This window comes from Gorilla gorilla, chromosome 17 (genome assembly GCF_029281585.2).
Source record: "Gorilla gorilla gorilla isolate KB3781 chromosome 17, NHGRI_mGorGor1-v2.1_pri, whole genome shotgun sequence".
NCBI lineage: Eukaryota > Metazoa > Chordata > Mammalia > Primates > Hominidae > Gorilla > Gorilla gorilla.
The window spans coordinates 65,190,200-65,334,378 of NC_073241.2; the positions used below are offsets into that span (position 1 = coordinate 65,190,200).

A 144,179-nucleotide genomic window follows, 5' to 3' on the forward strand; every position below is an offset into this window, starting at 1 on the left:
GTTATTAACAGTAGAGTCTAAAGGGCAGCAGGGGAAAAGAAAGAGAAAGGGAAGAGACAAAGAAACCAAAATAAACAAAAAGTTACATACAAAGGTAGAGACATGTAAATGATGACTTAGAGACCAGATGGGGATTTGTACAGAGATTACCAGGAGCACAGAGATGGAGAGGCACAGGGAGATACAAGCAGAAACTGATGGATGGATGGCTGATATTGCCAGGGCCAAGTAAGACAGAGGATGAGATCTATTCCATCTGCTGACACAGGTGCAGGGCAAGAAGCAAAACTGCAGTACATGGATGGAGACACAGGAGAGAGAAACAGAGGCACCAAGGCAACAGGGGCTTAAAAAGCAAAATTCCTCCCCTTCAAGGAACCCCTTGCCGCTATGGGTAGCCATGTGACTCAGATTTGGGGAAAGAATCAGAGGCTTCACTTCCTAAAAAAGAAAAAAAAGAAAAAAGAGCAAAGGCTTCTGGACTTCCTTATTTCCACCTGGAAGAAAGATGCCATGCCTGGAGGTTCAGCAGCCATCTTGCAACCACAAGGATGGGGCCACATGCTAAGGATGTTGGAGCAGGAAGACCGAAGGAGCCTATGTCTCTGGTGACCTCCCTCAGCCCAGGTCTTGATTGCCCCCTCCACAGACTTCTCGGAATTCTTTCTTTCCTTCCTTCCTTTCTTTTCTTTCTTTTTCTCTTCTTTCTTTCTCTGTTTCTCTCTCTTTCTTTATCTCTCTCTCTTTATCTCTCTCTCTGTCTCTTCTCTCCTTCTTTCTTTCTTTCTTTCTTTTTTTTTTTTTTTAGATGGAGTTTTGCTTTCGTTGCCCGGGCTGGAGTGCAATGGCCTGATCTTGGCTCACCGCAACCTCCACCTCCCAAGTTCAAGCGATTCTCCTGCCTCAGCCTTACTGAGTAGCTGGGATTATAGGCATGTGCCACCATGCCCAGCTAATTTTGAATTTTTAGTAGAGATGGGGTTTCTCCATGTTGGTCAGGCTGGTCTCAAACTCCTGACCTTAGATGATCCACCTGCCTCAGCCTCCCAAAGTGCTGGGATTACAGGCGTGAACCACCGTGCCTGGCCACTTCTCAGATATCTGATTGGAGCCCCCTCTGGTAGTTTGCTGACCCTTCCTAAATGACATACCTGTGATGGACTCTAGTTTTTCTGTGAAGCAGCAGGTGAGATATAGGATGATAAGGGCATGGGGAAGAACCGAAATGGCTTTAGGGGAATGGGTGATATGACCAAGGACATTTGAAATTGGCAACCCTTTATTTGGCTGTGCCGTTTTCCAGCAGCATTCTGGTTTGTTTCTACAACTCATTCAGATTGTTTACCCTAAAAACTCTATACAGGGGCCGGGCACGGTGGCTCAAGCCTGTAATCCCAGCCCTTTGGGAGGCCGAGGTGGGCAGATCACGAGGTCAGGAGATCGAGACCATCCTGGCTAACACAGTGAAACCCCAGTCTCTACTAAAAATACAAAAAAAAAAAAAATTGGCCGGGCGTGGTGGCAGGTGCCTGTAGTCCCAGCTACTTGGGAGGCTGAGGCAGGAGAATGGCATAAACCTGGGAGGCAGAGCTGGCAGTGAGCCGAGATCGCGCTACTGCACTCCAGCCTGGGTGACAGTGCGAGACTCCATCTCAAAAAAGAAAACAAAACAAAACAAAACAAAAAACAAAACAAAAAAACCCTCTATACATATTTGCTTCTAAAAAACAAAAACAAAAAAACAAAACAAAACAAAACCAGACAGGCGGTGGGGCAGAAGGTGGGTGGAAGAGTAGAAGGAGGTACAGACAAAACAAGACTGGCCATTTATTTATTACTTATGGAGGGTGGGTGATGGATTCATTCCACTGTTTTCACTACTTTTGTACCTTTGAAATTTTCCATGATGAAAAGATATTTTTAAGGAGCAAAATGAATGAAATTGAAAACAAAACTCCTAACTACTACAGGCAGTGCATGATTCATAAGTATACATCTCACAAAGAAAAACCTTTCAGAAGCCAAAACAGGCAGCCAACAGTAGAGCAAGTCTACAAGGCTGGTGGCTGTAGAGCAAGTCTCTGGGCACTGATCCCCACTTCTGAGTCTGTACTGGCACAGCGGTGGCCTTCCTCATCCCTGGCTCTGCTCAGGACTCCAAGTGCTTCCTCTGCCTCTCACCCAAAATCCACTACACTCAGCTGGACAATGCCTGCTCTAGGGCCTGGATTCGGGCCTGACCCACAGAGCGGCAGTGTTGTCTTTTGACTGACTTTGGCCAACTCAAGTTGGTGAAAGTTATGTGGAACTGAAAGAGTTCCTAACATGCACACCAGACAAAGATGAATTTAAGTCAGTGTGATGACAAAATTCATCCACACAGAGCAAAAGCTGTGATGACTTTCGGATGCTGGAGTAGACACTCAAGAAAGTACTGATGTTTCTCCAAATCATAAAATCATTGATGAATAGTTCATTTCTACATCTCCCCAGGCTTTTCTTCCCCTTCATCATCAATATTTGTGACAGGAATTCCCAACTGTTTCAGAATTACTGACATGCTCATGCTTATGTGTTTAACACTCCCTCCTCCTCCTCCTTCTTTCTTCTTCGTTTTCTTCTTCCCTTCTTCTTTTTTCTCCTTCTCCTTCTTCTTCTTCTTCCTCTTCCTCCTCCTCCTCCTCTTCCTCTTCTTTTTTTTTTTTTTTTGAGATGGAGTCTTGCTCTGTTGCCCAGACTGGAGTGCAGTGGCATGATCTCGGCTCACTGCAACCTCCACCTCCCAGGTTCAAGCGATTCTCTGCCTCAGCCTCCTGAGTAGCTGAGACTACAGGTGCACCACACCAAGTCCAGCTAATTTTTGTATTTTTTGTAGAGACAGGCTTTCTCCATGTTGGCCAGGCTGGTCTCAAACTCCTGGCTTCAAGTGATCCACCTGCCTTGGCCTCCCAAAGTGCTAGGATTACAGACATGCACCACTGCGCCCGGCCAACAATCCATTCTTCTAAAGAGACTCTCAACTGGGAGCCAGGCATGGTGCACTCTCCTGTAGTCCCACCTACTAGGGAGTATCACTTGAGCCCAGCAGTTTGAGACCAGCCTGGGCAACATAGTGAGACTTTGTCTCTGAAGGAAATAAATGAAAATAAACAGACCCTCTGGTGTAAGTTATTTTTAAATCAAAACTAGCTTGTCAAATATGCATCAATTTGTCTTAATGATTCTAAGAACTTCCTCTTACCTCTTGAGAGAAGTGGAGTGGTGATGGCTGCTGGTGCCGAGCAGCAGGTGAGATGGGCACGTGGGGAGCAGCACTGGATCCTGGACCACCGGGCCTTCCCTGGGTTGTAGGGGCCTCATGTCGATAGGCAAGCACCATGCCTTTTGTACTCTCGCCTCCACGTTCCCTGCACATATTGCGTGAATGCACAGATGATACTTAAAATGATCTAGAATTATATTTAGTTATAGTCCTATCCCCTTCCTTTCCAGATGACTAAACTGAGGCACAGCCAAGCTGAGTAAAGTTTGTTCAAGGTCATGAAGCTGAATAGTAAGAAAACCAGAATCCAGGTGCACTAGCAGATCTTTGAAGTCATCCTGCCTTCCTGTTGAACCAAAAAAATAATAATTCCTGGGTAGGGAATAGATAAAGCACAGGGTTTCTAGAGAAAGGAGAAATGGTGCTAATAAGAAATTACAGGAAAGCTTGATATTTTAGGCAGAGGAGTTTACATGGACGCCTAGTGCCAGTTTTAGAACAGGGAAATAATGCAGAGAAAATTAATGTGTTGGGGAAACCGGGACTCAGAAACACATCCTTCCCTTGAGGGCTTGTGAAGTGCTGGAAAGTCTATAGCAGGTAAACCAGGCAAGGAGAGGACCAGTAGGAAGAGCATGGGGTTCTGAGCCAGAGGGAGCTGGATCAAGTCCCACACCATCTGCATGGCTTTGGCCTAGTGACTCCATCTCTCTGAGCCTCAGTCTCTGTACACGTGAAGTGGGGATGACAACAGTGCCTGCCTCCCAGGGCCTCTCTCTCATTGTGAGACCCATGCATTCAGCAAATCCTTATAGAGTCCAGGCCCTGGGCTAGGAATCACATATGGAACAGCAAACAGGACAGACACAGTCCAGCTCCAGGGGTTCATTCTGGAGGGGAACAGGTAAACAATGAGTAAATAACGTAATCTCAGATATAAGTTTACTGTGACAACAATACAAGCCAGTAAGGACAAAGAATGACTTGTTGGGTGGAGTCAGGGAGGAATTATTTATTGGAGTAGTCAACGAAGGCCTCGCCTTGGAATGATGAGGAAACGCAGCCATGGGAAGGACCCTCATTCAAAGCAAAGAGCAGCAAGAGCACTGGGGTGGGTCTGAGCAGGGCATGTTTGGGAGACAGAAGACCAATGTGGCAAGAGCAGTGAGACGGTGGCCAGGTGAGACAAGGTGAGTCTGAGATGGGGACAGCAACCTGCCCAGACAGGGCTCTGGAGAGCATGGTGAGGCACTGGTGTTCCAAGCGCAATAAGGAGCCCTGAGAGGCTCTGAGCAGGAACATTCCATGTTCAAAAAGTAATTAACATTTTATTATTTTTTATAGAGACAGGGTCTCACTCTATGGCCCAGGCTGGAGTGCAGTGGAGCAATCTCGGTTCACTGCAACCTCTGTGTTTTGAGATCAAGTGATCCTCCCAACTCAGCCTCTTGAATAGCTGGGACTTACAGGTGCGGGCCACCACGACCAACAAACTTTTGTATTTTTTGTAGAGACAGGGTCTCCCTATGTTGCTCAGGCTGGTGTCGAACTCCTGGGCTCAAGTGATCCACCCACCTTGCCCTCCCAAAGTGCTGGGCTTACAGTTGTGAGTGACCATGCCTGGCCAACGATTGACATTTTAAGAAGGCCACACTGTCTGCCATGTGGAAAATGTGTAACTGCTCAACGGGTTCTCCTTGCCTGTGCCTAAACACAGCCAGTTTATCAAGACAGGGGAATTGTAATAGAGAAAGTGTTTAATTCACACAGAGCTGGCTGGAGTTTTATTATTACTCAAGTCAGTATCCCCAAAAATGCAAGAATTGGGATTTTTAAGGATAATTTGGTGGGTAGGCGGTTAGGAAGTGGGGAAAGATGTTTGGTTTGGTCAAAGACGAAATCACAGGGGCCTAATGGCCAGGCACAGTAGCTCATAACTGTAATCCCAGCACTTTGGGAGGTCAAGGGGGGGCAGATCATTTAAGATCAGGAGTTCGAGACCAGCCTGACCAACATAGCAAAACCCCGTCTCTACCAAAAATTTTAAAAAATTAGCCAGGCATGGTGGTGCATGCCTGTAGTCCCAACTACTCGGGAGGCTGAGGCAGGAGAATCACTTGAACCCGGGAGGCGGAGGTTGCAGTGAGCTGAGATCACGCCACTGCACTCTAGCCTGGACAACAGAGCTTAAAAAAAAATATATCATAGGGGGTTAAAGTGGGTTTTTCTTGCTGTCTTCTGTTCCAGTGGAGGATCACAGAACTGGTTGAGCCAGATTACAAAGCACTGATCTCAGATTTTACAACAGTGATGTTATTATCCCAGGAGCAATTTGAGGAGGATCAGAATCTTGCAGCCTCCAGCTGCATGGCTCCTAAACCATAATTTCTAATCTTGTAGCTAATTTGTTAGTCCTACAAAGGCAGCCTGGTCCCCAGGCAAGAAGGGGTTTTGTTTTGGGAAAGAGCTGATATCATCTTTATTTCAAAGTCAAACTATAAAGGGCTGTTACAAAGTTAAACTATAAACTAAGTTCCTCCCAAAATTAGTTCAGCCAATTCCTGGGAATGAACAAGGACAGCTTAGAGGTTAGAAGCAAGATGGAGTTGGTTAGGTCAGATCCCTTTCACGCTAATCATTTTCACTGTTAATTTTTGCAAAGGCAGTTTCAACTGGACTGGGAGAGATAAAAGAGGAAGCAGGAAACGAATGCAGAGGGCCATAGTAGGGGTGCAGGCAAGAGAAGAGGGTGGCTGTGGTGGTGCAGAGAAGCGGGCAGTCATGATTTACTTCTGATGAAGAGCCAGCAGGACCTGTGGACAGACCAGCTGCAAGCCGTGGGAAGGAAGAAGCAGCACTGTAACATGTCCATAATGGCCCTAACGCCCAAGCTGGAAGGTTGTGGGTTTACAGGAATGAGGGCAAGGAACACCCGGCCCGCCCAGGGCGGAAAACCGCTTAAAGGAATTCTTAAGACACAAACAAAAGCATGAGCGATCTGTGTCTTAAGGGCGTGTTCCTGCTGCAATTAATTCGGCCCATCCCTTCCTTTCCCATAGGGGACTTTTAGTTAATTTAATATCTATAGAAACAATGCTAATGACTGGTTTGCTGTTAATAAATATGTGGGTAAATCTCTGTTCAGGGCTCTCAGCTCTGAAGGCTGTGAGACCCCTGATTTCCCACTTCACACCTCTATATTTCTGTGTGTGTGTCTTTAATTCCTCTAGCGCTGCTGGGGTCTCAGCACATGCACACATATTGGATTTCATTTACACATATTGGATTTCATTTTCACATTTTCCCTCTTTCTGCTTTATTAGTGACCTAGAAACAGATACAACTATGTAAAAAACAAAACAAAACAGAACTTCTATATGGTGTAGTGGCATTTCTCCTATGCCATGGTGGTGTTGTGAGAATTAAATAAATTAATACACGTTAAGATGCTTAGAAAAGTGCCTGGCACATATACAGTGCTCACTGCATATTATTTTTATTTCAATTCAAATGGAAAAAGACTAGTTTACCTAGCAGGGGTCTTTTGTATAACTTACTATCCATTTTGAAAAAATGTCAGATGCTCTTACATTTAAGTGAAAATACATTTTATATCAATTAAATATGTGCATGGAAGAAATCATACTAGAAAAGTATGAGAAAAACATCTGATTAGCCAGGTGCAGTGGCTCACACCTGTAATCCCAGCACTTTGGGAGGCCAAGGCAGGTGGATCACGTGGTCAGGAGATCGAGACCATCCCGGCCAGCATGATGAAACCCTGTCTCTACTAAAAATACAAAAATTAGCTGGGCGTGGTGGTGCATGCCTGTTATCCCAGCTACTCGGGAGGCTGAGGCAGGAGAATCGCTTGAACCAGGGAGTCGGAGGTTGCAGGGAACCAAGATCGCACCACTGCACTCCAGCCTGGCAACAGAGTGAGACTCCGTCTCAAACAAACAAACGAAAAAATCTAATTGAATAGTTAGTTGCCTAACTTTGACAAAGCAGGACTTTTTAGACCACACAGAAAACCCAGATGCAATAATGAAAAGAGTGACTTGTTTGATCACATACAAAATTCTGTAATGTTAAAAAAAGTTATAAATTATGCCAAAGATAAGGAAGAAGAAAATATTGCATCACATATGACAAGCAGAAAGTGAATTTCACCAAAATGAAAGATCTTCTAAAAACTGATAATCCAACAAGAGATTTCTCTTCATAAGAGAAAATGCAAACCATCAAGGGATAAATGAAAAGAGGATTTGCCTTTCACCCATCTAATTTGACCCAGCCTTCTTAGTCATTGGTGCTGGGAATATGAATTGCTACAACCTTTTCTGGATGATCTGGCATATAAAAAATGTGCATATTATTCTACCCAGTAATTTCTCTTTTAGGAATTCAGACAAAAGAAATAAAACCACCAGTACTGTATAAACTAGCAAAGCACTAATTTTTTTTCCAAATGAACATCAATAGGAAAATAAAGTATGGTTATTTATTAAATAAATTAAATTATGTTTCATTACATTTTGTAATATGTTCAGCTATTTAAAAGCATGTACTAACTTGAAAAGATGTCTGTGGCCTGCTGTTAAGGAAAAAAGACAAGTTATACAGTAAGGAACTAACATTTTACTTTTGGTTTTGGTTTTGTGTGTGTGTTTGATCTGTTTCTTTTTGTTGTGGTCATGGTAAGTGGTGGGGGGTAGCATATTTATACACGTACTTAAGTGTATAAGGACATAGGTAGAGGAGACACCCAATTATTCATGTTGATCGCCTCAGAGAAGTGGGATGGAAAGGTGGGAAGAGCAGGGAAAATAACTTTTCTTTGGAAAAAGTTAAAATGCCTATAGAGATGTAAATATATACTTTCTCTTTACAAATCTTTATATAATTTAGCCCCCCGCCTCCCGCCTTTTTTTTTTTTTTAGATGGAGTCTCGCTCTGTCGCCCAGGCTGGAGTGCAGTGGCTGCGATCTCGGTTCACTGCAACCTCTGCCTCCTGGGTTCAAGTGATTCCTGTGCCTCAGCCTCCCAAGTAGCTGGAACTACAGGCGCATGCCGCCACACCTGGCTAAATTTTTGTATTTTAGTAGAGACAGGGTTTCACCGTGTTGCCCAGGCTGGTCGCCAACTCCTGAGATCAGGCAACCCACCCGCCTTGCCCTCCCCAAGTGCTGGAATTACAGGTGTGAGCCACTGTGCCTAGCCAATTTAGCTCCCTTTTAAAATTAAAAATGGGCTGGGCATAGTGTCTCACACCTGTGATCCTAACACTGTGGGAGGCTGAGGTGGGAGGATCGCTTGAGCCCAGGAGTTCAAGACCAGCCTGGGCAATATAGTGAGACGCCCATCTCTACCAAAATAATAATAATAATAATAATAATAACAATAACAACAACAACAATACCTAGGCATGGTAGTGTGCCTGGTTCCCAGCTACTAGGGAGGCTGAGGCAAGAGAACCCTTTAACCCAGCCCAGGAATTCAAGAATGCAGTGAACTGTGATCACATGACTGCACTCCAGCCTGAGCAACAGAGTGAGATCCCATCTCAGATAAATGAATAAAGCAGGCTAAATAGGGGTCCACTATCCAGAACATACACATTAAAAAAACCTTACAACTCATCAACAAAAAGACAACTCCAATAAAAAATGAGCAAAGAACTTAAACAGCCAAAGATATATAAATTGCCAACAAGCACATGAAAAGCTGCTCAAAAGCATCAGTAGTCAGGGAAATGTTAATCAAAACCACAATGAGATGCTACATCATACTCACTAGGAAGGCTAGATTTAAAAAAAAAGAAAAAGAAAAGCAAATGTTGGTGAGGATACGGAGAAACTGGAACCCTCATTAAGCACAGAATTACTACATAAACCTGCAGATCTACTCTTAGGTATTATACCCTGAAGAACAGAAAAAAGGCACTCAAACAAATGCATGTACACACATGTTCACAGCGGCATTCATTCATAACAGCCAAAAAGTAGAAACAATTCAAACGTTCATCAACTGATGAATGGATAAACCATTGTGATACAGCCATACAATGGAATATTATTCAGCCATAACAACGAATGAAGTACTGATACGTGCTGCAAGGTGGGTGAACCTGATACATTATGCTAGGTGAAGGAAGCCAGACACAAAAGGTCGTGCGTATGATTCTATTTACATGAAATGCCCAGAATAGGTAAATCCATAGAGACAGAAGGCGGACTGGTGGTTGCCAAGGCCTGGGAGGGAGGGGAGGATTGGCCGTAAGTCATGGAGTTGACTGTCCTTCGGCGAAATATTTTGGAAATAGCAGAATGGTGCTTGCACAACACTGTAAATTTACTAAACGCCACTGAATTGTTCACCTTAAAATGGTCAATATTACGTTATGTGAATTTCACTTTAATTACAAAAAGAGAAACGCTAGCGTTTACGCAGGCGGAGGGCAGGCTGGACTGGGGACGCTCCTCCCGGCCGCCTCGTGGCTGGCAGCGCTTCCGCCCGCCGGCGCACCAGTCAGTACCGCGCCCGGCCGCCGGCGCACCAGTCAGTACCACGCCCGGCGAATCTGGAGGGCGAAGCTGCGGCAGGGCAATCACAACAGGGCTGTCAGAGAGGAGGCGAGGCGGGAGGAAGATGGAGAGGCGGGTGGGAGCCTCACTCTGGACTCTACCGCCACAGCCCGGTCTAGCCGCTACGCCCGAGCTCAAGTCTGACTCGAAACTCCGCTGGGTGCCTGAGAGGACGCGGCAGGCCAAGGGGTGGAACTGAGGGGGCGGGGACGCGGCGGGCGGGTGGGGCCGCCTCCCGGTTGGGCACGCCTCCACGCCAGACTGGGCGCGAAGGAAACCGGAACCTGTCTGCCTACGGTGCCTGTTTCCGGAAGCAGCTTGAGTCTGGACGCCAACGTCGGGGACGCTGGGAAGCAGACTTCCGGCGCCCTATTTTCTCACCGGTTCCCGCGGCGAGCCAGCAGCAGCGGCGGCGGCGATGAGACAGAAGCACTACCTTGAGGCTGCAGCGCGGGGACTGCACGACAGCTGCCCGGGCCAAGCCCGCTACCTCCTGTAAGAGGACTGGAGGGGAAGCGGGAGGCGAGCGGGTAGGTGTTCCTTTGCTCCTCACAAGTCTCTTTCTCTTTTACAGCTGGGCCTACACTTCCTCTCACGGTAAGAACGCCTGTCTCTTGTGCTTTGGGCTCCTGTCGCCCCGCTTTCCTCTGTTCCGCACAACGCTCAAATAAGGCCGATGGACTCACTCCCCTCCATAAAAACAACAATAACAAAACCCGCATGTGTCTCGGTTTCGTGAAAAATCCAAATTCTTTAATGTGCCTTGTCTTGCTTTGTTAGCGGCATTTGACACATTAATCAGTCTTGAAATCGTTTCCTCCCTTGGCTTCTAGGTCATTACGTAGTTCACCTCTTCATTTATTACTTCTCGATTTGCTTTGCTGGTTCCTCCTAATCTCCCCAAGCTTTAAGTATTGTCGTGGCCCAGTACTCAGCCCTTGGACCTCTTTTCTAGGCACACTCGCTTCCTTGGTGACAGTTTTTCATCCAATCTCATGGCTTTTAAATACCATATACTGAGGACTTACAAATGTATATACTCAGCGCAGACCTCTCCTCAGAATTCTAGACTCATATATCCGAATGTCTTCTTGACAAATTCTTTTCAGTGTCTGGTAATTCAAACTTAGCTAATATGTCCAAAACCTGAGCTTTACGCCCCCAACAAGATCCTCCGGTTTTTCTCATTTCAGTAAATAATTCCATTCTTCCCTTACAGTTATTGAGCCCAAAAACCTTGGAGCTATTCTTGACTCCCTAACTCTGTCTCCTCCCCCAGGCCAGTATGCGAGCAAATCCTGTTAGCTTTAAAATGTAGCCAAAATCAGCCAGGAGCGGTAGCTCACCCCTGTAATCCCAGCACTTTGAGACGCAGAGGCGGGCGGATCATTTGAGGCCAGGAGTTCGAGACCAACCTGGCCAACATGGCGAAACGCTGTCTCTACTAAAAATACAAAAAAATTAGCTGGCGTGGTGGTGCACGCCTGTAATCCCAGCTACTCGAGAGGGTGAGGCATGAGAATCTCTTGAACCCGGGAGGTGGAGGTTGCAGTGAGCGGAGATGGCGCCAGTGCACTCCACTCCTCACCACATCCATTGCTACTACCCTGCTCCAGGCCATCACCAGCTCTCTCCTGGATTAATAAAAGTGAAAGTCCTTTGAAAGGATTGTAAGGCCCTGTGTCATAGACCCGCATACCTCTCTGACCTACTCTTTCCTTCACGCAACTCTAGTCACACTAGGTCTCCTTGCTTTTCTGTTTCAGGGCCTTTGCAGCTACTCTTCACTCTGCCTGGGATTCTTGCCTCACATATCTGCTTTCATGTGAATCCTCCATTTCCCTCTGGTCTCTATAATATCACTCAATGAAGCTTTCCCTAGCCACCTATTCAAAATTACAGTAACTCCATCAATACTTCTATTCCCCTTTCCTATCTTACTTTTTTATTCCCAGCACTTAACATTTGACGTTGTCAGATCTCTGCCTGGGATTCTTGCCTCACATATCTGCTTTCATGTGAATCCTCCATTTCCCTCTGGTCTCTATAATATCAATCAATGAAGCTTTCCCTAGCCACCTATTTAAAATTACAATAACTCCATCAATACTTCTATTCCCCTTTCCTATCTTACTTTTTTATTCCCAGCACTTAACATTTGACGTTGTTATATTTATTGTATGCCTCGGTGAATTGTCCTTTGTTCACTGCTGTGTCTCCAGCACTTAGAACAGTGCCTGGCATTCTTAATTGTCACTTAGTGAATATGAATGAGTTTCACATTTGGCAGAGCTAAGTTTAAGTGTGGTCTTTAGCTTTATAAGTGCTGTTATATCCCTGGCACTTAGCACAGTGCTCAACAGTAGATACTATTCATTGTGCTAATTATTTAAAAAAAGAAACAAAATCGCAGTGCAATTTGTTATTTTGTGGTAAATGCATTGGTAAAATTGGTGAAACATCACAGCCTTTTAAAACTTAGTAGCAAGTAATGAGAAGTGGCTAGATTTAGGATATATTTTAAAGCCTACAGGATTTGCTAGCATAGGTTGGAGATTTGCCTATCTGTTGCTGAAAGGAGTGAATGGATGGAATTGTAGTATTTTGCAAGGTAAATTACTGCCAATTTATCTTTTTGTAAATTTTCATATTTTGAGTTTACTTAATGTGTATCTGCTTATATTAAATTTCAATATACTTTTTATAAATGTTGACAGTTTGAGGTAACAAAATATTCTGATTTGCTGAACTGTGAGTTTCATTTGTATAATTTTAGATGATAAGAGCACTTTTGAAGAAACGTGTCCATACTGTTTCCAGCTGTTGGTTCTGGATAACTCTCGAGTGCGTCTCAAACCCAAAGCCAAGTTGACACCCAAAATACAGAAACTTCTTCATCGAGAAGCGAGAAACTATACACTCAGTTTTAAAGAAGCAAAAATGGTGAAAAAGTTCAAAGACTCCAAAAGTGTATTGGTAAGATTTCAGTTCCAGTATGTATGAGTAAACTAGAATTTTCTTTTCTTTCACTTAAAATCAGTTTAAGAATCAGCCTCAGTATAACTCAGAGATTTATAGTAGTATATTTGGATTATCAAAATATATACATAAACACTTCTCTAATGATTAGTGTTTCATTATAAGGACAGCTTATTTTTATTTTTCATGATTACCTAAACCAAACATGGTGAGCTCTCAATTGTTTTGAGATCCCATTGTTGAGCATTATTTTTCACAAATGTGTGGATTTCTTGAACTGACTGTTATGGCTCCACCTAAATTGCAGTGACCACTACATTATTTTTTCAGTTACTGGTCCTTTGCTTCAGATAGTAGTATGTTATGTATGTAGGTATCATGTCACTTCTTCAGCTGTCCTCCCACTCCATGTCAGAGTGGATTTACAGGTATGCCCAACAAAGGTGAATGCATTTTGTTCTTTCAACATTTTATTGAGGGTCTATCATATGCCAAGCAACATTTAATATTGGGGATATAAGGTGGAATAAAACAACCAAAATCAGATTACGTACGGTTTACTATATGGAGGCCAGTAGCAAATACACTTTATATCCCTGCATATTTTATGTTAACATTTATCAACTGTTCAAGTGCCTGCTTATTGTCTATCACTGTGCCAGGCACTGGACATTATGACAGCTTATGTCTGGCCTAAGACTATAATTAGCAATTACTTGGATTGAAAATTGCCATATTTAGGAGTTTACCAGTGTTGGTCAGGTAGGTGCATTTTGCTTTGTCATAAAATTGAATGGTTAAAGGGAAAGAAAGAAGAGAGAATATTGAAGTGAATATGGAATTCGGTTTCTTAGTTCTTGGAGAATTGTATTTTTCAAAAATCATTACTGCCACATATTTGGAAAATGTTCTTAAATGGGAAGACAGCAAATGCTGCCTCACTATCTTGCAGTGTTTTGCCCTCATGAAGCTTACATTCTAATGTATTTTAATCAGAAGTCAGCTAGAAAGGTGCTAGAGGTATTTGTTTTTCTGATTTTTCTTTTTTTTTTTTTTGAGACGGAATCTCCCTCTGTCGCCCAGGCTGGAGTGCAGTGGCGTGATCTCGGTTCACTGCAAGCCCCGCCTCCTGGGTTCACGCCATTCTCCTGCCTCAGCCTCCTGAGTAGCTGGGACTACAGGTGCCCACCACCACGCCCGGCTGATTTATTTTAATCTGTATACAGCCTCCTTCCAAAAAGTGTAAAGCAACATAGACCTTTGATAGATGCAGATCTTCCATTGGCATTTTCATCTGCTCATGAACATCAAACTACTTCTCACTTAAACTAGTTTGTATTAATTTGCCGAGGCATGGGTTGAGTCCTGTGCATAGTCAATTAGATATGTAGAAGAAAGGAAATTAGCTAGAAAATGGACCATTTCTTGAGAAATGAATCTTGAAAAGAAAGACAACCTCTAGAGCTAATGATGGGAGTGGAGTGGTGTGAGAGTATAACAACTCATTTGGTTGTATAAGTTAGTTTAGACCTATGTTTATAAAATTGCTAAGGATTTGAAGGGGCTACTTAAATTAACAGTGATACTGTGCCATGTTGTTTTTGGGAAGAGGCTTGAAGTTCATCTGCAAAAAAATATTAAATGCTTACTGCTGTTAGAACATTCCTCCAGATGTTAAAGAGTATTATCTCCCATCTCTTCCCAAATTCCCCCCAAACATGGTTTTATATTTAAAAAGTAGAGTTCATTATCTTTGAAAACCTATTTTAAATTAAATACAAATGTTTAGCCATTCATTTTTATTGAACATTTTCTCATTTAAAATTTGTCGGCTGGGCACAGTGACTCAAGCCTGTAATCCCAGCATTTTGGGAGGCCGAGGCGGATGGATCGCCTGAGGTCAGGAGTTCAAGACCAGGCTGGCCAACATGGCGAAACCCTGCCTACTAAAAATACAAAATTAGCCAGGCACAGTGGAAGGCGCCTGTAGTCTCAGCTACACGGGAGGCTGAGGCAGGAGGATCACTGGAACCCAGGAGGCAGAGGTTGCAGTGAGCTGAGATCACGCCACTGCACTCCAGCCTGGGGACAGAGCAAGACTCCGTCTCAAAAAAAAAAAAAAAAAATTGTCTTGTCTGATTCTCACTACTAGATTGCAAGTTCCCCAAGGACAGCCTCTATTTTACTTACCCCTATAGTATCTGGTGTAGTCCCTGACATTTAAGAATTCAATGAACCTGTGGTTTATGGGGTTAAATTATAAGATAAATGACGGGACTGATAGTTCTTATTTTTATGGTAGTTGATCACTTGTAAAACATGCAACAGAACAGTGAAACATCATGGTAAAAGTAGAAGCTTTCTGTCAACATTGAAGAGCAATCCTGCCACTCCTACAAGTAAACTCGGCCTGAAGACACCAGAGAGAAGGACTGCAAACCCAAATCATGACATGTCTGGCTCGAAAGGCAAGAGCCCAGCATCGGTTTTCAGGTATCTTAATCCATGAAGTTTTTGAATTGCCAGTGTTAAGTGTTTTCTTCTAATTTCCTGTGTTTAATATATACTCCCTAAATATGCCATGCATTTCAGGACTTGGCCATTTTTCCTCCATACCCTTTTCTAATGTCACATACTCCCATATCTTCAATGCTCATTTCAATGCATTTGACTTCTAGGTATGTTACTCTACTTCCAACATCTCCTGTGCCTATTTCCAGCTGCCTGCTAAATATAACCACTTCAGTCCCCTACATGTTCACAACTTAGTTCATCATTGCCCCACAGCTAACCACTCAAACCTGTCCATCCTCCTGAGTTCCTTATTCTGTGAATGAACACACCTTTCTGGACATTTTGACCTAAAATGACAGGTACATTCAAAAATCCCTATTCCCTTGGTCCTTGTCACCGATTTCTATATATCCTACTTCCCTGTTTTCATCTTTTTGCTCCTTTTTCTCCATAGTGCTGCTATATTCTGGTTCAGGTCCTTATGCACCATTTGTCAGGACTACTGCAGTGATTTTCCTCATGGGTCTCCCTGCTTCTAGGATCAAACTCTTTTAGTGTGATCATCCTTCTGGAGCATAGCTCTGATTAGAAGCATCACTGTGTAGCATATGGATCAATGCTCTGGCATGGCTTTCCAGCCCTATCTGGCACCAATCTGTCTGCCTGTCTTTCTTTGCCTTAAATCATCCTATGTGCCAACAAAACTGAACCATTCACGGCCGGGCATGGTGGCTCACACCTGTAATCCCAGCACTTTGGGAGGCTGAGGTGGGCGGCTCAGGAGTTCAAGACCAGCTTGTGCAACACGGTGAAATCCCATCTCTACTAAAATACAAAAAATTAGCCAGGCGTAGCGGCATGCGCCTGTAGTCCCAGCTATTTGGGAGGCTGAGGAGGGAGAATTGCTTGAACCTGGGAGGCAGAGGTTGCAGTGAGCTGAGATGGCGCCACTGCACTCCAGCCTGGGCGACAGAGCGAGACTCCGTCTCTAAAAAAAAAAAATACTGAACCATTCATAATACACTTTCTGGCCCTAAACATTTGTTCTTGCCCTTTTCTCTGTCAGAAATTCCTGAGGAAATCTAACTGAACAGGGATTTGTCAAATGATAATACACCGAGGATAGCCATTGCATGTATATGGCCATAATACAAAAGAGTAGAAAATGATTGTCATTTGTTGGTATAACTAAGTGTGGTTTTGTTTCTCTTCAGAACACCTACCTCTGGACAGTCAGTATCTACTTGCTCCTCAAAGAACACCAGCAAAACAAAGAAACACTTCTCTCAACTAAAAATGTTACTTAGTCAGAGTGAATCCCAAAAGATTCCAAAGGTGGACTTCAGAAATTTCTTATCTTCTCTGAAGGGTGGACTTTGAAAATAAGAAATGCCTGATGTCAATTCTGAAACTAAAGTTGGTAAAACAACTTTTTAAACTCTTAATCATTTTTTGAATATATGGAAACTAGATCTGAATGCAAACTTTTCTTGGCATCCTTCAGTGTTTATGGGGAAAATACCTCATTAGTATGAATACCTGAAACCTGCCTATCTCATAGGACAGCTGTGAGGATCAAAAAATATATGAAAGTTCCTCGTAGATACATATCTATAGATATATATGTGCATGTATATAAAGATAGATATATACATTGAGTAGTGGCATTACTGTTTTTTCTTCCTTTAGTCAGCAGTTTATGTTATTGTCTTTCAAAAGGAAATTGAGATCTTTATGAGAGGGTCTATTCACTCATAAGGGTTTCTTCCATGTGTCTATAGCATTGTTGATAATTCAGGAATAGGATCAAGTGTGTCCTTATTTTCTCACAATTATCTGCATAACTATCTTAGTAAAACCTGAACCTTATTCCTATTTTGATTGCGAAAGTAAATATCTGGAACATTCCTGATTATAGATCACTCAATAGGAAACTAAAATTTTCTTTCTTAGAAAAGGAAACATACTGTTGGTGATACTATAAATTAGTACAGCAACTTTGGAAAACAGTATGGAGGTTCCTCAAAAAACTAAAGGTAGAATTACCATATGATCCCACATCTGCATATATATCCAAAGGAATTGAAATCAGTATGTCAAAGAGATGTCTGCCCTACAGTGTTTCATTGTAGGATTATTCACAATAACCAAGATATGAAAACAACAGAAATGCTTGTCAAAGGATGGATTTTTGTAAATGTGTATATACACAATGGAATACTATTCAGCCTTTAAAAAGCAAGAAATTCTGTCAGTTATGATAACATGGATGAACCTAGTGGACATTTTGCTAAGTGAAATAAGCCAGACACAGAGAGACAAATACTGTATTATTTACATGGGATCTAAAAAAGTAGAGCTCATAGAAGTAGAGGATATAATAGTGATTACTGGAGGCTGTGGTTGGGGGAGGGGAAATTTCAATTAAGAGGAATAAGTTCTATGATCTCTTGTACAGCATGATGACTATAGTTAATGTATATTTCAAAGTAGCTGAAAGAGGATTTTTGGCCTTTTTTTTTTTTTTTTTTTTTTTTTTTGTTAGAGACAGAGTCTTGCTCTGTCATCTGGGCTGGAGTGCTATATAGCATGATTATAGATCACTGTAGCCTTGAACTCCTGGGCTCAAGTGATCTGTTGCCTCAGCCTCCAGAATAGCTGGAACTACAGACACACACCACTGCACCTGGCTAATATTTTATTTTAATTTTTTTCATTTCCCACTACAAGAAGCCATAATTTTTTTTATTTTTTGTAGAGGCAGGATCTTACTTTGTTGCCCAGGCTTGTCTTGAATTCCTGGCTTCAAGCAATCCTCCTAACTCACCCTCCCAAAGTGCTACGATTACAGGTGTGAGCCACAGTGCCCAGCCAAAAGAGGGTTTTTTAATGTTCTCGCCACAAAGAAATGATAAATGTTTGAGGTGATGGATCTATTAATTAGCATGATTGGATTACACCAGTGTATACATGTAATGAAACATCACATTGTGTCCCATAAATATATACAATAATTATTTGTCTTTTTTTTTTTTTTTTTTTTTTTTGAGATGGAGTCTCACTCTGTCACCTGGGCTGGAGTGCAGTGGTGCAATCTTGTCTCACTGCAGCCTCCACCTCCTGGGTTCAAGCAATTCTCCTGCCTCAGCCTCCTGAGTAGCTTGGATTACAGGTGCCTGCCACTACGCCCAGCTAATTTTTTATATTTTTAGTAGAGATGGGGTTTCACCGTGTTGGCCAGGCTGGTCTCGAACTCCTGACCTAGTGCTTGGCCCGTCTCGGCCTTCCAAAGTGCTGGGATTACAGGTGTGAGCCACCGCGCCTGGCCTACAATTATTATTTATCAATTAAAAATACTCAAAGGCCAAGATTAACAACTTGTTCTTATAGTTGCATGAAATGAAATTGTGCTAACTGGTGCCAGCACCAAAAGGCCAGGTATTCACTTTGTGTCCACAACATTTGGCACAACACAATGGTCATGGTAGCTGCTTTACCTTTCTGACTAACTTCTCTCTAGAACATCTGTTTCTCTTGAACTCATCTTGCTCCTGATCACCCGGTCATAGCGAGCTCTTTGCAGTTCTCAATGCGTACCATGTACTTGTCAGCTTCGGGCCTCTGCATGTGCTTTTTCCTTTAGGACTCACTTTGGAGACTGCCCTCCACCCCAACCCCACTGCATTATGAGGGGCCACTTTTTTTCACAGTTCTGGTGACCCTGTAGTTTCTTGTTTCTGATCATTACCAACTGCCTGTGAGCTCTTTGCAGACCTGAGTGGTCTCACTTGTACCCCCAACACCTAGTTTGTTGCCCAGCACATAGCACAAACTGCAGATTCCAAGACTACTACATTTAATAAGTTCTACTTCTTCCACACTAAGAACTAAGGTCCTTTCTGAGCACATGATTGGAAAGTAGATAAAAAGTAGTAAAGACAGAAACTCTCAGGTGGGAAGTTGTCCACATTACTTCATTTGCAAGTGAGGGACACTGGATTCTTGACTTTTCTGTTTCGCAGAAAGGTCTTTGGGCATTTCTAAAGAATATTTGAAAATTGAAGTGTGGAGATAAAACTATGAAACCTTTAGAAGAAGATATAGGAGTAAATCTTCATAACCCTGGATTATGCAGTGGTTTCTTAGATATGACACCAAAAGCACAAGCAACAACAAGAAAAATAAACAGATAAACTGGACTTCATCAAAATTAAAGACTTGTGTGCTGTCTTCAAAGGACACCATCAAGAAAGTGAAAAGTCAGCCCCCGAATGGGAGGAAATATTTGCAAATCATACACAAATGACCTCCAACTTATGATGGTTCAACCTGAGTTTTTTTTTTTTTTTTGAGACGGAGTCTTGCTCTGTCGCCAGGCTGGAGTGCAGTGGTGCAATCTCAGCTCACTGCAACCTCACATGAATCACTGGGTTCAAGTGATTCTCCTGCCTCAGCCTCCCGAATAGCTGGGACTACAGGTGCATGCCACCACACCCAGCTAATTTTTGTATTTTTAGTAGAAACGGGGTTTCCCCATGTTGGCCAGGATGATCTCGATCTCTTGACCTCATGATCTGCCCGAATCGGCCTCCTAAAGTCCTGGGATTATAGGCATGAGCCACACCGTGCCCGGCCTCAACTTGAGATTTTTTTTAACGTTATGATGGGTTTACCAGGACATAACCCATCCTAAATTGAGAAGCGTTTGTATCTGATAAGGGACCTACATCCAGAATTATGAAGAACTCTTAAAATTCAATAATAAGAAGATGGTCAGAATCTGAACACAGTTCTCCAACATGGCTACTGAATACACGAAAAGACACTTCATACCTACTAGGCTGACTCACAGACACAGTACAAGTGGTGAAGATGTAAAGAAATTGGAACCATCACACATTGCTCCTAGGATTGTAAAATGGTGGAGTCACTTTGGAAGTTTGGCAGTTCCTCAAAAATTTAAACAGTTACCATATGACCCAACAATTCCATTCAGGCATATACCCAAGATAACTGAAAACAGATGTCCACACAAAAACATATATGAATGTTCATGGCAGTAGTGTTTATAATATGCATAAGACAGAAATTTCAACATAGCTAAAAGAGTGTTTTTTTGAATGTCCAGCCACTGTTGAATAAACAAAATGTGGTTTTTCCATACAGCGGAATAGTAATGTCGTAAAAAAATTACTGATATATGCTAGAACATGAATGACCCTTGAAAACACTGTATTAATTGCAAGAAGCCAGACACCAAAGACCACATATTGTGTGACTCCATTTATATGGAATGTTCAGAATAGGAAAATATATAGAAATAGACAAGTGGTTGCCAGAGGGATAGGGAGAATGGGGAGCAACTTCTAATGAGTATGGGGTTTCTTTTTAGGGTGATGAAAATATTCTGGAATTAGATAGTAACCATGGTTGTACAACTCTGAGTATACTAAAAACACAATTCTACACAGGTAAATTTTATGTGAATTATCTATCCTTAAAAAAATAAACATTACCTTAAATTTAATGTAGACATTTAAGTTTTAAATCCTGTAAAGAGAAGCAGCAGAGATGCAACATAGGCTCAGACTTTAAGCAGCTCTAATTTCATGGCTTTCCTGGGCCTCCACCATATTGCCATAGGGCCTGTCACATGCTTATGCATCCTACTGGCTGCAGCAGTGCATCCTGAAGACAGCTCAATATAGCCATGGGCTACTTTTCTAGTCATGGGATGTGGAACCTGGAACATGTGACCAGAATACCACTGACCCTGTGGACCAGCAAGCCTAAGTTAAAGGCAGCCATCATGAGGATGAAAAGGAGACCCTCACCAGCCAGAAGGGGATGTATGGGGTAAGCAGAACCCTATTAGAGAGAAAAGCCAACAGGAATGACTGGGAAAACAGCAGGAGGGGACAAAAATTGGTGTGCCTTGTTGGTGACACAACTCTGGGATGACAGAGTTTATGACAATCGAGGCCAAAATCATCTTCAACATACCCTAGTTCTGAAGTGTGCACTATTCTCCCCCCTCAGCACAGCCCTTTGGGCCTTTTACACAATGGTGACTTCTAATTTGGTCCCTACTCAGATTTTAGAACTCCCAAGTAATGTTCCCAAATGGATCATATTCACGAGGGGTAGTACCAGTGAATTAACTGGGTCTCAAAATACAATTGCACATTTCAGACATTGCTTTAAAGTTGTGTCCTCTCATTTTCTCATTCCTGTTCAGTTATAATAGGCAGTCTTCTTCTTATTCACCAGGGGATTCCATCCCTCTGATTCAGGACCATGGTATATGGAATCGCCCTGCCTTCTCATCTTCAGCCTCTCGCTATACAGGATCCATCCTCTTAGCACTTTTTTTCTCTTAGTAAACTATTGCTGTGTAACACAGAGAAATACTCATAGCTCTGATCACAAATCTGAGTCAGATGCCTCTTGAAGAATGGACTTCTGAGGAGCAGCGTACTCGCCCCAGCACAGCTCTCACACAGGAGTTTGCTGAAAGTCTCCTGCCTGTGTGCCTCCCAGTATGAGCTCTGTGAGGGCCATAACCCCAGGGTATAAGTAACTCAACTAGAATATGTGCAATACACTTCTCTGTGTCCTGATGTTAAACTTAAAATGAAATAGCTTTCAGAATAAAAATAAATGTGTATATATTAGTTATTTGAAAAGAATATCTCAATTTTTCTTTTAAAAACGTTATGATAGAAAGTTTTTCACAGTCTACTTGTTTTAATTAATTACAATCTGTATTTTCCATTTTGATGCTCAAGTTGTTAAACCTTGGCCAGTAAGCTGTAAGCTGGCTTCTTTGTTCAGCTCCATCAGAACTTTGAAGGCATCCCCTCCTTGCTTCTCTGCAAAGAAAAGTTCCAGAACCATCTTCACTCCTTCAGCCCCTGACATGGAAGCAGCCACTGTCCAAGAGATCTTGCTACTTTTGAGCAGAAATTCATAGTGACACCAAAAACCCAAGATTGGGATGCTTTTACTCAGGAACAGTAATGGTGCTGCTACATTAGACCACGCCAGAGACAGAACTGGAAGAGAGAAATTCCTTTAAAAAATCATAAGTTTGCATATCTTATCACTTAACATTACTTGAATGTTTTAACCCTTCAACCAAATAATAGTATCTTTTCTAACTTGATAAATCATACAATTACCCCTTTAATGAAAATTCGTGGCCAGGCACGGTGGCTCACGCCTGTAATCCCAGCACTTTGAGAGGCCAAGGTGGGCATATCACTTGAGGCCAGCGGTAAAAGACCCACCTGGCCAACATGGTGAAACCTCATCTCTGCTAAAAATACAAAAATTAGGCATGGTGGCACACACCTGTAATCCCAGCCACTAGGGAAGCTGAGGCATGAGAATCGCTTGAATCTGGGAGGCAGAAGTTGCAGTGAAGCGAGATTGCACAACTGCACTCCACCCTGGGCAACAGCTTCTGGTTGTTTTGGAGACTGTCTCAAAAAAAAAAAAATCTTAATTATGACTAAGAATTACTCGAGAGGTAGTATAGCCTACTGGTTAAGCTTGTAGTCTTTGTAGTCCTGCCCTGGTACAGTACCTGGCTGTGCCATTTATTAACTGTGTAATCTTCAACAAATTCTCAATTTGAGTGTTTCTTTATATGTAAAATGAAGATATTAACAGTACCTACCTCATAAAAACTTTGTTGAAGTCTCAGTGAGATGGTGCATGAAAAACACCTAGAAGAGTAGATGGAATATTCAAAGTGCTCAACTGACCTGTGCTGTTATCATTGATCAATATATCTATTAAGTATTAATATCAATACTAACAATAAAACCACTGATGACCAACAAGATTGTAGCACCCACCCTACACTGGTTCTCCTTTGAATACATCCCACTAATAATGCAGGCAAACTGTTTTGGGGTATTTGTAAAAATTTTTTGGTTGTGATTATTCTGACAGACTCTTCTTTAGACAGGCTTCTCTGAGCCCTCTTTTCAACTAGGCCTCATCCTTGGGCTCTGTCTTTGGCTTGCCTAGCCCAGTTCTAGCAAGAATCCTGCTAAATCAGTTTAGTGAGAATTCCCCACCCTTGATATCTGACCACTCTGGCCTGCCTTCAGCAAGAATCCTGTCAAAGTCAGTTTAGCAAGAATCTCCCTACCCATGATGTCTCCTTGGTAGTTTTCCATCCACTGACCCCCTCACTCTGCTCACTGGCTACAAAGCCCCAGCTGTCTTTGCTATATTGAGTTTAACCCAATCTCTCTCCCTTACTGTGATAGTCTTGACACCTATAGCAGTAGTCCTGAATAGAATTTTCCCTACCGTTTTAACGTGTCAGTAATTTTTTTCTTTAACAATATCAACACTTTTCTGATACATCTTTAGTTGTTTATGTTCAATTGAAGGCAGGTTGGTGTTCTAAGACAGACTTACTTTGGTAGCTGCTTTCACTTATGATCGTTTCTTGAAGTGGCATGTAGGTACTTAAGTTAAAGAAACCCTGATCTGTGAATTCACTTCATGAAATGTAGAAAACCCAAATGATCCAATCTCCAAAATTACATACAAGAGGTCCTTTCAGTCTCTGTTGGGTCTTCCTGTAATGACTCAATGCATAGTTGGAAGTACAAGATGTATATAAATGATTTTCGGCCGGGCATGGTGGTTCATGCCTGTAATCCCAGCATTTTGGGAGGCTGAGGTGGGTGGATCACCTGAGGTCAGGAGTTTGAGATCAGCCTGGCCAACATGGTGAAACCTCATCTCTACTAAAATTACAAAAATTAGTTGGACATGGTGGTGCGTGCCCGTTAATTCCAGCTACTCTGGAGGCTGAGGCATGAGAATCGCTTGAACCCAGGAGGCAGAGGTTGCAGTGAGCCGAGACTGGGCCACTGCACTCCAGCCTGGGCAACAGAGTGAGACTCTGTCTCAGGAAAAATCAATCAATCAATCAATCAATCACTTTCTCTGAAATAATTCCAAATTATTGGAATTAAGAGACATTAAAATATAGTTTCCATTTTTTTATGTCATCCAGAAAACCTGTGGTGGTATAATCATACCAAGGGCTACTGAGTCTTTTATGGTAAGGCAGATGATGGTCAGACCCCAAACTGCATTTCTGTTTCTCTTTCACTCTGCCATCCTCAGAAGAATTAAAAGAACTATGCTAGACAGAGAAATGAAATAAGAAAATATAGAGGAATTTGCCCAGGTGGAGAATGGGGTTCTTAAGTTTAAAATAAAGTAGATGAGGAGGGAGAGCATCAGGAAGAATAGCTAATGCATGCAGGGTGATGGTTGATAGGTGTACCAAACCACCATGGTACATGTTTACCCATGTAACAAACTTGCACATTCTGCACGCATCAACTTAAAAATAAGGCAGACGAAAAGCACTTCTTTGGCTTGTCATGAAGGCCTGCTATTACAATTGCTTTTATTGGAACAGAAAGTCCTTTTACTCCCTCTAAAGGTTTGCCATATGTGAGAAGAATATTTGAGGTAACATGTTGGATGCCTAGAACAGTGGTTTCCAAAACAGACCTGGAACTTAAGTGGTCATCATAATTACCTAGAGGGCTAGTTAAAAAGATATACTGCTGGTCCCCAGCCTCAGATTTTCTGATTCCGTAAGTCTGGGGGCCCAAGAATTTGCATGTCTAACAAGTTCCCAGCTGAGGCTAATCCTACTGGCCTAACGAACCTGCTGGCTTGGAAGAAATATGTTGTCTAGAATATCCCTAGCAATAGTTCACTGTAACTCTGCTTTGTTGATGTGAATACAAATAATTGCTTTGAAAAAAACAATTGGAAATGAAAGTAGGGATTCAAACAGATAGTTGTACAGTGACATTCATTGTAGCTTTATTCATAAACAGCCATAAGGTGGAAGCAAACCCAAGTGTCCATCAATGGATGAGTGAACAAAACATGGTGTACACACACACACAATGGAATATTATTCAGCACTAAAAGGGAAGGAAATTCTGACATTTGGTACAAAATGGAAGAAACTTGAAGACATTAAGTATAATGTCAGTCCTAAAAAGAACAAATATTTTATAACTCCATTTATGTGAGGTACCTCTAGAAGTCAAATTCATAGAGACAGGAAGGAGAGCAGTTGTTGCCAGAGGCTGGTGGGGAGGAGGGTGGTGTGAGGAGTTATTGTTTACAGGGTCCAGAGTTTCAGCTGGGGAAGATGAAGAATTTTGAGACATGGATGGTGGTGATGATTGCACAATGTCAATGTACTTAATGCCAGAGTACATTTTAAAATGGTTGCAACTTACCATATGTATACCCTGCTATGTACTTTTTTTTTTTTTTTTTTTTGAGACCGAGTTTCGCTCTTGTTGCCCAGGCTGGAGTGCAATGGCACGATCTTGGCTCACCGCAACCTCCGCCTCCTGGGTTCAAGCAATTCTCCTGCCTCAGCCTCCCAAGTAGCTGGAATTACAGGCATGTGCCACCACACCCGGCTAATTCTGTATTTTTAGTAGAGATGGGGTTTCTCCATGTTGGTCAGGCTGGTCCTGAACTCCCGACCTCAGGTGATCCACCCACCCTCAGCCTCCCAAAGTGCTGGGATTACAGGCGTGAGCCACCGCACCCAAGCCTGCTATGTACATTTTAACTAAAAAAAAAAAAAAAAAGTGTAACATCCTCTCACAAGCCCCCATCCTTCAATAGTGCGTTTAGCTGACATCTTGCTTTTTAGCTTGAATACTTGGATAACGTTAATTTTACTATCACATGAAATGTTATGCAAAATGTAGACTTGGTGATGGTGGAGCTGCAACAGAACATATCAGTGTAAGAGGAAGCATCATATAGTGGTTAAGGAGCACCAGCTTGGAGTCAAACTTGGAGCCAGGTTTGAATCTCATCTTCACCATCTGACTCGTTCAGAGTCACACAGACCTTACATTATTTTCATTGCCCAGATATAAAAGTGGAATAATTAGAGTATTTACCACAAAGGATAAGCGAGGTGCTTGGAACAGTTCCTGATGCACAGTAAGTATCATATATGTGAGCTACCATTATCATCTGTTATAGACCATACATTGCTTTGTAGGGCATGTTTCTCAAAGTGCAGTCTATGAATTACCTGCATTAGAATCATCTGAGTAGCTTGTTTAAAATGCAGATTTCTGCATCTATCCCAAATCTTCTGAAACAGAATCTCTGGGTATGGGTTCTACTGTATAAAACCTATTGCAGAAGCAAAAAAGTGGATGGGAATGGGAAGTATCTGAATTCAGATAAAGTGACCAGATGCCACCCAGGAATAGAGAACCAGGGGTGCTGGCCAGAGGACTACATTTCCCCAACTTTTTAGATGGTAAGAATCACAGAAAATTTTCTCAGTAGGTATGTATCCTTTTTGTAAATGCTCCAATTGAGTTTATCAAAAAGTATGGCACACACTGCCCTGGAGATTCTCACAGATTTCTAGTATCTTCAGTTTTGCTTTAAATTCAAGGAGTGGTAAAAGGGCATGGGCTCCAGGAGGTTGACAGTACCAATTGAATCTGTTCACTCAAAAGCACTTAATAAAGCACTACTAAGCAGTGGACTACAAAAGAATATGTGATCTTGTTCTTTTCCCATAAGGAACTTGCTATATAATTATAAAAACCATACTTTATTATCTTATTACCTGGAATTTGTTTAGAGCAGTGGTTGTCAGAATGTGGTCCCTAACCTCAGTGGCATCAGCATCAAGTTGTTTGAACTGTAAACCATCAGGCCTTACCCCAGACCTACTGAATCAGAAGCTCTTGGAGTGGGGCCCAACTCTCTGTAGTTTATAAATCCTCTAGGTCAGGGATGTCCAATCTTCTGACTTCCCTGGGCCACCCTGAAGAAGAATTGTCTTGGGCTGCACATAAAATACACTAATGATAGCTAATGAGCTAAAAAAAAAAAAAAAATCTCATACTGTTTTAGTTTACAAATTTGTGTTGCACCACACTCAAAGCCGTCCTGCGTCACGTGCAGCTCACAGGTTGGACAAACTGGCTCTAGGTAATTCTGATGCTCGCTCAAGTTTGGGAACTACTAGCCAAGTAAATCTCCTCCTTCAGCAGTCTCTCTACCATAACATCAGAATTATTTCCAGTACTTTGCTTCCCTCCCAGTCCATTAATCTTTCCCCTTCCCACCCCATATCCAATGAATCAGATTCACAAAACAACCTACACATTTCAAAAAGAACATAAAACTTTATTAAGAACATCTTTTACTGTCATCAGATACAGCCAAAGAAGAACGGGTAAACAAACAGGGAAAGTTCATCTTCCCATGTGCTATTGCCACCTCAGAACAGACTCCTGTGTGGATGGCTGGAACAACAGTTGGCAACAAATGCTCTGTATAAATAATTCATTAAGTAACACAATGTTTCCTTTCTATACAGAGAAGAACTGGGCTTACATTTTAAGTTTTGATATAGTGCAACAACTATGAAACAAGACTACATCCTTAGGAGCTATTTCTTAATAGAATACAAAGCAGTTTAGTAGCTTTATGTTATTTCAGATAATGTAATTTTTTTAATGAAAATTCAGAAAGGACATTCTAACTTTCCCAATTAGTTAATTTGTACTGTTGAGTTTTTTCTCTCTAAAGATTTCTCAGAATCAGTTCAGTAACTATACTTTAAAAAGATGAGTTGCTCATCTACAGTGATAATTGACAACTTAGTTTTGTGATTTTGCAAATCAAGATGCCTGGGTCATCCCCACTTTTGCTGATTCTGAAAGATTTCTTATAGAAAAACCCTGATTCAGAGTGCATGTGATAGGAGATACCAAAATAGCTGCATCTGGACAGGGAGGTTGGCTATTGAGCACAGCTGATTCTCAGATTCCTGGTTCCCCTCTATGGTCCTTTTACTTACTGTAGTGATGGAAGGAGAGAAGGAGCGCCCGAGAATCTGTTCAGATTGCCACTCCAGACAGCTCTCTGCACTGTATGTGGAGAAAAGAGTGATGGTATCCATTCAAACCATAGTAGCCCTATGGCACCATGCTTTTCTCTTGAGGGGTCAGACCAAACTGCACTCAAAGATGCATGATCTGCCTCAGGTGCACAGTGGAGAAAACACTCATGATTTACAATTTGGTATTATAATACCCCAAACTAATCCCATTTCTTGAGAAAATAAAGTCTTCCTTTTAGGAAGAATGTTTGCTGCTAAGGCTTACCATGTTAATTATCACACGGCTGAAAAGATGACTTCTAAATCAGACTGTATTGTCTGTGTTCAGTTAATACATTAACCAACAACTGAAGTTTGTGGAGGATTGGTCGAGGGGTGGGATTCAGGCTTTTGAGTACTATCACTTATCACAAATCTCATCAAGCTCTTTAAAAAAATAATGCATTTTTATCATAAATATTTAGAGCAGATACTGGCATTAAAATCAGTATCTAAGTCAGAAGTCTGTCTGAAATGGTGAAAATATTTCAACAAACTTCTAAAAGATTTCAAATCTTCCCAGGAGTACATAGTTTATAAATTAGTTTTAAATGGAAAAAAATATATATTTTGAATGGATAAATCACCACTTTAGCAGATCATAAATAAGGTCAAGATATTGAAAATAAGTTAACATACAAGTTTTTGCTTTCACATTAATAATAAAAACTAACAGTATACTTTCATAACATGTACAACCAGGTTTCATAATTGTGCATTTGTCACCTCCCCACTTGGCTGAATCTTTTTCTTCCATTTCCTACACCTAGGGACAGAGGTACACAGACATCCCAGGGTGTGAGTGTGGCTGCTGCATGCTGTGTCCTAGTTAGAGCAGTGTTACAAATGCTGGTCAGGATCTATGATTAGTAACCTGTGAACCACGTTACAAGTTAAGGACATTCATGGTTAGGTGGATTCAGTTCCCAGGTGAGCTATCAGCGGTAGTGTTAGGGAACCTAACTACTATTCTTTCTGTAAGAAAATGCACCCCAAGTCCCAAAAGTTGACTAAAAAACTTTGGAATAAGCCATGTATTATTAGTAGTGCATGGATGAGCACTACTTATATGTGTCTCTGTTTTGGAGAGAGGTCAAATTGTTAAAAGAACTATTTGCAGAACTACTTGGCTATTAAAAATAAATGTCTGCCTTCTTCATATGCAATTCATTGTAACTATAATTTCTAATACTGAGAAAGAAACAATGAAGCCATTCAGACTAGGGAGACATAATTGTCTTGTGGGATTTTCAAGATGTTTTATTGACTATCTAATTTGAATCTACTTACAAGGAGAAGAAAAATGTCTAGTATGTAAAGCAATGAATGAAAATAAATGTTTATCCTAAGTCATTATTGAGTACAAATCCACAGCTTAACAATGTGTTTTTAACAGCAGGAGAGCATGCAACTGCTCTAACACACAGGGTCAGAAATAAAAGGTAAAAGTACATTTGTTTTGTAACTGTAAATATACAAATATAAAATTTACCATATCTACCCTGTAGTGTGGCACTGCTTAACTGCCAAATATACAGTCATTCAAAAACCTTAAGGAAACATTGAAAATGTCTCAGGCTACTTTACTGAACATTAACGAATATTGTGTTCTTGAGCTATTAGAGCTAAAAATATTATTTTTAAAGTTATATGAGTAAGGGAATAATAAAAGTATCATTTCACGTGTCTTTTAATCCCATAGATGGCTTTTTGTTAAAGGGATTAATTACGTTAAAAGGAAACTGATCTGACAGATAGAAACCAGTTCCAGAACCAAAGTTGTCCTCTTGGTAGAATGTCAAAATTTATATTATTTCCAAAGTATTTTCATTATTAATCTACTCAAATAATTACAAACAGTTTAATCAAGGGAGTCACTATTTAACACTTTTAAAATCTACCCTGGCAGTTGGAATGGAACTTTTACAATGCTATTAAGGAACAGTTCTCTAGACTTTCATCTGCCCCTCAAAGTGACATCCATGTTTTATGTTAAATTACTGACCTCTAAGGAATCAAAGCCATGTAGAAACACAGAATTGATATTTTGTTTGGGGAGAAGGGTAAAGATTATGTTGGAACATTTAGTCCCTTCTACAATCAAGTCCTAACTATACCATAATAAAGTCTCAGTCAACTCCTAATTAGTTCTTCCCCTTCAGGAATTACATAGTATACAGTGATTAAATGCTGAAGAAAATAAAGAAAAACAATTGAAAATACCTGAAGAAATACAAACAAGGGATTTCTCACAAGGCCTTGGATCAAAAAAAAAATTTACAAAAAGATCTTTTGAAAATAATCACTATTTGTGAGCTTATTAATACACACAAATCATCACTTTGTTCAAATTAAGTCATGTTAATTTACCAACAAAATAGTAAACAAACCAACATTTTAAACAATTTTATAAATTACTCGTTGTTCCTTTTGTTAGTGTTTCTTTCTCAACAATATACAAAAATAACACTACAGGACTATCCACCTAACCTGTCTCCTCTCTTGCAAAGCCCTGGGACCTGGAAAGAGGCTGGTCCATCAATCTTCACTGTAGATGTCTCCCGCAAAGGGCAGGTGCATGTGGCTGCCAGTGACATTGGGCAATCGAGATAAGTCTGGCAGGCTCTGGATCCGGGACCTGAGTTCTTTGCGCACCAGGGAAACTCTGGCTAGCTTGCGCTTGTACTCCTGTAACATCAAACCACTTTCATTAGCATTCAGGGATTGAAAAAACTTCCTAGCTAATAATGACCTACATAAACCCAGGTACTATATATACTCAGTTAATGCCATATTTAAAAAGGTTATTCCAGTGTGAGTTTTCGCATCAAAAGATGAGCTTTGGAAACATAACTAGTAAACTATTATTATTAAGAAAAACCACAATCTTTAGCTGTTGCTTCACACCAGTAGAAAGAAGACTAACATTAATATGCTTAACCTCGACATATAAGATGTTCAGGTATTCTTGAGTTTGGGCAAGAAAAATTACATATTTATTTTCATAAACCTTAACTAAAATTTGGCAAGAACATCTATGAAAACTCAGTAAGAATGGCCAGAGTCTGTGGTGTCTGAAGCAGGACTGCTCCCTTCCTGTGCCCTCCCATCTAAGCAAGGAGGGTCCACTCCAGACTGCTGCAGCCAAGAATACAGGATCACTCTCCCTGCAACTCCCAGTGGGAGGGTTTTATTCCCAGAAAGAGTGCCTCTCATCCTACCCCAGCTACGGTGCTGAAGCTAAGTCCTGAGATAGAGCAGGGAAGAGCCTGGGGAATCCCTCCTGTCCAGCCCCCACTCTTGGAAAAGAAGTTCCTTCTTATGCGTGGAGGACTGAGAATACTTGGGCCCTGATAAGCCTCACCCCCAACTCATGAGGACGTGGCTCCACAGCAGAAGAGGCAAGCCAAGACAACCTCAGGCTGCTGCACCCCTCCCTTTCTCCAAAAGCTCAGCACCCACAACAGGGTATCACTCAGAGGAAAGCTTCCCACTATACCCATCTCAGTTCCAGGGTCCTGACTCAGAGATTTGGTCTAAGGAAGTAGCAGGCAGTAAAATAGATATGTCCATGGCAATTCACTATTACCACAGTGCATGGCACAACGCAGGGAGATTCACGCTCTTTCCAAATATGGTCACAGGTAAGTCCTGAGAGGACCATCCTAGAGAGTGCATAGATGAGGAAACATCTAAGGAAGAAACCCAGCTAGGAGTTTACTGCAACTCTCCAGGAAAGAAAGGACTAGGGCCTGAACCGAACCAAACCAACAGTAGTAAGGATAGAGCAATGTCCTTTATAAACTACATTATATGTAAATAATACCTTAATGTCAAAGACTAAAACAATGTTTAGAAAGAAAAATCAGCAGGAATTGGTTGTGGTTCTGCTGTGAGGAATAATGAGGGTTCAGGCTTCATAAGCAGGTGGATATCGGAGCTGTTATCTGAGATAGCAAAGAGAAGGGCACAAACTCCTTTGGAGAAGGATACAGAGTTCATTTTTAAGCATGTTAACCGTGAGTTATCCATGGGGTTTCTAGTAGGCACTTGGAAATGTGATTACAGTATTCTGAGCTACAAATAAAGATTTAGGCTTTATAACTGACAAATTCTAGCTAAAACCAAGAGAAGAGTATGAGCCACTTAGGTTTATATAAATAATCTACAACGTTTCTCAATCATTTTGCCCCTCCCTTCTCTACTCTTCACATCTACCATGAGCCAAGATTTCATCAAACTTTATTTTTTGTGGTTTTAGTAAAAATATACATATAATGAATCTATCTGATTTTCTATCTTTTCCATCATACCACACTACCTCCCATGATTCTAATGTGTCCACCCAAAAGATGGCATGACCCTCGTCCCTCTCCTGGTTAAGAATCACAGTACACACAGGAAGGAAGAGAAGCGAGCTAATAGCAAAATGCAGAAATGTCACCAATGTTGAAAAGGATCATGAAAAGAGCAGTAAAATAGTAGATACCAGGATAGAGAAGTGAGCATGTATTTGGAAAATTTCCCACTTTTTTCTTATGAAAATACTGGCTTGCTGAACAATACCACTCACATCCATTATCTGAATAACTCAGTAATTATCCTTAACTAAGACTATCTGCTCTCCAATTTTTTTGCTTTTTCTTTCGTTTTGTTTTTTTTTTTTTTTTTTTTTTGAGACGGAGTTTCGCTTTTGTTGCCCAGGCTGGAGTGCAATGGTGCTATCTCAGCTCACCACAACCTTCACCTCCTGGGTTCAAGTGATTCTCCTGCCCTGGCCTCCTGAGTTTAGCTGGGATTACAGGCATGTGTCACCACACCCCACTAATTTTTTTGTATTTTTAGTAGAGATGGGGTTTCTCCATATTGGTCAGGCTGGTCTCGAATTCCCGACCTCAGGAGATCCACCTGCCTTGGCCTCCCAAAGTGCTGGGATTACAGGCATGAGCCACTGTGCCCGGCCTGCTCTCCAAGTTCTTATAAAAGAATGCAATAACAAATTCATTGTAATTTGATATTTGAAAAAGGTTCACCTACAGCATTTCATATCTGAAAAGTTTCCCACTTCTTAAGTGTGGGCTGTATGTGATGACTGACTTCCAAAGAGTGCAGTATGAAAAGGAGGGAAAAAAGATTAACTTTACAGAGAAGAAACCTGACAAACAATACCTAAGCCATGTGATAAAGGTCCTATCAACACTATCACTCAGGTTGACAGTATTTCCTTTGACATGAGATGAAAATGGCATTCTCCCTCTATGGTCTTCCTCCCTGAAACATATGACTCCACTTTAGCTGTGAGAAAAACATCAGAAAATCCCAAATGAGGGACGTGACCAGTAGTGCTGAAAACTGTCAAGGTCATCAGACAAGGAAAGTCAGAGGAACTGTCACACCCAAGAGAAGCAGAACAACCAAATCTAATGTGATATTCTGGATGGGATCCTAGAACAGAAAAAAGGACATTAGGTAAAATTAAGAAAATCTGAATAAAGTGTGGCCTTTAGTCAATGTGTCAATATTGGTTCACTACTTATGACAAATGTATCATACTAATGTAAGATGTTACAATAGAGGAAACTGGATGTGAAGTGTATGAGAATTTTCTATACTCTCTTCATAGTTTTTTGGTAAACCTAAAATTATTCTAAAATTAAAACTTTTTTTTTTTAAAAAGTCTGATGGACAAACTAAACATTTTCCCAGATTATCAAAGCTGTTTTGCATAATTCTTAATCTTCACAAAAATGCTAAAACACAGGCATCATTATTCCCGTTCCATAGATAAGAAAACTGAGGCTTTAAAAACTGAAGATAACACGCTGGTTTCCCTTCAGGTAATATAAATCTTTCAACTTTTACTAAAAAGTGAACATAAACTGCTCAAGGTTCATTAACACCAGGCACCATGTAACATAATTGATTTTGACACATCAAAATTGATGAATAAATTAATAGATCTTAGTTATTTCTGGTCAAATGATACGACATTTGCTATTCAAAAAGATACAACCAAAAACATTTTCAGATGTTTTGCAGAATAGCAGTTGTATTATCAACACTGTGATGCAACTTGGTTAAAAATACTGGCCAGGCACAGTGGATCACACCTATAATCCCAGCATTTTGAGGCCGAAGTGGGTGGAATGCTTGAGCTCAGGAGTTTGAGACCAGCCTGGGCAATAAGGTGAAACTTTTTGTCTCTACAAAAAGTACAAAACTTATCCAGACATGGGTGGCATGCACCTGTAGTCCCAGCTACAAAGGAGACTAAAGTGGGAGTCACCTGGGCCCAGGAGGTCGAGGCTGCAATAAGCCATGATTGTGCCACTGTACTCCAGCCTAGGCAATAGAGTGAGACCCTGTCTCAAAAAAAAAAAAAAAAAAACTATCTGTAATTTAAGATTACAAATAATATATGGCCACTACAGCAAATATATTGAAGTTATTTTAAACTATATAGAATTTTTATGATATTAAGCCCAATATGAACAAAATTCCCTTAAAGCCAAATACAGTACAAATTCCTATTTAGAATATTTTGTTCAAGTTTTTCCTCCTTTACCTGTCCAGGATACCAATTTCTTTCCATACTTCCAAGTGCCAGCTGAAATCCCAAACTCTACATTGAACCTTCCCCAATGACTTTTCTCATATCTAAACTTTCACTACTATTTTCGGACCATGTAACAATGTATTGCTTTAACATCCTATTGACCATTCACATATCACATATATAGAATACACTTTTTAAAAAAACTGATGAATGAAATGTCAAAAAAGAGGGAAAAAAATTCTATCATTTGAATGGTGTATATACATATGTACATGTGTATATACATATGTATCTCTTAAGAAATGCAACATTCATAAGCAAAACATTCAACACCCAACATTCATAAGCAATTTCTTTATATTGATCTAGCTACACGCTTTTAAAGATTATTTTTGGAAAGCAGAGAATGTAAATAAAATGAATGTAACTGAGTATCTATTCCACTACAAATAAGATCAGCAAAGAAAACCAACTTTGCACCTTTTTCCTCTACTACAAATTTTGCTCTTCTTTCCATCTTACCCATCTTTAGTCAAAAGCTACTTAAAGTTTTTAAATTGGGGCACAACATAAAACTCATAACTATTAAGTATATACTTCAGTTAGTATATATGTGTACCCATCCGTGTAACCAACACCTAGATCAAGATATAGGCTTTTTCAGAACCCCAGAAATTTTCCTCATACCACCTCTCCCAACTTTTAATCACTATTTTCCAAACTTCAATTAGTTAACTACCATCCTTCATAACGTTCTTTACCATGACTCCCTTACACTGTTATTTACATAATATTTAAATCAACTCATTTTTTAACATCTTCATTCTAAGAAATAATATCCATGCAATCACAGGTTTGTTGTGCTCATTTTCGTTTTGATTCACACATCAAAATAAACGTAACCAGGGCTGGGCGCAGTGGCTCACGCCTGTAATCCCAGCACTTTGGCAGGCCAAGGTGGGCGGATCACCTGAGGTCACGAGTTCAAGACCAGCCTGGCCAACACGGTGAAACCCTGTTTCTACTAAAAATACAAAAATTAGCTGGGTGTGGTGGCGGCACCTGTAATCCCAGCTACTTGGGAGGCTGAGGCAGGAGAATCACTTGAACCTGGGAGACAGAGGTTACAGTACGCTGAGATTGCACCATTGCACTCAAGCATGGGCAACAAGAATGAAACTGTCTCAAAAACTAAAAAAAAAAAATGTAACTATTAAAATAAATGTTCTCAGGTGGCACCATGGCATGGGTGCATTTGGGAACCAATGCTTTACCTCATTCTTCTTACTCTGTTGACCGAAGCCACTTTACTTCTTCCCCTCCGTTTTCCTCATTCAACAAGGCCCACCTTTCTGTCCTTAATTTACCCTTTACTTGCCACAAGTATCATCACTACCACCCTAAAGCTTGTTATCACCTCAGTCATGAGCAACCCTCATGTCAGTTTCTGCAGTTCCAGCTTCATACCAAGGCTCAATTCCACTGATCATATCCAAGCCCCTCCACTCTTCCAAAATTTTGCCCATCTATCATAATCCAGGCAAATTTTCACTTTGCCTAAAACTCTTCCCCTGTTCTTAGCATCCTTACTCTAGGCTCCTAGCTGAAACTATCTCTGCGCCGTTTGGTTGTAATCCATGTAAGTCTGTCTTGTCTTTCCAAGGGCAGAAGCCTTCTTTACACTGCTATAATACTTCAACACTAGTGAACTAGGAGGTGTGACTTGCCTTGTGTGCACTGCAAGTGGGCTACAGCTTCTTGAAATCTGAACCACCATTACAGATTTCTTTACAGCTAATACTAAGTATATATTGAGGATCCAAATTTTATATATTTTTCAAGTCCTACATTAAGACCAAACACTGCAATAGAATCTTTTCTGACTCTGGCCTCAAGCTAACTTCCTATGATATACTACTATACAAGTTATTTCTGAATTACTACTGGATTGTTTTCTAATTTCATACCCATAATTAGGAGAAAACACACTTCCTATATATCTACATTACTTGCAGTGTCCAGCAGGGGACTGAGTATTAACAGTACGCCCCAGTCAACACTCCATGAAGTCAGATCTGGATGGAGTACTGTTTCCTCAATCTACTACCTATGTAACCCTGGACAAGGGCTCCTGAAGATTATCTAATTAAGTCTCAGATGCCTCCTTCATAAAATAAGGGTACTATTTTACAGTGCTGTGTGGCCAAATTATGTGGAAGTTTTCAAATTAGGAAGTGCTATATAATTGTGGTTATCATTCTGAGATGATATCAGAATCACCTTGCAGTAAGAACATCTAAGAGAATAAATTTCCTGAAATTTGGAATTCTTGTTCATTTTAGGGCTGACCCTGTCATGTTCTAAAATTCTAGTTGCTTTAAATGCATAATATTTCTGAAATTAAAATATTTACATGGCTGCCTTTTTCTTGCAGATGCTGCTAATAATTCCTTTTATCTTTCCTACATAATTGTGACAAAAAAAAAAAAGAGAATTTCAACCACATCCATACGGGGATCTTTAGTGGTCAATTAAAGGCTTTGGTCAATTCTAAGCATCATACTTACTGTATTGCAGACCTATGGCTTCCTACCCATTTCTTGATAAAAACAGCAGAATTTGTAGAGAAAAAAGGTGCAAAGTTTGTTTTCTCTGGTGACCTCATTTATCTGCAGTATAATGTCCTTTGCCTCTTTTAAGAAGTTAACATACAAGTATTTCTTAAGCCACTGCCTTCAATAGAACTACTGAGAAGCTTCAGTTCTCATTATTAGGATCCATCACCATTTACTTTTACTTCATTTTGCATGTCCTGGAATTGGGCCCTTTTCTAGATTAGAGGAAAAAATTAACTGAAGTATTAATCAAGATATAACACACACACACCCATTTTCTTTTTTTAATAAGGCCAAGACATTCCATGATGTCAGGGAGCTTCTGAGACTACAGATTAGTCAAGTCTGTTACCATCCCCAGGGGACAGACTGCAAAGGAGATAAAGATCTCAGTGGTTTGCCCTCACCTTCTGGGAAACAAATGCTCAAATTTGGCTTGGTATCTAATCCTGGAATTGACAATTTTAAAAATATAAACTCCAGTATAGCCAATCCTTTCTCATTTCTTTTCACAGGTTATCCTATACATCTCAGATGAAGCTGTCATTTTTTCCCCCTTGACTGCAGAAGTTTTACCTTTTGGTGGGAATTACTTTAATGTAAGTAAGTATCATCTAACGAACTGTCTCACTTCCTTTAGTTCCTTCTCTTAAGAAATCCACTATTGCAAAGTTTCATTAATCTCCCAGATTGTTAACAACATGTGGAAAAAGATATTTTATCAAGTTTTCTGCAAGGAACCCAATGCCTGTCAACTAGGTTTTGAAAAACCGGCAATGTTAAATTATTAGGGTAGATGTTACAAAGAAACTTTATGTATTCCAAGATTTCATATACCACACTGTGACCCTAACCAAATAGCTACTACACTTCTCATCTGCTTACTATATGCCAAACATTGTTCTAAGTGCTCCATTTAATCTTCACTGGTAGAGATTATTACTAACCATGTATTATAGATGATGAAACTAAACCACATTTAACCATTAAGAAACTTCACCCAAAGTCAACAGACAGGGGCAAAAGGGGGCTCCAACTTAAGATAATCTGTCTTCAGAGTCCTCATGCTTTACCATTATGCTAACCTCCCTCTCATATCCTGGAATTATTTTGGGGGTGGGTATTCTGAAGATGTTATCCAAATGAAAGTTCAACTAAGGGTTCAGAACAGTGACAGGACAACTAGTTATGTTCCTAAAACTCAAAATCCAATAAGGAAACACTGACTTGTATCAGGTAGTCTACTTCTGTCCTTAAAACATCTCTGGCATTCCTAGTAGTGAAGCAGAGTTGTCATTTTCCCATGAATAACAGCATATAGGCCCCGTGATAAATTTTCTTAAACAAGAGCAATAGCAGCAACATAAAGATACTAAGGAAAAGGCAGAAAGGGGCTAGTTCAACCAGAAAAGGTGCCCAATGCCAGGAAAGCTGAACCTCCTAATAATGATGTTTTGACCTTGAGGGTGGAAGGATGGAGCAGAGAGAGTAAGCCAGGAGCTGATAAGCAGCATTTAACTTTGGTTATTTCTGTTTTTGAAATTTCAAATCAAGCAGAGAAGGAATTTAAAGAAATGACCCTCCATAATCAGTCTTTCCACATGTACTCATATTCAAATGAGGAAGTTAATACTGTTAACCTTTATCTTCTAACATTTTAGCCTCACTCACTTAGTACACATATTATCCAGTTAATAAAGAATCCCATTTCTCATTTGTCATAAATGTCATCTAATCTGGTGTTTCCCAAATTGGGTGTTCCATGAAACATCATTCCATAAGGTTTTCACAAGCAGGCCAAAAGTCAGAGATTCTGGGCTTATGTTTGTAAGCAAAAATAGGGTTCTTTGCTACAGGCCTGCTCAGATCCTCCATATCTGAGCAGAGTGAAGTTCCAAAAGTACAATCTGGTTTGCGACATTCCTCAAAATCACTGAAATACATTTTTGCTGAACACGTACTACCATCTTCCACAGCTAACAGCTTATGTACCGAATATAGTTAGGCAAACATTGAACCTAACATTTCTCGTCCTTGTTATTCGACCTCTTTCTGACCACCTCCAGCACTAGCAAACTCACTAGTTTGTCTCTCACTTTTGAAGAATAATTTCATTGCATATATAATTCTAAGTTGGTGGGTTTTTTCTTTCAACACTTATCTATCTTCTTGCTTGCATGGTTCTGCTGAGAAGTCCATAATTTATCTTTGTTATGCTACAGGTAAGGTAAGGTGATTCCCCCTCTGGCTTCTTTCAAGGTTTTTACTTTACTTCTTTCAAGGTTTTACTTTGATTTTCTGTACTTTGAATATGGCATGCCTAAGTAGAGATTGTAGGCATTTTGGTATACTGCTTGGTGTTCTCTTGAGTTTCCTGGATCAGTGGTTGGGTGTCTGTCACTAATTTTTAAAATTCTTGGCTATTTTTACTTCAAATATTTATTCGGCTTCATTCTCTTGCTTTCTAGTATTCCAAGCCCATGTACATTATACCTTTCCAAATGGTACCAAAATTCTTGGCTGTTCTATTTGTGGGGACTTCTTTTCCATTCTGTTTTCACTTTGCATTTCAGTTTGGGAAGTTTCTACAGACCTAGTCTTCAAGTTCACCACTTCCTTCCTTGGCAGTGTCCAGTCTGCTGAACTGCCCATCAAACACATTCTTATTATTTTTTTTTTTTTTACAGTCTCACTCTGTCACCCAGGCTGTAGTGCAGTGGCACAATCACAGCACATTGCAGCCTTAACCTCTTGGGCTCAAGTGATCCTCCCACCTAAGCCTCCCAGTGTCGGTAATTTTTTTTCCCCTAGCATTTGCTTTGGATTTTTTCTGGGCATTTCCACCTCTCTACTTATATTACCCATCTGTTCTTGCATTGTACCTGCTTTTTCTGTTAGACCCCTTAACATTTCAATTATTTTAAATTCTTAGTCTCATCACTTCAAAATTTGTGCCATATGTAAGTCTGGTTCTGACACTTGCTTTCTCTCTTCAGGCTGTTTCTTGACTTTTAGCAGGCCTTGTAATTTTTTATTGAAACCCAAACATCAGGTAATAGTGAGGTAAACAAGTCAATAGTTTAAGGTGTTATTAATCTAGTTAGGCATTAGACTGTGTATAAGATCTGCTATAGAGGTAGATGCCAGAGACTGACTCACTCTTTATTAAATAGCCCTTACACATTAGGAAGTTTTAAATGGCAGAGTGGTCTTGCTTGTCACCTGTAACACATCCAATGGTCCTAGTTCTGCTCTCAGAAGTAAACCCAAATCCTCTTTTCCGATAGCTTTCAAAGGTTCTGAAGATAGGTATTCACATAATTTATATCCCTCCCCAGCTCTGATCTCCCCAGTTCCCTCAACTGTTCTCCAAGGAATGTTAGTTCCATTTCCCTTTGTTCTTGTCTCTGCCTCTGGATACACTGTGGCAAGTTAATTCATTTTGGTAATATGGAATCCAGAGTTGAAGACAGAAATCCCGCTGTGGTTTAACCAGCATCTGATGAAACAGAACTTATCTTCCACATTCTGATCACTTGGTTTATTAGTGTAGCTTAACACTAAACTAGCTGTGTCACCATGCTAATAGCTATACTTGTTCAGTGCTTTCTCCCATTAAGTGATGCCAAGCCAGGTCCAGACAACACTGATGCAATTAACTTTGGAAAATCAAAATAAGGGAATTTATACTAGAAATGTTTAGGCAAAGAAAGGTATAAAGAAATAAATGCAGTGTTTCACAGTGATCTCCATTCAATTTGCACTGGTTACAGACCAACGGTCTGACCTGTCAAGTATATTACTCGACAGAAAATGCACCTTAACCATGGTTTAAGTGAGTTAGCTACTGATGGGTGAGTTTCAGAAGCAGAAGTTCTAAGTAAACTCGTGTGCATATGTGCATTTTTCAAAGCTGTTGGCAACTCAAAAAAATTTAAAACTTCCATATTCTGCTCTTTGATATAACTGCTTTAAGAGGTTCATATTTTAGTTAAACTTCAATGCAATGATATCAAAATTATCAATAAAGTCTAAAGTTGTTTTTGTTTTGTTTTGTTCCTGTTTGTTTTTTTAAGAAAAAGTCTCACTCTGTTGCCCAGGCTGGAGTGCAGCAGCATAATCACAGCTCACTATAGTCTCGACCTCCTGGGCTCCAGTGATCCTCCCACCTTGGCCTCTCAAGTAGCTGTGACTACAGATGCGCACCACCACACCACACTTGGAGAGGGAGAGGGAGGGAGACAGATAGACACAGACTTTTTTTTTTTTGGAGAGACTGGGTTTCGCCATGTTGCGTAGGCTGGTCTTGAACTCCTGGGCTCAAGTGATCCACCCAAAGTGCTGGGATTACAGGCATGAGCCACTGCACCCAGACAAATTCTAGCTCTAACATGAATCTTACTTCAAAAGCTTGGAGGGGTTAAATACATTTATATGATATTGTTACCAATGATAGCACTCCACCAATAAATTACAATGGCACACTGACAGACTTCCAACCTTATTTTCTTTTTTCCAAGATGGGGTCTCACTCTGTCACCCTGGCTGAAATGCAGTGGTGCAGTATCAGCTTACTACAACCTCTGCCGCCTGCGCTCAAATGATCCTCCCACCTCTGCCTCCCGAGTAGCTAGGACTACAGGCGCACACCACCACACCCAACTAATTTTTGTATTTCTTGTAGAGACAAGGTCTTGCTATGTTGCCCAGGCTGGTTTTGAACTCCTGGTCTCAAGCAATCCTCCCACCTCGGCTTCCCAAAGTGCTGGGATTACAGGCATGAGCCGGCGCCCAGCCTCAATATTCTTTTCGGTAACCCACTGCTCCATTTGTTATGTAGGCCTAGTTCTTTCAATAGGTCCAACAAGTATAACTTATTTAACCCCATGTAGATAAACAGACCTTAAAAAAAAAAGTTCCACTCTTATTTGAAATGAAAGAAAAGAGATACCAGTCTGGCCAGTATGGGGAAACCCTGTCTCTACTAAAAATACAGAAATTAGCTGGGCGCGGTGGCACACACTTGTAATCCCGGCTACTCAGGAGGCTGAGGCAGGAGAATCACTTGAACCTGGGAGGCAGAGGTTTGCAGTGAGCCAAGACCCTGCCACTGCACTTCAGCCTGGGCAACAGATTGAGACTCTGACTCAAAAAAAGTAAAGAAATAAAATAAATTTAAAAAATAAAAGACAATATAAATCTGGCTACCTATGTTAAGGTGAAGAAACTCACTTTCACAGAGACTTTTTAAAAAATACAACTGCATGGCCAGGCGCAGTGGCTCACTCCTGTAATCCCAGCATTTTGGGAGGCCGAGGCGGGTGGATCACGAGGTCAGGAGATCCAGACCATCGTGGCTAACACGGTGAAACCCCGTCTCCACTAAAAATACAAAAAATTCTCTGCGCGTGGTGGCGGGCGCCTGTAGTCCCAGCTACTCCAGAGCCTGAGGCAGGAGAATGGCGTGAGCCCGGGAGGCGGAGCTTGCAGTGAGCTGAGATTGCGCCACTGCACTCCAGCCTGGGTAACAGAGTGAGACTCTGTCTCAAAAAAAAAACAACAAAAAAAAAACTGCATATTTGCAACTATTTAAAACAAAAAAAGAAAACACAATGAAACAAAATATATGAAAATTTTAATAATGGTTTTCACTGCTGTAAATTTGTGGGCAGTTTTTCTATTTTTCAGTATTTTCCAAATTTTCTCTAATAATTATGTATTGGTTTTATGATGGGAAAATTCTTAGGAAAAAGAGGCAAGGAAAGAAAATTTTAAACTCTGTATATCACTTTTATAAGCTGAATTAAAGTACCCAGAAGTATCCAACTATGAGACAGAAATACGGAAAAAGTTAAAGGCACTGAATTTTAGAGCTAGGTCTTATAAATCATTAAGTTTGAAATCCACAGCATGAAAATGAAAAATGGCCTTGATAGTATACAATTTATTCAAGTTCATAGAGTAACTTCTAGAACCCGTAACTCCCAATTCCCAGTTCATGATTTTACTCCATATATCACTCACTGGAAACTAACCAAGATAGACATCCAAGCAGGAATTAACTTTGTACACACAGCATGGCTACACCTGTGTTTTTTTCTTTTTTTTACAACTATGTTTACGATGACATTTTTAATCTATGATATTTTTAAAGACTAAAGGAAATACATCAAAATGTGAGCAGGAGCTGTTTAAATGGTTTTAATGTATTTTTTCAAATTTCCCTTAAAGACAGTATGTTAACACCTCTGTGCCTCACTGTTCTCATTTATAAAATAGGTAAGAATAGCATCTACCTATGACAATCACAGAATTAACGAAAATAGAAGTACTTAGAACAGTGTCTTGGCACAGAGCTAATGCTAAATAAGTATCATGTTATGATTAAATTTTAGAGTATCATCTCACATACAATGGAGTTTAAGTGCCATGGCAGGATTTTATTTTATGGAGACAGGTCAGCCCATCTGGAGTGCAGTGGCGTCACCATGGCTCACTGCACTCCCAACCTCCCAGGCTCAAGCAGTCCTCCCACCTCAGCCTCCCAAGTAGCTGGGATTACAGGCATGTGCCACCATGCCTAGCTAATTTTCAAAAAATATTATGTACAGACAGGGTCTCGCTATGTTGCCAGGGCTGGTCTCAAACTCCTGGGCTCAAGCTATCCTCCCACTTCAGCCTCCCAAAGGCTGAATGCCAAAGTGTTGGCATTACAGGCATGAGCCACTGTGCCTGGCCATAGCAAGGTTTCAGTTAGGTATAGACAGTGGTAATTTTTCACCCCCGCAGTGTATAGAAATGTTTTATGTAGTACTGGAAGATTTCATTTGAGAGGCCTAAGAATTCTGAGAATCTTGAAACTAATAAGCTATTGGAGGCTTCAAGGGCAGCATCACCTGATAAAAAGGGAGTCCCCCATCCCCCAGCCCAATTGACTATAAATCCTCAAATGGAGGGAAATGGTGCTGGATGATTAGCCAGAAAGGGGTAACAATGCCGGAATACAGACAGAATAAAATCTAGCAGGCTAAGCCCAAACTAACAGTGCTAGAACCTGAGAATCCTAGAACTCCTAGCTCACTAGCAGTAGACACCTAGATGTTCCCCTCCTTCCCACAGATGATACATTCTAAGACAGACAGTTGAGGAAGAAGAGTCATCTGGCCTATATGACACCTGCTTCTGGATGGGGACACAACATTCTGGCAGGCATGATTAAAGCTGTATTATGTGTTCCTGTCTTCTTTACTCTTCCTAGTTTTTCTTCTGTCTTTTTTTTCTTTTCTTTACTTTCAGATTTTGTCCCCTTGCCATCCTGTGTTTTACTCTCAAAGGAAACGCTGAACACTTTCATCATTTACAAGTGTACTGTGAAACTTCCAGTAGTTCTGAATTATCTACTAGGGATCTCCAACTTTCACACAAAGTCCACTTTATTACACAATACACTGTTAATCCTGAATGGCTTTTTTGAAGCAAAATTCAGGCTTTCACATATCAACTAGCAAGCAGGTCAGAACTACCCCATGATGACGTTACAGTCAGAATTTCAGTTTTGTACAACGGGGTCTGTAATGTGGATGATACTTGTGACAAGAAACAAGGATAGATATCAGACATGCTAAGTAGCAAATATTCAGGTGGCTCACGGTATGTTCAATACTGAAGGAAAAGAAGAGAATTTTCTGATTCAGAATTGGAATTTAGCATCAAGATTCCAGTGATCCAAATGCAAAGGGAATGCAGGGATTCAGAGAAGGACACTGCTTCTTTACATCTCACAAAAAAGCAAAAGAATATAACTGTTACACATTTTTGCTTGACAGATTTAAGGGAAGTTGATAAAAATGAGATCACCACCAAAATCAACATCATAATTTCCAGATCAATCTACTAAAAACTAAATTCTGGCTGGGCACAGTGGCTCACGCCTGAAATCTCAGCACTTTGTGAGGCTGAGGTGGGCGGATCACGAGGTCAAGAGATCAAGACCAGTCTGGCCAACACGGTGAAACCCCATCTCTACCAAAAATACAAAAATTAGACGGGCGTGGTGGCATGCACCTGTAGTCCCAGCTACTCGGAAGGCTGAGGCAGGAGAATCGCTTGAACCCAGGAGGTGGAGGTTGCAGTGAGCCGAGATCGCGCCACTGCACTCCAGCCTGGGCGACAGAGTGAGACTCCATCTCAAAATAAATAAAAAATAAAAAATAAATTTGCCAGGAGCCATGACTCATGCTTATAGTCTCAGCCAGGAGGCTGAGACACAACTGCTTTTGTCCAAGAGTTTGAGACCAGCCTGGGAAATATAGAAAGACTATCTCTAGAAAAATACAAACCAAAACAAAAAATAACCTAAACTTCCCAACTTGACGACCAGTTCCTCTTAACTACTAAAGTTACTTATTCCTATTTAGCTGGGAGAGGCTACATTTTTAAAAGGCATTGTCTGTGTTTTAATAATTTACCTATGATCTTACTAATTTTAAACTATTCCTTGGGTGCTTAAAAAGCATCAATAACTGTAATTTAAAAAATTGTAATTAGACTGTGTGCAGTGGCTTATACCTGTAACCCTAGCACTTTGGGAGGCCAAGGTGAGAGGATCACTTGTGCCCAGGAGTCCAAGACCAGCCTGGGCAACACAACAAGATCTCCTCTCTACAGAAAGCACAAAAATTAGCCAGGCACAGTAGCATGCGTCTGTAGTCCCAGTTATTCAGGAGGCTGAGTAGTGAGGATCACTTGAACTTAGGATGTCAAGGCTGCAGTGAGCCATGATTGAGCCATCGCACTCTAGCCTGGGCGACACAGCAAGACCTTGTGTATGTATATATATATATATGTATCTTTAAAAATCTCTCTAGGAAAAAAATAACTGCCCCTCATGGTGTATCAATTTTGATATACTGAAATTCTGTATATTTTTATACCCATTTGATGCTGAAATTTTGTGACTTATTTTCATACATATTTAGGAATGCATTATGTGCAACGGTAGAGCACCACTTACTATATCAAGTTTAAACCACATCAGCACAATTTCAGTTTTCCAAAATCTCACAAAGTATCTCACTTGTTCCACTCTCATCTCCTCTCATTTCACAGCCATTATGGTTTTGACTCTGTTACTTATGTTGTTTCCTTGCTTACCTGCCTAGAATTCCCAAACATTACTTTGCTGATCAGAAGTGAAGATACTCTCAGCACACGGCTGTAAGGACACCTTGTTTTCTGATGGACACTAACTGGGTATGGGAGTAGGGAGAGTAAACTCCAGATGTTCAGGCATTTTCAGCAGTTATTTCACATTACTATAATTGTTTTTTTGTATTAACTATTTCCTAGGGGAAAGTTCTTCCCTTTGAGCTTTCTTTCTTATGTATTGTCTTTCCAAAAATGCTTAGTGGTTCAACCACCCTTACTTAAAGTACAGACTGTATGAATAACCTACTTGGGCCGTCAGTAGGATGGAAAAGATTCAACATAGATTATCCCAGCAACTGGTTTTCCATATTGATTATCTCAATCACTCCTGGCCCTCATCAGCCTGGAGAAGATACTGCCCTTTTCCCCTGTTCCAAGCTCCAACACAGGCAGACTCCTCACCATTGCTACCTGGCCCAAGAAAGGAGGATATGGAGGGGTTTACCCGCCATTCCACTGCAATGGAGTCCCTGTGTGTTGTTCCAAACTCCTGCTTCTAGGTGTCTCACTTCTGACATGGAACGTTTGTGTGAATGCTTCCACCTTTACAACAGTACATGCTAGGATGTGAAATCTTTAACTCAATCCTGTCACTGTTCCATCTTCTGTGAATACTGCCTATTCTGGGGTACCCACAGCATTTCTTCTCTTATTAGAGCAGAGATATTACATATACAATTTCTTCATTTCCTATGTCTCTATTTACTTCATCAATACTTATCTTTTTGGCAATCTTTATCAACCATTATGAATAGAATTTACTGTGACAATGGAAATGTTCTTTATCTGCATTACCCAACATGGTAGCTAACAGCCACATGTGGCTAGTGAGCACTTCAAATGTGCCTACTGCTACTGAGAAACTGGATTTTAATTCTTATTTAATTTTGATTAAGTTAAACAGCACATGTGGCTGGTGGCTGCCTAGTGAACAGTGCAGCTCTGTAACTCCACAGTGTACCCTCTCAACCCCTGCATTTCATCTGTCTCTCCCCCATTTCATTCCCGTCTCCATTTCATATCTCTCCCTTCATTATATCTATCCTTACCATCAACAGACATGTAATGTAGTATGTAAGATATATTTACATACATCTTTGTAATATATGAATTTTGTATACTATATAATATGGTATGATATGTTATAGTTATTTAAGGACAGAATATACTGTTTTATGTAATTCTTTATTATATTCTAACATATATTCTCTTTTCTATAAATTCTAGGAAAAGCTGCAGATGGTCAGACCTGGTGGCACACATCTGTAATCCCAGCACCTTTGTGAGGCCAAGGCGGGTGGATCGCTTGAGCCCAGGAATTCAAGACAGGCCTGGGCAACATAGCAAGACCTTGTCTCTATAAAAAAAAATAAAAATTAAAAATAAAAATAAAAAAAAGATCAGTCAGGTGTGGTAGTGTGTGCCTGTAGTTCTAGCTTCTTGGGAAGCTGAGGTGGGAGGATTGCTTGAGCCCAGGAGCTCAAAATTTCAGTGAGCTATGATCGTGCCACTGCACTCCAGCCTGGGCAACAAACAGAATGAGACCCTGTCTCAAAAAAACAAAACAAAACAAAAGCTGCAACTCAGTCTAACACCTTAAAATAGAAGTTAAGGGTAGGACGTCCATGTCTTTTGTTTTCTCTACAAAAGAGAGTGAAAATCTAAATCAGGCAAGGAAATGGCACAAACACCACTTTAATTGAATCCAAGTGTCCTAACTTCATCAATCATATTTGAGAATACTGGCAGGTGGGGGAATATGGGGAGGAGAAAACATTTTGCACCAACTTGATTTCTGAAACAACTACTTCCAAGAAATCATGAAGAACTGCCAAAAGGGTAAATAGCAAATACTTTATTACCTCCAGTTGAAAGGAGATAGACTTCATAAACAGCAGACAAGTAGGCTTGACTCAGATAAGCCAGAATCTCAAAAAACTGACTGAACATATTGTTTAAAACTTGGGAACCCAGTTGCAATCACTGAGATACTAAGATTTAACTAGCAAAACAAACACTTCCTCTTTGGGAGGACCACTGCGCTATAGACATAAAAATACTACAGACATCTGAAAACTCAAGAATATCCCCATAAAACTACATAATTTCACTGGTTAAATGCTAGAGATATGCTAGCTAGAAAATCTCCAAGTTTTTTTTTGTTGGGGGCTAAAACCTCTGAGGTATTTACTATATGTGTGGCAGTTTTAAGCACCCAACTCACTTAAATCCCATAATAACCACATAAAGTCGGTACAATTATTATCCCTATTTTACAGACAAGGAAACAGAGGCCAAATGTGTTGTCGAATGTCACAGAGCTAGTAAGTGGTGAAGCAGGACTGAAACTTCGGCAATACTGCTCCAGAGTCCCCACTCTTCACTACAAAGCTAATCTGCCCATCCAAATGTTAACTAATTTAAGACCAAAGTCAACCAGGAAAAGTTAATAACCACTGTCCTCTTTTCTGGCCTTATATCTTCAACATGTAAAAATATTTTATTTTTTTCTATAATTAAAATATATTCTTAAGAAATCAGCAGAAGAAACAAAGCCAACAGAGCCAAAATAAGAAATGACAAAAGTAAAGTTTTTTAAAAACTCGACAAGCTAAAACATTGGTTCAGCAAGATAAAAAAGATACATATATTTGAAAAACTAATTACATAAGAACCTGATGAACATCTCCAACATTAACAATGGCAGATGTTAAAAAAGAGAGGTTTGAGATAGTCCCAAAATTAACACAAGCAAAAAATGCCAATGCCAAAAATGTGCACCTTCCAAAAACAAAAAAGCTCAGAGCCTGTAAGTAAAATAATAGCTTATATGCAGCAAAAATAAATGTCATAAACTATTTATGCCACAGTAAAGATTTTATAAGAGTCCACCCTTGTCTACAATTTCACCTTCCATGATTTCAGTTACCTAAGATCAATCTTGGTCCAAAACTATTACATGAAAAGTTCTAGAAATAAACAGTTCCTAAGTTTTAAATTGCATGTTGTTCTGAGTAGCGTTAATTACATCTTACATAATTACATCTTTTTGTCCATTCCACCCAGGACAAAAATCATCCCTTAATCCAGAATGTTGTATATGTTACCACCCCCATACAATGTGACTGTATAGAAACAAAAGTACAATCATACACTGCATTACATTTTGGCCAACAATGGACTGCATATACAACAGTGGTCCTGTAAGACTATAACGAAGCTGAAAAATTCCTATCACCTAGTGACCATTCCTATTGCCTAGCGTAGCCATCCTAACATCATAGCACAATGCATTACTCATGTGTTTGTGGTGACAGCCATGCTACCAGTTGTATAAAAGTACAGTATAATTATGTACAGTATATAGTATTTGATAATGAAAATAAATGACTTTGTTACCGGTTTATGTATTTACTACACTTTTTATTGTTAGAATATACTCTATAAAAAAAAGTTAACTGTAAAATGGCCTCAGGTCCTTCAAGAGGTATACCAGAAGGCATTATTAGATACACAAATACTTACCAGTGTATTACAACTGCCTACAGTATTCACAACAGTAACATGCTATATAGGTTTGTAGCCTAGAAGCAACAGGCTATACCATAAAGCCTCAGTGGGTAGTAGGTATACCATCTAGGTTTGTGTAAGTGCATGCTACAATGTTCACACAATGAAAAAATGCCTAACTATGCATTTCTCAGAATGTATCCCATCGTTAAGTGACACATGAATATATACAGTGTATAAGGTTCAGTACCATCAGAAGTTTCAGGCATTCACTATGGGTCTTGGAAAACATGCCCTGCGGATAAGCAGGGGACTACTGCATTTACTGAAGTTTGTTTAAATAGTCTCTATTCAAAAGAATAATTAAAAATGTAAAAATTCATTAATGTTTATTAGTAGGCTAATTAAACAGTATTTTGCATTTACATTATATAGGTCCGAACATTCCTACAAGACTTTGCCAAGCTCTGAAGGTGTGAATATTTTAGTCATCACTCCAAATCATTTTAACAAGGACAGCTGTGACTGCTGTGGTTTCCAGAGGTACAGGGAGGATTCAGGGAGTACAATACCAGAATAATTGGATGGCGGGGCTGGTGTGCTGGCAAAAATAGAGGCAAGGTCCCAGTCAGATCTGGGCTGACTCAGCAAATTCTGGCACTAACATCTACAACTCCTGATTCCTTCTTGACTTGACCTGAGTTGTACAATCTGTGAACTAGCCAAGTAAACACAATGATAAACCCCTTTCTTCAACAGAGACCACAAAAATCTGACAAAAAAATCTAAGTTCCCAACATTAGACAAGCAGAGTTCTCATGCAGTAAGGAAGAATTAGTATAACAAAAAATGGCAACAACAAAACCATAGGAAATACTGAAGGAAAATGAGAAAAGTGAGGCAAAACAAAAGATGAGCAGCGTGAAGAGTCAGAACATTCAATATACCTATAATAAGATTTAAGAAAAAAACTATAAACAGAGAAGCAAAAATAAAAGACAACTTGGGTCTTCCCAATATAAGGGCACATCAAATATCAAGCAAAATTAATGAAAGACCAATATCCGAGATATGTGCTAGTCAGTTTAGGATAAAGGAAAAAAAATACAATATCTAGGCCAAAAGACAAAAAGATATTCAGTGAAGCTGTTGTCCACGGGTGAACAGGAAGGAGAGCCACTCTCAGACATGCAAAGACCTGCGCCATTTTTGTTGCTCTTCATGACATCTTTATTTTTATCCTTTATTTTAAAATATTAAAATGTAATTTCTCTTTTCTTTTTTCTGGAATATCTTTACAAGTAAAAAAAAGTTTTTTTACATTTCTGACACATGAATCAAGTAAAATTTTAACTGAGAAATAATGCATGAATAACGATAATGAAACAGTAAAACGTTTCAAAAATAAAATTTCTTAAACACCAACAAAATGATCTATCTAGAATCCTATAAACAAAACAGGTCCATAAAAAACCATAAGGAAGGAGTCTGAGAGAAACTCAGATAATGGGATATTGTTTCAAGTCATGCATTTTCAGTATTTGTGGTTTTTATTATCTTCCTGTGATTTCTGGTACTCCACATTTTCTCCACAGTGTGAGTATATAAATATACACACACCTACATACACATACATATATAAAAGAATATATGTATTTGGACAAATATTTTTTGCTAATTTCTTTAAAAAGCTTATAAATTTCTATTTACTGCCAGCATGTGTCATAAATATTAAAAATAAACAAATAAAAAAGCATATAAATTTCTAGCAATTGTCCAGAAGATAGAACAGACTACTCTCAAAACAGTATGTTCCCTTTACACCAGAAACTTCCAAGCAGAAGCTGGCTAAACTATCTCATCTTTCAGGAAATATTCCAGAATCATTTCCAGTAAAAAGTCAGTTAGATGGTCTCCAAATTCTTTCTAGTTCCCGACTATAACAAATATCATCAACCTAAAATGACACCATCACTTACAACAGAAAACAACCTGATTTTAAAATAGGCAAGGCTGGGCGCCATGGCTCACGCCTGTAATCCCAGCACTTTGGAAGGCCAAGGCAGGCGGATCACGAGGTCAGCAGATCGAGACCATCCTGGCTAACACACGGTGAAACCCCGTCTCTACTAAAAATACAAAAAACAATTAGCCGGGTGTGGTGGCGGGCGCCTGTAGTCCCAGCTACTCGGGAGGCTGAGGCAGGAGAATGGCGTGAACCTGGGAGGCAGAGCTTGCAGTGAGCCGAGATCGCGCCACGGCACTCCAGCCTGGGCAACAAAGCGAGACTCCGTCTCAAGAAAATAAATAAATAAATAAATAAAAATAAAATAGGCAAAGGACTTGAATAGACATTTCTCGAAAGCTAAACAAATGGCCATAAGCATATGAAAAAGGTGTTCAACATCATTAATTATTAGGGAAACGCAAATCAAAACCACAATGAGATACTACCTAATATACATTAGGATAGCTACTATCAACAAAAACAGAAAACACCAAATGTTGGTGCGGATGTGGAGAAAATGGAACCCTCGTGCTCTGTTGGTAGGAATGCAAAATGTTGTAGCACTACGGAAACCAGTATGTCAGTTCTCAAGAAAATTTGAAAATAGAATTAATGTATAATCTAGCAATTCAACTTCTCAGTAAATGCCCCCAACAAGTTGAAAGTAGGGTCTCAAAGACATACACACACACACACACACACACATAAACACACACACATATATATACACATACACACACACACACATTCACATTTTTTTTTTTTTTTTTTTTGAGACAGAGTTCCCCTCTGTCGCCCAGGCTAGAGTGCAGTGGCGTGATATCGGCTCACTGCAACCTCAGCCTCCCGGGTTCAAGTGATTCTCCTGCCTCAGCCTCTCAAATAGCTGGGACTACAGGTGCCACTCACCATGCCCGGCTAATTTTTGTATTTTTAGTAGAAGCAGGGTTTCACTATGTTGGCCAGGCTGGTCTCAAACTCCCGACATAAAATAATCCACCCACAAAGTACTAGGATTACAGGCGTGAGCCACCATGCCCGGCCTCAAAGATATTATTTGTACACCAACATTCCATAGCAGCAGCATTCACAATAGCCAAGAGGTGGAAGCAACCCAAGTATATAGCCATGGACAAATGAAAACATGCAGCGTATATATTCTTAAAAAGGAAGGAAATTCTGACATGTACTACAAACTGGATGAACCTAGAGGGCATTATGCTAAAGAAATAAGCCAGTCACAAAAAGAGAATACTGTATGCTTTCCCTTATATAAGGTATCCAGAATAGCCAAATTCAGAGACTGAAAGAAAAATTGATGGCTGGGTGAAGGCAGAAATGAGAAATTGTTGTTGAATGGGTAGGTACAGAGTTTCAGTTCTGCAATATGAAGAGTTCTAGAAATAAGGTGCAAAATCATGTGAATATAGTTAACACTAGTGACCTATATACATTTAAAAATGTTTAATATGGCAAATTTTATATGTATTTTACCTGAAGTTTTTTAAAACAGTAAAATAAAACTATACCATCCCTGTGCACCCAGAATTTGGTCTACTAGTTACTTTCAATCACTACATACATTTAAGTAATCTGATAAAAGGCAAAGAGAAAAAAACTATGTAAAATAAATGCTTCTGATACTTATTACCAAACTGTCCTCCACAGAGTGGACCAAATGAATTTACATCAATAATATGTTAAGAGTTCCCATTTCCACAACCCCATGTCATTACAAAGAATATCTTTTCTTTTTTCTTTTTTTTGAGGCAGAGTTTCACTCTCGTTGCCCAGGCTGGAGTGCAATGGCACAATCTTGGCTCACCGCAACCTCCACCTACTGGGTTCAAGCGATTCTCCTGTCTCAGCCTCCCGAGCAGCTGGGATTACAGTTGCCTGCCACTACACCCAGCTAATTTTTGTATTTTTAGTAGAGACGGGGTTTCTCCATGTTGGTCAGGCTGGTCTTGAACTCCTGACCTCAGATGATCCGCCTGCCTCGGCTTCCCATAGTGCTGGGATTACAGGCATGAGCCACCGCGCCCGGCCTGTTTTCTTAAAACTGTAACTAACTCAAGCATGAAAACCATATCTCCTTATTGCTTTTTTTAAATTATTTTACTTCTAGGAATTTATGAGAAGACTATCACAGATAAGCCAAAACTTAGTTGAAGGGTGATTCAGAGCAATGTTTTCAGTATCAAACTGGAAGTAACATAAATGCCAAAAGGTGATTTAAAGCACTGTTCTTCAATAGCAAGGAACTGGAAGAAATATAAACGTTAAATAATTAGCTGGCTAAACAAATACTACTTCCATAGAACAATGTAATTTAGCTATTAAATGAGATTTATAATCACATGAAAATTTTTATAGTAAATGTGCAAAAAGACACTATATAAAATGACATGTACAGTCTGATTCTATCCTTCTAAATCTTGCCAAAAGGTATTCAATGGGTGACAAAAATTTTGGATGGTATCTGCATGTGCTTATCAATGGTTTTTCAACTATGATAAGCATGTACTACTTTTGCAATAAAAAAAAAACTGCCAGGTGCAGTGGCTCACACCTGTAATCCCAACACTCTGGGAGGCGAGGGCAGGTGGATCACCTACCTGAGCCCAGCAGTTCGAGACCAGCCTGGGCAACATGGTGAAACACTGTCTCTACAAAAAGCACAAAAATTAGTCGGGAGTCGTGGCACTCGCCTGTAGTCCCAGCTACTCGGGAGGCTGATCACCTGAGCCCTGGGAGGTCGAGGGTGCAGTCAGTCATGATTGTGCCACTGAGCTCCAACCTGGGTAACAGAGTGAGACCTTGTCTCAAAACACACACACACACACACACACACACACACACTTCACTGCTACCACCCACTGTAGTTCAGGCTTTTACTGCTCAGCACATACATTTTTCTAATTAAGTTGCATCTGGTCTCCCTACTGCTAATCTCTCTCCAATCTAATCCACTCAACAACTATAACCATTTTCAGACACTGCCAACACCACCACTCCTTTCTTCCCTTTGGCCTGTTATCAACCTCTACTAGGCCTGACATTCAAGTGCCCTCCACAATGTGGCTCCAAACTACTTTTCAATCTCATCTCACTTGTAAGAACTGATACAGTAACAAGAAAATGTAATCTTTGTTAGCAGTTTATTAAGGACTTCCTTTGTCTCAAGAAAGCGTAACTGCCTATACGCATCATTGTTTTAACCATCAGAGTTCTATGAACGCCTCTTGACAGTAATTAGCATTAATATTAATATTACATTTCCATTCCATGAATGAGTGAACAGGCACAAAGGGCAATAGAGTGTAAATTCCTCTCTGTTACATACTTTAACATAAAAGAATGAACACTGGCTTAAGGACTCTGGTTTCATCTGTAGCTCCAGCTCTTCCACTAGATGGCACTATTACTCTTTACAAATTCAGTACTTATACAATGCTAAGGATTACTACTGTTCATTTCTTATTCACGTTATTCTCACATATTGTTAGTGTTATTCTCCTACAGAAGGGAAAAAAATGCAAGCTGGTAAAATAATTTTACAATTTCAAGATGATAATTTACTCCTTTGTTCAAAATGCTCAACTGCAGCTCTACAAACTGCATGCCTTGAACTGTGTACACAGCCCACTTAAGACTTTTTAAGTACTGGACTCTGCTAAAATGATTTAACCAATTATGTTGGATATAATTTTATTCAAAATCCTCAAGTGTCTTTCAATCATTTTTATTTATTTATCATTCTTTTCTGATTTAGCTACAAGTAAGTTACCAATTTTAAATATATACCTCTTCCAAGTTATTTATTTTTTTTTTTTTTTAAGAAGGAGTTTCGCTCTGTCGCCCAGGCTGGAGTGCAGTGGCGCAATCTCGGCTCACTGCAAGCTCTGCTTCCCGGGTTCACGCCATTCTCCTGCCTCACACTCCCGAGTGGCTGGGACTACAGGCGCCCGCCACCACGCCCAGCTAATTTTTTGTATTTTTAGTAGAGACGGGGTTTCACCGTGTTAGCCAGGATGGTCTCGATGTCCTGACCTCATGATCCACCCGCCTCGGCCTCCCAAAGTGCTGGGATTACAGGCGTGAGCCACCGCGCCTGGCCCCAAGTTACATTTCTAATGGCATTCATTTACTTAACACAAACACCTGAGTGCCTACCAGGAGACAGAAACTACTCTAAGCATTGAGGGCATGGTAATAAATATGAAAAACCAAACAAGGTTCATCTCATGAAACTCACATCCTAGTGGCAGGTGCACATGAAAACTAAGTATATAAAGTATTAATAGAAAGAATTAATATGGAAGAAAAACAAAAACCAAAATGACAATGTAATACAGTTGGGTAGAGGGGGCCAGACGAATGGGTAGATGGGACCAAAAGAAAAGGATGTAGGACTCTCTGAAGACTTGACATAGGAATATAAACCTGAGTGGAAAAGGAACCAGCTAAGGAAAGAGCAGGAGGCACGAGCATTCCAGTCCCTCTCTGTTAACAATCAGCAAAGCAAAAAGCTCTGATTTTAGAACATGCTTGATATACCTGAAAAACAAAATGCAAGCCAAGATGATACAAGATGCGGTTAAATGGTGTCTGAGTTCAAAATAATATCCAAAAGTGTAATGGGGACCATTGATTTTTTTTTTTTTGAGACAAAGTCTCGCTCTGTCGCCCAGGCTGGAGCGCAGTGGCGTGATCTTGGCTCACTGCAAGCTCCGCCTCCCGGGTTCACGCCATTCTCCTGCCTCAGTCTCCCGAGTAGCCGGGACTACAGGAGCCCACCACCACGCGTGGCTAATTTTTTATATTTTTAGTAGAGATGGGGTTTCACCGTGTTAGCTGGGATGGTCTCGATCTCCTGACCTCGTGATCCACCCACCTCAGCCTCCCAAAGTGCTGGGATTACAGGCATGAACCACTGCGCCTGGCCCACTGATGAGTTTCTAAAGAGGAGTGTGATGGGATCTGATTTCTTAAAAGATCCATATGGTTGCAATGATGTAGGGAGATATGAGAGGGAGCAGAAGATCATCTTATAAGCCAGGTAGTACATGACAACCACTTAGACAGGTGGTTTGGCAGGAGTTATGAAACATGTATGTTACAGTTCTACTTAATTAAGACATAAAAAGTCTTCCATTTATATGACAGAGCAAACTCATGTTTATCTGCTCCCTCCCAGTAAGTCACTAAAACAATAAAGCAATTTACACAGGCAGAAATCCACAAGCACAGAGGAAAGTGGACCACAGCATACCAATGTCAAGAACCTGTTGGACGGCTGGGTGTGGTGGCTCATGCCTGTGATCTCAGCACTCTGGGAGACCGAGGTGGGCGGGTCACCTGAGGTCAGGAGTTTGAGACAAGCCTGGCCAACATGGCAAAACCCTGTCTCTACTAAAAACACAAAAATTAGACAGCCGTGATGGCGCGCACCTGTAATCCCAGTTACTCAGGAGGCTGAGGCAGGAGAACTGCTTGAACCCAGGAGGCAGAGGTTGCAGTGAGCTGAGATCACGCCACTGCAGTCCAGTCAGGGTGAGAGAGTGAGACTCCATCTGAAAGAATGGAAGGGGAAGGGGAAGGGGAAGGAAAGGATGAACGAACCTGTTGGAAGATGAGGACAGCTGCAACAGGAAATAATGACCGAAAGTAACGCAATTCATCCTGAGGAATTCTGGATACGTTCCGGACTTTGCAGTACCAGGCTCCTTAATATGTAATGACAAGTCTTAAGGTTGACAAGAAGGATCAACTAAAACTCTTTACACAAATCTGGTAAAACCCTTATCCCATACAACTAAAAGATGGAAGATAAGAAGCTCAGCAAAAGAGTGTGCGCATCTAGGGACCCAAATCACAGTGCTAAGAGGTAAAAGCACTCTTCAAAAAACAGATGTCCTATGTTATCTAACCAGCAAATCTGGGGTGTTTTCCTCTGGAGAAAATGAATGGCCTTGGACAGAAGACTTATAGACAATATTCAGAAATCATCAAAGAAGGCAATAAGACTGGTTAACAGGATCAAGTCTTTTAACATGAATCAGCAATTTCATCTTTAGAAATTTATCAGAATTATTAACGAACGGATCAATATGTGAGTGAAAAGTTACCTAAAGAGATGTTCTCTGAAATTCTGTTAATAGAAAAGCAATAAAAATAAATAGAGTGAACACAGCAAAACCTCATCTCTGCAAAAAAATAAAAAATTGGCCAGGCATTGTGAGGTACACTTGTAGTCCTAGCTACTTGGGAGGCTGAGGCAGGAGGTGTGTGAGGTTACAGTGAGCTATGATCTTGCCACTGTACTCCAGTGTGGATGACAAAGTGAGATCCTGTCTATTTAAAAAAAAAAAAGTAACAGAGAACAGAGCAGTTAAATAAATTATGACACATCCATATATTAAAAGGAAAACAATGACATGTAAGATGCATATAATGTATTACATGAAAAAGAAAGGACAGAAAATGCAGAGCCCATAAACAGGGCTAAGTCTTTTGCTTAAGTAACTTTTTCCCTTTGAGGGAAATAATTACTTGTATTATCAACAACTAAAAGATTACACGATTCCTGAAAAAAGTTAAACATAAAATATTTTAGGACAATATTTAGACCTCAAAAATATAAATTAAGAAACTAGTCACATGCTTCTTTGAAACATCCACAGAGCTGCATCTTACCAAATTCTAAATTTAAATCAAATACAGCCATACCTCGTTTTATCATGCTTCATTTTAATACACTTTCAAGACACTGTGTTTTCTTATAAGCTGAGTTTGTGGCAACCCGGCACCAAACAAGTCTAGAGGTACCATTTTCCCAACAGCATGTGCTCACTTAAGTGTCTGTCAAATTTTGGTATTTCTTGTGCTATTTCAAACTTCACTATTCTTATGCACTATGGTAATCTGTGATCAGTGATTTAAGACAGCAAACTTAATCCACACACATTGTGTTCTCACTGCTCCACTGACTGGCTGTCCCTGTCTCTCCCTCCCTATTTGCTGAGACACAACATTGGAATTGGGCCAATTAAGAATCCTACCATGGCCTCTAAATGTGCAAGTGAAAGAAAGAATCATAGGTCTCTCACTTTAAATCAAAAGCTAGAAGTGATGAAGTTTAGTGAGGAAGGCATGTCAAAAGCCAAGACAGGCCAAAAGTTAGGCCACTTGCACCAATTAGCCAAGCTGTTAATGCAAAGGCAAAGTTCTCGAAGGAAACTAAAATCGCCACTCCAGGCCTGGTGTGGTGGCTCGTGCCTGTAATCTTAGCACTTTGGGAGGCTGAGGCAGGAGGACTGTTTTGAGTCCAGAAGGTCAAGACCAGCCTGGGCAACACAGTGAGACCCTGTCTCTACAAAAAAATTTAAAAATTAGCCAGGCATGGTATCACATGCCTCTACTTCCAGCTACTCAAGAGGCTGAAGTGGAAGGATTGCTAGAGCCCAGGAGGTTGAAGTTGCAGTGAGCCGTGATCAAGCCACTGCACTCAAGCCTGGACAAGAGTGACACAATATCTCAAAAAAAGGTGGGGGGCTACTCTAGTGTACACACAAATAAGAAAGCTAAACAGCCTTACTGGTGATATGTAGGAAGTTTCAGTAGTCTGGATAGAAGATCAAACCAGCCACATTCCCTTAAACTAAAGCCTAATTAATCCACAGCAAGGCCCAAACACTCTTCAATTCTATGAAGCCTGAGGGAGGTAAAGAAGCTACAGAAGCAAAGTTTGAAAGTAGCAGAGGTTGGTTTATGGGGTTTATGGAAAGAAGCTGTCTCCATAACTTCGAAGTGCAGAGTGAAGCAGCAAGGGCTGAACTAAGAACTGCAGCAAGTTACCCAGAGGCTCTAGCTAAGGTCGTTGATGACGGTGGCTACATTAAACAACAGATTTTCCATGTAGAAAAAAGAGCCTGGTACTGGAAGATGCCACCCGGGACTTTCATAGCTAGAGAGAAATAAATGCCTGCCTTCAAAGCTTCAACAAACAAGCTGGCCCTCATTAGGAGCTAAAGTAGCTGATGACTTTAAGGAGAGGCCAATGTTCATTTACCATTCTGAATAATTCTAGAGTCCTTAAGAATTATGCTAAATTTACTCTGCCTGTGCTCTATAAATGAAACAAGTATAGATGACAATACATCTATTTACAGCATAGTTTACTGAGTATTTTAAGCCAACTGTTGAGACCTGCAAAATATTACTATTGGCCAGATGTAGTGATTCCCACCTGTAGTCACAGCACTTTGGGAGGCCCAGGTGGGAGGACTGCTTGACCCAAGAGTTCAAGACTAGCCTGGGCAACATAGCAAGAACTCTTCTTTACAAAACATTTAAAAATTAGCCAGGCATGGTGGCACACACCTGCAGTCCTAGCTACTTTGGAGGCTGAAGGAGGAAGATAACTTGTACTCATGAGTTCGAGGTTACAGTGAGCTGTGATTGCATGACTACTCCAGCCTGGGTGACAGAACAAGAGACTGTCTCCAAAATAACAATAATAAAAAATTACTATTGACAACATACCTGGTCACCCAAGAGCTCTGATGAAGATGTACAATGTGACTAGTGTCCATGCCTGCTAACACGTGTTCTGCCACTTATAGATAAAAGAGCAATTTTGACATTCAAGTCTCACTATTTAAGAAATACATTTTGTAAGGCTATATAGCTGCCATAGTCATTCCTGTGATGAATATCGGCAAAGTAACTGAAAACTTTCAGAAAATGATTCACAATTCTAGATGGCATTAAAAACATTCATGATTCATGGGAGGAGATAAAACATCAACATTAACAGGCGTTTGGAAGAAGTTTACTCCAATTCTCATGGCTGACTTTGTGGGGTTCAAGACTTCAGTGGTGGAAATAACTGTAGATCTGCTGCAAATAGCAAGAGAACGAGACACAGAAGTGGAGCCTGAAGATGTGACTGAACTGCTCCAATCTCATAAAACTTGTTGGTGAGGAGTTGCTTCTTATGGATGGGCAAATAAAGTGGTTTCCTGAGATGGAATCTACTCCCAGAGGAGGTGAAGTGACAACAAAGGATTTACTTGATAAAGCAGTAGCAGGGCTTGAGAGAAAATTGCTTCTAATTTTGAAAGCAGTTCTGCTGTAGGCAAAATGCTATCAAATGTACTGCATCCTACAGAGAAATCTTTCAAGAAAGAAGTCAACTGATGCAGCAAACTTTATCACTGTGTTAATAAATTGCCATAGCCACATCCTTCGGCAATCACCACCCTAACCAGTCAACAGCCATGAATATCAAGGCAAGACCCTCCACCAGCAAAGAGTATGACTAACAGAAGGCTCAGATGATTAGTCTTTTTTAGCAATGAAGCATTTTTAACTAAGATACGTACATTTTTATACATAATCCTAATGCTTAGACAACAGTAAAGTGTAATTGTAATACCTAGACAACAGTAAAGTGTAAACATAACTTTTGTATGTACTAGGAAACAATGTCAAAGTCAAAATGTCATTTTAATTCTCCTATTCATGTATGCCTTCCAAGATAATAAGCTAACTGAAAAACAGTTTATGCAATACTTTCAACTTCACAATGGTAAAATGATTCCTATAGCAATCCCTAAATATTCAAAATGTAAACTGAAGTTATTAATAGTCTATTTTAAGTTATCTCGTGTGTGTGTGTGTGTGTGTGTGTGTGTGTGTGTGTGTGTGCGCGCGCGCACGTGCGTGACGGAGTCTCGCTCTGTCGCCCAGTCTGGAGGGCAGTGGTGTGATCTCAGCTCACTGCAACCTCCACCTCCCAGGTTCAAGTGATCCTGCTGCCTCAGCCTCCCAAGTAGCTGGGACTACAGGCACCCACCACCACACCTGGTTCATTTTTTTTTTTTTTTTTAGTAGAGATGGGGTTTCACCATGTCGGCCAGGCTGGTCTTGAACTCCTGACCTCAAGTGATTCACCCAGCTCAGCTTCCCAAAGTGCTGAGATTACAGGCGTGAACCACCACACCCGGCCCAACAGTTATCTGCTTCTGCTTAGTAACCAACTATAGTCAGAAGTTTCAAAAATAATGATTGTCTTAAAACACAAATTTTAAACCACTTCATGTTTTCATTCATTACACATGCTTTAATAATGGCTTCCTTAAGAAATATGAAATGGCCAATTCCCGAACTGATACTTTAAATTTATGTTCCATTATCAAAAATGCAGCAACAAATGACACATCAGTATCTGGTCAATCACTGTTAATGTTCCAAGATACACAATAGATGAAAATTATTTGATAGTATCACAGCTGATTCAGAAAATATAAATCTTCACCTCTCAGTCTCAACTTCAAAGTGATGCCACCTACTTGGTACAAAAAAGTCTAAATATCTCAAATCATTTCCACATCTTCTACAAAGGAATAACATAGTTCTAAGTGATAATTTACAAAGAGTTCTGTGGAATAACTTTCAAGTTTATTTCTGTACTTGTAAAGAGTATTTACTTGTTAAAAAAACAGCTGAACATAATTGAGGTGATTTCTTCTTTATAATATAAAATCCAGTTATGCAGAAGAACAACAAAAAAAGTTCCTAGAAGGCTTTATTTCAAGACAGTGATTACCTCTGAGAAGAGAGGGAGCAGAAAAAGTTGGAAAAATAGGGCTTTAGCATTTGCTGTAATCTTAGATTTAAGTAAAAACAGGAAGCAATGTGTCTTTTTGATGAAGTGCACTGTCTCTGGAGGCAGATTCTCTGGGTTCCAAACAACTCACTAGCTCTTTGTGACCTTAGGCAAGTTACTTAATCTTCCTGTGCCTCAGTTCTGTATCTATCAAATGTGGATAATACATCCTGCTGTGTAAGATTAAATGAGTTGCTTATGTGAAGTGCCTAGAATAGTACCTGACACATAAATGTTAACATCATTATTATCAGCCTCATAATCTATAACTATCAACTATGAAATGTGGCTGGAAGGCACTGGGGAAAAAGGGGGTTGTGGGGAGTGGCATCTGATCTATTTTCTACAGTTACACTTCAAATATAAATTCTGTTTTTGTAAACAGTGACAAATGACCATCATCATAAGTGAGAAAGTATAAAGCAGAATAAAGTTACAGTCTTCTCTTCAATTTTCAAAAACATGAGACAATACAGGCTTCAGGGTTTGATATTTATTTTTAGCAGGAAGAATATACTAATGGTGACGACATCGTTAGAAGATACGCCCATGTCCAATATCTGCAACAGAAGCTCAATAGAAGTTAAAGAAACCATACTAAAAGACTAAAGACAAAAATTGTATGACATTACTTACCCTTAATTCTGTGGACAATAAAACAATTAACACTATGTTTAAGATTGAGGTTTCATCACAAGGTGAAATACTGGCAAGTTAATTATCAAATTCATCTTTAAAAAAAAAAAAAACCATCTTTTCCTTTCCATGTAGAAGTGGGCAACCTCTTCAAAGATAGAGCATAGTGGCCACCAACTATCATCATCTGAGGGTATTTATACGAGCAGAGAAGGAGTAAATTGAAAAGGAGTAGTGCTAACTTGAGAGCTGGGAATTTGAGGTGGCAATAATTAAGTAGCAGCTCCCATGGGTAGCAACGGCAATCTAATCTAAGCACCATTTTTGGCACAATTAGAGACTGCTGAATCAATAACTAAATACTAATAAAAATAACTTGATGGGGTAGTACCATGACATTCCTACAAATTTACAGTGAGCTTTCTGTAAATAAAGGGATTCAAATTAGAAATTCCCCTACATATTATTACAATAAGAAATTGCCACAGCAATACAATTTAAACAAGAACTCATCAACTGAAAGATTTTTTTACATAAAACCAAATCTGGCTCATGTATCCCCTAACAATTGCTACTCTAATCAAAGGAAATATGAGCATTTTTTAAAATCACCTCCTGTACTCCCAGATTTCTCATTAGCGGTATTAATAATTACTTAATTTACAGGAGCAATGAATTTCTGCCTAAGGGTGTGAGCCGGGAGTGGGGCTGGGAACATGTAAGCATTAGAATTGGCGGGTGGAATTAAGGGAGTAATTTAAAGACTTAATGGTATACCTAAAAGACTACATCTTCTCAAAACAGAAACTAAATAAATCCTACTACAAGTTACTGTCGCCTGCTATTTTCCTATTATTTCTGTGATACATTAGGGTTAAACTGGTAAGATAAATTATAGTTGCATGGAATTTCACAAGAATAATTTTTAAATGCAATCAATTTTGCTAATTCCAAATTTCTAAGTTTACTTGCAAGGTTAATTTGGTTCAAGTAGAAGAAAAACCATTAATACAAGGAGAAGCTTACCTGGGCTACTGCTTAAAAAGGTCTATGTTAAAAAATGCAAAATGTGCACATAGATTAAAATATTTAAAAATTCCTAACAAAAAGAGAATTAAATAAATAAGCACTAAAGAAGAAAAAGGTTACGCACTTCCAATTTATGCTCTTTCTCTGCAAGGGCTTCCTTTTGACAACGAAGAAAATCTGCTAACATTCGAGTGAGTTGCTTTCTATCATCTATTTCTGCCGCCAATCTGCCATTGTAATCTGCCAGCAACATACACGCATCCTCTACCATTTTGGAAAGCCTTTCTCCAGATTCTTTATCTAAGAAAACACGGGATAATAAAATATTATACAACAAAAACAATGACATATGCTGTTCTCTCATCCCAACTCCCAAAAAAGTTCTGGATCACATTTTCTTTTCTTACCTGTTATTTTATCTAATAGAGATACTTCTTGGACTTCAACAGGTAAAGAAGCTATCCTCTGATGAACTGCTGCATCACCTGAGGCTGCATTTTCTAGATCTTGTAATGCTCTAACGAGATCTAGAGTCTAAAAAGTACACAACTTCAGAACCAAAATAAATTGAGCTTAAACAAGTGCAAAAGACTTTAATTTCATATTCTTTCATCCCTATGGGCTATTTACTAGTACAAAGCTCCGAATATAAACTGCTTTTGAAGACAATCAATTTCTTTCATATGTTAAGAAAAAAGAAGGCTATACTATGTTAGGTGTTGAAAATATAAACAGGACAAGGCCCTAGACCTTGAAGAGAGCTTACTCCAGTGGTGGAGACAGAGTGTAATAATAATTATTTGAGTATTAAAATGAGGTAATGAGGATTTATATGGCAAATACATCAGTGGTGAAAGAGAAGGTAGGCTATAACATCAACCTAGAGAATACAAGTTTTATGTATGATACATTCATTACATTATCATTGTACACTAGAAGATTTTTTTAGTATTAAATTGGATATTATGGAAAGAGGGTTACAAATCATCTACTACAACACAGAAGAGTCTCCCAGATTTCATTTCTAAATGCTGTAATTAAAGCCCAAGAGAAATGTAGTTCTAGAATATGTTCAAATATGATATCTTCAAGTATCCTATGGCTTGTTAATAAGATTAAAATATTTCAAAATTCCATAATCTGATGACTAATATATATTGCTTAACCAGTACTGAAATTATTTTATCATTAAAATATTTTACTTCCACTGTTTTCATACAAGCTATAATTAGGAGGGAAGCGCAACTCTTTGCTGGTGATTTCACAACTCATAATGTCTATAAAGTTATTCCAAAGAAAAACAATTAAATTTTATTTTTACTAGTTTCCATCCTCCAGCCCATCTTTTTCATCTTTCTTTCTTAATTTCTAATACTAGATTCAGAAACACTAGGAAATTACACATATGCTTTAAAAAATATAGGATATTAGTAATTCTGTGTATATATTAAGATTTTTAAACTATTCCCTTGAAAAAAAGGGTAGCACATGACAAATGATCAAGTGTGGTAGGAATGAATGAAACTAATAAGAAATATACTATCCTACGTGTGCTCACTCATTAGAAGTGTTTAAAATTTCAGTATTTTAAAAAATAATTTTGTTGTAAGATATATCCCCTCTACAATTAAGGTGTGCTTAAGAGTAACAACAATTACCAGAAAGCTTGTTTCTCATGTTGCCACAACTAATATATTATTTTTAAAATCAATCTTAGAAAATTCTAATTGTCTGGAGTTCTAAGAAGAAATCTGGCTTTATTGTCTTGGCAATGCATTGATGCTTTAATTACAACCTGATCTCATCACACCTTCACAGTCCTACATGAGTACATTCTAAGTTCCCAATGCCTGATCAAGCATCAGATAAGAAAGCAAAGTTGTCTGAAACAATACTAAGCCTACTACTTCCTACCAGAGGAGAATGAAATGAGTTTAACGGGAACCTACAAAGAGATTTTAGCCTTTCTTATAAAGAATAACACACACACAAAAATGAAGAACACAAAGCTGAAGCATTGATAATTAAGCAGCACAACTAATCTAAAAAACGGTCATTATAAAACAAAGAGCAACAGCATTTTACACAAGTACTAGAGAAGAGGCAGATGATTACTTAAAAATACTCCTAAGATATGCAACTGTGGTTACCCTTTCATCAGGGAGAGCAGAAGGAGACCAGATCCTTTATCTAGAACTTAGGTAAAACACTGTTCATAGAATCATGAGGCTCTTAGCCAAAAATGATTTTCTGTCATGAGTTATTACCAAATAGGAAGAGACATAAACCTCAGTGTTTGGTTGTTCCAAATGTTACGTTCTTATCACTTTTCTATTCAAGCTCTTGTCCATAGTGGCCAATGGGCTTCAGCATTCCTATCACTGAAGAAACAGGTAGGTTGACTCAGGTCGTGGCCTTGGTCTGATTCCTTCTGCTTCTCCAGTACTGAGACTAATATAAATCCACAGTTACAGGTAGTAATTGATCGTATTTTTCTGTCACCTTCATGGGGGAAAGAGCTCCTCCCAGCCTCTGATTTTATTCAGTGAATTTGGATCCAGTCTTCTAACTCCCACGGAGCACTGTGAGTTCCTATTGCCCTTGTGAATTCCTGTGACCTTAAAGGATACTAATTTCTGGCAACCTCATGTCTGCTTCGGGACCAGGGCTCAGCAGGAGCCAGGTTTTGTCTCACCTATGAAGTTAGGTGTACAATTTCTAGCCCATGAAAATACATTCGCCTTGTTTTAAGAGTATGGTTATGTCTTCATTTTCTCATTTTACACTTTATCTGTCCCCCCTACATGTTTGAAACATAGAAGGAGGAAGCTTAAAGACTCAATGCCCACTTAATTTAAAAAAAAAAAAAAAAAAAAAGTCTTTCTGGAATTAATCTGATGGTTAAGGAATACCATACCATACCAACATGTAGGAGGACACCGAGTGTTAAGATAATAATTCTAACTTATTTTTCCACAGAACTACATAGTTCTATATAGTTACAAAGAAATGTATGAACACATATATATCACTCTAACACTACTTTTTTTTTTTTGAGACGGAGTCTCGCTCTGTCGCCCAGGATGGAGTGCAGTGGTGCGATCTCGGCTCACTGCAAGCTCCGCCTCCCAGGTTCACGCCATTCTCCTGCCTCAGCCTCCCGAGTAGCTGGGACTACAGGCGCCCGCCACCATGCCTGGCTAATTTTTTGTATTTTTTAGTAGAGACGGAGTTTCACCGTATTAGCCAGGATGGTCTCGATCTCCTGACCTCGTGATCCGACCACCTTGGCCTCCCAAAGTGCTGGGATTACAGGCGTGAGCCACTGCGCCCGGCCACTCTAACACTACTTTTTACATTTAAAAACAAAAATACTTAAAGGGGCAGTGTTTATGTCCAAGAATGAAAATTTTAGTGTATTTAAATCATACATGGGCCAGGCACAGCGGCTCATGCCTATAATCCCAGCACTTTGGGAGGTCAAGGCGGGAGGATCACTTGAGGCCAGGAGTTCAAGACCAGCCTGGCCAACATGGTGAAACCCCATCTCTATTAAAAACACAAAAATTACCTGGGCTTGGTGGCCCATGCCTGTAATCTCAGCTATTTGGAAGGCTAAGGCAGGAGAATTGCTTGAACCCAGGAGGCAGAGGTTGCAGTGAGCCAAGATAGTGCCACTGAACTCCAGCCCTGGGGACAGAGTGAAACTCCGTCTCAAAAAAAAAAAAAAAAATCACATAAGAAAATAGGCATGTTTTGTTTTATTTTAAAAAGTTTAAATAGCTAAAATCTCACATCTAACCATATTTGGCAATTAAAAATCCTCTTTCTATACAAAACATGATTTCTATGCAAAATATACAACATACTACATTTAACATAAGCAATTTGTTAATGAGGAAGAGATATTCATGTGGTTTCTTTCTTGTACCCAAAAGTATAATAGAAATCAATTTACAGAAGTGAAACGAAATTAATAAAGCTTGGTGGCAACTTGAAGTAAAAGTTTGTAACTCTTTTAACAGGGTAAAATTTCTACCTGTGGTGGTTCACTTGGAGATCCCAGAGAGGAACAGTTTTCATTTTCATCCACCTTTATCTGTTCATAAGTTCGCTTCCTAGGCTTCTTATCACCATCTGAAATGAAAGAACATTTAAGTTTTAATGAAAGAATACATTTTAATGAAGAGATCAAGGTAAGAGATCAGGATTCTACACTTACACAGAGCTTGTTTAAGTTGTTCTAATACATCATTTTCATAAACAGACCTTTCTTCCCAAATAGATAACACTCTTCCAAGGTGCTTCTTACAACTTTCATCAGTTTCACTAGAAAAAAAAAAAAAAAAAAAAAAAAAGAAAGAAAAGTGTTAACAGTAACAATGCATAGTGCTATTGAAAAGGTAACGGTAACTTTAAATATAATCAGACATTCATTCCCTGGAAAAAACTGTCCAAATGTCTACTTAGCATCACTATGTGGCCAGCAGCTCAAAAGTGAAGTGATCTAGACACACTGCTTGCTTCTAGTAAACATTTTATAAACATATTATTACACAACCAAAAAAAGTTTAAACTGTAAAAGTTTTAGTACTGGCTGCTAGGGATTTCCTATCCTAATGGGGCCTGGACATGGGGCTAAGGAAGATTTCTAATAGGTTATTTTTTTTTATTTATTCAACAAATACTTATTGATCCAGTTACTATCTTTGACATGGAGATGCAAATGCAGCTTATGGCAGTTGTTATTTATAAGTATCACAAAAGAGAACAAAGTGCTTAAGACAGACCTGGCCCAGTTTAAGAGATATCCGGAAGAGTATTTAAGGAAATGATATTTAATTTGAGATCTTAAGACTAGACATATGGGGAAATGAAAAACAGACTACTCCCAACTGTTTCCTACCTCCTTCATTGCTATCACTGTAGACTGAAACACTACTATCTCTTGCTTGGAATTTTGTAAAGTCTTCTCACACTCTCCCAGCCTCTACTCTTTTACTCTATTCTGTACAAAGCATCCTAATAATGTAAATCAGATTATACAGCTCTTGATCCTCCAAGAGCTACCAATCACATCAAGAATAAAACCAAAATCCTTACTCTGGGCCACAAGGCCCACATGCTCTGCTTTCTGGCAATCCCTCAGTACACACTCCCTAATACCTAATACCATACAAATCTCCTTGCTAAGGTCCTCAAACATGTCCAGCATATAAGCTATCTCATTTTTTCAGCCACATATTCTCTCTACCTAGAATCCTTTCTGCCTAGTCAAATGGCTCATTTCACCCCTTCCTTTAGTCTTTGTTCAAATGCCATCTTCCCCAAATAGTTGTTCTTTATCTCATCACATAACTGAGCACCCTCATACTATCTAGTTCTTTCCCTGCTTCGTATTTCTTGCTAGCATTTGTCATCTGACATTATGCATTCACTTGTCTATCTACTTATTAACTTTGTCATCCAATGAAATGTAGGTTCCAGTAGAACAAAACTTTGTCTTGGTCACTACTACTCAGGGTTTTGCATATAATAAATATTTATGCAGCCAATAAATATTTTACTGAATTCTAGGGAGGGGCAACATATTCTAGAAGACTTAAGGCTGAAAGAACTAAAAAAGGTTAATTTAGCTTAAACTGTAGACTATAGACTGTGTGGAATAAATGTGAGACAGAGGTCTGGGGAAATAGGCAGTGCCACGAAGGAACACCTTAAGTCTTGCTCAGGACTTTAGACTTCATCTCTAAAACAAATGGGAACCACTCAAAGGCAAGGAAGTATTATGACCAGCTCTGCAACTCTGTCTAGTTTTCTAAAGAAATTAAACAATACTAAAGGGCATTGAAATTATACTGAAAATACATTATGGTAACTAAAAGGGAAAGAAATCCAAAGAACCGAGTCAATGTGTACTATATGAGATATGGGGACTGAAGGAGAAAGAAGAGTTTAAAGATAACACAATTTCTTGCATAGGCACCTGGATAGATCGAGTTGCCATTCACAGAGTATAAAACCTACAGGAGGGACAAGTATGGCGGGAAGCAAGGACATAATGAGTTCTGTATCAGACACAGTGAGTCTGAAATGTTTGAGACGCATACAAGTAAAAATGTCAAAAGGCAATTGGGCACACAGGTTTGGAACAAAAAAAAATCTGGACTGGAGCATAAAACTGTAAGTCATTACAGTGTGGAGAATAACCAAATACATGCGATGTACAAAATTACCCAGAGGGCAAGTAAAGAATGGAAACGGCCAGACATGGTGGCTCACGTTTGTAATCCCAGCACTTTGGGAGGCCGAGGCAGGTGGATCACGAGGTCAGGAGTTCAAGACCAGCCTGGCCAAGATGGTGAAACCTTGTCTCTACTAAAAACACAAAAATTAGCCAGGCATGGTCGCAGGCACCTGTAATTCCAGCTACTTGGGAGGCTGAAGTAGGAGAATCACTTGAACCCAAGCGGCAGAGGTTGCAGTGAGCCAAGATCGCACCACTGTACTCCAGCCTGGGTGAGAGTGAGACTCTGTCTCAAAAAAAAAAAAAAAAAAAAAAAAAAAAAAAGAATAGAAACAGTACTAAGTGTATATGGAAATATTCGTTACAAGACTGATAGCTTTATAAACACACAAATTTTTACTTCAATACCTTCATTCATTTTTAATGAAGTTCATTCCAATATAGCAGTTGGTTCTGGTCTCTTAAAGGAAAGCTGTAATTCAAGTACTCCGAAGGCCCACCTTAGCAACAGTTCAAAAAATATTTTTCCTTCACAGAAGGCATTTAATACATTTATAAATGCCATTTAGAGGGAAGTCTTTTCAAATAAAAGCATCAAAAAACTATATTCCCTACTTTTTATTTTAATAGCTTAAGGCAAATTTTAGCAAAAGGACATATGGTACATTTAAAACAGATTACCTAATACCCAAAACAATGATCATACCTTGAAACATGCTTAAAAGCCTCCACTATAACTGGTGCAAAATCTTTTGTAAACTCTGGCCCCTTCCTCTTGCTGTTCTGTATGACATCATTGGCTAGGTAGAGAAAAGTAAGCTTCCTGTTTGGTTTGGCTGAAAAATAAGAAAAAGTTAAAAATCTACTTAAAACATCTTTACTTGGACAAACTTTCTCAATACCTAAATTAAGCATTTTGAGAACTAAAATAACCCTACTAACCTTTATGTATCATTTCAACCCTAGTCTCTCATTTTACTACCAAACTAACCAGTCACTGCTGCTAAAATCGCCAGAACAACTAATGTCTACGTAAAAATGCATCTCGGTGACTCTATCCTGTATTAAATCTTAGTAAAACCATTACAAACTATATGAAATATAGTCACTTAAAATAAGATGGTGATTGCTCATGTTATTAAGATGGCACCCTAAATCCTACACTGAATTTAAGATTGTTTTAATAGACATGTTAATTCAAAATCATTATTAAGCTATTGTGAAACAACAGAAGAGCATGAAATGTAAAATATGTTGAAAGAGACGTCCCTTCAATCAATTACTATTTTTTGTTTATGCAATAAATATTTGCCAAGCTAACAGATTAACTGCTAGGGAGAGTAAATGGGAAAAGTTTAGATGTTTCTGTCTTTAGATTACATGGCCATAAATTTTAAACTGAATTCATTATGACAAAAATATTCCCCTACTCACTATGCTTTGTGGGTGTAGTCATTTCCCTAAGAAAATAGACAAGATTTCAACAGTTGTGGGCCACAGTACATTTTTACTGGTTACAATGTTAAATAGCATATTACTACTGAATATGACTCAAATAAGATTACACATAAGGAAAACAGTGAACATAATCTTTTATACTATTCTTATATTTTACTAGAATTAAATTTGAATCACTCAATGTAGTACAGTTATATTCAGAAGCATCATACCTTGTGGCATCCATAGTACAGTGGTGTAGGAAACTTACGGTCAGGACCAATTATGCAGTATCCTATTGATGTGGACTATCTTATTGGATTTAAGACAAAAATCTTGATCAGGCTACATGTGGTCCTCTAGATGTTAAGTATTCAATTTACAAATTTAAGCATTTGACATATTAAAAAGTCACCTCTGAGTTCACATCATTCTCGAGGAGCAACTAGAAGCCCAACCTTCTCATATACTAAGTCACAACTGATCAAACTTTACAAACCTGTGCCATGCCACTGTATAACCTGGTTTGTCTGTTTAAATTGCTGTCTACTACTTTTCATGATTTTGCAAGTTGCTGGCATGGAATAAAGATAAGAAGAGATGGCTATAACAGAGACCAACTTCTGGTTTTCAGGCTCCTTGTCTGGTTAGATAAACCACAGTGTATAACTGGTTAAGATATCAGGACCCTATCCTAACATTCAGTCCTGTCTCTTTTGTACCCATCCTTGCCCTCTCAATCCCACCCACAAAATAGATTGGTATTGTTCAATCCAGATTTTTGCCTTCCCAGTGTCAAATGAGTTTAGAAACTCAAATTTGTATTATCCAATTGGGAGATTGCCTGCATCACTTTTGAATGGGTACCTGAACAAACAGAATCCTTTCACTGCACTTTTACTATGTGCTACACACTATTCCAAGCACTTTACATATATTATCTCAATCCTAACAATATGTCTCTATTTGGCAGCTGAACAAACAAAGTCAAAAACATTATTTGCCCTCAGGGAAATAATGAGGAAGAGGTAAGCCAGGATTGGAATCCAAAAAGTCCAACAGCCAAGCAAATCCCTCTTAACAACTAGACCATGCTTCCTGTCATAATTAAAAGGGCATGTTAACCTTTCGAGGCTCAAAAGTAGCAACTGAAAAGAAGAAAAAGATAAAACAATGCAAAACAAAAAGTAGCAACTGAAATAAAAATATTTTACAATGTTAGCAGCATTATTCACAATAGCCAAGAGTTAAGAGCAACCTAACCCACTGATCAATGAATAAACAAAATGTGAATTATATATTCAATAAAGTATTATTCAGCCTTATAGAAGAAGGAAATGTTGACACATGTTACAACATGGATGAATCTCCAGTACATCATGCCAGGTGAAATAATCGAGTCATGAAAAAAGACAAACCACTGTATGATTCTACTTATTGGAGGTACTCAAATTCATAAAGAGTAGAAGGGTAGTTGCCAAAGGCTGTGGGAATGGGAGGAGAATAGGAAATTATTCATGGGTACAGAGTCCCAGGTTTGCAAAATGAACAGTTCTGGAAACTGGCTACACAACAATGTACTTAACACTACTGGACTGTACACTGAAAAAATGAAGATGGCAAATAATATTTATTACTACAAAAACAAAAAAATGCTTCTTTTGTTTTTTTTTTTTGAGACAAGGTCTGTCTCCCAGACTAAAGGCTCACTGCAGCCTTGACCTCCTGGGCTCAAGCAATCCTCCTGCCTCAGCTTCCAAGTAGCTGGAACCACAGGCACATGCCACCATGCCTGGCTAATTTTTTAAATTTTTTGTAGAGATAAGGTCTTACTTTGTTGCCCAGGCTGGTCTTGAACTCCTGGGCTCAAGTGACCCTCCCACCTAGGCCTCCCAAAGTGCTGGGATTACTGGTGTTAGCCACTGTGCCTGGCCCTAGAATGTTTTTTAAATTCATGGGTTATATTAATCTCTCAAAGAATTCAGAATTGCTTATACAATATACACTAAAATAAAAATCTACAAGATTTAAAAATATATTTACCAGTGTTTTCCAAAGGACAAATTCCATGAGGTGACTGAGCATGGGGTCCAAATACCAAGATACTATTTTCACTTTTATCTTTGTAGGACCAAACAAAAATATGAAAAATACCCAGCAATCATCACAACTTATGCCCTTCCCTAAATTTTCAGGGAAAGAAATTTACTTCCATTTAAAATTATGTGTCCCTATACATACAGCAAATAATTAATGGCAGTAATCACAGCAAGCAATGCAAGAAAATCACACAAAAAAATTTCCAAATGAATTTTGATATTTTTAAAAATAACAGAGCCATAAATCGTTATTAAAAGAGAAACAGAAAGTTAACAGAAAGGGAAAACAAACCATGTCATAATTCCGCAAAGAAATGCCACTGTTGGCAACAAAGAATGTAAGACTAAATGACAGGTCTGACTTAGTTAATTCCTATGTTTCTGTTGCTCATGGGGTTCTTTCCAAAAACACCGGTTTTCCAAACCGTCCATTCAATTTAAATAGCATATATTATTTTAATGTTTGCCATGTACCAGGGACCACGCTAAGTACAGACTAAAATTAACCTTTCCTGTTCAATCAGGAGTTTGCAAGTTCCATACAAATTGGCAGATGATAGGTCACATCACTAAAATGTTACTTTTTTTTCTTTATTTCTTCTCCCCATGAATATATCACACCAACACAGAAACAATCATAAATAATATATACTTGTGATACGGTTTGGCTGTGTCCCCACCCAAATCTTGTTCCCATAATCCCATGTCATAGGAGGAACCAGGTGGGAGATAACTGAATCATGGGGGCAGCTACCTCCATGTTTTTCTCATGTTGGTAAGTGAGTTCTCATGAGATCTGATGGTTTCATAAAGAGCTTTCCCCCACTTCACTCTGTACTTCTTCCTGCCACCATGTGAATAAGGACGTGTTTGCTTCCTCTTCTGTCATGATTCTAAGTTTCCTGAGGCCTCCCCAGCCCTGAAGAACTGTGAGTCAATGAAATCTCTTTCCTTTATAAATTACCCAGTCTCAGGTATTTCTTCATAACAGCATGAGAACAGACTAATACAGTAAATTGGTACCAAGTAGTGGGGCACTGCTGTAAAGATACCTGAAAATGTGGAAGCCACTTTGGAACTGGGTAACAGGCAGAGGCTGGAACAGTTTGGAGGGCTCTGAAGACAACAGGAAGATGTGGGAAAGTTTGGAACTTCCTAGAGACTTGTTGAATGGCTTTGACCAAAATGCTGATAGTGAAATAGACAATGAAGTCCAGGCTGAAGTGGTCTCAGATGGAAATGAGGAACTTGTTGGAAACTGGAATAAAGGTGACTCTCACTATGCTTTAGCAACAAGACTGGCAGCATTTTGCCCCTGCCCTAGAGATCTGTGGAACTTTGAGGTTAAAAGAGATGATTTAGGGTATCTGGTGGAAGAAATTTCTAGCCAGCAAAGCATTAAAGTGACTTGGGCTCTCTTAAAAGCATTCGGTTTTATGCATTCACAAAGATACGGTTTGGAATTGGAACTTATGTTTAAAAGAGAAATGGAACATAAAAGTTCAAAAAATTTGCAGCCTGAGGATACAACAGAAAAGAAAACCCATTTTCTGAAGAGAAATTCAGGTGGGCTGCAGAAATTTGCAAGTAACGAGGGGCCAAATGTTCATCCCCAAGACAATGGGGAAAATGTCTCCAGGGCATGTCAGAGACCTTCATGGCAGCCTCTCCCATCACAGGCCCAGAGGCCGAGGAGGAAAAAATGGTTTCCTGAGCCAGGCCCAGGGCCTTGTTGCTTTGTGCAATCTCAGGATTTGGTGCCCTGCCTCCCAGCTGCTCTAGCTCTAGCCGTGGCTAAAAGGGGCCAGGGCACAGCTTGGGCCATTGCTTCAGAGGGTGCAAGCCCCAAGCCTTGGTGGCTTCCATGTGGTGGTGGGCCTGTGGATGCAAGAAGGCAATAATTAAGGTTTGGGAACCTCCACCTAGATTTCAGAGGATATATGGAAACACCTGGATGTCCAGGCAAAAGTCTGTTGCAGGGGCGGAGCCCTCATGGAGAATCTCTGCTAGGGCAGTGTGTAGGGGAAATGTGGGACTGGAGCTCCCACACGGGGTCCCCACAAGGCACTGCCTAGTGGAGTTCAAGAAGAGGGCTACTGTCCTCCAGACCTCAGAATGGTAGATCCACAGACAACTTGCATTCGTGCCTGGAAAAGTTACAGGCAGTCAACATCATCCCATGAAGGAGCTGCCCAAGGCAGTGGGAGCCCACCCCTTGCATCAGTGTGCCCTGGATGTGAGACAGGGATTCAAAGGTGATTTTGGAGCTTTAAGGTTTAATGGCTGCCCTGTTGGGTTTCAGACTTGCATGGGGCCTATACCCCCCGTTCTGGCCAATTTCTCCCTTTTGGAACAGGAGCATTTACCAAATACCTATGATACCCCCGTTGTATCTTGGAAGTAACTAACTTGTTTTTTATTTTACAGGCTCATAGGTGGAAGGGACTTGCCTTATCTCAGGTGAGACTTTGGACTTGGACTTTTGAGTTAATTCTAGAATGCGTTAAGACTCTGGGGGACTACTGGGAAAGCATGATTGGTTTTGAAATGTAAGAAGGACATGAGATTTGGGAGGGGCCAGGGGTGGAATGATATGGTTTGCCTGTGTCCCCCCCCCCCAAATCTCATGTCAAATTGTAATCTCCACATGTCAGGGGAGGGGCCTGGTGGGTGCCATGACTGTAAGTTTCCTGAGGCCTCCCCAGCAATGCAGAACTGTGAGTCAATTAAATTTCTTTTCTTCAAAAATTACCCAGTCTCAGTTCTTTATAACAATGTGAGAGGAGACTAATACAATTACCTAAAAAGTTGAGCACATCCCCCAGAAGGGGTATGGTAATGAACGTTCAGTTCATTATATAACCAGGAGACAGTTATATAACCTACCACAAACAATTCATCTAAAAGATCAACTAACAAGCTTCAAAAAGAAATCAGAGTCTGGACTATTAAACAATATGAAACAGACTTACTCAGTGAAAGGATTAAAATGTCATCTCTAGTTCCACTACTTCATAATCAGTTCATAGTTTTAGTCGTTCATAATGGCAGAAAGTGGTAGGAGAAGTGTTACCTATTTTCTTACATTGTACATACCATATGTATATTCATTTTTATATGCTGCACAATATCATAATCTAAATTAATCATCCATGGTTTATGAAGACTGAATTTAAAACTACAGTAGATGGCAATGCTGATAAATACAATAAACAGCTAAAATCCTGTTATCTACAAACATAAGAACCATCATTCCGAGGGAAACCTTCTACATGGAAAGTAGCAGCAGGAAATTGAATAAGGAAACACACACACATATGCATGCACACATGCACATATACACACACACACAAATATATGCACATGTACATATACATACACATACATATCAATGGGAGGAATGAGCATTACTACAGGTCTTGTACAAGAAAATCAGGAGAAAAGTCATTTTGAAACAAAAATCTATTAAAGATTTATTAACAATTACTAGACATCCTCATTTATTTCCCTGGTAAAATGAATGACTATAGACTAGAAAAAGATTCTACATATCCTGCTTATATAGTATACACATATTAAATCCTCAAATTTTAAGTGTAATTTAATTATCTTCCTAAAGTTTGAGTTAGGTGGAACTATAAATGCATTTAACTAAAGGATAATTATAAATGATTAAGATCTCATGCCACTCATACAGTCAACAAATAATTACTTGGTATCTACCATTCACAGACACCGCATTAGCTACTAGGAATAAAAGACGACTCAACAGTCAAGTTGATAAAAGCCTACTTAAGCCGTATGTGTAAATGTGTTATGAAACATTAGTGAAAAGAACATTCTTGGCAGAAAGAAGCTCCGCTCATGACCTAATGAATGCACTGTACATTATATATGAGGGAATAATGAAGTGTAAAGCTGCAAAGAAGGGAAGATTTAAACTAAACACCAAGCTAACAAGTGTTTCAGCTTCATTTTATAAACAAAAAGAGAAGTACTGAAGTTTTAATTTGGGAGCAGGGGTGAATGGGATACCCTGAGGTACATTAGGAAATCCAGAAGTAGGTAACACTGAACACTAAGAATACTGCAATAGGCAAGGAAAGAAGAAAGAATTCAAAACTAGAGTTGTGATCACAGGAATTTTGCCTTTCATTTTTCTATGTAGTACCTCCTTGCCCACATCTAATCATCCCTAAAAATTTCTAAGCTTTTTAGGCAAGTGGTACTTACACAGAAGAAAAGTGTTTTTATTCACTTACAGTAAATTCCTGTTTGACAAAATCTCCAATTGGAATTTCTCATTTGTTGCACCTCCACTCTAAAAGGAAGCAATTAACAAGAAAATATTTACTACACCTTCTAGAATTAAATAGTTCTTTACAGTAATTGTCTTTCAGAATAAACTAGAAACACTGCTCAATTTCAGGTGAGAAAAAGAATTCCACATTAGAGTTTAATGCAGAATACTACTACATTAAGTATTCTTGAAGTTGAGTGAAATTCAAATGAGAATTGAAGAAAGGTTTTCTGCATAGTCTCAAATATACCAGAACAATTAATCAAAAGGAACCTGTTCCTAACTTTCTGGATAATCTTCAGGTTTTCTCAATTATCACCTACACCGACTCCATTTATAAACATTTTAAAAAATAATAAAAATTTTTCATTAATAATCCCCACGTATCTCTCCTGAAACCAAGGAGTTAATTATGCAGCACTTCCTCTTATGTATGGCTTTTAAAAGGCCCTAAACTTCTCTTCCATCTTATAGAACCCTTTTCTCCGAATCCTTTGGTATCCTCATGCTATCTTAAGTCCTACTGCAGTAATCACTCTCCCCACAGCAGGCCTATCTCCAACTTACTAGATTCTCTCTCAACTAAATCCTGTTTCTTTTAGTTCAGAAAAGCATGGAGATAGATCTAATTCAGTTCTTTAACCCTGAGATAATTTTATACCTAAGCATTCATTTAAAAAATGTAGTGCAACAAACAAATTAAAAACACACATTTGTGGAAATCAGCATTTTCTGAGGCAAAAATGAAAGGTCTGTGCTGTGTAGACTTGTATCCTGAGAGTATTTTTCTGAACCTGTTTCCAAAACCTATAGATTCTAACAACTTCAAGACTTTTCCTTCCGCCTGTGGCATTGTGGGGAAGACGTGTTCCTATGGATGGATAGGTGGTTGTAAGCCAAAAACTGCTTTAAGTTAGTCAACATCTTTGCCACAGAAAGCATATCATCAACAGATGATTCTTCAATGGATTCTATCTGTCCCAGACAGGACAAAGAGTTCAGTCAGACACAGCTGGCTGCTTCTCCACAGCAGAGGTGGGTGAAAAGTGGGTAGAGGTGATGTACTCCTGTACTACTGCCAGGAGGTCTCAGATTTGGCAGCCTATTCCTTGGGAGAGTTCAGGTTCACATTTCAAATTACACAGCAGGGATTGATCCTGTCAATTCTTGCTTACAAGCCTTTGAAGATTTTCTGTTGTTTTCCAAACAGCATTTTAAAATCCTTAATATGAACCGAAGGCCTTAAACAAAGAGGTCTCCACCATTTACACTACTCTTTTCCAACACTATCCTCCAAGTTCCCCAACTCCTACCATACTTCAGACCTCAGTTAAATGGGTTCCTCCAGTTTTCCCTGACCAACAAGCCCACATAGGTTAGGCAGCCCTGAGATGCTTTCATAGCACTCCATACTATTCCTATGGCACATCTACCCTAACTATAATTATTTTTATTTCATGTAGTGCTTCACAACTAAACTAAGTTCCATTGAGAGCAATGACCGTCAAATCTACCAGAATCAAACCCAACAGCTAGCTCCTAATTTGATCAACATTTACTGAATACATTTTGGCCTAGACCTGCGGCTTCAATTACTTGTCCCAGTAACTTAGTTTCTGATCATTAACCTCAGCCAGCACAGCAGAGAGGGGAACACATGTAAAATTACACTGCTGTCAGAAACCTCAACAATTTTTAATTCAGATTATGAAAGACAAACTTCCTTAGCACTCTATTCGTACGTTTTTTAAATGTATTGAAGTTCAACTATTTTCATTTTCCTTCCTTCACTCTACAGTTCTTACAAAGCAATAACCTATAGAAAAACAGTCAAGACATGTGCACAGGAAGTACAAAGAAACACAAATGTTAAAGAATTAAAACCCACTACCATTTTCAACCTACTAGAGTGACCAAGACTAAAGTCTGACACCAACTAAAATTGACAAAAGTATGGGTGAGATGACCAAATTCAGATACCTTCAGACACTGGTGGTTAAATCATAAATTAATACAACCTCTCAGAAAAACAACTTGGCAATATCTATCAGAAAACATAAATGCACATACCTTCTTCACCTTGCAAATTTTACTTCTGAGAATTTATCCTATGGATATATTTCTCATAAATGCACAAAGAATTCATTAAGGATATTCATGACAGCATCAAGAAAGAACTGAATAAACCATGGCACATCCATACAATCTACACAATATTCTGCAGCTGTTCAAAAATGAAAGCAATTGATGTATTGATATGGAAAAATATCAAAGACATAGTATTAAGTTACACACACACACAAACACAGTAAACAATAATTATATCTTTGGGAAAGATCAAGAAGAATGGGGGGGGGAAGAAGGGGAGTTACCAACGAAGAATTAAGTTATAAAAGAGAAACATATAAATTATATATTACATGATTAATCTGAGCCTACATCCTGAAAAAGGCTTCAGCATAGTGCTGGCCTGGTACTCCACCAACTGACTTTGTCCTGTAGGTGCATTTATCCATGGCTTCTCCTGTATCAATGCTTGGTTAAGGAGAACAAAAGAACACCCAGGTCCAGGCAAAGGAACATCTTTTCCATTCTAAAAGGCCAAAGGAAATGCAAATTCCTGAAAAATTTTTGTGAAAAAAATTATTTTTAAACCTTCAATTTCAGTATATGCAACAAATGAATTATGAAAGTCCTGAGAAGAATAAACTTCATCCTGGACCATTAGACCACCATAAAATACACTGTCAACTGGAACAGTTATGGAAGAATATACACCATACCCATTTATTCACATTACACTTCTAGAATGAAATTGAGACTAAAACTTTTTTGTTTTACAAATAAATTGAAAGAAATAATATTGACTACAATTTTTATGACCTGAGCACTGTTCTAAGTTTATTATGTATCTCATTTAACCTTCAAAACAACCCTACAAGGTAAGTTATCCTCATTTTACCAATGAAACAATTATTAAAGTACAGCTGACCCTTCAACAATTGGGGGTAAAGGGGGCCAACGCCCTGAGCAGTAAAAAACCCATGTATAACTTCTGACTCCCAAAAAACTTAACTAACAGACTATTGCTGAGCAGAAACTTTACTGATAACATAAATAACACATATTTTGTATGTTATATAAACTATATACTGTATTCTGACACTAAAGTAAGCTAGAGAAAAGAAAATGTTAAGAAAATCATAGAAAGGAAACATTTATTATTAAGTGGAGGTGTTTTCATCAAAAAGGTTTTCTCTTTGTCATTTTAATGTTGAATAGGCTAAGGAGGAAGAGGGGGAAGAGGAGCGGTTGGTCTTGCTGTCTCAGGAGTGTCAAAGGCAGAAGGGGTGAAGGAGGTGGAAAGGAAGGCAGACACACTCATGTAACTTTTACTGAAAAAAATTCACGTAGAAGTGGACCTGGGCAGTTCAAACCCATATTGTTCAAAGGGAAACTGTAATTAAATGTAAATTACAGTGAAATCAATCAGCACTCTCAAGCCCCACACTGTGGTCCCTAAAAAACATTTCATTAATAAAAGCAGATCAAAGCAGGGCACAGAAGCTCACACCTGTAATCCCAGCATTTTGGGAGGCAGAGGCGGGTGGATCACCAGAGGACAGGAGTTCGAGACCAGCCTGGCCAACATGGTGAAACCCCATCTCTACTAAAAATACAAAAATTAGCCAGGCATGGTGGTGCACACCTGTAATCCCAGCTACTCAGGAGGCTGAGGCACAAGAATCACTTGAACCCAGGAGGTGGAGGTTACAGTGAGCCAAGATGACACCACCGCACTCCAGCCTGGACGACAGGGCGAGACTCGGTATCAAAAAATATAAAAAAATAAATAAATAAAAGCAGGTCAAGTCTCACGTCCTCTGGCAAATAAAAGCAGGAAACGCACAAAATGTACCAAGGACATCTTGGCACACTAGAAAGGATAAAAGTGATTTTAAAAACTGCAATTGTATCCAAAGGACACAAGCAATCTTCCAAGAGGCTGCCACTGACAAAAGGGCATCAAAAATAAAAACAATAGTCTGAAACACAAACATATACAAATCCATGAGTTCAAAATGATAACTTTTAAAAAAAATAGGTCAGGCATGGTGGCTCACGCCTATAATCACAGCACTTTGGGAGGCCAAAGTGGGTGGATCACTTGAGGCCAGGAGTTCAAGATGAGCCTGGGCAACATGAAGAAACCCTGTCTCTACTAAAAATACAGAAATTAGCCAGACGTGGTGGTGCATGCCTGTAATCCCTGCTACTCAGGAGGCTGAGGCATGAGAATCACTTGAACCTGGGAGGTGGAGGTTGCAGTGAGCCAAGATCGCACCACTGCACTCCATCCTGGGTGACAGAGCAATACTCTGTCTCAAAAATAAAAATATATATTAAAAAATAGAGGTCGCAAAAAAACTAACTCAATTGACAAAGGGAAAAAATTACCCTGCTTTTCCTAATATGTACTGTATTTCAGAATAACCAAAGGCTGATGAAGGAAAGCTCTTGTAGAACAGGTATTCAAATTCCAGTGTGCCTCGGAATCACCAAGAAAGCTTGTCAAAACAGAGTACTGGTCACTGCTTACATAGTTTCTGTCTGGGGAAGGACTCATGAATTTGCATTTTCAGTAAGTTCTCAGGTGATACTGATGCTGGCAGCCTGGGAACAATACTTTTGAGAACCACTGTTAGAGAATTCTAAATAGTAAATGAAGAATTTCTAATTCTTCCAGAAAGACTGAAAGCTCTATCACACCTAATAAATTCAGAAAGACTGAAAGAATTAGACATTCGCAACTTTACAACCTGATGAAATGATGGGTCTAAGTAACTATTATTAGTGAATAATGTGACATTATTTGTCTCCTAATGTGATGCAACAGAAATGCACAACCAACAATCAATTCCTTGGGAATCACATCATGAGGGCTGAATTAGCCAAATGAAATTAGACAAATTCTAAAATCCATGTGACACAGTCTTCTCAACAAATAAACTGCATGGGAAAAAAGGGGGGGCACTTAAGAGACCTGTTTATCAAAAGTCATGTGTGGACATTGTTGGATTCTACTTTGAAAACTAACTATACAGACATTTTCGAGGAAATCTGGGCTACTGAACATGGACTGGGCTTCAGATAACCAAGAGTCATAGTTAACTTTTTTAGGTGTGATAGAGCTTTTATGATTATATTAAAATTTTAATATAGGTCATGATTTTTCTATTAAAACAGCAAAACGGAAAACATTTTACACAAAAACAGCTCTGCTCCAGCCAAACACCATCAAAAAAATCTTCTGCCACACCCATACCAGCAAAGAAAACGGTAAGCCTAGACTTCCACCCTCACAGTACTGTAATGTGGAGCCCAACATCCCTACCAGAGCAGTGTCAGAGAAAGCAAAGTAGGGAACCTAGACTTCCAATCCCACTCAGCAATAAAGAAACACTCCCCACTGGGCTGTATCATAGGAGGCCTAGTGGAACAACAGGACTTTCACCATGGTACAGCAATAATGGTACCATATACTCCTTCTCCCCTCCCCACGATGTCAGTGGAGACCTACTGGAAAGCCAGAACTTCTACTTGCACACAACAGTACCAGAGTACCTCCTTCTCCTGATGGGGCAGTGTCAGAGAAACCCAGTTAAGTTAAGATTAAGTAAAATCTACCATCTTGGCTAAGCACAGTGGCACATGCCTGTAATCTCAGCACTACACGGAGGCCGAGGTGGGTGGATTGCTTGAGGTCAGGAGTTCAAGGCCAGCCCGGGGCAACACGGTGAAACCCCGTCTTCACAAAAAAAAAAAAACACAAAATCAGCCGGGCGTGGTGACACACACCTGTAATCCCAGGTATTCAGGAGGCTGAGGTGGGAGGACTGCTGAGCCTAGGAGATCAAGGCTGCAGTGAGCCACGATGGTGCTACCGCACTTCAGCCTGGGTGACAGTGAGAGCCCATCTCAAAAAAAAAAACCTAGAGTCTCATAACATAACCTCCCAAAATCCATGCATACACTAAAAAAAAATAAATCACCCCATATCAAGAACCAGGAAGATCTGAAACAGAATGGGGAAAAAAACATCAACAGATCCCAACACAAAGTAGAGATGTTAAAAATGATCTTACAAAGACTTTAAAGCAGCCACCAAGGCTGGGCAACACAGCGAGACCCCATCTCTACAAAAATAAAAATTAAAAAATTACACAGGCATGGTGGCTTATACCTGTAGTCCCAGCTATTCAGGAGGCTCGCCTGAGCCCAGAGGTTGGAGGTTACAGTGAGTTGCGATCACATCACCATACTCCAGCCTGGGCAACAGAGCAAGACCCTGTCTCGAAATAAATAAATAAATAAATAAATAATAAATAAATAAATAAATAAAGCAAGCAAGCAAGCAGCCATCATAAAAATCCTTTAACTAGCATATAAAATGTTGGAAATACAACATAACAAAAATCTGTGGGGCACAGCTAAAGCAGTGCTGAGAGAAATTCTGAACACCAAAGGTACACATGAAAAAAGACAAACAGTCTCAAATCAATAATCTGTAGTAAGTTCCCCCCTCAAGAACCTAGAAAAAGAACAAAACTAACCCAAGCAAGTAAAAGGAATGAAATAATAAAGGTCAGAGCAGAGACCAGTGAAAACAAAAACATAAAAATGCAGAAGAAATTAAATAAATGAAGCAAAGAACTGGTTATTTGAAAAGATCAATACAACTGAAAAGCCTCTAGCCAGAATGACAAAGAAACAAGAGGGAAGACAAGAATTATCAATATCAGGAATAAAACAGGATATCACTACAGACCCTACAGGCATCCAAAGGATAAAAAGGAAATACTATGAACAACTCTAGGCATATAAATTTGACAACTTAGATAAAATGGACCACTTCCTCAAATAATACAAGCTACCACAACTCACTCAATATGAAACAGATAATTTGAATAGCCCTATAACAATTAAGGAAATTGAGTTTGCAATCTTAAAATTCCCCAAAAAGAAATCTCCAGATCCAGATGGTTTCCACCAGAGATTTTTACCAACTATTTAAAGAATCTTTAAAATTCTACACACTCTCTTCTAGAAGAGGGAACACATCTCAATTCATTTTATGAAGTTAGTGCTATGGTACTCTGATATCAAAACCAGACACAGAACCCAAAAAAGGAAAACTACAGACCAACCGCCTTCATTAATACAGATGTACCCGTTCCTTTTTTTTTTTTTTTTTTTTGAGACAGTTTCGCTCTTGTTGCCCAAGCTGGAGTGCAATGGCGCCATCTGGGCTCACCGCAACCTCCACCTCCCAGGTTCAAGCAATTCGCCTGCCTCAGCCTCCCAAGTAGCTAGGATTACAGGCATGCGCCACCACACCTGGCTAATTTTGTATTTTTAGTAGAGACGGGGTTTCTCAATGTTGGTCAGGTGGGTCTCAAACTCCCGACCTCAGGTGATCCACCCATCTGAGCCTCCCAAAGTGCTGGGATTACAGGCGTGAGCCACCGCACCCGGCCAAATGTAAACATTCTTAACAAAATATTAGTGAATAAAATTCAGCAATATATAAAAAGAATTATACAACACAGATACGTGTAATTTATTCCAGGAATGCAAAGCTAGTTCAAGATTAGAACCTCAATGTGATGCACCATATTAACAGGCTAAAAAGAAAAACTGCATGGTCAAATCAATTAATGCAGAAGAGGCTTCTGACAAAATTCAATAATCATTCATGATAAAATCCCTCAGAAATCAAGAATAGAGAATTTCCTCAACTTGATAAAAAGCACCTAAAAAAAAAAAAAGAAAAAAAACCCTACAGCTAACATTACATCTAATGGAGAAAGATCGAATGTTGATCAGGAACAAGGCAATAACTGTTTATTCTCATCAGTCTTATTACACATGGTGCTGGAAATTCTAGCAAGTACAATAGGGCAAGAAAAGGAAATAAAATAGAAAAAATTATAAATGAAGAAATAAAACTGTCCTTATTTGCAGATGACATGATTATCTGCATAGCAAACCCCAAGGAATTTATGAAAAAAAACGTTTACAGCTAATAAGTGCGTTCAGCAAGAGCTGAACTATGCAGGCTGGAGTGCAGTGGCATGATCTCGGCTCACTGCAACCTCCGCCTCCCAGGTTCAAGTGGTTCTCCTGCCTCAGCCTCCCAAGTAGCTGTGATTACAGACGTGTGCCACCACTGCCGGCTAATTTTTGTATTTTTAGTAGAGACAGGGTTCCGCCATGTTGGCTAGGCTGGTCTCAAACTCCTGACCTCAGGTGATCCACCCACCTCCCTCGGCCTCCCAAAGTGCTGGGATTACAGTCGTGAGCCACCATGCCCTGCCATGGATTATTTTTACCACAAGGAAAAAATGCACACACACAAAAATGTACTCAAGCATCAAGATTTAACAAAACTGGCCATTTTTACTACTTTCAACGTGCACATTAGGAAAAACTAATTTCTTTTTTAAACTGTGTGTGGCATTAAAAATACAGTTGACTTTTGAATAACACAGGTGTTACAGGCACCAACCCATCACACAATCAAAAACCTGCATATAATTTTTGACCCCACCCCCCCGCCAAAAAACTCAGGGAGTTGGTGGTCTTGCTGCGTAAGGAAGAAAATTCATGTATATACATGGACCCACAAAGGTCAGACCTATGAATGTGACTACGCTAAGGTGTCTCATATAAGTAGAATCATACAATTTGTTCTTTTGTGACTAGTTTAATTCACTTAGCATAATGTTTTTGAGGTACATCTGTGTTGTAGCATGTGTCAGAATATCCTTTCTTTTTAAGGCTGAATGATTCCGCTGTATGTATACACTACATTATGTTTATTCATTTACCTGTTGTTGGACACTTGGGTTGCTTTCACCTTTTGGCTGTTGTGAATAATGCTGCTGTGGAACATTGGAATTATGGGTGTGCATATATCTGTTTGAGTCCCGGCTTTATTCTTTAGGAGTTTATACTCAGGTGGAATTGCTGAATCATGGTAATAGTATGTTTAAATTTTTTAGAAACTGCCATATAGTTTTCTATAGCAGCTGCACCATTTTATATTCTGGCCAGCAATGTGCCAGGGTTCTTACTTGTTTTGACATCCTCACTAACATTTGTTATTTTCTGTTTTTTGATAATAGCCATTCTAATGGATATGAAGTGGTATCTGCTTGTGCTTTTGATGTGCATAGAGACAGAAAATAAAAGGGTTGTTGGGGGAGAAGAAAATGGGGAGTTAATGTTTAATGGATACAAAGTTTCAGTTTGGGAAAATGGAAAAAAGTTCTGGAGATAATGATGAGTGCTACACAACTGAATGTACTTAATGCCACTGAACTGTACAAGAAAAAAGGTTGAAATTGTAAATTCTGTTATATATATTTATAAAAAAAACAAAACAGGGTCTCACTCTGTCACCCAGGCGGGAGTGCAGTGGCACAGTCATGGCTCACCACAGCCTCAACCTCCTGAGTTGGGGATCCTCCAACCTCAGAGTATGTTGTTCAATGGAAAACTGTGCAATGATTACAAGTACAGTTTGCCTTAATTAACGATTAGGTGCTACTGGTTTTCACCCGCCTTTGCTTTTGTATCATCAAGATGTGTGTCATATATGGCTTGCAAATCATTAAACTTCTAAGAGACTAACAGCCAGAATATACATTAAAAAAAAAACTACAATTCAACAAAAAACAACTCAATTCAAAACAGGCAAATTGCTTGAATAGACATTTATCCAAAAAAGATATACAGATAGTCAGTAAGTACATGAAACTATGCTCACCATTATTAGTCATTAGGGAGTAGCTGAAACTACAGGCACACGCTACCACAACCAGCTAATTTTTGTATATTTTTTTTGTAGAGACAGGGTTTCACCATGCTGCCCAGGCTGGTCTCAAACTCCTGGGCTCAAGCAATCCAACCACCTCAGCTTCCAAAAGTGTTGGGATTACAGGTGTGAGCTACCACACCAGAATTAATTTTTCTTTTCTTTTCTTTTTTTCTTTTTTTTTTTTTACTGCTTTTAATGTGCACATTAGGTAAAACTGATTTCTTAAACTGTGGGTGTGTGGCATTAAAAATACAGTTGACTTTTGAATAACACAGGTGTTACAGGTACCAACCCATCACACAATCAAAAACCTGCATATAATTTTTGACCCTCCCAAAACTTAGGGAGTTGGTGGTCTTGCTGTGTAAGGAAGAAAATTCATGTATACATGGACCCACAAAGGTCAGACCTATGTTGTTCAATGGAAAACTGTACAATGATTACTAGTACAGTTTGCCTTAATTAATGATTAGGTGCTACTGGTTTTCACCCACCTATGCTTTTATATCATCAAGACGTGCGTCAATATAGCAAGTAAGGACAAAAAAGCCTAAGCAGTAGTATCAAAATCATTTTGACCTTTTGGACCCATATAACCCCCCTAAAAGGGTCTTGGTGATCCACAGGGGTCTGTTGACCATACTTTAAGGACTACTGCTCTAAAAAGGGTTAAGTATGAAAAGGGTGGAACAATACAATAGACTAAAAAGGCTGGAAATTTTTCAGGTCTTTCTCAACCAAGAAAATATAACTGGGGGTTCATTATTTGGCTCAAGATACCAGAAGTTCCTAAATCATACACTAGTTCTAAAAGAAAAAAACAAATATTCTCTAATACACCTTCCAATTCTAAAACCCTCAGATTCTACACACTTTTCAACATTCATTCAGTAACTCATTCAACACATAGTTATTGTGTCTATTGTATGCTAGGTTCTGAGGGAATAAAGAAGTAAGTTCAGTCCTCCAATAATAAGAAATTCAACACATTATTATAGATAAATGCTATTATAACAACAGTTAAAAGTACATGACACCATGGATAATGTCAAAAGTAGGGAAAATTAGTGAATTTGGAGACAATTAAAATTATTGAGTCTGGGGAGCAGAAAGAAAAAGAATGAAGAAAACTGAACACAGCCTAAGGGATGTGCCAGTTAACAAATGCATTATGAAGTTACAAAAATAAAAGCAAGAGAGAGGGATGAAGAAATGATACATGATTAACTAATGACTGAAAACTCCAAAACTTGAAGAAAGACGTGAATCTACAAATCCAAAAAGCTTAACAAACTTCAAGCAAGATAAACTCAAACCCACACTAAGACACATTATAATCAGTCAAAAACAAAGACAACGAGAATCTTGAAAGCATCAAGAAGGGAGTCTCAGTAAGATTAAAACCCAATTTCTCATCAGAAACCACGAGACTAGAAAACAGTGAGACAATGTTATTTAACATCCTAACAGAAAAAAAAAAAAAAACTGTCAACCAAGCTTTTATACTTAGCAAAACAATCCTTCAAAACTAAAGGAGAAATTAAGACATTTCAAGCTAAACAAAAGCTGACAGAGTTTGTTACTAGTAAACCTGACCTACAAGAAATCCTAAAGACAGTCCTTCAGGATGAAATTAAAGGATACTAGATAGATAGTAACTAGAAGCCATAAGAAATAACGAACATCAGTAAAGGTAACTCCCTAAGTAAATATAAAAGCCAATATTGTTGTATCTTTAGTTTGTCACTTCTCTTTTTGTTTCCTATGTGATTCAAAAATCAAATGCATAAAACATATTTTATCAAATGGCACACAACATATAAAGATGTACTTTGTGATAACATAAAAGGAGGCCAGGGCTATAGAAGAACAGAGTTTTTGTATGCTATTGAAGATAAGTTGGTATCAATTCATTTATTTTGGGGGGGGGATGGAATCTTGCCCTGTCACCCAGGGTGGAGTGCAATCACACGATCTCAGCTCACTGCAACCTCCACCTCCCGAGCTCAAGTGATTCTCCTTCCTCAGCCTCCTGAGTAGCTGGGATTACAGGCATGTGCCACCACACCTCGCTAATTTTTTGTATCTTTAGTAGAGACTGGGTCTTACCATGTTGGCCAGGCTGCTCTTGAGCTCCTGACCTCGTGATCCGCCTGCCTCGGCCTCCCAAAGTGCTGGGATTACAGATGTGAGCCACCACACCCAACCTCAATTCAAATTTAAGATGTTAACTGAAATTATAAATTTAAATTTTTAAAGTTTAAATTTAAAAAAAAAAGTTTTAAAGAATCCATCTCAAAAAACAGAACTAGGGATGATTGGTGGGTGAACAATTAATTCTTCCCAGGAGAGACTATAAAAACCTGCAGAGAGGAGTTGTCATAAGAGTCTGGAGACTAGGGGATAGAGGAGAAATAGAGAAAAGAAAAAGTATATAAAAGCACACAGACACATTAAAGTACAAGATACTTACATCATTTATAAAACTGAAATGAATCTCACATACCATAAATTTAGCCACTTTAAAGCATACAATTCAGGGGTTTTTAGTGCATTCGTAAGGTTATGTAACCATTGCCTCCATCGAGTTCCAAAATATTTTCAGCACCTCCAAAGACAAGCCCACACCCATTAAGTAGTTATTCCCCATTCCTCTCTTCACTGTAGCCCCCTGGAGTATTATGGATTTACCTATTCTAGATATTTCATATATTATGGAATTACATGAAAATATGTGACTTTTTGTGTCTGCCGCCTTCTGCTTTGCATGTTTCTGAGGTTGCTCCACACTGTAGAATGTATCAGTACTTCATTCCTTTTTATAGCTGAATATAATATTCCAGCGTGTGGATATACACTGGAATATATTTGTTTATCCATTCATCTGCTGATGAACATGCAGGTTGTTTCAATCGTTTGGTCACTATGAACAGTCCTATTATGAGAATTCTTATAAAGTATTTGTTTGAATATCTGTTTTCAAGTCTCGTAAACATATACCTAGGAGTGAAATTACTGGGTCATATACTAATTCTACGTTAACATGAGTAAGGAGGACAGCTAGTAGGTAAATGAGATTAGACACAGGAGATCCGCTGGGAGGCTACTACAAGAATGTTAGTAAATACGAGAACCTAGGCAGTGGGGTGAAAAAGGAAAAGGGAGATGCTGCCAAAAACAACAACAAAAAAAGCTGAAGGTGAGAAAACTATGAAGGAAGGGGTTGAAACAATCTTGAAGTTCTGAGCATAGGCAACTAGAAGATTAGTAATGCCGTTCACTGAAATAGGAAAGGCAGAGCAACAGGGAAGAGGAATGGGAATGGGGGAAGATGACAAAAAAGGGCTTATGTGCACAATGAGTTTGGGATGTTTAGGAAATGCCATTCAGTGACACTGAGACTGGGGCTACAAAAAAAGATCATCAAATCATCAGCATATTTATGACAGAAAGTAAAAACACCATCTAAAGCATCAAATTATACACCCACACTAATTGATTTACCGATTAAATGCTAGTAAATCTATGGCCGGGCATGGTGGCACATGCCTGTAATCCCAGCACCTTGGGAGGCCGAGACAGGCAGATCACTTGAGGTCACGAGTTCAAGACCAACCTGGCCAACATGATGAAACCCCATCTCTACTAAAAATAGAAAAAAATTAGCCAGATGTAGTGGCGGGCGCGTGTAATCCCAGCTACTCGGGAGGCTGAGGCAGGAGAATCATGGACCAGGGAGGCAAAGGTTGCAGTGAGCAGAGGTCACGCCACTGCACTCCAGCCTGGGCAACAGAGCGAGACTCCATCTCAAAATAAGTAAGTAAATAAATAAATAAAATGTTAGTAAATCTAGATGAAGTGCTCAGATTACTTTTACTTGGGGATCTCCAAAGAAATAGAACCAATAGGACAGAGAGAGAGAGAGAGAAATATTGACTGATAATAAGGAATTGGCCATGGGAAATCTGGAGGCTGACAAGTCCCACGATCTGCAGTTCAGACTGCAGGACAGCCTAGAGACCCAGGGGAGCCAATGAAGTAGTTCCAGTCCAAGTCCAAAGGCCTTAGAACCAGGACTACCAATGGTGAAGTTCCAGTCTGAAGGCTGGCAAACTGGAGACCTGGAAGAGCAGCCAATACTTCAGTTTGAGTCCAAAGGCAGGAGAAGAAAGAAAGAAAAGAAAGAAAGAAAGAAAGAAAAGAAAGAAAGAAAGAAAGAAAGAAAGAAAGAAAGAAAGAAAGAAAGAAAGAAAGAAAGAAAGAAAGTCCCAGCTCAAAGGCAGTCAGCAGAAGTTCTCTCTTATTCACTGAAGAATCAACCTTTTCATTCTATTTATGTCTTCAACTGGCTGGATAAGGCATACTTACACTAGGGAGGGCATCTGTTTTTCTCAGTCTGATTTAAATGCTCATCTCATCCAGAAAACACCTCCACACACATATCTAGAAATGGCTGGCTGAATGTCTGGACATCCTGTTGCCCAGTCAAGTTGACACAGAAAATTAACCATCACAAATGCTGTTCAAGATAATACCTCACGATATTCAACTAAGAAAAGTGAAATTTTTTGATAGTTTGGCAAAAATACTGTCCTTGACAAAAATGATTTGCTAGATTAAATGTCTAAGGTATTTTTAAACCGTACTCTGAAGCAAAATGATGTTCCTGTAACTGGACCAAAGTGTGCCATCACAAAAATCAATCAATACAAACCATTTCCCAACTTAGAGACAAACTAATTGATGTTTTCAGTTTTAAGTCTTTTTTCATAATGCAACTTAATCCTTCAATACTTCCTTCTATTAGCCTGTACGAGAATCAAGTAAGATACATTTAGCACAAAGTTAGACAATTATTTCAAACTTAAATGTGCATTTCATGATACTCTTTAGGAGATTTTTTACAAAGCATCATGAAGTGACATCTGAAAATCACTTAAACAAATACACATTTAAAATAACACTGCACAGTTCTCAGCCTGACATTTGCCATTATAAAGACGTACAGTCTTTCAGATACTGTAACAAATTAAAGTGATAATTCCAGAAATATCAAAAAATTTGTTCTTATAAATAACAAATTGATTCTAGAATTTATACAGAGAAACAAAACAAGAATACACAAGAAAACTCTGAAACAGGGAAGAGTAATTGCTGAAGGAAAAAAGCATGTCTGAGAGGGTGGATGTCCTATCAGACATGAAAACATAATAAAGAGTGTAACAGTGCTACATGAGTGGACAGATCAATGCAACAGAATGAGAGTGAAAATACACCCAGATACACAGAAAAACTTAAGGTAGCATTTCAAATGGGTGGAGGTAAAAAAGAACTTTTCACAAAATTGTGTGATACACTAATGCCTAGCACTTCTATCAAGGTCTCTTAAATCATCACCTGAAACCAGTAAGAAAATACTAGAATATTTACTAACATAAATTTATAAATTTTAATAGAAAAATGTTAATAGAAAAAACTGACATCCTAAACATTCATCAACAGAATAACAATTATGTAAATTTTGGCACATCCATAAAATGAAATACAATGCAATCATTTTTTAAAATGAAGCAATGCCATTAAACTGTTAACAGACTGATTCTGGGTAGAGAAATGGTTAAGGAGGGAATAGGAATGGAAAGAACCCATATAACATTCTTTACAGCCTTTTGGGTTTTTGTTTTTGTTTTTTTGTTTTTTTTTTTTTGAGATGGGAGTCTTGCTTTGTCTCCCAGGCTAGAATGCAGTGGCACAATCTCCTCTCACTGCAACCTCCACCTCCCAGGTTCAAGCGATTCTCCTGCCTCAGCCTCCCAAGTAGCTGGGATTACAGATGCCTGCCACCACACCCAGCTAAATTTTGTATTTTTAGTAGAGACAGGGTTTCACCATGTTGGCTAGGCTGGTCTTGAACTCCTGACCTCAAGTGATCTGCCCACTTCGGCCTCCCAAAGTGCTGGGATTACAGGTGTGAGCCACCACGCCCAGCCTTTTTTGCCTTTTAAATTTCATATTATGTGCATATATTACCTACTAAATAAGTATTTTTAGAAATACACCTGGAAAATCCAAGCATTCAACATAAGTATGGTAAACCATTTTGTTAAAAAAAAATTACCAGTTATTACAGATACAAAGAAGAAAAAGCTATAAAAAGGAGAACAAGAGGAACAGGCACCCTAGAACAGCCACGAGTTATGCAAGAGAACCAAAATGACCAAAAAGCTCAGATGACAGCAAGGTGACTAAATAAATAATTCATCATTATAGTCCTTCTATTTTTCTTTTTTCTGTATAATCCTCTTAATACATTTTAACAAACAAAAATAAATTAAAAAGGTGAGGCACGATGCTGACACCTATAATCCCAGCACGTTGGGAGGCCAAGACAGGAGGATCATCTGAGCCCAGGAGTTGGAGACCAGCCTCAGCAACACAGCTAGACCCTGTTTCTACAAAAAAAAAAAAAAAAAAAAAAAATCAGCCAGTCATGGTAGCATGCACCTGTGGTCCTAGCTACCCAGGAGGATTGATTGAGCCTGGGAGGTTGGGGCTGCAGTGGGCCTTGATGGGCCACCACACTCCAGCCTGAGCAACAGAGCCAAACCCTGTCTCTCAAAAAACAGGAACAACAACAACAAACATATATATATATATATATATATATATATCACACACACACACACACATACACACACCTTAAGTCACTTATTTTCAGACATAAAACACTAAACGTTTATCTAGCCCAGGCTCCATGGCTCATGCCTGTAATCCCAGCACTTTGGAGGCTAAAACGGGAGGATCACTTGAGCCCAGGAGTTTGAGACCAGCCTGGGCAATATGGCAAACACGGTCTCTACAAAAAATACAAAAAAAATTATTAGCCAGGAATGGTGGTGTGCACCTATAGTCCCAGTACTCAGGGGGCTGAAGTGGGAGGATCGCTTAAGCCCAGGAGGCAGAGGTTGCTGTGAGTTGAGATCATGCCACTGCACTCTAGCCTGGGTGAGAGAGTAAGACCCTGTCTCAAAAAATAAATAAACAAATAAAAGTTTATCTAAATGTGTATTATCCTGTCTACCTCCAGAAAGGACTTATGAACAGAAATGTTCTATTTGAAAAGTCAAATAATGCTGTTCTACATAAGACCACATTCAAATGATTACAACAGCTAAAACCTATGTCTATATTCTTGGTACAGCTCCTTGTAAATTCTACATATACTTCAAATCTTAAACCAAAGGACCCTTCCCTGATTCCATAAACTAGGATAGGTTCCCAATTACATTTCTCCTTTGTATTACTGTGCAGTTACTAGTTTAGCAAAGTCCACTTGCCTGGCTGATATGTAAGCTCCATGAACACAGCTGTATGTCCCTTTATCTGCTCAATCATCCTTGTTCACTAAGACAGTAAGGAGGTCAACAAGTATTTCTTGAATAAAGAAAACTAATAGAAGAAACTTCTTGTATTTTTTGTGACAGGGTCTCACTCTGTTGCCCAGGCCAGACTGCGCTGGCCAGATCATGGCTCACTGCAACCTCTGCCTCCAGACTCTAAGCAATCCTCCTACCTCAGCCTCCTGGGTAGCTGGGACTACAGTCATGCACCACCACACCCCGTTAATTTTTGTATTTTTAGTAGAGACAGGGTTTTGCCACGTCACCCAGGCTGGTCTCAAACTCCTGGCCTCAAACAATCCACCCGCCTCAGCCTCCCAAAGTGCTGGCTGGGATTACAGGCATGAGCCACTGCACCCGGCCAGAAAACCAACAGAAGAAACTTCTACTTGTACATTTTGAATGAAAAATTTATTTTATCAAGAAAAAAAGCCTGTAAAATTACAGATTATGTTTGTTTAATGTAGGAACACACTTTTATTTTTATAAGAAATTTAGAGATAATTTGTTGAATCAGCTGTAAAAACATCAAATCAACATCTTTTTTTAAAAAACCTTAATGTCACAGGAAAGAGAACCTAAATAAAATTACGTTACAGGCCAAAGGGAAATTTTATAAATTCAGTTTCTGCTTTTCTGGGGAATTAATATTTTAGAGGGATATGTCTGCTTAAGGCAAAGCAATGTATCCTAGTCTCTTGATCTAATTATCAATATTCAGAAAATGGTCCACTTCTCAGCCAACAGTCTGTGGATTCCAGGGGGTCAAGACACTTTCATGGGGTCAATTAAGTCAGAACTACTTTCACAAGAATGCTCATCTATTATTTGCCTTTTTTCACTCTCATTCTCTCACAAGCGTACAGTGTTGTTTTGCAGAGGTCATGTGATACAGCAAGACTGAATGCAGAAAAAGACACGAGAATTCGGCAGGCTTCTATTAAGAGAGATCTTATAAAGATCTGAAAAAATGTAAAATAATCACTCCTTTCCCTGGTATTTTTTAGCAAATATAACTGGTTTTCATTAAAAATGTTATGTTACGATAATTGCATGAGGTAATGGATACTAACTACCCTTATTTGATCATTAGACCAACATATACATCAAAACATCAAACTGTATCCCATAAATACATACGATTACAATGTGTCCATTTGTAATTTTAAAAATCGTTTTTTTTTTTTTTGAGATACAGTCTGTCGCCCAGGCTTGGAGTAATCTCAGCTCACTGCAACCTCCGCCTCCCGGGTTCAAGTGATTCTTGTGCCTCAGCCTCCCAAGTAGCTGGGATTACAGATGTGCACCACCACGTCCGGCTAATTTTTAAATTTTTAGTACTGACATGGTTTTGCCATGTTGCCGAGGCTGGTCTCAAACTCCTGACCTCATGTGATCTGCCTGCCTCAGTCTCCCAAAGTGCTGGGATTACAGGCATGCACCACCATACCCGGACTTAATTAAAAATTTTTAAAATATTATTTAACATGAATCGATTTAGTACTATAGTTTTAAAACAAATAATTATTAAATAAATTTTTAAGTGTTTTAATTTCCACTGTAGTAACTAGAGATAGATATAACCCACATAAAAGATCTAGAATCTTCAATTTTTAAGAGTAAAGAGATCCTCAAACCAGAAAGTAGGAGAAATTCCTGGTCTAGAATAAGAATTTCTTTGGAACAACCAATTTGATTTTTTCAAAGAATACATTTAAAATAAAAGACAGATGGCACCCATAGATGTAAAGGAACTTTACTTACGTAGTAATCAATTGCAATAAATGAACTTTACTTGGATCCTGATTCAAACAAATGGCTTCTAAAAAAGTGAAATGATCACGGAAATAAATACTGGCTCAATATTTGATATCTGAAGAAATTAAGTTTTTTTAAGTGTTAAGAAAGACTATAACTATTGAAGCTGCAAGATGACTACATGGGAGTCACCATGTCAGTTTGACAACATTAATCCTCTTAAATATAAGAACTTAGAAGGTGCAAGCATTGTCTACTTACTTTTTCAATTCTAACTCTGAAAGGGAAACAAGTAACAGTATCAGACAATATAAAAGCCACTGAACTGTCAATTTAAAACAGACTCTCTTCATTTTTAGGATTTATATTGCTATATATTTTTAAAGCAAATGAAAAATGTTCTTTTGGCTGGGTGTGGTGGCTCCCGCTTGTAATCCCAGCACTTTGGGAGGCCGAGGTGGGCGGATCACGAGGTCAGGAGATCGAGACCATCCTGACTAACAAGGTGAAACCCCCATCTCTACTAAAAATACAAAAAAATTAGCCAGGCGTGATGGCGGGCGCCTATAGTCCCAGCTACTTGGGAGGCTGAGACAGGAGAATGGCATGAACCCGGGAAGGTGGAGGTTGCAGTGAACCGAGATCGCGCCACTGCACTCCAGCCTGGGCAACAAAGCGAGACTCTGTCTCAAAAAAAATAAAAAAGAAAAATGTTCTTTCACTTCTCCATTTTTCTAAAACCAAATTAATAAGAACAGCCAAGAATATATAGTACCTATTTTAGCACATCTTACAAGTTTAAGCCGTATTAGTGAATACGAATGTTAATTCAACGAATATTTAAAAACTTTCATCAAACGCAGTATGCTGGGGAGCTAAAAATTGAAATAGGTAAACAACCTGAAGGAGCCCACTATCTACTTCACAACCAATATGTAACCCCCCACCCTATAATACAATATAAAATGGTAATTAGTTCCCTGAAAGATATCTAACATAGCTTATTGAAAAAGTGCTGATTTCAACAAATGATTACAAATAGGAGGAAAATCTAAACCTTAAATAATGTATTATTTTAATTGTTGCCAACCCTAGAAAAAATAAGCCCAGCATGGTAGTGTGCACCTGTAGTCCCAGCTACTCGGGAGGCTGAGGCAGGAAGATCACCTGAGCCCAAGAGTTCAAGAGCAGCCTCGGCAACATAGTGAGACACTGTCTCATAAAAAAAAAATTTAGGAAACAAAGTTAACAGGCATTCAAAGGCTGACCATTTCCAGGTTTGGTTCTTTGCATCCAAAGCTATGTATCACCTCAGCACTTTCACATATTCCCAGTGGCTGCAGGCCCAAGCCCCCCTACCCCCGCAACTTGTTCAAAGAGGTCTTTTATTAAACGTCACCTTGCAGAGATGATTTCCCTCTAACTAAAGATTTCCTCCTTCAAAGAACTAAACACAAAATTTATATTTAAAATCTTTTGTTTATTGGTTGCCCTTACCACAAGACTATAAATTCTGAGGGCAGGGATAAACTGTTTTCCCTTTGTTTTCTTTACCATTGTAATACACAATCAATAAATACAGGGTGAGTTAACATACTTTAAGCGGTTGAGGCACTTACAGTTTTGTTAAGACACCAATAATAACATAAAAGAGGCTGGTACAAAGGATACAATCACTAGACTAGGGAAGGCAGTGACCTTCACCAACTACAAAGAATTTCCTCCTATCCATCTTGTTTTCTACAGCTCTTATAGAGATCTTTCAGCGAGTGTGTGTAGAAAAGAGCCCAAATGTTAGTGTTGGTTTCTAAGTTCAGGTATGTTCATGGTCAATATTTCTACAGAAATGAATATAAATTAATGATGTATATTAAGTTTTAAAATTTAGCCTAGTATTGACTGAGACATTTACAGTTTAAAACAGTCACCTTCAAAGGACACTATTAAGAAAGTAAAAAGACAACCCACTGAATGGAAGAAAATATTTGTGGTATGAATCTAATACAATACTTGTACCTAGAATACATTGGGAACACTTACAACTCAATCATAAAAAGACAAATTTTAAAATAGTCAGAATAGACATTTCTCCAGACAACATCCAAATGCCCAATAAGTACATGAAAATAGGCTCAGTGTCATTAGCCATCTGGGAAATGCATATCAAAATCATGAGGTACCACTTCATACCCACTAGGACAGCTGTAATCAAAAAGACAGATAACAAATATTAGCAAGGATGTAGAAAAACTGGACCCTCATACACTGCTGGTAGGAATGTATTTTAAAAACATGTACCCACTGTGGAAAATAGCCTGGTGGATCCTCAAAAGGTTGAACATAGGATTCCCATATGACCCAGAAATTCCACTCCTCAGTAAATACCCAAGATGAAAACATATCCACACACACAAAAAAAAAACTTGTACAGGAGTGCTCACAGCAGCATTATTTATAATAGCCAAAAAGCGGAAACAACTCGAACGTCTATCAACTGATGAATGGCTAAATTTACACAATAGAATATTATTCGGCCATAAAAAGGACTGAAGGACACTAAGTGGTCTTTTGCAACTGGCTTCTTTTAATTAGCATGTTTTCCAGGCTCATCCATGTTATAGCATGGATGGAAAACACGCAAAAGACCACATACTATATAATTCTATTCATATGAAATGGTAAAAATAGTCCAATCTATAGAGGCAAAGTAAATTAGCAGTTGCCTAGGCTTGGGAGAGATGGGGGACTGGGGACAACAGCTAAATGGCATGGAGTTTCTTTCTGGGTAATAAAAATGTTCTAAAACTGGTGGTAGCTTTACAATTCTATAAACATATTAAAAACCACTGAATAGTATACTTTGAATGGATAAAAGGTGTGGTATGTGAATTACATCTTAATAAAGAAGTGACAAAATGGTCACTTACATTTTTGGTTACACTTTACTGCATTTATCAGGAAAATTGTATGCCATTTTGGTCTTCACAAAGGCCTTGAGGTTTATCCCTCCAAACAGAAACTCTTTCTTTAAAGGAGACAAAGATAAGGAAGGTAGGAAAAGAAGCGAAACCTTCATAACTGAATGGCTACCATTATCTAACATATATAATTTCACTTATTCATTCTTATATTTTTTTGTTTGTTTGTTTTCTGAGACAGGGCCTTGCTCTGTCGCCCAGGTTGGAGTGCAGTGGCGCACTTGGCTCACTGCAGCCTAAACCTCTTGGGCTCAAATGATCCCCCAACCTCAGCCTCCTGAGTAGCTTAGGCCCGCGCCATCATGCCCAGCTAATTTTGGTATTTTCTGTAGAGACAGGGTTTTGCCATGTTGACCAGGCTGGTCTCGAACACCTGAGCTCCAGCAATCCACCTCCCTCAGCCTCCTAAAGTGCTGGGATTACAGGCATGAGCCACAGTACCCAGCTCATTCTTTTATTTTAAACAGTAGCTTCTCCCACTCTCACATTTTTGTCTTTACACACTTTGAGAAACTAAAGAATGCCTAGCTTAACACAAAATGTTCAACTAATTTTCTTTAGTTTGTTGTAATATACTTTCAAGATTGATCGATTCCTTTCATAATTATTCTGCAGAAATAATGTGATTCAAGATATGGTAAAATAACTAAAAGAATGTCTGGTACTCAGTAACTGATTGCCATTATCATTAAACTACAGGAGATGAGAATCCTGAAGTTGATGAGCAAAACTGCAGGAAAGGGGAAGGACACAAAGGCTACACCCTGCAAAAGCAGTCATCTGTCAAGAAAAGGATACCTTTGGCAGAGTAGCCCAGGCTAATATGAGGATTGAAGCGGCAGCGGTATGTTCATCAGCGTCACTGTTACTATCAACACTATCATCACTACCACCCTCCTCCTAAAGCATCTTTTTATATGCTTTAACGTTTTCCACCTATGAAACACTTAAACATATGGAAACATCACAAACCTTGCTAAAAGCACATCTTACAATTTTCCCACATTTGCACCATTTTCTTAAATACGTTAAATATTAGATACCTTTCTCCTATTGAGAGGTGACAACGTGCTAGCAGCCCTTGCTCGCTCTCGGCGCCTCCTCGGCCTCGGCGTCTGCTCTGGCCACGCTCAAGGAGCCCTTCAGCCCGCTGCTGCACTGTGGGAGCCCCTCTGTGGGGCTGGCAGAGGCCGGAGCCGGCTCCATCTGCTCTCAGGGAGGTGTAGAGAGAGAGGCGCCGGCAGGAGCCTGGGCTACGCACGGTTCCGGGTGGGTGCCTGCTGGGCTTGATGGGGGACGAGCTCCCTCTGGGCTGCTAGAGTGCCCAAGCTAGGTGCCGCAAAGTCCTGCGGCGAGTGCCATGAGACGTGAAGCCAGCTGGGCTTCTGGGTCAGGTGGGGACTTGGAAAACTTTTCTGTCTAGCTAAAGGATTGTAAACGCACCAATCACCACTCTGTGTCTAGCTCAAGGTTTGTAAACGCACCAATCAGTGCTCTGTGTCTAGCTAAAAGTTTGTAAATGCAACTATCAGTGCTGTGTGTCTAGCTAAAGGATCATAAAACCCACCAATCAGCACTCTATCAAAACGGACCAATCAGCTCTCTGTAAAATGGACCAATCAGCAGGACGTGGCTGGTGCCAGATAAGAGAATAAAAGCAGGCCACCCAAACCAGCAGCAACAACCCGCTTGCGTCCCCTTCCCTGCTGTGGAAGATTTGTTCACTCTTCACAACAAATCTTGCTGCTGCTCACTCTTTGGGTCCCTGCCGCCTTTATGAGCTGTAACACTCACCGCGAAGGTCTGCAGCTTCACTCCTGAAGCCAGAGAGACCACAAACCCATCAGAAGGAAGAAACTCCTGACAGGTCTGAACGTCAGAAGGAACAAACTCCGGACACACCATCTTTAAGAACTATAACACTCACCGCGAGGGTCCGCAGCTTCATTCTTGAAGTCAGCGAGACCAAGAACCCACCAATTCTGGACACAGTATGGCAACCACTATCTTGGAATATGGTGTTAATCACTACTATGCATATTTTAATATAGATATCTATAAACAAAAGAAGTACTGTTTTGCATGTTTTTAGACTTTACCCCATAGCATTATTCGTCTGTACCTTGTTTTCTTAGGTCAAGATTTTGTTTGTTTTTCAATTCAGTCATGTTGTTTCATGTAGCTCTAGTCCATTCGTGAGAACTTTTCGATAGTATTACATTTTATTAATATCACAATTTATTTGTCCATTCTCAAGCTAATGGAATGGTTTTTTTTTTTTCTTATTTTTTGTAAAGAAAAGGTTTCACTATGTTGCCCAGGCAGGGTCTCACTTGTTTTCAATTTTGTTATTATGAAGCTGCAATAAACAATTCTTGAGAACAATACTTATTTCTAGAATATATTTCTAGAAAGAAAACTGCTAAGTCAAAGGATATATTTAATATATACCTCCAACTTCATCAACTAAGTTGATCTACAAAATAGTTACATATTTTTACATTCCCACGAAGTGGTATAAGAGTTCCTGTTTCTCTTTGTCTGCAACAATTATCCATATTGTCATATTATTTTGCCCAATTGATGAACATGAAGTGGTACCTCACTGGCTTACTTTTTCCTGATTTGTAAGATTAAGTATCATTTATTGACCTTTCAGGTTTCCTCATGTGAAATGCCTATAAACAGTACTGCCATTTTTTTTTTTACTGATTTGTAATAATTATTAAGAGAGTCTGGGTATCAACCCTATACTGATAACATGTGTTTCTAAATGCTCTCTGCAAAAACAAAAAAAACAAGATAAACCTGTTACCGATTCTGAAATCTAGTAAAATGTAAAAGCAAAGCTAATTCCTGACTTTTCAAAGTTCACAGCTACTTTCCAGACCTTTATATCAGTGTTTCTGAAACCTTTCCGTCCACTCACAGAAGATGAATTCCTCATTCAGGGCCAATACACATATACTTACACATAAACTGAAAAACAGGGCTGTAAATCAATTTCTTCTCAAGGATGGGTGACGTTTTCATAACCACAAACAATATACAAGGACAGACTGTCTCCGTTCTATACACCCAACATTTTGGCTCACATTTTGGCTGTTACGTACATACATCATATAGCTTTCACAAGGTTCAGTAAGCAAGCGTCTATTTTGATTAATAACGGTTAAAACCTTTAACACTTGATAAAAAACCATCATATCCATCAGGATGTTTGCAACAATAATGAAGAGTGTCCACTCTACCCAATGAATTAAGAATTAAAGTACAGTCTGAGACTAAGCAAATGAAATTTTTTATTTTCAGTCGCACTAGGATAATCAATTTTTTACAAAGTTGCTCTGCATACATGAACTGATTCTGAATATTTTAGTGACAGACATCTCAAAAAAGCTTACTTCATTTACAGGAATACTATCAAATGTTTTGCAAAACAAAGACACTGCATTAGGGCATATAATCATAGAATAGGAAAGGACTTTAGGTCACTTACTCTAAATCTCTCCTTTTCAGGTAAGGCATCTGCAACGCAGAAGTTATAAGAAACTTGCCCAATTGAGACCCTCTAAAATCTACAAATTCAGAGTCTTTTCCACTGCATTACCCATCTTCTTATATTAGACTTCTAAAACTATTCCTCTATCAATTTCACAAGAATAAGTTGCTGCGTTACAGAAATGACGGAAGTAACTCCCAAACCCACACCAATCTTTTTCTTTCCACTCCCCTACCTTCTCCCTCCCTTATCCTCCATTATCATTCACAGAATGAAAAAAATACCTGACCACCTGAATTTCTGGCCCTAATTGGGTGTGGAGTCCCAACCCCCTGCTACTGTTTCCGTGTTAAGCTAACCGGAGTTTTCTTTAATTATTCATTCCTTTATTCAATAAATATCTAAGCCCAGACTTTGCAGAAGCGTGGTGCACGCAGCTCCTCCAAGCCCGCAGACCACCGCGCGCTGGCATCCCGACGCCGGGAAGCCGGGGGCGCTGGAGAAACGGGGTTCCCGGGGGCGCCTGGAGGCCGGCCGGGTGGTGGGAAGCGGCCGACATAAGCGGGCGACTCACCTTTCCGCAGCTCCCGCTCCCACACGGTGACGATGGGCCGCGAGTGTTTACGGTGGTGAATGAGCCACAGGGACAAGGTCTGCACGCTCTGCTGCGAGTTGCTCAACTCCGACAGCTTCTTCTCCAGCGCCGCCTCAGAGAAGGCTGACATCCCTCCGACACCACGTTCACGCCGTCCCACGCGGTGGGGCCGAGGGGAGGAGAGTTTCGCCGCCCTAGCTGCGGCCTCGCCCCCTCACCCCACCCTTCCCCACGCTCTCACCACGGCCGCCGCTTCATCCAAGACCGGCCGCAAACCAGCAAGATGGCGTCCGGCCGGCAGTGACGTCACAGGGACCCACGCCCCGCCCCTCCCTCTGCAAGCCCTGGGAAAACGCGCGGCCGAGAAGCGGAACCGCCAGGCGGAAAGGGCGGAGCCGAAACAAGTGCAGGAGAGACGGGCAGGGGCGTGATGCCTGGGTTACTCTCAGAGGCATGGTGGGAGTTTGCCAGGCCTGAACCCTCCTTAAGGGAAACTCTGTCAAAGAAGCAGTGATTACAGATCTCTACATAGGCGTGTAAATTGGTATAAATTGGGGCAGGCACTTTAAAGACTATTTGCATGACCAATTACGTTTAAAAATACACCTTCCTAAATAGAGTATAGGATGGTGACCAGAGGCTGGGAAGGGTAGTGGGGGAGGGCTAAATAGAAGGACTAATAGAAGGACTAAATATAAATAGGACCTAGTATTTGATAGCATAACAGGGGACTAGAGTCAATAATAATTTAATTGTACATTTTAAAATAACTAAAAGGATAATTGGATTGTTTGTAACACAAAGGATAAATGCTTAAAGGGATGGATACCCAACTTTGCATAATGCGATTATTAGGCATTGCCATGCCTGTAGCAAAATATCTTATGTACTCCATAAATATATACACCTACTATGTACCCACAAAAATGAAAAATGAATAAAAATTTAAAAATTATAAGAATACGCTTTCCTAGCAATTTCACTAATTGCTGTCAATGCTGGAAAAAACACCAGCATGTTTGCACCAGGAAGCTTATTCTAGGTGTTCAGTCCAACACAGTAACAGTGAAAAATTGGAACATTCACTGTTGCAGTCTACACAGATACGTCTATATTCCATAATACATGCAGCAGTTTAAAATATGGATTAATCCAAGATATGGTGGATTTGGAAGGGTTTGAGTGGGTTTTTATGGGGTTCTTTTTGAGAGAGGGCTTCACTCTCACCCAGACTGGAGTTCAGTGCCATGATCACAGCTTACTGCAGCCTCGAATTCCTGGGCTCAAGCATTCCTCCCACCTTGGCCTCCCAAAATGCTGGGATTACAGGTGTGAGCCACCATGCCCAGCTAGATTTTTTTTTAATTACAGAAGCAAAAGTATAGTATACCACTTCTTGTTTAAAGGTATGTAGTTCATATGGGTTCACAGGTACGTAAACTCATGGCAAAGGTTTGGAGGAATACACACCACATGAATACTGGTCTCAGGGAGAGGATCAGAATTGGAGCCCTTAAATTGTGTCCATATTGTTTTCATTTTTACAAAAAGAATACGTGAATATATTACTTATATAGTTAAAAATTAATTACAGAAATCTCATTGTTAATCTAATGCATACACCATCATATTCTAAAATTTTTTTTGAGACCGGGTCTTACTCTGTTGCCCAGGCTGGAGTATGTGGTTCAGTCATGTTCACTGCAGTCTCGACCTCTGGGCTCAAGCAATCCTCCTCTGTGTCAGCCTCCCAAAGTGCTGGGAATACAGTTGTAAGCCACCATGCCTGGCCCTAAATATTAATACAAGAAACTTCCAGAAAGATACATAAGAAACCATAGGAATTCCTAAACTATCTTTTGACAAGCATCATTCAAGAACTTTGCGGCCAGATGTGTGGCTCATGTCTATAATCCCAGCACTCTGGGAGGCCGAGGTGGGAGGATTGCTTGAGCCCAGGAGTTAGACACCAACCTGGGTAACATAGTGAGTCCCTGTCTTTACTAAAAATTTAAAAATTAGCTGGGCATGGTGGTATGCGCCTATGGTCCCAGGAAGCTGAGGTAGGAGGATCACCTGAACCTGAGAGGCAGAGGTTGCCGTGAGCATGATTGTGCCACTGCACTCCAGCCTGAGCAACAGAGCAAGACCCTGTCTTAAAAAATGAAAAGGAAGGGCAGGGCACGGTGGCTCAAGCCTGTAATCCCAGCACTTTGGGAGGCCAAGGTGGGTAGATCACCAGGTCAGGAGTTCGAGACCAGCCTGGCCAACATGGTGAAATCCCGTCTCTACAAAAAGTACAAAAATTAGCTGGGCATGGTGGTGGGCACCTATAATCCCATCTACTCGGGAGGCTGAGGCAGGAGAATTGTTTGAACCTGGAAGGCGGACGTTGCAGTGAGCCAAGATCGCGCCATTGCACTTCCAGCCTGGGCAACAGTGTGAGACTACATCTCAAAAAAAAAAAAAAAAAAGAAAAGAAAAGAAAGAGAAAGAAAAAAGAAAAAGAAAAAGAACTTCCAACAAGTAGGAACAGAATATGTATATTTGTGCCTGAGGTTCAGAGATATCGTTGTAGAGGTGAAGTTCACTGTTCCTTCACCTCTTTTCACTCCAATATCTATTCCTATCTTCACATTTCTTTCTTTCTCCATTGTACATCTTTTTGTTTATCCAATCTATTTAGCCTAGTTTTTAACTTTAACTTAGTTCGAGTTTAACCTATCTTTTTTTTTTTTTTAAAGGAGACAAGATATCGCTCTGTTGCCCAGGCTGGAGTGCAGTGGCATCATCACAGCTCACCGCAGCCTCAACCTCCCAGGCTCAGGTGATTCCCCCCACCTCAGCCTACCAAGTAGCTAGGACTACAGGTGTACCATCATGCCCAGCTTATTTTTAAATTTTTTTTTTTTAGAGATGGGGTCTCGCCATGTTGCCCAGGCTGGTCTTGAATTCTCAGGCTCAAGCCATCCTCCCGTCCCTGCCTCCCAAAGTGCTGGGATTATAGAACGTGAGCTACTGAGGCTGTCCAAACCTATCTATCCCCTGAGACCTTAAAAGTATCTTCGACAATATTCCACTCCATTCCACCAAAGACTACTTCCCATCTCCCAGTGTCTTCACCTGAGATTTCCACTCTTCTCATTCTCTATCTCTGACTTCCTCTGTGTCTCAATTCTACCTAAAATTTCAGCTTAAATTCTGCCTTAAATTTCAGCTTTCTTTTCTTTCCACTCAGTCAATGTTAGATTCCTTCCTTGTGTTTTTTAATTATTGAATGCCTTATTTAGCACTTACACTACTAGTCTATGTTATTTACAATTTAATATATGTATTCTCTCTCTCCAGCTAGATTTAGCACTCCGTGACTCAGTCATAGCACCAACCCTTCTGTCTTCCTTGGTCCACAGTCTAATCTGGCTGTCCCTGCTCCAGGCTCCCAGAACATTCTATGTATGAATGTACCATGGCTTTTGGCACTAGGATGTTAGATCTACATTTATTGACGTTGTTACTTATAGCTATATTTCCAAAATATTGACTGTAACTATTTATACCTTTAGATACTTATGACTCGTTTTTATATCTTGTCTCTAAATTGGAAAGCAGGAGGTAAAATGGTCTCCATTCACAGAAGATATGATCTTAGATATAGATCTTAAAGAATTCACCCACAAAATTTAGAGATAATAAACAAATTCAGCAAAGTTGTGGGATATAAGATCAACACACAAAAATGAGTTGTATTTATATACACTGATAATAAATAATTTGAAAATGATATTAAGAAAAAAATCTTATTTACAATAACATCAAAAAAGGCTGAAATACTGTGGAATAAATTTAACCAAGGAAGTATAAGACTTGTATCCTGAAAACTACAAAATATTGGTGAAATATATCAAATACCTGAATAAATGGAAAGATATCCTGTGTTCATGGATTGGAGGATTTAATATTCTTAAGATGGCAATAATACCCCCAAGCAATCTTCAAATTCAATGCAATTCATGTTAAAATACCAATGGCCTTTTATGCAGAAATGGAAAACCTGACCTTAAAATTCATATGGAATTGAAAGGAGCCCTGAATAATCAAAACAATCTTGAAAAAGAAAAACAAAGTTGGAGGATTCACAGTTTCTTATTTCAAAAATTACTTCAAAGCTACAGTTATATCAAAACATATATCAGGCTGGGCGTGGTGGCTCACGCCTGTAATCCCAGCACTTTGGGAGGCCAAGGGTGGGGGGAGGTGGATCACAAAGTCAGGAGTTCGAGACCAGCCTGGCCAATATGGTGAAATCCTGTCTCTACTTAAAATACCAAAAAATTCTCTGGGCGTGATGGCAGGCACCTGTAATGCCAGCTACTCAGGAGGCTGAGGCAGGAGAATGGCGTGAACCCAGGAGGCAGAGGTTGCAGTGAGCCGAGATTGCGCCAGTGCACTCCAGCCTGGGTGACAGAGTGAGACTCCATCTCAAAAAACAAACAAACAAACAAACAAAAAACCAGTGTGATATATTATTCAGCCATAAAAAGAGATGAAATAATAATGCATGATACAAGACAGATTAACCTCAAAAATATTATGCTAGCTGGCACAGTGGCTCATGCCTGTAGTCCCAACAATGTGGGAGGCTGAGGCAGGAATGAACCCTTGAGGTCAGGAGTTCAAGACCATCCTGTACAACACAGTGAGACTCCATCTCTACAAAAAAAGAATTTTTTTTAAGCCCAGACATGGTGGCTGACACCTGCAATCCTAGTACTTTGAACTCCTGGACTCAAGCAGTCCTCCCACCTCGGCCTCCCAAAGTGCTGGGATTATAGGTGTGAGCCACTGCTCCCAGCATAATATATTTTATGAACTAAATTAAAGGCTTTAAGGCTAGGCGCAGTGATTCATGACTGAAATTCCAGCATTTTGGGAGGCCAAGGCACATGTATTGCTTGAGGCCAGGGATTCAAGACTAACCTGGCAGCATGGCGAAACTCTGTCTGTACGAAAAGCACAAAAGTTAGCCGGGCATGGTGGTGCATACCTGTGGTCCCAGCTACTTGGGAGGCTGAGGTGGGAGGATCTCTTGAGCCCAGGAGGTCCAGGCTGCAGTGAGCTGTGATCGCACCACTGTACTCCAGCCTGGATGACACAGTGAGACCCTGTCTCAAAAAAACAAACAAACAAACAAACAAAAAAAAAACAAAGAAAAAAGAAAAAATTAAAGGCTTTGGAGTTTAAAAAATACTCTTACTATCCATAATATCTTAATACTCTCAGTATCTATTCCGATAATACTGTTAAATATAATCATAATATAATTAGGGGAAACTGTTTAGTCTCATCAGCAATAGATATGTGCTGCCACTGTCTCACCAGCCACCTAAAAAAAAAATACATTTTTTTTTTTTTTTTTTGAAACGGAGTCTGGCTCTGCCGCCAGGCTGGAGTGCAATGGTGCAATCTTGGCTCACTGCAACCTCTACCCCCTGGGTTCCTGCAATTCTCCTGCCCCAGCCTCTCAAGTAGCTGGGATTACAGATGTGCACTGCCATGCCCAGCTAATGTTTGTATTTTTAGTAGAGATGGGGTTTCACCATGTTAGTCAGGCGGGTCTCAAACTCTTAACCTCAAGTGATCTGTCTACTTCAGCCTCTCAAAATGCTGGGATTACAGGTGTGAGCCACCACGCCTGGCCTTCTACATGATCTTAGACCAGGAGATTTTAGGTTCTGGAGGAGATCAGATAACAACCTTAAAGGAAAGGACTTTAACAAGCACTTTTACCAGTTTAAACAACATAAATTCCAGAGTATTCATATAATATTGATCTCGTGAGATGGAACATGTGCTATCTTAAAAAAAAAAACATGCACTTAACATCTCTACAGACTTCTCTGGAATATGTAATATTCCTAAAAAGTTCCAGGAAATACACAAACAAATTAGGAGATTATGTATTCTAGCTGACTCTAGCTGATACTCCCATGCATGTAAATACTGCCTCAGAGCCATTGTCATGTCAAATAAGTCAACAGCCCATCTTCCAACAAAAGGAATATGAAGTACTGCCTTTAGTTGAACAAAAGATGATGTTCTCTTTACAATCTTCTAATCAATAGAATCTTGACAATGAGTCTGAATTTCACGGAATAACATAATCCTGCAGGTTGACTTGAGCTACGTCAAAAGGGAGTGCTGAGAAAGTAAGAAGATAACTCTGGTTACTGACAGCTAGACTGCAATCTTGCCAATGAAACATAAACTGTTCTCACAGGATATAAACAATAATTAGGCAAGTCCATTCTATGACTGTTGTGGAGCAAGACAGAGCCAAGGCCACCCTGCAGCCATGAAAATTGCTAGTATCTCCTTCTGATAACTAACATGAATAATTACAGCTTCTTTGCCAGTGACATCTCTATCCCCATCTTAACCCTCTGACCTCCTACATAAAAATGATCAAAGATCTACCCAATCACCAAATTGCTCCTGCTCCTCCCAGCACCCAATCCAGAACTGACTCTGCACCTCTAAAGTCTCTTTAGAATCACGCAACACAAGCTTAAATCTTTTTTTTTATCAGAATAAATTTATTGGACATTTTTAAAAAAATTTCAAAACCTAAAATAAAATAATATCCAAGTATAAATGCAATTTTCCTTTTAAAGTATATACGATGCAACAATTACATTTATGAACTAATTCTTAATACATAGGTATAAAAATGTGAATTTATTTGAAGTGACCTCCAAGCTTAAATCTTAAAATAAGCCCTTCCCAATTCCTTCTTAATAACACACCCCATAGTTTCTGTGGTGTGTTCTCATTCTTGTTTGCTGCAGCAAACTAAATAAACTTTGTTTAACGTTATGTGGTTCTTATGGTCTTTGGTTGGTGGGTTTGGTTTTTGTTTGTTTGGTTGGTATTTTTAAGATAGGGTCTTGCTATGTCACCCTGGCTGGAATGCAGTGGCACGATCATAGTTCACTGCAGCCTCGACCTCCTGGGCTCAAGCAGTTTTCCCACCTCAGCCTCCAGAGTAGCTGGGACTACAGGCATATGCCAGTGCATCAAGCTAACTTTTAAATTTTTTGTAGAAACAGGGTCTCCCTGTGTTGCCCAGGATAGTCTCCAACTCTTGGGCTCAAGCAATCATCCAGCCTCAGCCTCCTGACGTGCTGGGGTTACAGGCGTGAGCTATGGCACCCAGCCCATGGGCTTTGATACATAACATACATCAAACTTTTAATAGTGACTAGCTCTATGGGTAAGAATACAGGCAATTTCTTCTTTCCAATGTATACATTTCTTTTCTTTCTTTCTTTCTTTTTTTTTTTTTTTTTTTTGAAGCAGGTTCCTGTTCTGTCGTCTAGGCTGGAGAGCAGTGCCGCAATCACAGCTCACAGCAGCCTTGATCTCCTGGGCTCAAGGAATCCTCCCACTTCTCAGCCTCCCAAATGTCTGGGAGCAGAGGCATGCACCACCATGCCCAGCTAATGTTTTGTATTTTTTATAGAGGCAGGGTTTCACCATGTTGTCCAGGCTGGTCTGAAATTCGTACGCTCAAGCAGTCAGTCCAACTCAGCTTCCCAAAGTGCTGGGATTACAGGTGTGAGCCACCACACCTTACCTATACTTCAGTATGGTTTGAATTTTTTATTACAAGCATGTATTTGTTGTATAATGAGAAAATAATAACTATATTTTGATTGGGGCAGAAGAAGGACCTCAACTGGCTCCGCTTTGCAAATGAGATAAAGACCATATTTTTAGTATGGCATACAAGGCTCATGTTAATCCAGTTCTACCATTTTCTGCAGCCCCATTGCCACAGCTCCCTCACTATGTTCTTGAATGTCCAGCAGGGCCAAACTTCTCTATTTCCCAAATCCATTCCTATTCCATTTTCCACTGCCTTCTATCCATTAAACAGGCAAGCATCATTCTTCCTGCAGCACTCTGACTTCACCCCACCATCAAAATAAAGAACTTTCTCGGCTGGCTCATGTCTATAATCCCAGCACTTTAGGGAGGCTGAGGCGAGTGGATCACTTAAGGCCAGGAGTTCAAGACCAGCCTGGCCAACATGACGAAACCCCATCTCTGTGAAAAATACAAAAATTTGCCAGGAGCGGTGGCGCATGCTTGTAATTCCAGTTACTCGGGAGGCTGAGGCAGGAGAATTGCTTGAACCCAGGAGACAGAAGTTGCAGTGAGCCAAGATCACACCACTGCACTCCAGCCTGGATGACAGAGCAAGACTCTGTCTCAAAAAATAAATAAAATAAAATTTGATTTGAACAGACGTGAATGTATAAACAAAACATGGTATAATGCGTTGCTTAATGACATTTGGTCAATGACAGACACATAAAGTTATAATGAAGCTCAACACTTCCTATTGCTCGGTGATGTGTAACTGTTGTAACATTGTGCAATGCATTACTCATGTGTTTGTTATGATGCTGGTGTAAACAAACCTACTGTGCTGCCAGTTGTGTAAGTCTAGTGCATAGAATTATGTACAGTGCACAACACTTGATAATAAACAACTCTGTTACCGGTTTGTGTATTTACTATGGTTTTTATCTTTATTTTAAAGTGGACTTCTACTTCTGAAAAAGAGTTAACTGTGAAACAGCCTCAGGCAGGCTTTTCAGGATATGGAGTGAAACTAACCCAACAGCCATGGTGAGTGAGAGCAGGGCAGTCACACCCCATTTGATCCTGTAGAGGGAAACTCTCTGAGCTGAGACACTGTGGTAGGGAAAACTCCCACCAACCACTTGAAAGGGGCATCCAGCAGAGACTTCTGGTTTGGGCTTGGAAACTACCAAATTGGGACTCAACTGTTTTCAACTAATCAGGACTGAATGAGTTTGAGTTCCTCATTTGCGTATACGGACCTGATTGAGGACTGGAGCAGGACCTTTCCCTATTTAAGCCAGAACCCCTTTTTGTTCTCCAGAGCATGCTTTCTTTTTATATCAGAGGCTTCCTCTCCCTAATCTGCAGATTGCTCATTTTTAGAAAATAAAGCTCTCGTTTGTCTTTCCCCTGCAGACCTCATGGTCTTTTATAAAAAAGAAGGTGTTTCAGACGACATTGTTATAAGAGATGACAGCTTCATGCATATTACTGCCCCTGAAGATCTTCTAGTGGGATAAGATGTAGAGGTGGAAGACAGTGATATTGATAATCCTGCCCTTGTTTAGGCATAGGCTAATGTGTATGTTTGTGTATTAGTTTTTTTTGTTTTTTGTTTATTTATTTATTCATTTATTTATTTTTTATTGATCATTCTTGGGTGTTTCTCACAGAGGGGGATTTGGCAGGGTCATAGGACAATAGTGGAGGGAAGGTCAGCAGATAAACAAGTGAACAAAGGTCTCTGGTTTTCCTAGGCAGAGGACCCTGCAGCCTTCCCCAGTGTTTGTGTCCCTGGGTACTTGAGATTAGGGAGTGGTGATGACTCTTAAGGAGCATGCTGCCTTGAAACATCTGTTTAACAAAGCACATCTTGCACCGCCCTTAATCCATTTAACCCTGGACACAGCACATGTTTCAGAGAGCACAGGGTTGGGGGTAAGGTCACAGATCAACAGGATCCCAAGGCAGAAGAATTTTTCATAGTACAGAACAAAATGAAAAGTTTCCCATGTCTACTTCTTTCTACACAGACACGGCAACCATCCAATTTCTCAATCTTTTCCCCACCTTTCCCCCCTTTCTATTCCACAAAACCGCCATTGTCATCATGGCCCGTTCTCAATGAGCTGTTGGGTACACCTCCCAGATGGGGTGGCGGTCGGGCAGAGGGGCTCCTCACTTCCCAGTAGGGGCGGCCGGGCAGAGGTGCCCCACACCTCCTGGACGGGGCGGCTGGCCGGGTGGGGGGCTGACCCCCCCACCTCCCTCCCGGACGGGGCGGCTGGCCTGGCAGGGGCTGACCCCCACCTCCCTCCCGGATGGGGTGGCTGCCGGGCGGAAACACTCCTCACTTCCCAGACGGGGTGGTTGCCGGGCGGAGGGGCTCCTCACTTCTCAGACGGGGTGGCTGCCAGGCGGAGGGGCTCCTCACTTCTCAGATGGGGCAGTTGCCAGGCGGAGGGTCTCCTCCCTTCTCAGATGGGGTGGCTGGGCAGAGACGCTCCTCACCTCCCAGATGGGGTTGCAGTGGGGCAGAGGCGCTCCTCACATCCCAGACGGGGCGGCGGGGCAGAGGTGCTCCCCACGTCTCAGACGATGGGCGGCCAGGCAGAGACGCTCCTCACTTCCTAGATGGGATGGCAGCCGGGAAGAGGCGCTCCTCACTTCCTAGATGGGATGGCGGCCGGGCAGAGATGCTCCTCACTTTCCAGACTGGGCAGCCAGGCAGAGGGTCTCCTCACGTCCCAGACGTTGGGCGGCCAGGCAGAGATGCCCCTCACTTCCCAGATGGGGTGGCAGCCGGGCAGAGGCTGCACTCTCGGCACTTTGGGAGGCCAAGGCAGGCGGCTGGGAGGTGGAGGTTGTAGCAAGCCGAGATCACGCCACTGCACTGCAGCCTGGGCACCATTGAGCACTTAGTGAACCAGACTCCGTCTGCAATCCCGGCACCTAGGGAGGCCGAGGCTGGCGGATCACTCGCGGTTAGGAGCTAGAGACGAGCCCGGCCAACACAGCGAAACCCCGTCTCCACCAAAAAAATACGAAAACCAGTCAGGCATGGCAGCGCACGCCTGCGATCGCAGGCACTCGGCAGGCTGAGGCAGGAGAACCAGGCAGGGAGGTTGCAGTGAACCGAGATGGCAGCAGTACAGTCCAGCTTCAGCTCGGCATCAGAGGGAGACCGTGGAAAGAGAGGGAGAGGGAGACTGTGGGGAGAGGGAGAGGGAGACTGTGGGGAGAGGGAGAGGGAGAGGGAGAGGGTGAGTGTGTATTAGTTTTTAACAAAAAAGTTTAAAAAGTAATTTTTTGGCAAGAAGAAGTTTATAAGATTAGGATATAAAGAAAGAATTTGTGTACAGCTATATAATGTGTTTGTATTTTAAGCTAAGTGTTATTACAAAATAGAGATAAGAATTCAAGATGGCAGATTGGAGACAAGGCTGATGTACAGCTCCCACTTGGACAGACAGAACAGTGTGTGGAGACTTACACCATGGACTTTTGCTCTAGGAACCACCGCAGGAATGTACCAGGAAAACCAAAAGAATTCACAGATCATTTGAAAGAAGTAGTAGGCTGCTGCAAATTCTGTGAGACAGGAGAAAAACTGTGAGTTCTCAAGGTGAGAAGTGGGGAAAGCTGCCTCTGAACACACATCCCCACTGGGGAACCCGAAAGTCCAGATTATGGGAGAAGGATTTACCCTTACTTAAACCTGAAACAGACTTAGTGTGAAATATGAAAGTAGTGAGAAGAGCCTTGTAGGCACTTCCATTCTCCAGCTTGAGCCCAGGGAAGCCATCCCTGACTATATCTCACAGAGGCCCTCGGGAAACACAGCCAGTGGAATTTGGGAGGGGTCACAGGGTGAAAGTAGTTTCCGGCTAAACTTTATAATAACTTTGACTGGGCACAAACTCTCTTGAGCAGAATCCAGGGCAAATGGGAACTGCTGCAGAAAGGAGAGCAGGAGTCACAGCTGACAGTGAGGGCGGATGGGGAGGGGTATGGCTGAAAGCCATGCTTACTTTCTTAGCGGGTGAAACTTAAAGCTTGGGACTAGGTCTGAGTCCTGTGCACAGGCTGCCTGGAGATAAACTTGCACTGTTAGTTGGGTACGTTGAGAGTGAGAACAGCCTTGCCAACTGGATGGGAGCTGGGTGAGGTCTATTGCTACCAGCTTTCCCCCACTTCCCTGGTGATAGAGGCAGCCATAATTCCCTCTGGAACATAACCCCATTGGTCCAAGAACCGCCTTCCCCATCTCCCACAGTGGCTGCAGCAAACCCCACTCAAGGAGAGTCTGAGCTTAGACCCACCTAACCTTGCCCCCCCCACTTGATCGTATTTCTCTACCTGCCCTGGTAGCTGATCACAAAAGACAAACTCTTGGGAGTTTTATGACCCCACCCATCGCCTGAGAAACCTGAATACTTAACCTGGCCAATTTAGGACAAGCCTATATCCCCCTTCTACTGTTGCAGCTGGTGGTCTCTTGAAAGCGCTACCTCCTGTCTAAAGGCCAACCAACTCAGGACATTACAGCAACTCATGACTGAATGAACCTGCTCCAAGGAAGGAGAAAACAACAGCTAATTCCACTGCCTCCAACATCCTGGCAACTGGTGATCTTGAGTCTGTCCATGTGACAACTTCACTGCTAGCATAACCAGCTTTTGAGAAAGCCAACATACTAAACACATCTACAAGCAAGGACTCTCACAGAGTCTACTTCACTCCCCTATCACCTCCACCAGAGCAGGTGCAGGTATCTACTGCTGGGAGACCTGAAGACAGATGGCATCACAGGACTCTTCACAGGTATTCTCCAGCAACAGACCAGAGCCAGAGCCTGGTAGCACCTCTGGGTGTCTAAACCAAGAAAAGCAATAACAATTACTTCCTGAAGTCTGGCTCACAGGAAGCCCCATCCCTAGAGGAAGGGGGGAACACCACATCAAGGGACCACCCTGTGGGACTAAAGAATCTGAACAGCAGCCTTGAGTTCCAGATTTTTCCACTGAAATAGTCTACCCAAAATAGGAGGAATCAGAAAAATAATTCTGGTAGAACGACAAAACAAGGTTCTATAACACCCCCAAAAGACGACACTAGATCCCCAGCAATGGATCCAAACCAAGAAGAAATCTTTGAATTGCCAGGTAAAGAATTCAGAAAGTTGATTATTAAGCTACTCGACGAGATACCAGAGAAAGGTGAAAACCAATTTAATGAAATTTTTTAAAAATACAAGATATGGATGAAAAATGCTCCAGAGAAATAGACATTATTAAGAAAATTATAACTTCTGGAAATGAAAGACACACTTAGAGAAATACAAGATGCATTGAAAAATTTCAACAATAGAATTGAACAAGTAGAAGAAAGAACTTCAGAGCTCGAAGACAAGGTCTTTAAATTAACCCGATCAGACAGAGACAAAGAAAAAAGAATTTAAAAAAATAAACAAAACCTCCAAGAAATTTGGGATTATGTTAAACAGCCAAACCTAAAAATAACTGGTGTTCCTGAGAAAGAAGAGAAATCTACAAGTTTGGAAAACATATTGAGGGAATAATTGAGGAAAACTTCCCTGACCTCACAAGTGATTTGGATGTATAGACATCCAAATATAAGAAGCTCAAAGAACACCTGGGAAATTAATCACAAAAAGATCATCATTCAGGCACATAGTCATCAGGTTATCTAAAGTCAAGACAAAGGAAAGAATCTTAAGAGCTGTGAGGCAAACGTATCAGGTAACCTATAAAGGAAAACCTATGAGATTAACAGCAGATTTCTCAGCAGAAAACCTACAAGTCAGAAGGGATTGGGTCTTATCTTTAGAGTTCTCAAACAAAATATCTGCCAGCCAAGAATTTTGTATCCAGCAAAACTAAGCTTTCTAAATGAAAGAGAGATAAAGTCTTTTTCAGAAAAACAAATGCGGAGAGAATTTGCCACCACCAAGCCAGCACTACAAGAAATGCTAAAATGAGTTCTAAATCTTGAAACAAAACCTTGCAAAATAGAACTGCCTCAAAGCATAAATCTCACAGGGCTTATAAAACAATAACATGATAATAATTTTAAAAAACCAAGGTATTCAGACAACGATTAGCCTGGTGGATAGAAGAGTAACTCACATCTCAATACTAATGTTGAATGTAAATGGCCGAAATGCTCCACTTAAAAGGTACAGAATGGCAGAATGGATAGAAATCCACCAACCAAGTATCTGCTATCTTCAAGAGACTCACCCAGTGCATAAGAACTCACATAAACTTAAGGAAAACGGGTGAAAAACGCTATTCCATGTAAAGGGAAACCAAAAGTGAGCAGGAATAGCTATTCTTATATCCGACAAAACAGACTTTGAAGCAACCAATAGTTAGAAAAGACAAAGAGGGACATTATGTAATAACAAGATCAGTCCAACAGGAAACTATTACATCCTAAATATATATGCACCTAACACAGGAGCTCCCAAATTTATAAAAAAATTATTATTCAACATAAGAAATGAGATCGATAGCAACACAGTAATAGTGGGGGACTTCAGTACTTCACTGAGAGCACTAGATAGGTCATCAAGACAGAAAGTCAACAAAGAAAAAATGGACTTAAATTATACCCTAAAACAAATGGACTTAACAGATATTTACACAACATTCTACCCAACAACTGCAGAATACACATTCTTTTCATTAGCACATGGAAAATTCTCCAAGATAGACCATTTGATAGGCCAAAAACCAAGTCTCAATACATTTATAAAAATCAGAATTATATCAAGTACCCTCTCAGACTACAGTGGAATAAAATTGGAAATTCACTGCAAAGGGAACCCTCAAAACTATGCAAATACAAGAAAATTAAATAATCTGCTCCTGAATGATCTTTGGGTCAAGAATGAAATCAAGATGGAAATCTTAAAATTCTTTGAACTGAACAATAATAGTGACACAACTTATCAAAACCTCCAAGACACAGCAAAAGTGGTGCTAAGAAGAAAGTTGATAACATTAAATGCCTACATCAAGAAGTCTGAAAGAGCACAAATAGACGATCTAAGGTCACACCTCAAGGCACTAGAGAAACAAGAACAAACCAAACCCAAACCCAGCAGGAGAAAGGAAGTAACAAAGATCAGAGCAGAACAAAATACAGTTGAAAGAAACAAACAACTAAAGATAAATTAAACAAAAAGCTGATTCTTTGCAAAGATAAATAAACTTTATAGACCATTATCAAGATTAACCAAAAAAAGAAGAGACAAGATCCAAACAGGATCAATTAGTAATGAAACGCGAGATATTATTATACAACTGATACAGCAGAAATACAAAGGATCATTCAAGGCTACTGTGAACACTTTCATGCACACAAACTGGAAAATCTAGAGGAGATGGATAAATTCCTGGAAATATATAACCCTCCTAGATTAAATTAGGAAGAAATAAAAACTCTGAACTGACCAATAACAAGTAGCAAGATTGAAACAGTAATTAAAAAATTGCCAACAACAAAAGAAGTCCAGGGCCAGATAGATTCACAGCTGAGTTCTATCAGGAATTCAAAGAAAAATTGGTACCAATTTTACTGAAACTATTCCAAAAGATAGAAAAAGAGGGAATCCTCCTTCAGTCATTCTGTGAAGCCAGTGTCACCGTAATACCCAAGGCAGGAAAGGACATAACAAAAAAAAGAAAACTACAGACGAATATCCCTGATGAACATAGATGCAGAAATTGTCAAAAAATACTAGCTAACGGCCGGGCGCGGTGGCTTACGCCTGTAATCCCAGCACTTTGGGAGGCCGAGGCAGGCGGATCACAAGGTCAGGAGATTGAGACCATCCTGGCTAACACGGTGAAACCTCGTCTCTACTAAAAATACAAAAAGTTAGCCGGGCGTTGTGGCAGGCGCCTGTAGTCCCAGCTGTTCGGGAGGCTGAGGCAGGAGAATGGCGTGAACCCAGGAGGCGGAGCTTGCAGTGAGCCGAGATCGCACCACTGCACTCCAGCCTGGGTGACAGAGTGAGACTCTGTCTCAAAAAAAAAAAAAAAAAAAAATACTAGCTGACTGAATCCAACAGCATATTAAAAAGATAATACACCATGATCAGGTGGGTTTCATACCAGGGATGCAGGGATGGTTTAACATGTGCAAGTCAATAAATGTGATACATCACATAAAGAGAATTAAAAAGAAAAATTATATGATCATCTCAATAGATGCAGGAAAAGCATTTGATAGAATCCAGCATCCCTTTATGATTAAAACCCTCAGCAAAATCGGCATAGAAGACACACACCTCAAGATAATAAAACCTATCTGTGACAGACTCACAGCCAACATTATACCAAGTGGGGAAAAGTTGAAACCATTCACCCTAAGCACTGAAGCCAGACAGGATACCCAATTTCACCACTTCTGTTCAACATAGTACTGGAAGTTCTATCTAAAGCAATCAGACAAGAGAAAGAAATAAAGGGCATCCAAATCAGTAAAGAGGAAATCAAACTGTCACTGTTTGCTGATGATGTGGTCGTATACCTAGAAAACCCTAAAGACTCATTCAAAAAGCTCCTAGATCTGATAAATGAATTCAGTAAAGTTTCAGGATACAAAATCAATATACACAAATCAGTAGCAATGCTGTACACCAGCAATAACCAAGCAGAGGACCAAATCAAGAACTCAACCCCTTGTGCAACAGCTTCAAAAAAAAAAAAAAAAGAAAGAAAGAAAGAAAAAATACTTAGGAATATATCTAACCAAGGAGGTGAAAAATCTCTACAAGGAAAACTACAAAACACTGTTGAAAGAAATCATAGATGACACAAACAAATTGAAACACATCTAATGCTCATGGATGGGTAGAATCAATATTGTGAAAATACCCATATTGCCAAAAGCAATCTACAAATTCAATGCAATTCCTATCAAAATACCATCATCATTCTTAACAGAACTAGAAAAAAATCATCCTAAAATTCATAGGGAACCAAAAAAGACCCTGCAAAGCCAAAGCAAGACTAAGCAAAAAGAACAAATCTACAGGCATCACATTACCTGTCTTCCAACTATACTACAAGGCTATAGTTACCAAAACAGCATGACACTAGTATAAAAATAGGCAAGTAGACCAATGAAACAGAATAGAGAACCCAGAAATAAAGCTAAATATTTACAGCCAACTAATCTTCAACAAAGCAAACCAAAATATAAAGTGGGGAAAGGACACCCTATTCAATAAATGGCGCTGGGATAACTGGGAAGCTACATGAGGAAGAACGAAGCTGGGTCTTTGTCTCTCACCTTATACAAAAAAATCAACTCAAGATGGATCAAAAACTTCAATCTAAGACCTGAAATCATAAAAATTCTAGAAGATAACATCGGAAAAACTTATAGACATTTGCTTAGGCAAAGAGTTCATGACCAAGAATCCAAAAACAAATACAACAAAAACAAAGATAAGTAGATGGTGATGGCAGATGCAGGCCATCTAGAGTGGCCGCTGCTGTCACATGGGCTACGGGGGGGGTGGGGGCGCGGGTGGTAGCGGCAGGAGCAGCTGCAAAAGCAGCAACAGCAGCAGTGGGTCCCCTGTGCCCAGTGTTCCTGAGGCAGCCAACTGCACTGCCCCCACCCTTGCATGGCCAGGCAAGACCTATTCCAGGCCCAGAGGCTCTGCCACTCGACCCTGGCCGTGCGTCACTGCTCTCACCTACTGCCATTGCAGGGAAGGCCTGATGAGGTGGCAGAGCTGGGCCTGAGGCCAGCTAGAATCAGGGACCAGCGGGAGCTCCCTGGAGCCCGCCACGATAGGCTGCTACAATGGGGCTGGGTGGAGGCCCCTGCTGTGGGGGAGCAGCACAGTTGGGCATGGAGGGGTGGGCAGAGAGGGGCCCAGCGAGGACCTGGAGCTGCCACCCCAGGCTGCATGGAGGCACAGCTGGGGATGCCTGCATGCTCCATGGTGCAAGCAGGAGGCCCACCCTCCCAGGAGAGGGACTCAAGCTCTCTGCACTCTGCACCCTAGATGCCATGGATGGTGGCAGGAGGGAGACAGGCTTCTGGGTGAAAAAGGGTGGATCCCTAGTGAGACCCCACCTTCAGGCCAGGGAGGGCTTGAAGGCTGGGGGCTGGGCTGCAAGTCCTGAGCACCGGAATGAAAACTTGTGGTGTCTTTTTTCTGGGCCCATCCATGGCCACCCATGGACCAATCAGCACACACTTCTTCCCCTCTGAGGCCCATAAAAGCCCTGGGGTCAGCCAGAGCTGGACAGATGACAAGACGACCAGCTGCAGAGAGGAGGTACCCTCTCTGCTGGGAGCTGAACACTTGTTGGGATGACCTGCCTGCAGAGAGGAGCTACCCTCTCTGCTAAAAGCTGAACATTTGACAGGACACCCTGGATGCAGAAAGGAGCTGCTCCCTGCGGGGCTCCTCTGAATTGTCCTATTGCTCATAAAGCTCCTTTTCATCTTGCTCACCCTTCACTTACCTGCATACCTCATTCTTCCTGGTTGCAGGACAACAACTTGGAACTTGCTGAATGGCAAGGGTAAAAAAGCTGTAACACAAACAGGACTGAAGCATGCCTCTTGCTCACCATGTTGTAGGCAAAGAGAAGGAGAGAAGAGCTGCAGCCCTTCGGGGAGCCCATACCTGGGAGCTCCCTGAGCCATGACTATGACTGCCTCTTTGGGGCTCTGTGGTTTCTGGCATCTCCAAGCTTCCGGGTATCACCACGTTCCCCACTGCCAGCCATGGAAGCTGCTTGCAGTGAGCCTGGTCTGGCCACAGCTTCGCAGAGAGCTGGTGCCCATACCAACATGTGGAGGCGCCTGCCCCGCTGTAGCAGCTGGCATGTCTGACTGTACACAGTGGCCAGACCCCATGCTTGCTCACATACCCCTCACTGTTCCATGCCTGACTCACCCTTAGCAGACATGGGATCCGGGCCTTTGGGAGGCATGTGATCCAGGCCAGTAGTGTGAGCTGAGCACAGCCTACCAGGCTGAGTGGGCAAAATAAGCCTAGTGAGTTTGAGCAAAACTTGGGCAAAGGTGCCACCAGCCACAGAGGTTTCTAGCCAAAAAGCAACACTCCAATGATTCCATAACAATGGGACCTAATTAAACTAAAAAGCTTCTGCACAGCAAAAGAAATAATCAGCAGAAGGCTGGACACGGTGGCTCACTCCTGTAATCCCGGCACTTTGGGAGGCCGAGGTGGGTGGATCATTTGAGGTCAGGAGTTTGAGACCAGCCTGGCCAATATGATGAAGCCCCATCTCTACTAAAACTCCAAAAATTAACAGGGTGTGGTGGCTCATGCCTGTAGTCCCAGCTCCTTGGCAGGCTAAGGCATGAGAATCGCTTGACCCCAGGAGACTAAGGTTGCAGTGAGCTGAGATTGTGCCACCACTGCACTCCAGTCTGGGTGACAGAGTGAGACTGTCAAAAAAAAAAAAAAAAAGAAGAAGAAGAAAAGAAATAATCAGCAGAGTAAAAAGATAACTCACAGAGTGGGAGAGAATATTAGCAAACTATACATCCAACAAAGGACTGATATCCAGAATCTACAAGAAACTCAAACAAATCATCAAGAAAAAAAATAATAATCCCTTCAGAAAGTGGGCAAAGGACATGAACAGCCAAGTCTCAAAAGAAGATATGCAAATGGCCAACAAACATATAAAAAATGCTCAATATCACTAATTATCAGAGAAATGCAAATCAAAACCACAATGTGAAACCACCTTACTTCTGCAAGAATGACAATAATTTAAATATCAAAAAATAACAGATGGTGTCGTGGATGTGGTGAAAAGGGAACACTTTCACACTGCTTGTGGGAATGTAAACTAGTACAATCACTATGGAAAACTGTATGGAGATTCCTTGAAGAACTAAAAGTAGAACTGCTATTTGATCCAGCAATCCCACTACTGGGTACCTACCCAGAGAAAAAGAAGTCACTACGTGAAAAAGACACTTGCACAAGCATGTTTATAGCAGCACGATTTACAATTGTAAAAATATGGAATCAGCCTAAACGCCCACCAACTGAGTAGATAAAGAAAATGTGGCATTCTACTCAGCCATAAAAAGCAATGAAGTAATGGCATCTGCAGCAACCTGGATAAAGTTGGAGACCGTTATTCTAAGGGAAGTAATTCAGGGTTGGAAAACCAAATATCATATGTTTTCACTTGTAAGAGGGAGCTAAGCTATGAGGACACAAAAGCATAAGAATGATATAATGGACTTTGGGGACTGTTGGGGGAAGGTCAGGAAGGGAGGATGAAGGATGAAAGGCTACACATTGGGAGCCGGGCATGGTGGCTGCTTGGCACAGTGGCTAATGCCTGTAATCCCAGAACTTTGGGAGGCCAAGGCAGACAGATCACTAGGCCAGGAGTTCGAGACCAGCCTGGCCAACATGGTGAAACCTCATCTCTACTAAAAATACAAAAATTAGCCAGGCGTGGTGACAGGTGCCTGTAATCCCAGCTACTTGGGAGGCTGAGGCAGGAGAATCGCTTCAACCTGGGAGGCGGAGGTTGCAATAAGCCAAGATTATGCCACTGCACTCCACCCTGGGTGACAAAGTGAGCCCTTGTCTCAAAAACAAAAACAAAAACAAAAAACCCGACGGCTACACATTGTGTACAGTGTACACTGCTTGGGTGATGGGTGCACCAAAATCTCAGAAATTACCACTAAAGAACTTTCCCATGCAACCAAACACCATCTGTTCCCCAAAAACTATTAAAAAAATTATTTAAAACACAAGAGTCAAAAAATAATTTAAACATTTATGAAGTACAGTAAGCTAAAGTTAATATATTATTCAAGAAAAAAATCATTTTTACACATTTAATGCAGCCTAAGTGTATAGTATATATAGAGTCTACAGTAACGTCCTAGGCCTTCACATTCACTCACTACTCACTTTCTGACTCACCCAGGGCAACTTCCAGTCCTGCAAGCTCCATTCGTGGTAAGTACCCTATATAGGTGTACCATTTTTTAATCTTTCATACCATATTTTTACTGTACCTTCTCTACATTTAGAAAGATTTAGATACACAAATATCATTGTGTTACAATTGTCTACAGTGTTCAGTACTATAACATACTATACAGATTTGTAGCCTAAAACAATAGGCTATATGATATAGCCTAGTTGTATGGTAGGCTATACCATCTAGATTTGTGTAAGTACACTGTATGATATTTGGACAAAGATAAAGTTGCCTAATGGTGCATTTCTTTTCTTTTTCTTTTTTATAGTTTCTTTTTTTTTTTCCAGACAGAGTTTCACTCTGTTGCCCAGGCTGAAATGCAGTAGTGCAAATATTGGCTTATTACAACCTCTGCCTCCTAGGCTCAAGCGATCCTCTCATATCAGCCTCCCGAGTAGCTGGGGCTACAGGCAACACAACCACACCCAGCTAATTTTTGTATTTTTTGTAGAGACAGGGTTTCATCATGTTACCCAGGCTGGTCTCAAATTTCTTGGCTCAAGCCATCCTCCCGCCTCAGCCTCCTAATGTGCTGGAATTATAGACATCAGCCACCATGCCCGGCCTGGAACATTTCTTAAAAACATATTCTTGTTATTAAGCGACACATGACTGTGCATTCAATGGAAAATTATTCAGTCATTAAAAGAATGAAATTCTGGCCAGGCATGGTGGCTCATGCCTGTAATCCCAACCTTTCGGAGGACAAGTTGGGTGAATCACCTGAGAGGTCAGGAGTTTGAAACTGGCCCGGCCAACGTGGTGAAACACTGTCTCTAATAAAAATACAAAAATTAGCCAGGCATGCTGGCACGTGCCTGTAGTCCCAGCTACTCTGGAGGATGAGGCAGGAGGGAGAATTGCTTGAACCCAGGAGGCAGAGGTTGCAGTGAGCCGAGATCATACCACTGCACTCCAGCCTGGGTGACAGAGTGAGACTCTGTCTCAAAAAAAAAAAAAAAAAAAAGAAAGAAAGAAAGAAAACACGGAAGGAATGGAATTCTGATACATGTGAAAAATGAGTGAACCTTGAAAACATTATCTAAGTGAAATAAGCCAGACACAAAAGGACAAATTTTGTGTGATTCCACTTACATGAGGTACCTCAAATAGGCAAATCCATAGAGGCAGAAGGTAGAGTAGAGCTTAAACAATGGTAGGGGGAAGAGGGGAGGAGGGAATAGAGAGTTATTGTTTAGTGGGTATAAAGTTTCTGTTTGAGATAATTAAAACATTCTGGAAGTAGATAGTGGTGATGGCTGCACAACACTGTGCATGTACTTAATGCCACTGAGTTGTATGCTTAAAAATGGTTTAACTGGTGGCGGAACATGGTGGCTCATGCCTGTAATCCCAGCACTTTGGGAGGCCAAGGCAGGCAGACCACTTGAGGTCAGGAGTTCAAGATCAGCCTGGCGAACATTTTATTGAGACCCCTATCTCTACTAAAAATACAAAAATTAGCCAGGTGTGGTGGCATGTGCCTGTAGTCCCAGCTACTCGGGAGGCTGAGACAGAAGAATCACTTGAACCCCGGGAGGTGGAGCTTGCAGTGAGGCAAGATCACACCACTGCATTCCAGACTGGGCGACAGAGCAAGACTCCGTCTCAAAAAAACAAGCAAACAGAAAAAGGTTTAAATGTTAAATTTTATGTTATGTATATTTTGCCACAATAAAAAAAAGAAAACTCAATTTGAAATTGTATTATGGAAATTTCTAAGCATATACCAAAGTTAAAAGTATAATGGACTTCCATGTATCCATCATTAGTTTCAACAATTATCAATTCCTGGGCAAATTCTGCTGTTTTACACACCGCCCTCCCTACTGGATTATTTTGCAGCAATATCCAGGCATTTTATTCTCTGCAAATATTTGAGAATGTTTTTCCAAAATAAATTAAACATTTTTTTTTTTTTTTTACAGACAGTGTCTCACTGTGTCGCCCAGGCTGGAGAACAGTACTGTGATCTCAGCTCACTGCAACCTCCGCCTCCCGGGTTCAAGCAATTCTCCTGCCTCAGCCACTGAAGTAGCTGGGATTACAGGCATGTGCCACCATGCCCGACTAATTTTTGTATTTTTAGTAGAGACAGGATTTCGACATGTTGGTGAGGCTGGTCTTGATCTTCCGGCCTCAAGTGATCCACCCGGCTTGACCTCCCAAAGTGCTGGAATTACAGGCTTGAACCATTGTGTCTGAACATAGTAAGCATTTCTTTACCAAGGATTTCCTATTCCTCCTCAAAACCCACCTCAGATATCACCTCCTCTGTAAGACCATTTGTTTCCCATTTCCCTTAGAAGCAGCATGACCCATTCCTCTCTATGTGTATTGACAACTTCTTACCTATCCCTCTGAACCATGGTTTCTCGATCTTGGCACTGCAAGTTGTTCCCCTTATCCTAAATGTGTGGGGCACAGTGGCTCAGCCTGTAATCCCAGCACTTTGGGAGGCCGAGGTAGGCTGATGACTCGAGACCAGGAGTTTGAGACCAGCCTGGCCAACATGGTAAAACCCTGCCTCTAAAAACAAACAAACAAACAAAAATCTGCAAATGATTGGGACCAGAAGTATTAAAGATTTTGGATTTTTTGTGGATTTGGGAACATTTGCATATACATAATGAGATATCTTGGGGATGGGATCAAGTCTAAACACAAAATTCACTTATGTTTTATATATATGCTGAAGGTACTGTAATTTTATAAAATATTTTAAATGATTTTGCATAAAACCAAGTTGAACCCTCAGAAAGCAAAGGTGTCATTATTTTAGTCACCCAAGTGGACAATTTGTGATTGCTTGTCATTACCATCATTCCTGGCTCTGAATTTATACGCTACCAATAAGCCATCATTTTCTTACACTTATTCACATGTAAGTGCTTAATAGTAAAACATGACATACACATCTGGCATGTGTGGAAAAGATGTATCAAAACTGAAGGGGCCTGGGAAAATCTTTTTTTCCCTTGGGGATGTTAAATAAACTGTGTGTTGTGCACCTGCATTTTGTCTGCAAACCATCATATAAAGTCAGGTATGGATTGTCCACTTGTGGCATCATGTCAGCAAAAATGTTTCCAATTTTGGAGCATTTTAGATTTTGGATTTTTGGATTAGGAATGCTTAACCTGGACTGATTTTGCCAGAGATCATTCTTTGATGTGGGAAGTGGTCCTGTGCATTAGAGGATGCTTCGCAGCAACCTGGCCTCTGTTAACTATTTGTAAGTAGCAAACTCCTCACTCCTTGTGACAATAAAAAATGTCTCCACACATCACCAAATGTCTTATATGGGCAAAATTGGCCCCAGTGGCAACTACTTCTTCAAAACTGCCCTGAAGAACTGCACTGCAGATATTTGCTTCTACATCTGTCTTCACTTCTCTTCTGTGAAATCCTAAAGGCCTGGACAACTTCTTCCTTATCTTAGGATAGCCAGTGACTGATTCTTGCTCAGATCTTCATAGGAAGCACCCTGAAAGGCCAAGGAAGCATTGGCAGATCTTCCTAGAACTTCAGGAAATCTGAGGCCATCACATCTAGCTCTAGCACTCCGTGCAGTGCCTTAATCACTTCTACAATGTCCCCTCCAGATTCTGTAAAGAATTCGAGTAATTGACACTTATCTCCCTGCAGGGGTGGGGGGCTCATTTTTAAAAAGTTTTTACGGTAAGCTGAAGCTTGCTGACTGTCTGACTTTACCCACTGTCTCAATCCTTTTTTTTTTTTTTTTTTTTTGAGACATTCTTGCTCTGTCACCCAGGCTGGAGTGCCGTGGCACGATCTTGACTCACTGCAACCTTTGCCTCCCGGGTTCAAGTGATTTTCGTGCCTCAGCCTTCTGAATAGCTGGAATTACAGGCATGTACCACCACACCCGGCTAATTGTTGTATTTTTAGTAGAGATGGGGTTTCACCATGTTGGCCAGGCTGGTCTAAAACTCCTGGCCTCAAGTGATCCACCTGCTTTGGTCTCCTAAAGTGCTGGGATTACAGGCATGAGCCACCCATGCCTGGACCCATTGACCCAATTCTACTCTCTGAATTCTTATAAAATTAGCCTAACTTTACTTCCACATAATAGCCTTTTAGTTTTATGAAGACTACCATTATACTCATTCACTCAATCATTTAACAAATATATACTTGAAAAGGAGAAAAGCAACCACTGACATGGGCAGTTGACCTGGCTCTATCACCTGGCCCTCTGTGGTGTTAGGAGCTCATCTGGCATCACAGACAGGTTATGGTATTCTTCTGATGAACATAAACAATCTCACAGAGCACCTACATCAGACAAGGGCACTCTATGATCTCGGTAAAGTGAGACAAAAACCAAACCAAACAAAAACAAGACCACTTCATAAATCTTATCCAAGAACAGGAAAAAATAAAGTCACTGTGTAAACCACAAAAATAGCCTCCTCTTCCTGCTAATATAACTGCTGCTTCTTTACCAATTATATCCTTAGCCTTGCTCTCTTCTTCCCCCTTCTAAAAATAATTTATTAAGATACCCAATCAGATAATTATTCCTGCTTCCTGGCATCATTCAATTCAGAGCAAAACCTCACTTCCTTGAAACCTCTGCCAAATCACCTAACTTAAGCCCAAATGCTCCTTGCTAACATACCAAGCCATTCCATGGTTCCCCCTCTTGTACATTCTCTCTCATGACAAGCCAAAAACTCAACTTGTTCAATTACAGGTATGTTCCTGGTGGTCTTTGGCTGGAAGGCATTGACATACTGAACACCTAATATAAGCCAGGCACTAGGGATAGGGCAATGAATAAAACAAACAAAAATCTGTGTCTCCGTCAGAGCTTCTGTGGAAGTGAAGAGTGAACCAGGTGAAAGCATAATATGGTGTGTTAGTTGTGCTATGTGCCATGCGGAAAAGTAATGTCGAGGAAGGAATATGGCTGTTGGGATTTTGGTTCACTAGGAACAGGCTTACTGAGGTGCCACCCTGAGATCTGAGGGAGGGGACATGTGAGCCGTGCAGCTATTTCGGGGTGTTCAAAGAGCGAATGGCCAATACAAAGGCCCTAGGACAGGAGGGTGCCTGGGGTGGCTCAGGAGCAGCACGGAGAACTCCTGTGGCTGGAGTGGGTGATCAAAGAGGAGAGGAGCAGGAGACAGTAAGATGGGGCGTGAGGAGAGAACAATGATCAAATAGGGTCTTATAAACCACTGCCAGGATTTTGGCTTTTACTTTGCATAAGTGAGATGGGAAGTTGTCACAAAGTGTTGAACAGAAAAATCACGTGGTTTCTTCTTCTTTCTTTCTTTTTTTCCTTTTCTTTCTTTCTGTTTTTTTTTTTTTTTTTTTTTTTTTTTTTTTTGACAGAGTCTTGCTCTGTCACCCAGGCTGGAGCGCAGTGGCATGATCTTGGCTCACTGTAGCCTCCGCCTCCCGGGTTCGAGTGACTCTCATGCCTCAGCCTCCTCAGTAGCTGGGATTACAAACACATGCCACTATGTCCACCTAATTTTTGTATTTTTAGTAGAGACAGGATTTTGTCACATTGGCCAGGCTGGTTTCAAACTCCTGACCTCAAGCGATCCTCCCACCTCAGCCTCCTAAAGTGCTGGGATTACAGGCGTGAGCCACTGTGCCCGGCCCAACATTTTTTTTTTTTTTGTAAAACATCTTTCTAGCACACTACATTGTTTATCTATTTAACTTACTTCTTGTCCACCTATTCTATTTTTTATTTTTTTTGTAAAGACAGGGTCTCGCTATGTTGACCAGGCTGGTCTTGAACTCCTGGCCTCAAGCAATCCTCCTACCTCTGCCTCCCCAAAATTCTGGGATTACAGGAGTGAGCTACTGACCCCAGCCTCTCTGCCTATTCTTACCAGAATAAACGTTCCATGAGAGCAAGGACTTGGGTCTATTTTTCTAATTAACAAACACTGCACAGAACAGTGTCTGGTTATAGTAGGGGCTCAATAAGTACTTGTTGAATGAATAGTTTTTGGATCCATTGTGACTTTTGTCTCACATCCATGAGCATGCTCCTTTGGCAGTGTTTCTCTAAAATGATCAGGGGATGTTCCAGCCAAATTCTGGAATAGTAGGATGTTTCTCCTTTGTTCAAACCCTGGCATTTTATGGTGCAGCCCAGCAAGCCTAGCCTGTTTGGCAGGCATATCAGCCACTTCATGCCTCCCTATCCAGAACCATGTACTTTTCCTGCGAAGAAGAAAATCTACAGTCAGCCAACCCCTCGTAGCTCAGGATATGTGCTGTATCTCTAACAGTGGAATCACACATCTCATAGGAAATGGAAAAAAAGGACATAAGACATCCGACTGCAAAATCTCTTTTAAGAAAGGATGTCCCCAATAAAAAAACAAAGAAAGGAAGGAAGGAAAGAAGGAAAGAAGGCAGGAAGGCCCAGCTTGGGCAACATAGCAAGGTCTCATCTCTACTAATATATACATAAATAAATAAAACAGGCATGGTGGCGGGCACCTGTAGTCCCAGCTACTCAGAAGGCTGATGTGGGAGGATTAACTGAGTCTAGGAGTTTGAGGTTGTAGTGAGCTATGATTGTGCCACCTGCACGCTAGCCTGGACAACAGAGTGAGACCTTGTTTAAAAAAAAGGAAAAGTAAAGATGCCAAACTTGAACTCCCAAATTTTCAACTTTGGAGACCGTAGACAGGAGTTTAAGTTTCTTCTGTGGCATCAACTAGCTCTAGGACTTTAACCAAACCAATTAACCTCTACAAACTTCGTTTTAGTCATCTGCAATATGAAACTAATAAGGCCTATATAGTAAGGCTGTTATGAGGATTGGATAGAATTATGTAGAGGACTATAGTAGACCTTAGTAAATGCTATTTTTGCTTACTTCATAATCTCTTCCCATTTGCCAAATGTTTTCAGCTAAGATGAAGTGGGAGTAAAAATTAGCTGGGCGTGGTGGCGAGTGCCTGTAATCCTGGCTACTCAGGAGGCTGAGGCAGGAAAGTCACTTGAACCCGGGAGGCGGAGGTTGCAGTGAGCCGAGATCACGCCATTGCGCTCCAGCCTGGGCAACAAGAGCGAAACAGCGAAATTCCGTCTCAAAAATAAATAAATAAATAAATAAATAAATAAATAAATAAAGGACAACTGTGATATCTATTCTTTTGTATCTGGCTTTTCCCACTTAGCATATGTTTTCAAGGTTCATCCATGTTGTAGATAATTTTTTGTCTACAACGTTTATGGAGATAAATTTGTTTTGTCTACAATTTTTTGTAGACAATTTTTAAATTGCATTTTCTTGTATGAGTGAGATTGAAATCCTATAATATGTAAGCTTTTATATGATAAAAAGCCATTTGCGTCTTTCTCCATGACCACTTAATTCATGTTTGTAGTCCATTCCTCCTATCCAAGAATAGGAAATAACTTTACATTTACTCAAATATTTTGGCCCATCAGCAGCATTTGAATTTCTCTTCACATACTTCTTGCACAGTTATGTTAAATAAAACTAGTTCTTTAAATTGACACCAAAAAAAAAAAGCTAGTAATTGAACACTAGTAGCATCATTTCTAAATTAGTCATCTTCTCAATTTGTAAAATTTGAAGTTGTGTTAAAATTCCACAAGGTGGCAGACTGGTTCTACTAAGTTGGGCTTACTGCATGGGTTTAAATAACATTCTAAATGTGTTATATGCATTCAATGGAATAGTATTTAGCTTTAAAAAAGTGATATTCTGACACATGCTTCAACATAAATGAAAAAACTTTGATAAGATTATATTAAGTGAAATAAGCCAGTTACAAAAGGACACATATTGTATGTTCGACTTAAATGAGTAGTCAAAATCAGAGAGACAAAGTAGAATGGTGTTTGGCTGGGAAAAGAAGAAATGGGGAGTTATTGTTTAATGGATCCACAGTTTCACTTTCAGAAGACGTAAAAATTCTGAATATGGATGGTGGTGACGACTGCACAACAATGTTAATGTACTTAATGCCACTAAACTGTACACTTAAGAATGATTGCCTCTCCCCTCTCCCCTCTCCCCTCTCCCCTCTCCCCTCTTTCCACGGTCTCCCTCTGATGCCGAGCCGAAGCTGGAGGGTACTGCTGCCATCTCAGCTCACTGCAACCTCCCTGCCTGACTCTCCTGCCTCAGCCTGCCGAGTGCCTGCGATTGCAGGCGCGCACCGCCCCGCCTGACTGGTTTTCGTATTTTTTTGGTGGAGACGGGGTTTCGCTGTGTTGGCTGGGCTGGTCTCCAGCTCCTAACCGCGAGTGATCTGCCAGCCTCGGCCTCCCGAGGTGCCGGGATTGCAGACAGAGTCTGGTTAACTCAGTGCTCAATGGTGCCCAGGCTGGAGTGCAGTGGCGTGATCTCGGCCCGCTACAACCACCTCCCAGCCGCCTGCCTTGGCCTCCCAAAGTGCCGAGATTGCAGCCTCTGCCCGGCTGCCGCCCCGTCTGGGAAGTGAGGAGCGTCTCCGCCTGGCCGCCCATCGTCCGGGATGTGAGGAGCCCCTCTGCCTGGCTGCCCAGTCTGGAAAGTGAGGAGCGTCTCTGCCCGGCCGCCATCCCATCTAGGAAACAAGGAGCACCTCTTCCCGGCCGCCATCACATCTGGGAAGTGAGGAGCCTCTCTGCCCGGCCGCCCATCGTCTGAGATGTGGGGAGCACCTCTGCCCTGCCGCCCAGTCCGGGATGTGAGGAGTGTCTCTGCCCGGCCGCCCCGTCTGAGAAGTGAGGAGACCCTCTGCCTGGCAACCGCCCCGTCTGAGAAGTGAGGAGCCCCTCCGCCCGGCAGCCGCCCCGCCCGAGAAGTGAGGAGCCCCTCCGCCCAGCAGCCACCCCGTCTGGGAAGTGAGGAGCGTCTCCGCCCGGCAGCCACCTCGTCCGGGAGGGAGGTGGGGGGGTCAGCCCCCCACCCGGCCAGCCACCCCGTCCGGGAGGGAGGTGGAGGGATCAGCCCCCCGCCCGGCCAGCCACCCTGTCCGGGAGGTGAGGGGCGCCTCTGCCCGGCCACCCCTACTGGGAAGTGAGGAGCCCCTCTGCCCGGCCAGCCAACCCGTCCAGGAGGGAGGTGGGGGGGGTCAGTCCCCCGCCCGGCCAGCCGCCCCGTCCGGGAGGGAGGTGGGGGGGTTAGCCCACCGCCCAGCCTGCCGCCCTGTCCGGGAGGGAGGTGGGGGTTCGGCCCCCCGCCTGGCCGGCCACCCGGTCCGAAAGGTGAGGGGCGCCTCTGCCCGGCCGCCCCTACTGGGAAGTGAGGAGCCCCTCTGCCCGGCCAGCCGCTCTGTCCGGGAGGGAGGTGGGGGGGTCAGCCCACCGCCCAGCCTGCCGCCCTGTCCGGGAGGGAGGTGGGGGGTCAGACCCTCGCCTGGCCAGCCGCCCCGTCGGGGAGGGAGGTGGGGGGGTCAGCCCACCGCCCAGCCTGCCGCCCTGTCCGGGAGGGAGGTGGGGGGTCAGCCCCCCGCCGGCCAGCCGCCCCGTCCGGGAGGGAGGTGGGGGTTCAGCCCCTCACCTGGCCAGCCGCCCCATCCGGGAGGTGAGGGGCGCCTCTGCCCGGCCGCCCCTACTGGGAAGTGAGGAGCCCCTCTGCCCGGCCACCACCCCGTCTGGGAGGTGTGCCCAACAGCTCATTGAGAGCGGGCCATGATGACAATGGCGGTTTTGTGGAATGGAAAGGAGGGAAAGGTGGGGAAAAGATTGAGAAATCGGATGGTTGCCGTGTCTGTGTAGAAAGAGGTAGACATGGGAGACTTTTCATTTTGTTCTGTACTAAGAAAAAATTCTTCTGCCTTGGGATCCTGTTGATCTGTGACCCTACCCCCAACCCTGTGCTCTCTGAAACATGTGCTGTATCCACTCAGGGTTGAATGGATTAAGGGCGGTGCAAGATGTGCTTTGTTAAACAGATGCTTGAAGGCAGCATGCTTGTTAAGAGCCATCACCACTCCCTAATCTCAAGTACCCAGGGACACAAACACTGCGGAAGGCTGCAGGGTCCTCTGCCTAGGAAAACCAGAGAACTTTGTTCACTTGCTTATCTGCTGACCTTCCCTCCACTATTGTCCTGTAACCCTACCAAATCCCCCTCTGCGAGAAACACCCAAGAATGATCAATAAAAAGAAAAAAAAAAAAAACAAAAAAAAAAACAAATACTTTATTGCTAAAAAAAAAAAAAAAAAAAAGAATGATTAACAAGGTAAATTTTATGTTATTGTATATTTTACCACAATAAAAAAGATGGTAAAAAATAAGATTCAAGTAAAGAAATGTATAAAGAATACAAAAGTCTTCCACTGTACTGTGTATCCTTCCAAAATTTCTGTAAGTACACCCACACCCAGGTGTGGTGTGTACTCAATATTTTACACTGTGTTGTTCAATCAAGAGAAATATCCACCTCATCCTTTTTTAGAAAAAAACTTAGGAAAAGCTACTTTTTTCCTATGCAGTAGAATTCTGTGAGTTTCAATACATATAGATTTGTGTAACCACCACCAAAATCAGGATACAGAATGATTCCATTACCATCTCTCAACCCCTGCCCCCCAAAAATCAAACTCCTATGCTAGTATTTTACAGTCACACCCTTCCCAAAGTTAACCCTGGGAAACCACTGATCTTTTCTTCCTATCATATTATCTTTTCCAGAGTACCATATAAATGGAAACATGTAATATGTAACCTTTTGAGTCTGCCTTCTTTCACTTAGCAAAATCACCATGTACTCACGGAGGTTGTTGCCTGTGTCAATAGTTTATTCTCACTACTGGGTAGTATTGCATTACACAGATATACCACAGCATTATTTATCCATTCAACTGTTGAAAGACACTTGGGTGGTTTCCAGTTTCTGGTGATTGTGAATAAAGCTGCTATACAAGTTTTTGTGCAAATGTTAAGTTTTAATTAGTCTAGGGCAAATACACAGGAGAGGGATTGTTGGGTCATAATGTACCCATAATGTAGTTGTATATTTACCTTTGTAAGAAATTACCAAATTGTTTTCCATAGAGGCTGTACCATTTTGCATACCCACTACCAATGTATGAAAGTTTAGTTACTCCACATCCTTGCTGGATATTGATATTGTCAGAATTTTTAATTTTAGCCATTGTAGGAGGTGAATACTGACAGCTCATTATGGTGTTAATTTGCATTTCGTTAGTGATTTATGCTATTGAACTCTTTTCATGTGCCACCATGTGTTCTCTTTGGTGACATATCTACATATCTATTCAAGTTTTTTCCGCCATTTTAAAGAACTAGGTTGTTTGTTTTCTCACCGTTGTGTTATGAGAGTTGTTTTTATATTCTGAAAACAAGTTCTTGGTTGGATATGTGATTTTCAAATATTTTTCTCCAAGTTCATAGTTTCTCTTTTCTATTCTGACAAAACAAAAATTTTCAATTTTTTTTTTTTGGTGGAGGAGACAGGGTCTCACCCTGTTGCCCAAGCTGGAGCACAGTGGCACCAACATGGCTCACTGCAGCCTTGACCTCCTAGGCTCAAGGGATCCTCCTATCTCAGCCTCCTGAGTAGCTGGGCCCACAGGCACATGCCACCATGCTCAGCTAATTTTTTACTTTTTTATTTTTTGGCAGAGATGGAGTCTCACCATGCTGCTCAATTGCTCAGGCTGGTCTTGAACTCCAGGGCACAAGCAATCCTCCTGCCTTGGCCTCCCAAAGTGCTGGGATTACAGGTGTGAGCTACTGCGCCTGTCCAAACATTTTCAATGTTGCTGAAACAAATTTTCAACTTATTCTTTTATGGATTGTGCTTTGGGTTCAAGTTTGCCTAACCCCAGGTTAGGAAGATTTTTCTCCTATATTTTCTTCTAAAAGTGTTATGGTTCTATATTCATATCTATGATCCATTTTGGATAAAGTTTTGTACAGGTATAAAGTTTGGATTTTCATTTTGTTTTTTTGCCCATAATGTTCAATTGTTTCAACACTATTTTTTGAAAAGACTGCTATTACACCATTGAATTGTCTTTTCACCTGTGTCAAAAATAAGTTGATTATATTTGTGTAAGTCTATTTCTAGGCTCTCTATCCTACTTCATTGATTTGTATATTTTTCCGTTGGTCAGAACAACCAAGTCATGATTATGGTAGTTTTATAGTAAGTCTGAAAGTCAGATAGTATGATTCTATCAACTTTATTCTTCTTCAGAATAGTTTTGGTTATTCTCATTCCTTTGCCTTTCTATATAAATTCAAGAATCAGCTTGTCTATACTTAAAAAGATCCTGCAATGATTTTGATTGAAATGAAAACATTTATTATGTTTTTTTTCCAATCTATGAACATAGCATATCTCTCATTTAGCTTTTTATTTATTTATTTATTTTTCTTGAGACGGAGTCTTATTCTCTCACCCAGGCTTGAGTGCAGTGGCGCGATCTCGACTCACTGCAAGCTCCGCCTCCTGGGTTCATGCCGTTCTTCTGCCTCAGCCTCCCGAGTAGCTGGGACCACAGGTGCCTGCCACCACGCCTGGCTAATTTTTTGTATTTTTAGTAGAGACAGGGTTTCACCGTGTTAGCCAGGATGGTCTCGATCTCCTGACCTCATGATCCGCCCGCCTGGGCCTCCCAAAGTGCTGGGATTACAGGTGTGGAGCCACCGCGCCCGGCCGCTTCTTCTTCTTCTTTTTTTTTTTTTAGAACACAGCATTTTGTAGTTTTTAGTATAAACACCCTTTACACGTTTTGTTAGAATCATACCTAAGTGTTGCAACTTGGAGGGAGCAATTTTAAATGGAATTTTATTTCTTAATTTTAATTTCCAATTGTTCATTGTCAGTAAACAGAAATAAAATTGACTTTTGTGTGTTGATATTGTATCCTGTACAAAGCTCAATTCACTTATTAGTTCTAGAAGTGTAACCAAACTCAGGTCCAGCTGCTCACCACCTATCAAGCTAAAAACACAGGAAGCAATGCATGGTAAAAGAAAAGTAACCTTTATTTCAAATGCCATCAGTGAGGGAGATAGCTGAGCTCAAGTCACAAAGAGATCATCTCAAACTTTTGGGCTGACTGAGGGAGTTTCAAAAGAGAAACTTGCTGTGAGAATCATGTAGGAGTGTTGCAGGGTGCACCTCTGCATGCCTTGTTCTGATGGCTATCTTGAATAATCACCTATTCAGAGGTCTTGTTGGTGTTATCTTGACTTCAGTCTGGTGGTGGTGAACTAATTGTTTATGGACTCCCCTAAAAAGGTGGATTTCCCAAGGGCTCCATGCCTGGTTTGTTTCAAGATTAGTCCCTGGAACTTTTAAACAAGCAGATGGTTAGATAAGTGTGTATGGTGCAAGTGAGTGTCTGGTAGAAAGGGGAGAGAAACAAAGAGTTTCAAAGTACATTTCAAGCCCATATTCCGAGTTTAGACAAAAAAGTTCAGAAATGCATTTGATAGCTAAGACACTCAGTTATAGAAGGGTCTATATACATTTCTCTTACTTTATTTTACTAATGAACGTCCTTTTAAAAATTTACTTTATTTTTTACTTTTAGAGAGAGTCTTGTTCTGTTGCCTAGGCTGGAGTGCAGTGGTATGATCATGGCTTACTGCAACCTCAAACTCCTGGGTCCAAGCGCTCCTCCCACCTCAGCCTCCCAAATAGCTGGGACTACAGGCATATGCCATCATACCTGGCTCATTTTAAAATTTTGCATAGAGACAGAGAATTACTATGTTGCCCAGGCTGGTCTTGAACTCTTGGCTTCAAGCAATCCTCCTACCTTGGCCTCCCAAAGAGTTGGGATTACAGGCATGAGCCACCATGCCCAGCTGACATCCTTGTTTTATATCTGAGTTTAGATGAAAAGCATGTGTTTTTCACCAATAAGTATGATGTTAGCTATAGTTTACTGAGTTGTTTTTTCTTAATCATATATGGTTAACTCTTTTTTTTAAGAGACATGCTCTGTTGCCCAGGCTTGAGTGCAGTGGTGTGATCATAATTCACTACAGCCTTGAACTTCTGGGCTCAAGCAGTCTTCCAACAAAAGCCTGCCTAGTAGCAGGTGCACACCACAATGTCTGGCTTATTTTTAAATTTCTTTGTAGAGAGGGAGTCTCACTATGTTGGCCAGGCTTGACTTGAACTCCTGGCCTCAAGTAATCCTCCTACTTTGGCCTCCCAAAGTGCTGGGATTGCAGATGTGAGCCACCACACTCAGCCTATAACTGGTTAATTTTTTTTCTTTTTTTAAAATTAAGTTCCAGGGTACATGTGCAGGATGTGCAGGTTTGTTACATAGGTAAACATGCGTCATAGTGGTTTGCTGCACCTGTCAACCCATTACCTAGGTATTAAGCCCAGTATGTATCAGCTCTTTTCTCTAATGATCTCCCACCCCTGCCCTCCCCAAGAAGTCCCCAGTAAATGTTGTTCCCCACCCTGTGTCCATGTATTTTCATTTTTCAGCTCTCACTTATAAGTGAGAACATGTGGTGTGTGGTTTTCTGTTCCTGCATTAGTTTGCTGAGGATAACGGCTTCCAGATTCATCCACGTGCCTGCAAAAGACATGATCTCTTTCCTTTTTATGGCTGCATAGTATTCTATGGTGTATATGTATCATATTTTCTTTATCCAGCCTATCATTGATGGGCATTTGGGTTGATTCCGTGTCTTTGCTATTGTGAGTAGTGCTTCAATGAACATACGTGTGCATGTATCTTTAAAATAGAATGATTTCTATTCCTCTGGGCATATACCCAGTAATGGAATTGCTGGATCAAATGGTATTTCTGGTTCTAAATCTTTGAGGAATCACCACACTGTCTTCCACAATGGTTGAACTAATTTACATTCCCACCAACAGTGTAAAAGTGTTCCTATTTCTCTGGAACCTCACCACAAGGGAATCTCCTGATCCATGGATTGGAAAAAATTGTGGGAAAAGCATAGTACCCCTGGTTGGTGGCACAGTCCCTCACCACTTCCCTTGGCTAGGGGAGGGAGGTTTCCCTGGTCTGTGCACTTTCTGGGTGAAGTGACACCCCACCCTGCTTCTGCTCTCTTTCCATGGGTTGCACCCACCACCCAGCCAGTCCCAGTGAGATGAACTGGGTACCTCAGTTGGAAATGCAGAAATCACCCACCTTCTGTGTTGGTCCAGCTTGGAGCTGCAGATGGGAGCTGCTTCTATCTGGCCATCTTGGTCCCTCCCTACCGTTAATTTTTATCAAACATTTTTTCTGTACTAATTGATAAAATCATGAGGTTTTTCTTGGTCTGTAGTTTTCTTGTGCTGTCCTTGTGTTGTGGCCGTTGTAGTTCAGCAGGTGGAAGGGAATGATGCCCAGCAGTTTTTTTTTTCTCCCCCATTGCTCAGCGAGCAGGAAGGAGGGTTTCAGTGTTATAGGATTCCTTCGGTGCTACTTTGTCACCTGGAAATCTCTTTGGCTGCCGTGAACTCTGTCCAGGACCTCACTTGAGCCTGCTGGGCTCACTGTACAGGCTCGACCCAGCAGGCTCTGCTTGGCTTGCGCCCTGGCCTATATCCCACACAGGCTGTGGGATCTGCACTCAACCTGTGACTGGACCAGGCATGCTGTGAATGGCTTCCACGTTAGGCACCGGCATCTAGATGAGGGGAGCACGGTGGCACCTGAAAACTTGGAGACGTCAGTAACCACAGAGCCCCAAAGGGTGTTACAGCTCTTGCCTGGGGAGTCGCAAGTTCTGCCCCCAAGAACTGTTACAGCTCTCTCTCATTCCTGCTGCCCACAGCTTGATCAATGGGGTCTTGTTACAGCTTGTTCGGTCCTGCTGCTGGCAGCTTGGCAAGTTCCGGGTTCTTGTCCCGCAACCAAGAGGAATAAGGTACACGGATACCAGAGAGTGAGTAGGGCCAGAGAGTGAGTAGGGCAGAGAAGAATTTTACTGAGCAACAGAAAGAAAGCTCTCAGCAGAGAGGGGGCCCAAGAGCAGGTAGTGAGGCTAAGTGGGGTTTTTATGGGCTCAGAATGGGGGAGTACATGCTGATTGGTCCATAGGTGGGCTGGAAAAAGCACCATTCGATTGGCTAAAATGTATCAAGACAGTTCTCACTCCAGTCATGGACTCTATCCACAGCTGGCAGCTCGGTTTTCAGGCTTCAGGCTGTCTTTGGCTTGAAGGTTGGGTTTCACCAGGGACCTGTCCCTGTCTGCCTAGGAATTTGTCTGTCTCCTTTTTGCTATCACTTGTCTGGTTTTGATATCAGGGTAATGTCCTCATAAAATGGGTTAAGAAGTGTTTCCTTCTCTTCCATTTTCCAAAAGAGGTCATGTACTATTGCTATAATTTTTCTTTACATATTTGGTAGAATTCACCAATGAAACCATCTCAGCCTGGAATTTCTTCTTCAGAAGGTTTTAACTGTAAGTTCAACTTTTTATTTTTTTTTTGACAGTCTTGCTCTGTCACTCAGGCTGGAGTGCAGTGGCATGATCTTAACTAACTGCAACCTCTGCCCCCCAGGTTCAAGTGATTGTCATGCCTCAGCCCCCCAAGTTGAGTAGCTGGGACTACAGGTGTGCACCATCATGTCTAGCTAATTTTTATATTTTTAGTAGAGATGGGGTTTTGCCATGTTGGCCAGGCTGGTCTTGAACTTCTGGCCTCAAGTGATTCACCTGCCTTGGCCTCCCAAAGTGTATAAATTCAACTTCTTTAATAGTTACAGTGCTATTTAGGTTGCTTATTTGTCCTGGGTGAGTTTTGGTACTTTGTGGGTTTTGAGGAATTGGTCCATTTGATCTAAGTTTCCAAATGTATGCAAGTGTAATTTTTCAGTATTCCTTATCCTATTTTTTTTAAAGTCTCATTAAGTTGCCCAGTTTGGTCTTCAACTCCTGGCCTCAAGAGATTTTCCCACCTCAGCCTCCCAGGTAGCTCTCCTTTTAGGACCCCCTCCTTTTAACTTATTTTCAAGCAGACAAAAATGAAAATGCAATATATCAAAATTTGTGGGATTGTAGGTAAAGCAGTGTCTAGAGGGAAATTTATAGTATTAAATGCTTGTATTAAAAAGATTTCAAATCGATATTCTAAGCTTCCACTTTAATAAATTAGAAATTAAAACGAAAGTAAAACCAAAACAAATGGAAGAAAGGAAATAATGAAGATAATTGCAGAAATCAATGCAATTGAAAACAGATGAATGAGAAAATGAAACCAAAATCTTATCTGAAAAAAATCACTGAGAATGATAAACCTATAGTCAGAATGACGAGGGAAAAAAGAGAAAAGACACATTAGCAATAGTATGAATGATATCCCTACAGAAGCTACTGCTGGTAAGAAAATAGGCAAAGACTATGAATAACTCTATGGCTATAAATTTGGCAACTGAGGTAAAATGGAACAACTTCTTGAAGGACACAAAGTACTAAAACTCATTCAAGATCAAATATGTATCCTGAATGTTCCTATATCTATTAAAGAAATTGAATTCATGGATAAAAACTTTTAAATAAAACTCCATGCCAGATTGTTTCAATGGTGAATTCTACAAAATCTCTTCCAGAACATAGAAGAGGAAAAAATACTTCTCTACTCATTTTATGTGATCAGGATTACTCTGATACAAAAAACAGACTTACATAAATATGGTGATATGGTTTGAATTTGTGTGCCTCCCAAATCTCATGTCAAATTGTAACCCCCAGTGTTGGAAGAGGGGCCTGGTGGGACTTCAATAGATATTTCTCCAAAGATATGTAAATGGCCAAAAAGCAAATGAAAAGATATTCAACATCACTAGAGAAATGCAAGTCAAAACCACAATGAGACACCACATCCATTAGGATGGTTATCATAAAAGAAAAAAAGAACCCTAAGAAACAGAAATAATATAAACATTGCTAGTGGGAATGTAAAATGGTACAACTGTTGTGGAAAACTGTATGATGATACCTCAAAAAATTAAACATAGAATTACTATATGATCCAGCAGTTCCTCTTCGGAGTATATACCCAAAGGAACTGAAAGCAGGGACTCAAACACTTATTTGTATACACATGTTTATAGCAGCATTATTCACAATAGCCCAAAGGTGGAAGCAACCTGAGTGTCCATCAGTGAATGAATAAACACGATGTGTTATACACTTACAATGTGTGGTGGTTAATTTTAGGTGTCAACTTGATTAAAGAATACTCAGAAACCTGGTAATCCATTATTTTGGGGTGTGTCTGTGAGGGTGTTTCCAGAGGAGATCAGCATGTGAGTCTGAGTGGACTAGGTAGGGAAGATCTACCCTCAATGTGGGTGGGCACCGTGCAATCTGCTGGGGGCCCAGATAGAACAAAAACAGAGACAAGGTGAATATGTTGGTGTATCTGTGGGATCTGGGGTACACTCTTTCTCTTCTGTCCTTGTACAACAACTCCAGGCTTCCTGGCCTTTGGGCTTCAGGACTTACACTAGTGGCTTTCCGGGTTCTCAGGTCTTTGGTCTTGGTCTGAGAGTTACACTCTCGGCATCCCTGGGTCTGAAGCCTTCAGACATGGACTGAACCATGCTCCTGGCATTCCAGGGTCTCCAGTTTGCAGACGGCCTGTTGTGGGACTTCTCAGCCTCCATACCGTATGAGCCAATTTCCCTAATAATCCCATAATCCTCTCTTATCTATCTATCTATCAATCAATCAATCTATCTATCTAGCTACCTACCTACCTATCTTTCTATCT

At 40.6% G+C, this 144,179-nt stretch overlaps 2 protein-coding genes across 11 annotated transcripts; one reads left to right on the forward strand and one right to left on the reverse strand.

The window, feature by feature from the left end:
- Positions 1-9,758: 9,758 nt before the first annotated feature.
- RMP24 (ribonuclease MRP subunit p24) lies at positions 9,759-48,487 on the forward strand. Of its 7 annotated transcripts, none has more exons than XM_019014052.3 (6): positions 9,776-10,344; positions 10,424-10,446; positions 12,626-12,825; positions 15,131-15,321; positions 38,026-38,109; positions 47,945-48,487. In XM_019014052.3, exons 1-5 carry the CDS (start codon positions 10,268-10,270, stop codon positions 38,069-38,071), a joined length of 537 nt encoding a protein of 178 aa, XP_018869597.1. In that variant the 5' UTR covers positions 9,776-10,267; the 3' UTR covers positions 38,072-38,109; positions 47,945-48,487. The 7 variants fall into 7 exon arrangements, with proteins under 7 accessions (XP_004059382.1, XP_018869597.1, XP_004059385.1 ...); XM_063699146.1 differs by having other exon boundaries at positions 10,081-10,344; positions 10,406-10,446; XM_063699147.1 differs by having other exon boundaries at positions 10,081-10,344; positions 10,406-10,446; positions 38,026-38,113; positions 47,945-48,086.
- RPRD1A (regulation of nuclear pre-mRNA domain containing 1A) lies at positions 27,562-105,142 on the reverse strand. Of its 4 annotated transcripts, XM_019014049.3 has the most exons (8): positions 104,754-105,077; positions 71,529-71,658; positions 68,798-68,904; positions 68,615-68,712; positions 64,983-65,109; positions 64,700-64,875; positions 30,830-31,027; positions 27,562-28,328 (listed from the first exon to the last, which is right to left on the reverse strand). In XM_019014049.3, the coding sequence occupies exons 1-7, from the start codon at positions 104,902-104,904 to the stop codon at positions 30,878-30,880; spliced, it is 939 nt and encodes a 312-aa protein (XP_018869594.1). In that variant the 5' UTR covers positions 104,905-105,077; the 3' UTR covers positions 27,562-28,328; positions 30,830-30,877. The 4 variants fall into 4 exon arrangements, with proteins under 4 accessions (XP_018869594.1, XP_004059386.1, XP_055224119.1 ...); XM_004059338.4 differs by having other exon boundaries at positions 27,562-31,027; positions 104,754-105,142; XM_055368144.2 differs by lacking the exons at positions 27,562-28,328; positions 30,830-31,027 and adding an exon at positions 48,558-57,811 and having other exon boundaries at positions 104,754-105,128.
- Between the last annotated feature and the right edge of the window lie 39,037 nt (positions 105,143-144,179).

Coding starts and splice junctions, on each gene's coding strand:
- RPRD1A (XM_055368144.2), bottom strand. CDS start 104,904: ATGTCAGCCTTCTCTGAGGCGGCGCTGGAGAAGAAGCTGTCGGAGTTG. Junction 68,713..68,797: donor ACAACTTAAACAAGCTCTGT/GTAAGTGTAGAA, acceptor CTTTCATTTCAG/ATGGTGATAAGAAGCCTAGG. Junction 65,110..68,614: donor CTCCAAGTGAACCACCACAG/GTAGAAATTTTA, acceptor TGTACTTTTTAG/ACTCTAGATCTCGTTAGAGC.
- RMP24 (XM_055368146.2), top strand. CDS start 10,268: ATGAGACAGAAGCACTACCTTGAGGCTGCAGCGCGGGGACTGCACGAC. Junction 10,345..10,405: donor GGCCAAGCCCGCTACCTCCT/GTAAGAGGACTG, acceptor GCTCCTCACAAG/TCTCTTTCTCTTTTACAGCT. Junction 10,447..12,625: donor GGCCTACACTTCCTCTCACG/GTAAGAACGCCT, acceptor GTATAATTTTAG/ATGATAAGAGCACTTTTGAA.